The following is a 144,179-nucleotide window of genomic DNA, read 5'->3' on the forward strand; positions in this document are numbered from 1 at the left end:
AAAGACCCACACGATTTTCTCCATTTGCCTAAGCTGGAGGAAGTGTGTAATGTTTAAACTTTGACCCTGTACCACGGTTTAGTTACAGTAAGACGATCCTTATGTTGGGCATACAAATGGTTCCTAGCCAAAGGGCTATCCAAAACGCTTAACCCTACCTTTTTATTCCCAAGAAAACCCGAGGTAAGAGTCATGGAAAAATCCCGCTTTTATGCGCGGCAGTTTGGATCATGTTGGTAGCGCCTGCTGTCACGTGTGACTATTGCTGGTGTATCCATAAAGAACGCAAAGATGACCGCAGAAGAGCTACACGGAGCGTTGTCGATATATTTCGAAAATACGTTGAAGTTGGAAATGGAATTGATGGAAATCAATTTTAATCATTTTCCTTTGCGTGATACCTTCTCTGAGTATTTGTTACATTTTAATAAATAAAAATTAGTTACGCGTTATATGGAATATTTTATTCGAATTAATTAATACTATCAGCTCCAAAAACATTTCTTCCAGAACGTTTTCTAAGTAGACAGCGCTACGATATTGGACTCGTTATAAAGGATGACGATCAAAGTTTATCTCGTCAACCCTCCATCATCCGTGGCGGCCATACTTCGTGAACTGCGCATAGAGTACCATCGCACGATTTTCTGAGTTACAGATTTAAGTCTGTACATTTGGCCATATCGCAGAGGCTGATTAGATAATCGTACTAACCAGGTGTGGTTTTCATAGGGAATGTATGTGTTAATCCTCATTCCAGGTGAGTATCTCAGAAACACACAAGAACGAGACCGTGGATTAAAAGCGTTTGAACTTTTCTCTGTTTCAGTAAGAGGACCTGGATTTAAACATGTATCATTTTCATCCGAATACCTGTAAAGTAAGTTAGTGATCTACAATACGTTGCGGTTTTATCTTAACACTGCTTAACATTAACTAAAGCAGTATTAGCCGTTACATTTATGTATAATTGTTTAATTATTACAACACTTTCTCTACAAGATTAATTTTGAATTCTCGTTTAGTTTTCGCTACCGCTATCCAAGGCATCGAGCGTGTAATATCACTGAAACTGTGGCAGCTTACTCTCAACATCCATAAAAATATCCTACATCTTGTGGTATGGAGTGTAACTATCGAAACAAATTGATAACGAAGCTTCCTGGCGGATTAAAACGGTGTGCCGGATCGGAATTTGAACCTGGGACCTTTCCAAGACAAATTTCGTGAAACCTGGAAGATGGGAGATGAGTTACGGTCGGATGTGAAGCTTTTTTTCTGAGGGCGAGTCTTGAGTCGTACTTGGATACGTCTGTAGGTATTGCGCTTCCCTGAGAGAGGCAAATGTCCTACGTTCGAGCCCCATTCAGGCACACTATTTAAATCTACCAGGAAGTTTCAAGCAAGTGCACACTCCGCTGTAGAGTGAACATTCATTCTAGAAACAATAATTCGTTTCACATAATACAATGGGTAGGTGAAAACGCTAGCTGTTAAAGTCCGCGTCCCCTAAGGACGTCACTTTGTATGAGGTCGAAATGCAACCAAAATACGAAAATATGGCATGGAGCGAAAAATTTTAAATTGTACAACAACGTGCTGAACTACTGCTAATATAAACACGTAAGCACGCTCGGTCGACTTGCGCATGTAACAGAGATGACACCAGAAACAACAGAAGAAAAACCATACGAAATATCATAGGTACACAGTAGGCAAAGCTCTAGGATTAATACTACACATATGTGAGCAGAGCTGTAAAATTTGAATAGTTTCCTATGTGGTTTCGTGTGGTTCTTGACCTTCCCGTTTTCGCTACTGGCGGCTTTTTCTATCCCGAAGTGCATAAGATTAGTCCTCTGAATGCGCTGCATGCAAGACATTGCATTGTTTTTAGTAGTCGTTGAGTTCATATGGCCGGCCGCTGTGACCGAGCGGTTCTAGGCGTTTCAGTCCGGAATCGCGCTACTGCTACGGTCACAGTTTCGAATCCTGCCTCGGGCATGGATGTGTGTGATGTCCTTAGGTTAGTTAGGTTTAAGTAGTTCAAAGCCTGGGAACTGATAACCTCAGATGTTAAGTTGCATAGTGCTTAGTCATTTGAACAATTTGAGTTTTCATGTGACTTACATTACGCAATATATTTTGGATATATGGCAGCTACGGTCGTAAATACTAAAATCCTTTATTTTACACATCGATTACGGTCACTCTGTGACAAGAGCAAAATTGTACAGGTATTACGCAGGTGTCGGCGTAATAGCTACAACGACGCACCGCTTGTAATTTGACTCTCTTCCTCATAGGCTTGCATAACATTATAATGATAGAAGCTGTTTTAACGTTAAATTTTTGCTGCGTAGTAAAAAGCAAAAGCAAACGGGATAAAGGATAACAACCCATCTATGTCTCCCCTACCCCCCCCCCCCCCTCCCAGGTCCCAGGGCTCGCCTCTCTTTGGCGGGTTCGTGCTTGGCTACCAAGGAGCCCCAGCCTTCGCACCATCTTTGCCCTCCCGTGCTGCATTTCTATCCTCTTGCTGTTCTTTTTTCCCTTCCTTGAGGAACGTGTCTGGGGTGTTCTTGGGTATGTTCCGCATTGTCCGCAGCTGACATCAGAACAGTCTCACCACTGTTTTTCTTTCCTTTATCCCTTCTTCGTTCATTCTCCTATTCTTCCCCCGCTTCGGCATTTGAGGTTCCTCTTTTTCTCCTTCCTTCCTGTCCGTTCCTGAATACCGGACCACGCGTCTGACGCTTAGCGGGTGACTGAGTAACGCGTAATTCTCAGCCCTGGGTCGACAGGTGGGGTTCACACGTAACTGAGCTGTGCACAATCACCTAAGAAGGTTGCACCCCTTTCTGAAGGGAGCCCCCAGTTGGAAGGAGGCCCGCCATCGGAGATGCTGCCAATCAAGAGGGATTTTCTCACACAGTGAGCCAGTCATCACCTTTGCATCCCACGTCTACAAAACGTAAACCTAAAGAAGATCCAAATCCCAGATGCACCACCGTTCCTCATGGTTTTACGTACTGAAGACTTTCATTCCTTTGCAACGATAAACCCGTCTCCAGTTCAGAAAGGTGTTGATACAGTTTCCAGCCCTGTCAAATACTGCTCTCGTTTATGTAGTGGAACTTTGCCTTTGGAGAAGACTTTTGATTGCAGCTTCGCTTCCCCATGGTATCATTTTCGTGTCGGAAACCATAGAACTCAGAATTCTTCTCGTGGGGTTACTTACACCAGGCTGCTCGATTGTCTGACCGAGGCTGAAATCCAAACGTACCTCTATTATCAGGGTGCCATTGCCTTCCACCAGGTGATGAAAAAGGTAGATGCCTCCTTAGTGCCAACACGCACTCTTCTTGCCACCTTTGACAATGGTGCTTCCATCCGAGATCAAACCAGGCTATGAAGTTACCACAATCGGACCGTCTGTTCCGAACCCAATGCACTGCTACCAGTGTCATCGTTTCAACCACACTAGAGCGCCTTGTCGACACCTGGCCAAATGTGTAACCTGTGATAGGGATGCGCACAAGAGCCATTGTCCTTCCTTCTCCCCGCTGTATCAACTGCAATGGCGACCATACCACCGACTCTTGAGATTGTCACATTTTCCTCAATGAGTGGCTGTCCAGGACATTCGGGTAAAGGGAAAAGTATCTTACCCGGTCGCTCGCAAGTTATTGGCTAGTCAAAAACCCTGTGTTCTACCGCCTGGCACATACAGTATTGTTCTTGCTACATCTCGTTCCATGGATGACATGGCCACTCAGACATGCCACCTCGAATTCAGTACTGACGTTGTGAAATCCCCCAGTATCGTGGTAGTCTCGCTGTCTCCTCGTCCAGCTGCGCAACTCTTGCCTCAAGGGGTGAAGTCAGCAGCTCACAACCGGCAGGCCGGAAAAGATAGAAGGAATACTCCAATGACGACTTCCTACGTCCCTCCAGCCAACCAACATCTGAGTCTTCCTCTGCTAACCGTAAAGGGTCGAAGTAGTCCAACAAATGCAAACGGTCTTCTCCTTCGCCGACCTGAACATCATCTTCGACGGTGTCGCCATGTGATATCCTCGCCCAGCCGACCTCCGTGTCCCCAGTGCGCACCACCAACCGTTTTTCAGCGTTGGACTCCGTAGACCAAGAGCAGGAAGAGGCCGACACTTCTGTAGATCTCTTGGAGCAGGATTATCCTGCCTCTGTGCCCTGTAGCAGTGGGTCTTCTCAGGTTGACTGAGGAGACACCCACTCATTTTTCCCTCGTCACGATTCTCTTCCAATGGAATGTTTGCTGTCTTCGATAGAACAAAGAGGATTTACAGCTGCTCTTAGAATCGCAGCGTCCACTTGTTCTCTGCCTTCACGAAACAAAATTGCGTCCTCACGACTGCTTTTAGCTTTCGCATTTCTTCCCGGTCTGTTTTGACCTTACCACTGAGGTCGGTATTCCATCTCATGGGGGAGTCAGGCTGCTCATACGGGATGATGATCATAATCAACCCACCTTCCTGACTACCCGCTTTCAAGCTGTTACAGTTTGCCTTTACGGTTCGCCTTTCCCTTAATCACTTGACCTTTCCCCTTTGTAACGTTTACATCCCTCCGTCACTGGATGTCACGAGGGCAAACTTTCTCCAGATTATTGGGCAGCTATCTCACCCCCGTCTGCTGCTCGGTGACTTCAATGTGTACCAGCCCCTTCGGGGTTCTCCCAGAACGTATCAGAGAGGCGCCCTCTTGACTGACTTCCTTAATCAGCTTAACGTCTCTGCCTTAACACAGGAACACATCTATTCCCATTTAGACCTATCCTTCTGCATTGCCCAGCTTGCTCATCGTCTCGAGTGGTCCGTTTTCTCTAACACACACTCGAGCGATCATTTCCCGAGTGCTATCCGTTTGCTGACCCCCACCCCATACACACCCAAATGGCAACTTATTAACACCGGTTGGTGGCTTTACTTCTCCCTGGCAACCTTCGACGAAAAAGATTTTCCCGGCTGTGATGACCAAGTGGAATATCTTGCAAACGTTATCCTTACATTCCTTACACTTCGTCTCTACCACGCCGTGTCCCGGTCCCTTGGTGGACTGAGGCGATCCGCGACGCAATTCGTGCTCGGAGTCGTGCTCTCCGGGTTTTTAACCGTCATCCTACGACGGCAAACTGCATTCGTTATAAACAGATGCGTGCACAGTGTCGTCACATTCTTTGGGGTAGCAAAAATGTTGGCTGGATTTGATTCACTACTTCTTTTAACAGTGCCACTCCCTCTTCCGTCGTGTGGGCCAACCTCTGACGGCTCTCTGGGATCAAGATCCATTCCCCAATTTCCGGCAGGACAGTTGAAGACGATGTCATCATGGACGTTATTGCTATCTGCAACACCTTATGCCTCCATTTTGCTAAGATTTCGAGCACCTCCCACTATCACCCTGCCTTCCTCCATCAGAAACTAGCGGAGGAGTTTTGGGCGATACCTTTCTCTTCTCCGAATCATGAGTGCTACAATGGCGCCTTTACTATGAGGTAGCTAGATCACGTTCTCACTTCATCCCGATCCTCCAGCCTAGGGCCAGACAATGTTCAGATCCAGATATTGCAGCACCTTTCTCTTGCGGGCAAGCATTTTCTGCTTAATACATACATCCACATATGGTCAGACGGCACGTTTCCTAAATGCTGCCATGAAACTGTCATTCCCATACCTAAGCCTGGTAAGGACAAACACTTTCCTTTTAGCTACCGCCTTATTTCTCTCACCAGCTGTGTTCGCAAGGTGATAGAACGTATGATTCATGCCTGACTGGTATGGTGGTGAGAGTCAAGCAGTTTACTAACCACTGTACAGTGCGAACTTTGGGTGCGCCGTTCTGCAGTTAACCATCTCGTCACTTCGTCCACACGTCATGAATGGTTTCCTGCGGAAATCCCAGACTATGGCCGTGTTTTTTGATTTGGAGAAAATCTACTACACGTACTGGAGGTCTAGTATACTCTGTACTCCTTACACGTAGGGCCTGCCCCTTCTCCTTGAGGAATTTTTAAAAGACAAAGTTTTCAAGGATCGTGTGGGTTCTGCATTGTTGGATGCCTTTATCCAGGAAAATGGTGTCCCTCAGGGTTCGGTACTGAACGTCGTCCTCTTTACTATCACCATTAATCCAATAATGGCCTGTCTACTGCCGGGCATCTCCAGCTTCCTTTTTGTTGGCGATTTTGCCACCTGCTGCATTTCTCCAGAGACCTGTCTCACTCAGCGGCGGCTTCAGCTATGTCTCGATCCCTCATGGTGCATCGACAATGGCTTTCGTTTTTCCACTGACAAAACCGTTTGTATGAATTTCTGGTGGCGCAATTGGTTCCTTCCACTGTCTTTACATCTTGGGTCTGTTGCTCTTCCGTTCGTTGAAACCACGAAATTCTTGGAGATCATGCTCGATACAAAACTTTCTCGTTCCACCCCCCCCCCCCCCTCCCCCCCACACATGTCTTACTTGCAGCCCACTGTATGCGTTCCCTCCATCCTACGTCTCATTAATCTTTCTTCCAGGGGTGCAGATCGAACCACCCTCTTCCGTTTGTACTGGTCCCATGTCCATTCGAAACTAGATTAAGGGTCCTTAGTTTATGCATCTGCCCGTCCGTCTCTCTTGCGCCTTCTCAATACTATCCGCCATCGTGGCATCCATTTGGCCACTGGCGCCTTTTACACCAGCCTGGTTGAGAGTCTGTACGCTGAAGCTGCTGACCTACCGCTGTCCTTCGGCGTGACTTTCTCCTCAACAGATACGCATGACGTTTGTCTGCCATGTATGGGCACCCATTCTATGCCTTCTTCTCTATTACCTCGTGTAGTTCGCTTTAGGCTCTTGCTCCGGCAGCTTAACTTCACGCTACCTGCGACTTTCCCAGTCGATGTGACGCCTTCACCACCTTGGCTCCGTGCGGGGGCCCATGTTCACCTTGGCCTTCATTTGCTTCCTAAGGACACTTCTCCAGCCTCGCTCTATCGCCTTCAGTTTCACGATCTTCGCATGGAACTTGGCGATAGTACCTTCATGTACACTGATGGCTCTCGGACTGAGTGTGGTGTTGGGTGGGCCTTCGTCGCTGGCGCCGACGTTTTTCGGTATCGGCTTCTGGAACACTGCTCAGTATTTACAGCAGAGTTCTTTGCCATGTATGAGGTCACGGAGTACATCTGGCGACACAGGCTTTTCAATTGCGTCGTCTGCTCAGACTCTTTCTCAGCGCCATTCAAAGTCTCCCACTACTGTCCATTGCAGTTGTACACCACCGGATCTGGAGTTCCTCCACAACAAAATACAGTACAAAGAAGCACTGAAGCAGAGGGGACAGTTCAGAATTTAAGTAGTAATTATGAAGCAACAAAGCCGTACTGGGATTGAGTACCTGGTGGCTCGAGCACCAATGCACTAGCATGCTTTGACTAATACTGTGTCGATCGTCTTTTTCAATTTTATGATAGACCTAGTGCGCGGCCAATCTTCCCATGTTTCAGAGCGAGGTGTAATGTGATTGTTGAGACGTCGGTCACGCTGGTGAGCACAGCCATGGGCCGCGTACTGGCGACCCTCAAGGCGGTGGCGACGCGCGCCGTGTTCGGCGGCCACGGGCTGCTCGCCATCTGGCAGGTGACCGTCTTCAAGCGCGACCCCCGCTTCTGGTACCTCTGCGCGCCCATCATCATGCTTGCCTTCGAGGGCGTCTTCACACTCACCATCAAAGAGTCGCAGGAGTGGAAGTGGTAAGACCTGGGTGTTGCGCTTCTAGTCCATCAGATTCTGAAGGAGAATTTAGCTTTCCTTCGTAGCTGCCAACTACACGAGCTGGAACATTACGACCACCTACTTAATAGAATGGTGGTCCACTTTTAGAACGCAGTACATCAGCGATTCTCTGTTACATGGACTCCGCTATTCCTTGCAACTGTATGACAGCGAATTACAGGGTGGTTTGTAGGCCCGGAGCTTCGGCCCAGTAGCATCCAAGACGTGTTCTATACGTTTCAGATCACGTAAAATTAGTGGCAAAGACATTCTGAGTTAACTGTCGTGGTTCTGAAACCACAGTAGCAAAGTCCTGGCCTTGTGACACAGTCAGTTATTCTGCTGGAAGACGACGTCGCTGTCTGGGAAGATGTCAAGCTTGAAGGGGTGCAGTTGGTCCACAATATTGTTCACGTAGTCCACAGCTATCATCACGTCTTTCACTATCACATGTCTTACAGAAACCCAAGTGTCGCCCATAGCATAATACGGTCCCCACTGGCCTGTACTCGCGGTGGAGTGCATGTTTCGAGCAACCGTGCGCCTAGATGGAGGGAGTGTGTATGGACACGACTATCGATCTTGTAAGTAGGCTGTTTAGGTTTTTATGTTGGTAACGCCACGTAGCGCTCTGTATGAAAATCACTGACTGTGCTGTGTCCAGTCTGTGGCTGGTTGGCATTGTTGAAATATTCGCTATTGTAGTGATGGGCAGCTGGATGTGAACAGCGCATAGCGTTCCGCAGTTGGAGGTGATCCACCAGCAGTGGTGGATGTGGGGAGACAGATGGGAGAATTTTAAGAGCAGACGATCTGGACGTGTGTCCACCAGAAAGAGTCCCCCCTGCAGGTCCGGGGTAAGAATAGGCCCGAGGTATTCCTGCCTGTCGTAAGAGGCGACTAAAAGGAGTTTCAACCGTTTCGGCCTTCCATATGATGGTCCCCCTTGGGGTTTGACCTCCATTTTTCAAAATTCTACAGAAGTACGAGCCTTTTGGGGAAGGACGCCTTACGTGGTGTCTCACTGGTCCTCAGTGCACTAAGGCCTTGGCACTAAGCATTGTAACGGCGTTGTAACCACACCCGCTATTCCTCAAATTGGGCCTAAACGCCTGATGGGTTGCACAAGTTACGCCCATAGTGCGTCCCCATCTGCACCTACGATCATGATGGACTTCCATGGCACCCAAAATCCAGTACAGTAGCCAGCCCGTTGTGGTGGGGTCGTCACGTACCCTCTAGGTTGTAGCCCCCTGACAACACAGGGATCGTACTGTCGATACCTGAGCTGCACCCTCCCCACGTCGGCCAAGGAGTAGATGCCCGTCTCCATGGGGCATCAGAACTCCTGGCAACGGTCATCCTGCCAGGTGGCCCTTGTTGAGGCTGGGTGGCGCCCGTGGGGAGAGCCCCTGGTCGGAGTGGGTGGTATCGGGGCGGACGTTTCGCAGATGAAACGTCAACATGTATTGGGTCGCTCTGCAGCCGAGTCTTCTAAAAAGAAAGGTACTGTCTCTGGTTCTGGTTCTCCTGCCCCTTCCCCCTTGACCACTCCCTGCCATTCGTGCACCCAGGTTCGTCGTTGAGTGCACCATCGCAGGCACCCCTGTCTGTGATGCAGCGTCAAGGGTAACCGCAGCCATGGTCTCCGAGCTGATAGTCCATGCTGCTGCAAACGTCGTCGAACTGTTCGTGCAGAGGGTTGTCGTCTTGCAAACGTCCACATCTGTTGACTCAGGCATCGAGACGTGGCTGCATGATCCGTTACAGCCATGCGGATAAAATGGCCATTCTTTAGTAGGGATTTTTGAAAGTCCGATTGCGTTGCGCTAAAAAGATTGTGTGTCAGTTTAAGCACCGTCATTTATAATTTTTGTAAGAGGACGTTTCATATAAAAGAATGGCCGTGACTAACAATAACCTATACCTGTCATGAATCACTTGTCTCACAAAAATCTTCGTTACTCAAACTACTGCAATACAGCGTGCGCCAATACTGCCAGCTGAATAAAAGATTCTAACTACTGAAGGCATAGTTAGCAAATGAAAGATTTTGATAGAGAACAAACAATGTATTTTTTCTGGTGAATCCAGGTTCTGTTTACAGCATCGTGATGGTCGCATCTGTGTTTGGCGACATCGCGTGATGGTATGGGGTGCCATTGCCCACGTCTCGGTCACCTCTTGTTCGCATTGACGGCACTTTGAACAGTGGACGTTATTTTTCAGGTGCGTTACCACCCGTGGCTCTACCCTTCATTCTATCCCTGCGAAACCCTACATTGAGCAGGATAATGCACGACCGCCTGTTGCAGGTCCTGTACAGAAACAGAAAATGTTCGACTGCTGCCCTGGCCAGCACGTTCTCCAGATCACTCACCAATTGAAAACGTCTGGTCAATGGTGGCCGAGCAACTGGCTCGTCACAATACGCCTGTCACTACTCTTGAACTGTGGTATCGTGTTGAAGTTGCATGGGCAGCTGTACCTGTACACGCCATCCAAGATCTGTTTGACTCCAATGCCCAGGCGTATCATGGCCGTTATTACGGCCAGAAGTGGTTGTTGTGGGTACTGATTTCTGAGGATCTATGCACCCAGATTGCGTGAAAATGTAATCACATGTCAGTTCTGGTATAATATATTTGTCCAATGAATACCCGTATGTCATCTGCATTTATTCTTGGTGTGGCAAATTTGATGGCCAGTAGTGTATTAACGATGTGGTTGGGTCAATATGCGAACACATAGGGAAAGTCTGTTGCGGAGCTCCATGTTCAAAATAGAGCGCTGAGTGATGTGCTCCGACACGCTTGTCACTGTACGAGCATTATACTGTGTTATATCTGCCTCCTATCCTACTTCACAGACGATGCAAACCTGAGACTCCAACGTTCTGTCATGAGATATGAACCTGCATCATCTTGTCGCCTATTCGTGTATTCGCCGTCTTCCAAGCACTTTCCATAGATGTACATGAGAGCTGCACACGAACAACCCACCTGCTTCACCTTTTCTGAGATGCTCGTTTCCAGTCAGGCCGTAACGATCTGCCCTTTGCCAGAATCGCTAATGTCACTGGATTTTATGCCGTGTGAGGAAGTGGTAGGACTGAGTTAAGCTGAGAGTGATTCTTGCTGCTTGCTAAAATTTATTTCATTTAAACAAGTTCAGAGTATTAATTTTTTGATAGAAAATAGCACATTTTAGAAATTAAAAAAAATCGATTAATTTTTACAGATTAAAACCCTTACAAAATGGACAAACAAATCAGGTTAGTAGCTATTCGACAAGAAAAATTTACTAACAAGGGGAGGCCGTCAATTGTGAAATTCAGATTCGATTCATACTGCGCATAATAGAAGCTCATGGCCAGAGGTGTAATGTGGCAAAGCACCAAGATGCACTTCTCAGCCGTTGTCGAGAAAATCGACAGTTAAAAGAAACCGTTGTGGGGAAATACTCTCTACGGTTAATAATTCTCTACAGCGTCGTGGCGCAGCGGTAAGCGCTCGGGTTCGTAATCCGAAGGTCGGCGGATCGAATCTCGCGCTATGCAACCTTTTTTTTTAGTATTTGTTTTTTATAATTAAAATATGTATAATTCCCGGCAATCAGTTGCAACAATTATGCATATAATAAGTTGTTGTGGAAAAACTGGCGACTTCGAACATCATTATGTTTTCCGCAAACAAAGTTGTATTTCACAAATGTTATTGTCTTCATAATGTTAACCACGTATAGTTAACGGAAGACGTAGAAACGATATTCCGAAACGAATACGTATAGCGTAAGTCAAACGTTCGAATTAGAATAGAGACCCCACGAACACAAATTTGCTGTGGCAGGTATGAAATTTAAACTCCGTTACTCGCTCGTTACACTTGAATGACAGATGTTGAATGGGCCGAAACGAGCCGCCGCATAACAGCGTAGTTGCCTGTTAACTTCGAAAGAAGGTAGATGCGGTCCCTAGCGCAACTTATAACATTGTCGAAAATCAGTGCGGACGGGAGAGTTTTGGTACACCCTGTTAAAAAAACGGAAAAATGGAGGCGGTACAATTGGAGAGCGATCCGCCTTCACCAACATGCATAAGCAATTCATTAATAATATATATATATATATATATATATATATATATATATATATATATATATATATATATATATATATATATATATATGTATATATATATTTGAATTACAAAAAACTAATAATAAAAAAAATTGCATGGCGCGAGATTCGATCCGGCAACCTTCGGATTACGAACCCGAGCGCTTACCGCTGCGCCACGACGCTGTAGAACATTATTAATCGTCGAGAGTATTTCACCGCAACGGTTTCTTTTAACTGTCGATTTTCTCGACAACGGCTGAGAAGTGCATCTTGGTGCTTTGCCACATTACACCTCTGGCCATGAGCTTTTTTTATGCACAGTATGAATCGAATCTGAATTTCACAATTGGCGGCCTCCCCTTGTAAGCACCGATATGCTCACGTAATAGTATGAAATTCGATTACAGTGAAACAGCATGAAGTATGAGTGCTGCTTCGAAATTAAAAAAATGATTAAAAATACATACACATTCAAAGCTACACACACAACCATTGCGCAAGGAGCAATTCTAATTCAAGTCTTTAAGAGAACTTTTATAATAAAAATACGGTCAAAATAAAAATCACATACAACATAACAGTTAAATAAGGAGCTGTTTAATTGTATAGAAGATAACAAAAGTCATATCAGATCCAGTGGCCAAAAGAACAATCATCTGAGAAACTTAGGGAGTCGAGAACTGACAGATATGTAGGATAGTTAAAAGGCAAGTACTGGTCGTATGTTTGCGTATGAGGCTGAATTCACTCAGTATACACAGCAGCGCATACTAATTAATAACATTTACATAGCTGCAGCACAAGAGAACAGCCCTGTCTAGTAATACACTCATACAGGCAATTCCGCTCTCTTCTACTTCGATAACAGCCAGCCAGATAGCCCTGCAGCAAACTGCGCCCAATCTCGCCGTATCGCAACTCTCCGGCCAATACCGTCTTCCTTGCAGCCAAGACGTGCAGTTACATCCAACGGTTGCTTCCACCATTGAGCTCTGGCCCTGGTAGATACTCACTCTCCGTGCAAAACCAGACTCCTCGTACTGCTAGCTGTTGGGTGAAGGTTCGCTCGGTGGTGCCTGTGTCGGGATGCACGCGGCGCGGCGCCACCACCGAGCTGGTCAACCACGTATGCCACTCAGTGGCGCGGCTTTTAACGCGTGGCGGCTGCGTGACGTCTTGTGACGGCACAGGTTTCCCCATTCAAGTCTGCTCCGCTTACATACTTGACCAGAAGAGAACACAACCTCATCGTCAGCTGCTCCGTGGACACAATTACATATGCTGCATCGTCTGTGAAGTAGGATAGGAGGCGATCTGCGGCAGATATAACACAGTATAATGCTCGTACAGTGACAAGCGTGTCGGAGCACATCACTCAGCGTTCTATTTTGAACATGGAGGTCCGCAACAGACTTTCCCTATGTGTTCACATATTGACCCAACCACATCGTTAATACACTACTGGCAGTCGTATCATATAAAATGATAGATTACCTCGTATGAAGTTAAAAGGCTATCGGAAAAATCAACTGTCACTCACACTGGAAACGTCATATAAGTTTCTCAACTCGTCAAGGACCCCGTCTATTTCTAATGGGTTGAGGACCCCGCCATTCAGTTGAATAAGTTACTTTACTGGTTGTGGAATCATGGTGTTTCATCTGGTAAATATGAGATTTACTGGGACAATATGCAAATTAACCAAAAACATATTCATTGCACGATTATAACAACTTCACGATGATTTTGCATGAATAGAGTAAAACAGTGATGAGAAAAACGAGTGATTATTAGGGTCGCCACCCACACGATGCTGGGAAATTACGGTTGAATTGACGCCTGGGCACACACAGGGCACAAGTGGTGTAGTCAACTGTGATATAAAACTTAGTAATTGGACAATATATGAAAATCAACACGACATACAGTATCAAGAAATAAAGAAACAACCAGAAAGATCACCACCAGACGTGTGAACTTCAACAACGAAACGAGACATGAGTGGTCATCTGAGAACGAGAAAAGATTCACTTTGAAACAAGAACCAAACAGACGAACACAGCGTACATCAAATAATGAATAAGTTGAAAGCAGAAGATGGGAATGGAGTCCTCCTTTTACTCTGTAGCGATTTCCAAAGTTGGAGGGTTCCATTGCAAACACGGTCTTGCCGTGGCTCCCACTGAGATGGCTGCTGACAGGTCGACGTGCGCCGTGCTGCCGTGATGTGGGCCAGTGTGGTGTGGTTGCTAGCTTTGGCTGGTATGGGTTTACAGACCTCATCTTCCTGACGACCGGTAGCGGTGCGGAAAAATCTCTTAAGTCCCGAGTAACTTCTAAGTAAAATTTCGAAGAATTTGGCAGAGGGCCGAAGTCAAGAAAACTACTGACGAGTGGTATCCATCAGTTGCGTCCAAATCCAGGATTCCAAGCGATAATACCTCTGTAAGTTCTGATAGTGTTCCTTCAGATCTCGGGAAGGCACCCGGCACAGTCTTTCTAGCCAATCCCAGAAGGGCCTACGTGCTTCTCCGAGGGACCTAGAAATCGGTTAACTAGGTCCAACCAAAAAGGTAAAGATGTCAGAACCAATGAGACTCCTGTTCACCGAAACGAGAACAGTGTATAACGACTTTCAAAAATGGTTCAAATGGCTCTGAGCACTATGCGACTTAACTTCTAAGGGCATCAGTCGCCTAGAACTTAGAAATAATTAAACCTAACTAACCTAAGGACATCACACACATCCATGCCGGAGGCAGGATTCGAACCTGCGACCGTAGCGGTCGCTCGACTCCAGACTGTAGCGCCCAGAACCGCACGGCCACTCCGGCCGGCTATAACGGCTTTCCCATGGCCTGACTTGTTTGTAGGAAAGTTCGGGAAATTTTGGTGTGAGTTTCTCATCGCCCTCCCACGGAAAGGGCTGACGATGGAAATCTGGCAGACCCACGTGAGGTCAAGCATTTAGCCTACGGAACAATGTCTGAAGACCAAAATACAGCGGGACATCGGCAAGTGGACAGCTGAAGATTCCACAGAAAGTTTACTAATAGACGAAGTTCTCATCCCTTCCACCACCGTTTCCCGGTTTTCTGCTACTGAAAGCGCTGGTCAGTCTTTGCATTATCGCAGGTTCCGGGAGGATTAGCAAGGAAAGTCACGCCCGGCACCTTGTGTGGTCCGTTAACGTGAAACCCGAACTTCGAGTGACAGCTAGCTCTTTGAGAACATGCAAACGCTCCAACTGTTCCTGTCCTCAGTGAGTAGTAGCTCTCGTGGCTCACAGACGCATACCTTACACAGAAATTGATAAGCTACGCCATAATCACTCCTATATTCAGCGTGCAGTACAAATTAAATGCCTACAAAGAAAAACCGAATCACAAAGTAGGAAGAACCTCGTATGCAAATCCAGTATGCAAATAAAAGTAATGTGAGGAGAAGGCCTGAAACACGTCGCTGCCTTAGACTTTTCCTTACTGCGTCACGTGCCCGCAACGCCGCCAGGCGGGATTCAGTCTTGCAGCGGGTGGTGATCATGATTTGGTTCATCATTGTGTGTGTTCTAAATTGAGTCAGTTTATTATGAATACTTTTTAATGTTGTGCCTGTAGCGGGAATCGCATACTGTACATCACGTGATCTGAAGTCAGTTGTTTTACTGTGGCGAATAATTCATATTCCCTTTGTATTCCTTTGTCTCAGTCCAACTGTTTTTCCGAACGACTGCAAGAAACTAGCGCTATTTTTCCTGCACATAAGCACTGCAATGAGTTCGATGTATCATCCAAAGAACACTGCAGGCTATTAAAATTGCCACACAATTTTAGATAGTAAATAGTGAAATCGTGCTTACTGTACCCATGCAGCACAGTATGTGATTATTTTAGTACCTGGTTTGGGAGAGCACAGATAGAAAATTTGGTACAGAGCTGAGAGGTGGCATGCCACTCTCTCACTTTAACATCGTCAGTCCGATTAACACCTATATTATAGGTGTTCCCCAGTACTACGTTTTGTTTGTGTGGTTTGTGAGTTTTTTACACGAGGAAATTGTGGGCAGTATGTTCTCACAACTGCATGTGTAGCCTGTAGAGAACTTGTAGCCGAGCGGCCGTAGTGGAGGTGATGGAGAACAGGAAGAGGGAGATGGACTGGGGAACGTAAATTCTGGCCGGCCGGTGTGACCGAGCGGTTCTAGGCGCTTCAGTCTAGAACCGCGCGTCCGCTACGGTCGCAGGTTCGAATCCTGCCTCGGGCATGGATGTGTGTGATGTCCTTAGATTAGTTAGGTTTAAGTAGTTCTAAGTTCTAGGGGGCTGATGACCTCAGATTAGTCAGAGCCATTTGAACCAACATAAATCCTGAGTGCAGCGACCAGGCTGTGAGAGTGAGTCTAGCAGGCAGCACTCAGTGGATCATACCAACAGAAGATCTTCTGGCCGTAGCACTCTCCTCCTTCTGCTTAGTGTTGGACAGGAGGTCGCCAGTTCGCAAAACATTTTACGTGAGCCAGTCGGCAGTCCATCACGAAGGCGGCTAGTTGGCGGGAAATGTGGAAATGGTGGTAAGCTCATAAAACTCCGTGCATTCTCATGTTAGAAGCTGGGACGGTACGGATAGTGTCTGGTGCACATGTTCAGTGGAGGCAAGACTGTAACTCCTTGACGCTGCGAAGTCGGTAGATTCTCTTAGCAAGCCGCAAAAAACATATCTTTCATAGGCAAGACTTACTAGTAATCTTAACAGACTTTTTCAGAAACAGAAAAGTGTCGCCCTGGAATGATTAGATCTCTCCGTAAATGAGGGACTGTGGCCCCGCCAATGTAGAGGTCTTTTTAACGATAATGTGGCCATGCTTACCATGAGAACCACGCCCCCCACCCCCTCTAAAGTATCCCATTTTCACACAAGAGAGATTTAGAGTCGCTGATTGGCTGCTCTCAGATTATGGAAAGTGGTGGCTTGCTCTCCCAGCGTGGGAACCCCGGTTCTGTGTCTGGACTGGCTACTAGGCCAACATAACAGTAAAGAGAGGAGATTCAATGAGTTGAGAATAGTTCGCTTGGTTTCTGCAATGTTGGGTCGGTTTCATTTTCGCTAATTCAGCTTCCGTACTGAGGACTGGTGGAAAGTAGTTTTCATTCTTGGCTGTCTCCGTCTTCTGGTCATCCCTTGGTGCAGAACGTGTCTGCCTCAAATAGGCGAAACTTGTGGTTTCTATATTGTAGTGGACTAAGAGCTAGAAGCAGCTTCTAACTATACCCTCAGTGGAACTGCATATCATCTCGGAAATATCACGTGCGAGAGGGTGAACTAATTCGTCCTGAGTCGTCCGTCTGAAGCTTGAGAATTCCAGCACGCTCTGTCGTTCCTAAGAGTCATTGCTTTGGCCTGATCAGCAAACAGATGCCCTTCGCACTGAAATCTGCCGGGACATCAGGGTTTTGATAGGGAAGTTTCCCGCGTTCTGATGATCAGAATGCCAGACCATGTAGTTAGCATATATTCGTGGATGCGTCAGAACATTATAGCTACTGCAGAGCGCCCCTCCTCGCCCACAGTGCGCCGTTTTCTGCTGCTGCCTTAATCCAGGTGAAAGAGTTAAATACTGCTGCATCGGCATAGCTTTGTTAAATAATAATCACAGCGTCCTGTTTTCAGGTGAACCATCGTTTGTGGTATATTTTGTGATAGTTGATTCCAATTGAGTAGTGTTGGGCCTAACAGTATATTCATGTAAACAAAGTGAGACTGCGTTGTAAAAGGGATTAATTCAGGGGAGAATTTGTATAGCTTTCACCCCAATGTATGCTTTGCCAAGAAAACGTCATTTATTTTCTGATTTGTTTTTGTCTTTTTTTGTGTAAGATTTATCAGTTCGTTGTAGTTATAAAAGGACTAATAAAACTTATCATTACTTTGTAAACATAAATACGCCACTCTTCTCATTCATATCCCCTCAACTATTCAATGTTTCTATTTTATTGTGGTGGTACATGGGTACACGAGCAATTTAATATTCAATCTTATTGAATTAATTTCATTATTAATTTTAGTTCTGAAAGTGCCCGCAGTCACGTACAACAAAAGAACCACGAGTAAATTAATTAATTTCATGTACAACAGTTAAGAGTGTGGCTCACGATTTGAAGGATAGTGTGGCTCACGATTTGAAGGATAGTGTGGCTCACGATTTGAAGGATAGTGTGGCTCACGATTTGAAGGATAGTGTGGCTCACGATTTGAAGGATAGTGTGGCTCACGATTTGAAGGATAGTGTGGCTCACGATTTGAAGGATAGTGTGGCTCACGATTTGAAGGATAGTGTGGCTCACGATTTGAAGGATAGTGTGGCTCACGATTTGAAGGATAGTGTGGCTCACGATTTGAAGGATAGTGTGGCTCACGATTTGAAGGATAGTGTGGCTCACGATTTGAAGGATAGTGTGGCTCACGATTTGAAGGATAGTGTGGCTCACGATTTGAAGGATAGTGTGGCTCACGATTTGAAGGATAGTGTGGCTCACGATTTGAAGGATAGTGTGGCTCACGATTTGAAGGATAGTGTGGCTCACGATTTGAAGGATAGTGTGGCTCACGATTTGAAGGATAGTGTGGCTCACGATTTGAAGGATAGTGTGGCTCACGATTTGAAGGATAGTGTGGCTCACGATTTGAAGGATAGTGTGGCTCACGATTTGAAGGATAGTGTGGCTCACGATTTGAAGGATAGTGTGGCTCACGATTTGAAGGATAGTGTGGCTCACGATTTGAAGGATAGTGTGGCTCACGATTTGAAGGATAGTGTGGCTCACGATTTGAAGGATAGTGTGGCTCACGATTTGAAGGATAGTGTGGCTCACGATTTGAAGGATAGTGTGGCTCACGATTTGAAGGATAGTGTGGCTCACGATTTGAAGGATAGTGTGGCTCACGATTTGAAGGATAGTGTGGCTCACGATTTGAAGGATAGTGTGGCTCACGATTTGAAGGATAGTGTGGCTCACGATTTGAAGGATAGTGTGGCTCACGATTTGAAGGATAGTGTGGCTCACGATTTGAAGGATAGTGTGGCTCACGATTTGAAGGATAGTGTGGCTCACGATTTGAAGGATAGTGTGGCTCACGATTTGAAGGATAGTGTGGCTCACGATTTGAAGGATAGTGTGGCTCACGATTTGAAGGATAGTGTGGCTCACGATTTGAAGGATAGTGTGGCTCACGATTTGAGGGTTAGTGTGGCTCACGATTTGAGGGTTAGTGTGGCTCACGATTTGAGGGTTAGTGTGGCTCACGATTTGAGGGTTAGTGTGGCTCACGATTTGAGGGTTAGTGTGGCTCACGATTTGAGGGTTAGTGTGGCTCACGATTTGAGGGTTAGTGTGGCTCACGATTTGAGGGTTAGTGTGGCTCACGATTTGAGGGGTTAGTGTGGCTCACGATTTGCGGGGTTAGTGTGGCTCACGATTTGAGGGTTAGTGTGGCTCACGATTTGAGGGTTAGTGTGGCTCACGATTTGAGGGTTAGTGTGGCTCACGATTTGAGGGTTAGTGTGGCTCACGATTTGAGGGTTAGTGTGGCTCACGATTTGAGGGTTAGTGTGGCTCACGATTTGAGGGTTAGTGTGGCTCACGATTTGAGGGTTAGTGTGGCTCACGATTTGAGGGTTAGTGTGGCTCACGATTTGAGGGTTAGTGTGGCTCACGATTTGAGGGTTAGTGTGGCTCACGATTTGAGGGTTAGTGTGGCTCACGATTTGAGGGTTAGTGTGGCTCACGATTTGAGGGTTAGTGTGGCTCACGATTTGAGGGTTAGTGTGGCTCACGATTTGAGGGTTAGTGTGGCTCACGATTTGAAGGTTAGTGTGGCTCACGATTTGAAGGTTAGTGTGGCTCACGATTTGAAGGTTAGTGTGGCTCACGATTTGAAGGTTAGTGTGGCTCACGATTTGAAGGTTAGTGTGGCTCACGATTTGAAGGTTAGTGTGGCTCACGATTTGAAGGTTAGCGTGGCTCACGATTTGAAGGTTAGCGTGGCTCACGATTTGAAGGTTAGCGTGGCTCACGATTTGAAGGTTAGCGTGGCTCACGATTTGAAGGTTAGCGTGGCTCACGATTTGAAGGTTAGCGTGGCTCACGATTTGAAGGTTAGCGTGGCTCACGATTTGAAGGTTAGCGTGGCTCACGATTTGAAGGTTAGCGTGGCTCACGATTTGAAGGTTAGCGTGGCTCACGATTTGAAGGTTAGCGTGGCTCACGATTTGAAGGTTAGCGTGGCTCACGATTTGAAGGTTAGCGTGGCTCACGATTTGAAGGTTAGCGTGGCTCACGATTTGAAGGTTAGCGTGGCTCACGATTTGAAGGTTAGCGTGGCTCACGACTTGAAGGTTAGCGTGGCTCACGACTTGAAGGTTATTAAGAAGATAACATTTGGCATCACTCAGACATATAATTATGCTTAGAGCTAGTGACGGCTTGCAGAACTACCATCTCTGGCGACAACAATGTCTAGAAATCCTGTTGAACTTCGTGTGGATGAGAGATACAGATACGCTGTGAAATTTGTACGAGAGTTCATCAGTTTTAGTGGTAGTGGTCGGCAACCCGTTGTTTTCAGTGGGTGAAGATGTAGAGAACATGCTCCCAGGGCAGTAGTCAAAATATGCTTTGTATGGAGGTAGATTAAGACTGTATGAGTATCCTGCGGTCTCCTTGAGTTGCCTAGTTTAAAGAAATCCCGGAGGCCTCGAAGAAAGGGCACAGCCGCCAGCCTTAACACATCAAATGTGCTGGGATCGTTTGTCGATGACGAATGCACTGTGGCGACATTCCTTCTCCTCGGAGGCGCTGAATACGGATACATCTGATGTGAAGCTGCTAGCAAGCCAGAGCCTGTGTGTAGAGAGGACGTGTGTCCAGCCTTTTCGATGAGTGAATTGCTTTCGGCGCTACTATCTCTCTGCTGACGCATTGAGGGAAGCTGCGACAATGGTCACTGAGTTGACAGTCTGTGGTGCTCCAAACTCACTCCACTGTGTGGGTGGGAAATTGTCTTGCTGCGAAAGACGCTATTTCCTGGATCGAGGTACGTGACATGGGTCTGCGATTCTGCACGGTTGAGTGAAAAATGTCTGTCCTCTAAATTGCTAGTCGCTTGGTGCTGTTGATAGTCTGAATGACGATGAGTATCCATGTGTTCCACATTCACTTGACAGTCGTGAGCTCAGGACCAACGTCAACAGCCACATCGCGGCACGATAAATCAGTCTCGATAGGCCACGATCCTGTGGCTGTCGAATTCTGACAGTTACTGTAGAATGGCTTCTTCCTACAAGAGACATTACACAATCTTCTTAAAAACTTATGATTCAATTGCGGTCCCTGAATGGGAAGCCTGCCGCGTGAGAAACTCTTTTCGCGAGGCGCTATTGCAAAAAATTCGATCCGTAGATGGATTGATGGGGTTAAAGGAACAAAACTATAAGGTCATCGGACTCTGTCCATTGTGTGTGCCAACTGCGCGCAGCGTACGCACTTACTGCTCCCGATGAACCCAATGTGTACGAGACTCGAGAAAACCTAAAGATGGAAGCGCGCAGACGTGCAAGAGAGGTAAAAGGGTGAAGGTGGGAGAGTTACTCCGCCCAGAAAGCAGCTGGCGGTCCCCAGCACACCTCACGCGAAGGGAGACACACCCTCTTCATTCGACAGGTACTTCCACACTCTCCATTGTCACAATAAAACTAGCAATATGAACAACATGATAGTGTCTCAGGAAAGAGAATAACGTCAACAGAATTTAAAAGATGGGAATGGCAGGAGCCAGGCTAGACCACTGAGCAAGGGCAGCAAAGTGCCCCTCAGGTTGGAGCAGGCGACTGGGCATCCCTTCAGTCCCTTAACCAGCCAACGAGGCCAATGTATCCTACGTCACTGAGACGAGTAGAAGTGAGAGGGGCGTAAAACGCAAAACCAGTTCAGCCACATTAGCGTCATCCGCTAGCACTAGAAGCAGCATGTCAACTAGTTTGTTTCGCCTGATACGGTTCGGAAGGACATGGGCCACAATTAGACAGGCATCACACTGACAGTGGGTTGGATCCTCAGGTCGGAGAATGTGGCCATTGGTCAGACAAGTGTAGTCAATGTGAAGTTTACAGAATCACGAAGGGAAGTCTGTTATACGGCCGTGGTGCTCCTCATGGTTCGCAGTTTATTCGTAGGACCCAGGGCACACCAATCCATGTTACAAGCCTCCAACAACCGACGGGATACAGTCGATCAAGGAAATGGAAATTTAGAGAAGTTGCCAAGATGGCCACTTCACCTACATTGACACGTTTAACACCGTGACAGAACTTTCCTACTAAAGTAGGATTATGAAGTCAAGCTATGACACTTCACTCACTTTTATTAGGAAGGCATAAGTGACATCCCCTTTCAGTTATGAATACACGAAGTGACCACTTCCCTTACATCAGAATAACTAAAATCCACAACAATATTCCAGTTTGGACGAGCAGCACAGCACAGCAGATGGCTTCACGAGGTGAATGTGCTCTCCAGGGAGAACAAATTGATAGCAGTCAGCTGTTCAATGACTTTAGCCGTATTTGAACATTGAAGTGCATCAGTGGTAACAGATGAAAATTTGTGTCGGACTGTGATTCGTACCCGGATCTCCCGCTTAACGTGAGCAGTCGCCTTAACCACCTCGGCCAGCAGAGCTCGCTTCTCATCCGGTCCAAATTTCCAGTCTGTTACACGCTACTAACGTAGCGTCCTCTTGTACACACACTCGCCATTTCGGGTTCCTGCAGTAATAATGTGTATAGGCATTTCCCACGTGACAGTGGCACCTCATAGCTCTCGGCACCCCGATAGCCACTTTACCAGTCATGGCCACATTGCCAGCTCTTCCCAACCCACATCTGCTGTGAAAGACTTCAAAAGAAACTCTTTTAGGGCAGCCACAAGTTAAAATGCTAGCACTTCCACTCTGGCCGTTCCTCAGCTTTGGGCAGTTGTTCGAAACTGCCGGCAGGATGTGTAGTGGTGGCGATGTGTGTTGGCAGGTTCTGCCCGTCGGTGTTCCTGTACCTGGCGGGCACTGTGCCCTCCATCTGGCTGCTCGAGCTACACAGGATGGCCCGAAGGCAACAGGCACCGGCACTCAACATCAGCGCCATCACCGTCGGGGACCTGGACAAACTGTTTGGGGTAAGGCAATTTCTTCAAGGTAACTTTTGTAGCAACAATAGGCGTTAAAGTGTCTGTGGGTTGTGGGGGCGCAAGTATGGTTTAGTAATCACCACAACTTATTGTCAAACAAGACTGAAATCTGGCACGAATTCCTTTATACGCCAGAAGTGTCTCTAATATTGAGAAACATTAAGTCGGGTGATGCTGAGGGAATTAGATTAGGAAATGAGACACTTACGGTAGTAAAGGAGTTTCGCTATTTGTGGAGCAAAATAATTGATGATGGTCGAAGTAGAGAGGATATAAAATGTAGACTGGCAATGGCAAGGAAAGCGATTCTGAAAAAGAGAAATTTATCATCGAGTATAGACTTAAGTGTCAGGAAGTCGTTTCTGAAAGTATTTGTATGGAGTGTAGCCATGTATGGAAGTGAAACATGGCCGATAAATAGTTTAGACAAGAGAATAGAAGCTTTCGAAATGTGGTCTACAGAAGAATGCTGAAGATTAGATGGGTAGATCACATAACTAATGAATAGGTATTGAATAGAATTCGGGAGAAGAGGAGTTTGTGGCACAACTTGACTAGAAGGGATCGGTTGGTAGGACATGGTCTGACGCATCAAGGTATCACCAATTTAGTATTGGAGGGCAGTGGGGAGGGTAAAAATCTTAGAGGGTGACCAAGAGATGAATACGCTAAGCAGATTCATTAGGATGTAGTTTGCAGTAGGTACTGGGAGATGAAGCAGCTTACACAGGCTAGAGTAGCATGGAGAGCTGCATCAAATCAGTCTCAGGACTGAAGACCATAGCAACAACATTAAGACCCCCCAGGGGGTCCACAACTCTTTTGTGGACACGTGCGTAGCGAGCACGGGACCCCGAGCTAATGTGGCCCTCCTTCCTTTCCGGGCTGCACACCTTCCCTTCCCTTTCCGCATCCCTCCCCGTCCCCCATCTTCCGCCCCCCCCCCCTCACCTCTGGCTCTTTCCTTCCCTTTCCCCCCCTCTGGGAGTATGGTTTGTGCCTACGTCCGGAGACGGACGCTCGAAACTGTTCCAAATTCCTTGCTTTCTACACTTACAAGTCCTCGTCCTTCCTCTGTCCTTCTCTTTTCCCTCCCTCTTCTCCTTGCCCTTTTCTCCACTGCGGCGTTTGAGACCCCCTCTTCTTTCCTTTCCCTTTCTCTTTTTTCCTCCCTGTGCGTGTCTGAAGGCCGACCCACGCACTTCCATGCGTAGCCGGTGACGGGGTAACGCGTAATTCCCCACCCCGGGTAGACAGGTAGGACACGTACGTACCCCCTGGTAACGGCCAGGCCCAGGGAGGGGTGATTACCCGAGCTGATACCTTCCGAAAGTGCCGATTGGTCCCTCCATCCGTTTGTCGGGAGGTGTGACCTGAGGTGTGAACAATCACCTAAGGCGGGTGTGCCCTCAGTGAGGGCCCCCACAAGGGAGGAGCGCGCCATCGGAGACGCCGGTAATCATGGGGGATTCTTCTGCAATGGTTTCCTCACCTTCCACTATGTCTGCTCACAAACGTAAGTTCACTGAGTCTCAGCCACAGACGGTTCTTCCATCGTTGCCACAGTTCCTTGTTGTTTCTCGGTCTGACGAAGGTCACGACTTTTCCGCGGTCAACCCTTTCATTATTCAGAAAGGTGTCGACGCAATTGCGGGTCCTGTAAAGTCTTGTTCCAGATTACGGAATGGCACCCTGTTGTTGGAAACACACAGTGCCCTCCAGGCTCAAAAATTGCTGCGTACTTCTCTGCTCCACACCTTCCCTGTCCGGGTGGAACCGCACCGTACCTTAAATTCCTCGCGTGGAGTCGTTTATACACGCTCCCTCGATGGATTGTCTGACGAAGAAATTCAGCACTGCCTGTCTGACCAGGGCGTCACGGCTGTTCATCGGGTTATGAAAAGGGTTGACTCGAGCATCATTCCAACCCGCACTGTCTTCTTGACATTTGACAAAGTTCAACTCCCATCAAAAATCAAAGCAGGCTATGAGATAATTTCCGTTCGCCCTTATGTCCCAAACCCTACGCGTTGCTATCGATGTCAGCGGTTCAATCACACCAGCCAGTCCTGTTCCAATCCGGCCCAATGTGTTACGTGTGGCAAGGATGCCCATGAGGGTGCTTGTCCACCTCCATCCCCTCGCTGCATCAACTGTATGGGTGACCACGCTGCTTCCTCTCGAGATTGCCCCGTTTTTAAGGACGAAAAGCTCATCCAGGAAATAAGAGTGAAGGAAAAGGTGTCGACCTTTGCTGCTCGAAAATTATTCTCCAGTCGACAGCCCACCGTGCCTCAGAAAGGAAAATACAGCTCTGTACTTGCTTCTCCTCGGCCAACAAAGGAGGCGGCCACGCAGACTTGCGACCTCACCTTTAGTACCACGGTCGTCAGATCGACCAGCGCAAAGATCGCCCGTTCAACCTCACCACTTTCGCCTGCCCACTCAATGGCTCACCCTTCGTCGGGTTCTGCTAAATCTCGAGCCCAAAAGTCAGACGCCAAGTCTTCGAAAAAAGAGCATTCTCGTGAAGAGTTTTTACGTACCGCAACTTCACAACCATCGGTTCCTCCTTCATCTAAACATCATACTTCCAAGAAGGCTACGAAGAAACGCAGTTCCTCTCCTTCTCCGCCAAGGCATGTTCCATCTACAGCACCACCTGGCGGAAATCGCCCTCGGCCGTCTTCTGTGTCGCCGAGGCGCACTGCTGGTGGCCGGTCAACCGGCCGATCGCTGGTGGCAGGAGCTGCTCCTGACCAACCTATGGATCAGGATCTTCTGCCTTCGACTGAATGCCATTCCATGCTGTCGGTCGCAAGCTCTGAGCAGTCGTTGAGTTGACAGCACACTTGGTCACGTTCCTCCATTTCCTGTTCAACCTATGTCCATTATCCACTGGAATATCCGCGGCATGCGAACCAATCGGGATGAATTGTCGATCCTCTTACGATCCTACTCGCCGGTCATTTTCTGTCTTCAGGAAACAAAGCTGCGTCCCCATGACCGCTTTGTTCTGCCTCATTTTCAGTCCATCCGATATGATCTCCCCTCTGTTGAAGGCACTCCAGCACATGGAGGACTCATGATTCTTCTCCATGATACTCTCCATTCTCACCCAATCCCCTTACACACTTCCTTCCAAGCTGTCGCCGTCCGTCTTTCCCTTTCTGGATACACGTTCTCTCTTTGTACGGTATACATTCCATCGTCCACACCAACGGCACGAGCTGATCTCCTTCATCTTCTTGATCAGCTTCCACCCCCCTATTTGCTGGTTGGGGACTTCAATGCCCACCACCCGCTTTGGGGATCTCCGCATCCTTGTCCACGTGGCTCACTATTGCTAGACGTCTTCCACCAAGCGGATCTAGTCTGCCTCAACACTGGGGTCCCCACATTTTTGTCTGCCTCCACGACAAATTTATCTCATTTGGACCTTGCAGTCGGTACTGTTCCGCTAGCTCGGCGCTTCGAATGGTTCGCCCTTGATGATACACACTCGAGTGACCACTTTCCATGTGTTCTTAGACTGCAGCCTCAACTGCCATATATGCAATCGCGACGCTGGAAGTTTGCCCAAGCCGATTGGACACTTTTTTCGTCTCTAGCGACATTCGATGACCGTCGCTTTCCCAGCGTCGACGATGAGGTCACACATGTTACCGACGTTATTCTCACAGTTGCGGAACGTTCAATACCACGCACCTCCGAATTGCCCCGGCGCCCCCCAGTTCCTTGGTGGAACGAGGCATGCCGTGACGCAATACGTGAGCGGCGACGTGCTCTTCGCATTTTCCGTCACCATCCAACTTTGGCCAACTGTATCCGATATAAGCAGCTCCGTGCGCGGTGCCGTCGCGTCATCCACGATAGCAAGAAGGCAAGCTGGAAATTCTTTATTAGCTCATTTAACACCTTCACTCCCTCGTCGGAAGTTTGGAGTCGGCTTCGACGGTTCTCAGGCGCGCCTAGTTTCTCCCCGGTCTCTGGGCTCACTGTCCCGCATGATACCTTAGTGGACCCCGTCGCAATTTCTAACTCATTGGGTCAGCACTTTGCTGAGATTTCGAGTTCTTCAAATTACCCGCCAGCGTTTCTCCCGAAGAAACGTGCAGCGGAAGTGCGACATCTTGCTTTCACCTCTCAAAATCACGAAAGCTACAATACTGTTTTCTCCATGCGGGAACTCCAACATGCCCTCTCTTCTTCTCGCTCCTCCGCCCCAGGACCGGATGGTATCCATGTCCAAATGTTGCTGCATTTATCAACCCATAGTCTGCGTTACCTCCTTCGCCTTTATAATCGAATTTGGACCGGCAGTACCTTTCCCAGGCGATGGCGGGAAGCTATTGTCGTTCCCGTTCCGAAACCTGGAAAGGACAAACATCTCCCCTCTAGCTATCGCTCCATTTCTCTCACGAGTAGTATCTGTAAGGTTTTGGAGCATATGGTGAATTACCGTTTAGCGTGGTGGCTGGAATACCGCAGTCTTTTAACACCTGCCCAATGCGGATTCCGAAAGCATCGTTCTGCAGTTGACCATCTTGTTGCTCTCTCCACTTATATCATGAACAATTTTCTCCGGAAACGCCAAACGGTAGCAATATTTTTTGATCTGGAGAGAGCATACGATACCTGTTGGAGGACAGGCATCCTCCGCACACTGTTCTCTTGGGGCTTTCAGGGCCGGCTGCCCCTTTTTCTTCGCGAATTTATGGCAGAGCGCACATTTAGGGTGCGGGTGAACACTACTCTCTCCCGTACTTTCTCCCAAGCAAACGGGGTACCCCAGGGCTCCATGCTGAGTGTTGTACTGTTTGCCATTGCCATTAATCCAATTATGGATTGTCTCCTTCCTGATGTCTCAGGCTCCCTCTTTGTGGACGATTTTGCGATCTACTACAGCTCTCAACGGACCAGCCTTCTTGAAAGACGTCTTCAAGGATGTCTCGATCGCCTCCACTCGTGGAGCATCGAAACCGGCTTCCGTTTCTCACCCAGTAAGACCGTTTGTGTTAATTTTTGGCGACGTAAGGAGTTTCTTCCGCCCTCCTTACATCTAGGTCCTGTCAACCTTCCGTTTTCCGACGTCGCTAAATTCTTGGGTCTTATGTTTGACAGAAAACTGTGCTGGTCCTCCCACGTTTCCTATCTTTCGGCTCGCTGTCTGCGTTCCCTTAACACCCTCCGTGTCCTGAATGGTACCTCCTGGGGAGCGGACCGAGTGGTCCTTCTCCGCCTCTATCGCGCCTTAGTGCGCTCGAAATTGGATTATGGAAGCATAGTCTACTCCTCTGCTCGGCCGTCTATTCTTCGGCGTCTCGACTCTATCCACCACTGTGGATTACGTTTAGTGTCTGGAGCTTTTTACACCAGTCCTGTGGAAAGCCTTTATGCTGAGACTGCTGAACCTCCGCTGTCCAATCGGCGGGCAGTCCTTCTGAGTCATTATGCTAGCCATCTGTCTTCCGTGCCTGCTAATCCAGCCCATGACCTTTTTTTCGACGCCTCCTTTGATGTAGGGTATGCAGGCCGCTCCTCCTCCCTACTACCCCCGGGAGTCCGCTTCCGTCAACTGCTCCATTCTCTTTCCTTCCGCTTTCCTAAAACCTTCTTGACAACTTGGGGTACAGCACCGCCTTGGCTCTGTCCCCGGATCGACTTGCTCCGAGACCTATGTCGATTTCCCAAGGATGGTACCCCTACACTTGTTTACCGTCGGGCATTTGCTGGTCTATGTGCACAAATGACGGACGCCACATTTATTTACACCGACGGCTCGAAAACATCGTTAGGTGTAGGGAGTGCCTATATTGTTGGCGACACCCCAAATCACTTTCGGCTTCCGGACCAGTGTTCGGTTTATACTGTGGAGCTTTAAGCTGTTCTCCAGGCTGTCCACTACATCCGCCGCCATCAGCGGATACAGTACGAAATCTGCTCAGATTCTCTCAGCTCACTCCTAAGTCTCCAAGCTCTTTACCCTGTGCACCCTCTGGTCCACCGGATTCAGGACTGTCTGCGCTTGCTCCACCTGGGGGGGGCGTCTTGGTGGCGTTCCTCTGGCTCCCGGGACATGCTGGTATCTGTGGGAATGAGGCGGCCGATATAGCGGCCAAGGCTGCAGTCTCTCTTCCTCGGCCAGCTATTCAGTCGCTTCCCATTACCGATCTACAGAGCGGTTTATGTCGCCAAGTTGCTCATTTATGGCATGCGCATTGGTCAACACTTCCCCATAATAAATTGCAGGAAATGAAAGCCCTTCCTTGCGCTTGGACCTCTTCCTCCCGAACGCGTCGTCGGGAGGAGGTAATTTTAGCTAGACTCCGGATAGGGCACTGTCTTTTTAGCCATCGACATCTTTTAAGTGGTGATCCTCCCCCACTCTGTCCCCACTGCTCTCAGCTGTGGACAGTCAGACACCTTTTAATTGAATGCCCCTATTTTAATCCGTTACGCTCCCGTCTACAGCTATCGCCTGATCTATCGTCGATTTTAGCAGATGCCACGCGTTCAGCCGACCACGTTCTCCAGTTTATTAGTGACAGTGAAATGACGTCATTCATTTGAAGTTTTTTTTTTTTTTTTTTGGTGACAACCAACCCCTTTCTATAGTGGATTTTTAAGCATTCCTTCTGCCTTTAGTTTCTCAAATTTTATGACTTTGTTCCCATTGCTGCTGATTTTAAATTTCGTTTTTTTCCTGTTTCCTCCGTCACGGGCTGGGCGCTAATGACCATAGAAGTTTTGCGCCCTAAAACCACAAAAAAAAACAACATTAAGAAACAATAAAATAAAATACGCTCAAAGCGCACACTGACAAAATTTCAGGCAAAGACATCTTCAAAAAAAGAAAAGCAAATGAAAGCAACATTTGTGATAACGTCAATAGAAAATCAGAACTACACTACAAATTGTGCTGTATCGGTTGCGCTCATTTGCATGCCCCTGCGATGCTTAAGGCCGGTCTCTGCTGGCCTAGAGAGAAGAGAAGCACCCACATGGAAATTAATGAAAGAAAAAATGTTAGACAACAGAAACGTCTTGCAGGATGAACATTGAGGTGGCCCAATCAAACATGACAATATGGGTACCACACCACGCACATACGCATATTACTGGGAGGAGGGATCATCTAGTCTATAACGGAAACAGTTGGTCACTATACGGACCACGTTTATTCTTGTAAAGTAGAACACACAAATTACCCAACTGAACTTCAAATACTTGGACAAGGGGATTAATGGTGAACTGTAACAATGGTGCAGGTGGGTGGGCGCTATAAATGTGAAGTTACACGGATAACGCACGAATACGATCAGTCACTGTAAGCATGGTAACTAAATTACAGGAAGAACACCGAAAAAGAAGGGTCGAATACCAGTGAGATTGACAGAGCGCATATTAAAAGCAAACTAGCTTGCTCCGAAGTATTAAAACCGTATAAATGGCTAGCGAATGGGGTGAAGTAATATCGTATCTACAGGGAATTGCCGATTGCAAACGACGGCGCATCTTACCACACTCGTAGTGCAGTACGGAAGGCGGTGGCTGTAGCGGCTGGAGGCCCTGAGCTCAGCTCCATCCCTGTCCAGAGTACTTAAGTGGAAAGACCTTTCTGTGCGACCACGAGTCCCGCCTCATCAGTCGTCGAGCGACGAGTCTTTCCTCTGTATCTTCCAACGGCATGAGTTTGCTCTCACCGCCTAGCGTGAAGTTTTTACACTACAAAAGCCTAACAAAGTGCTCTGAAACTTGGCTGCTTGTTAGCCAGAGCAGTAACTCACCGACCAATAAAGGGAGGAAGTGAGAGTTCCGTCCAATAGATAAGAGTAGTAAAACAATATTTTACTCCTTCAGATTTTCACTGTTTTTAACTAAACGTGCTCTGAAGTGGGAAGGAGGGCAGAAAGTATCTCCCACTAGATGGCACAATTTTAAAAAGGACCTGCAACAAGCCTGACATTTACGCAAGGCAGAGGAATTAAGACTTCCTCGAAAACATTACGGTAAGAACCAACCAGAACGCTTGATTGTTTAAACCGAACGTTATTTTGAGGCGGTGTGTCGAAAATTCACACGGTCGTCTAGGAACTGAAACCTGACAAGAGGTCTACCTTGCTGAAAGGCTTCTGTGAAGAATTACATGCATTTTTCAACAGAAGGCAAGAGTCGCAAATCCTGCATGTAGTGACGGAACCGAATGCTTGTTCGTCTACTTGTCACTGCCACCTCACCTCGGCTTCGAAACATTTTTATGGTAGCGAACTCTTAAAATGATCCTTATCTATCGCTTGTCAGCCCATAGGCTTCCCCTGAGCAGTCCCTCCACCATACTAAAAGAGAAGTCAGTGGAAAACAACAAAAGTAACAGCCCCTGGAGGCACTAAATCCAGATTGCAATTCCGATACACACTGTCGGTAATATAGTTGTATGATCAAGGAAAATGAACATAAAATATTCTAAAATATTTTTTGAAAGATATAACCGCTATTTGACTGTACAACATGTTTTATTCTACAGTCTAGATTTCGGCGTTAGCCATATTAAAGTGTCCATAAATTCCTGTTTAGGGAAAGTTTGCTCCTGAACAGCAAGTACGTAATTTTATTTGCTATTGTTAATTTGTTGTTCATCTCCCACCGCTGCATGTTGGATAACACGTGGTCTGCGGTTTCCTCATCTTCCGTCTGGAAGCTCTAGATTGTCAAGATACCATCAGCGTAAGTTGCATTCTAACAGCGAATCCGGTATCAGGTCCCAAAACATTGATACACGTATCGAGGTTTGTGTGTAGCCCTTAGTGATCTCTTCTACTGTCCTGTGGCGCCCAGCAAGTTATTACAATTTGGAAACCTTACACCAATCCGTGAAACTTAAGCCTTTTTCGGATTCGGAGACTTAGGCGATTTAAAATCAGGATCACCGTAGATGATATGGACCTGCGATGTCCATCGTAATTGCAGCACAACGTTACTTGTTTGCCCTGTGTACAAGTAGGAGAGCCTGATTAATGGAGTCATCTATCGACTTACCTTTGCAGAAGCCAGACAGACATGTGCCGAGAACCTAGAGCTCATTGAGGTCCTGAACTTCCGCTAATGTATTTGTTAAACATGGTCTATTGCTGTTCGGCTCTACGTAAACTGGGCCTTGGTTTGTAATAAATGCATGTGTAGATTTCCATGTTTCTGACACACTGCCCTGCCTTAATACGTCATCCAGTAGATGTGTTACGAATGGCGCTGAGATTAAAGCTACTTTTTCTATCACTTCTTAATAGACACTAACTGAGCCCGGTGCATCGTCGCGTTTTAGCGTGGCTATCGCTACCGCTACTACATCTTGAGCAAACTGGAGTGCACATTCTTGTTAATACAGTTCGACTTGCCGCGCGGGATTAGCCGAGCGGTCTGACGCGCTGCAGTCATGGCCTGTGCGGCTGGTCCCGGCGGAGGTTCGAGTCCTCCCTTGGGCATGAGTGTGTTTGTGTTTCTCCTTAGGATAATTTAGGTTAAGTAGTGTATAAGCTTAGGGACTTGATGACCATAGTTGTTAAGTCCCATAAGATTTCACACACACGTTTTTACAGTTCGAATTCAACTGCAAACGGATTATTAAATGGCGAAACACTGTTCAGGAATTATTCGACGGAGTTCCTTGCTGTTATTTTGTTCCATCGGTCTTGGGAAGAACGGACAGGTCGACGAGGGCACTAAATTTGTCAAAAAGAACCTTTTGCAGCTGATCCGAGAAGTGTTCCAGTTCTTATTCAGAAAGCGCTCCCAATATACTTTTTGTAGTGTCGCAGATCTTGTTTTACAACATTCGTTTACTGTTTAGATTTATCTCTCTTTTGTTCCTTCTTAGTGAGGGCAGGTAGTTCCTGCTTGCGTTACGGACTTCCGTGATCAACTGTCAGCTCCCAATTTCAAGGTGTCTTAGGGATGGCTACATATGACGTCTTTGGATGTGATTTTCCTGCGCCAGCTGAGAGAGCTCTATAAGAGCTTGCGCTCCGGGGCCTATGTTCTCAGGTAAATAGCCTAGGTTGAAAGAAGCTATTTCGGCATTAAGTGCCTTCCATTTTGCTGTTTTTAAATCCCATGCTTCCAGTTACATATCGACTTCACTATTTCTAGAGATTTCAGCTACAATTCTGATGGACGGTAGTAGTCATAGATTACTTAACCTCACAAGATATAAAATTATAAGTAGCTGCTCAATTTTCCAGGGAGATGTCTATATTTGTCTCTGCATTGGCACTATACGATCTCTGCACCGGTACTCTTCGAAAACTTGCTAGGCTACATGTATCAACTCTTACAGCATTACATCCGGTTCAGCTGTCTTCCTGCTAGTATGACAAAGCGCGCGCTTTGCGTTCGCGTTGACGCCCATTCCAACGCTGATAGGCAGCATGACTGTACACTGCTGTAGCTCTTAATCTCACAACGTACAAATCAATCATGTACGAATACTACAGGGGTAGGAAATAATCCAGGTGCATTGAGGAGTGCACATTTCTACTGTCACAGCATGCTAATCGCTTAATTGCGTGAATTCAATGACAAGATAACTACGATGACACTGATGATTTCTGTCTTGGCATTCTGGTGCCCAACAATTGTGGTAAGGTGTTTAGGGAAGGGCAGAAGTTTAGAGTTCGTCGTGTACGGTTCCTGGAATAGTACAGCATCGACACTCCGTTCCTCTACGACCTTTCGCGGCTCACTCATTACCGATACTCAGTGCGTAACGTTGATCTGCTAGGCGTATCTTGTATGGACACAGAAGCTAGGGGAATGTAGGGTGGAGTCGAAATAGTCTTCTCAAAATCTGTACACCTCTTCACGATATAAGACTGTATTTTTGTGTGTGAAGACGTGCCTGAGTACATTGCACAGGTCTTTAATATCTGTAGGTAGACTAGCTTAGCGCTGGATGCTTCGCTCTCGTTTGCGAAGTAAGTGCATCAAAAATAATTTTATGGACATATATCAGGCCTACTAAAAGATTTATTTACTATTATTGAGTCGTTTCTTCGTCTATGCAATTCTGACAAAGTCAATTTGATATGGTGACTGTTAACAGCAATTTTTGATTTAGTTCACAAATTGCAACACCCTTCCCTACTTTTCATGTTAATTAAGGCTTCTAAAAGAAAAGCTTTTTCGAAATGTACTTCAGACCAAAATGCGATTCTGGTAGCTGGAATCCAAGGTTTTCGTTATCATGGCTAATGCGTTCTTGTGGTGATACTTCCACAGAAGCTTCCATCCCATAATACATATTTCTTTATGTCTAACCGACAAATGAAATATTAATTTTCATGGATTTAGCCTTTTTTTAGTATAACGAAATACCTTCTTAAAAGTTTTCAACCGTATTTCGTCCACTTAGAGTAGTTTTTCCAAAAACAATAAACCACGTATCTTTTTATTTCTAACAGAGATGCCAGTTACAAATTTTCATAGATTTAACTTTGAAAAGGCTTTCATAATGAGTAATTTCAAAAATTAATTTCATGAGTAATTTCATTTCCCCTATTTCACGCCCTTATGGGTTGAATTTCCAAAGACAGCGAAATGTGTATTTTTTTTACTTCTAACTGAGAATCTAAATACAAATTTTCATAGTTTTAGCTTGAAAAATGCCTGCATAATATTTCCATAGAAAGTTTCATCCTCTATTTCACCCGCATAGGGGTTTAATTCCATAAACAGTGAACTCGTATTCTTTTTGTATCTAACAGAGGTGCGAAGTGCAAATTTTCATAGAATTAATTTTGAAAAGACTTTCATAACGAATAATTTCATAAAAGGTCTTATTCCCTTGAATGTCGACAAACAGCGGAACACGTCTTTTTTTATCTATAATCGAGAAGCCAAAATTAAATTTTAATAGACTTAGCTTTAGGAATGTTTTCATAATGAAACCTTTTCATAAAAAAAATTCACCCCTTAGTCGACACCCTTAGGAAATGAATTTCCAGGAAACACTAAAACAGATTTTTTTTATTTGCAACCAGGAAGTCAAATACCAGTTTTCATAGATGTAGCTTTAAAATGTATTTTTCATCCAGGATTTATTTTTTAAAACTTTTGTTCACTGTTTTACCTTCATAGGAGTTACATTTCCAAAAAATGGTGAAACACATGTTTATTTCTGATCTAGAAACCAAGTACCAATTTTGGAAGATCTAACTTCAAAATGTTTTTAATACCAACATTTACAAAAAACCTTTCGTCCCCCATTTCACCTCTTTGGGAGTGATATTTCAAAACATTCGTTCTTAAACGGCGCCTACAGTAAAAACTCAGCACCGTCTGAAGTTTCTATCCGTAGTGGTTTGAGCTAATCAGTGAAGAGTCAGTGAATGAGTCGGTCAGTCAGTCAGTCGAGACATTGCCTTTTATATGTAGAGATTGTTGCATCAACTGCCTCTGGCGCTGTAAAAGTAATTCTCCTTTTAGATGTGCAAGACTTGTTAAAACTTATGGCTGCTTGGAGAATTATAGAATCCTCTAACCTACTCAGCTGATACTGTGTTCCATATTTCCGTACACGTGGTTCGGGTTCTTTGATGGCGGACAAACAGTTCTGTTAAAATTTTGCATTCTCAAGATAGGGAGTGCTTTATATCTCTAGTGCGCTAAGGGTTCACCAGTCGCGGACGTGATCACCATTTGTTTGTAGGCTCTGTTTGGTACAGGAGCTGGAGGCATCTGGTACTTATAATCCGATAACCAGATTACTAGTTGCTGAGTCTTCAACCGAACAGCTGGAAATGTGACATCAGTCCATTTGTTGACGCACGCTGTCGTCAGAAAAAATGGTCCATGCAGCCGGTGTTGTTTCTGATGTTTCAGTTGAATCAGATGGTACTGTGTCGCTGATTTCTACGTCAAGGACACAATTTATCACGATGGGCGTGTAGTAATCATTGAGGTGCCACCAGGTGTGAAGTTAACTTTGCCACGTAACAGTAACGAAATTGATATTTTGGGCCTTGGGATGGAAGGTTTTGCGTCATGTTTATTAAAGAGTCACTCTGAAATATGACAACTGTCGTAGTACTTTAACTCTCATAAGTTACTCAAGCTTTTTCGTTTAACGCAAACAGAAGCTCATCCTGAAAAAAAATTGCCCATTTGAAAGCTTTCTTCTTCAGCTACTGAACTGTCTATTGTTTGTAGAATTCGTTGTTTCTGCAGCCCGTTAGAACAGTCATTGTTTAGAGCAGATGTCATCAGTGACAGACATTATTTTGAGTATGCAGAGGATGCAGGGTACCAATTGCTCGTGCCACGCAAGGTGACTTGCGTGTCTTGCGTCTGTGCATGGTTTCAAATCTACAGCACGTGAAAATTATTTGTGCCAAATTAAAAAATTTGCGGATTATTGAATACCTTCACAATCATTCCCAACTGTTTCTTTTTCTCGGAGGAATTCGTAAAGGGTACATACTTGTTTCCGTCATGTGAACATAGTTTTCCCTTTGTAAGGCATGGAATGCACTACGGTTTCTCACCACGCTACATTTGGTGGCAAGAGCGATTTTACTACCATCGGTCATGACCCAGTTTAATAGGCATTTTGTATTTGGTCACATTGGCCAGTAACTAAAATCTTTTATCTTACCAATCGCAAAAAATATTTAAAGCTTCGTTCTCCATACCCTAGACAAATATTGAAACATACATATACATATGTATTAAATTATAAACCTTAAACGCTTCACTTAGCCACATAAAAATGCATCAAATTATCTCTTAGATCTTAAGCGCTCCATATAGCCCAAGTGCAAGAAGCGCAGTGGAGCGGTTATAAAAGAAACATCTGGTGACCATAAAATTAAACCTTGAATCAGGATAGAGCTCTCATATACTTGGGCACCATCTGTATATACTCTTGGCGCTACCAGCGCATAAAACATTTAAAAGAAACGGCTGGGGGCTCCTTCTGTAACTCAAGAAACGTCTAATTTGATTTCACCACTTTAAAATATAAATAATGAACAAGAAAGAAACAAAGCTAATTTTAATTAAAATAGAGCAGCAGTAGGAAAAATTTTGCCATCGTATACGAAACCCTCACATACTAGATAGTGTTACACTTACATAGTTCAACAAGAAACATAGTATAAGAGAACACTAACGTGATGCAATACTCGACACGAACATGACCAAAAAGATACCACCTACAAGGACAGCGCCATAATGGACAGGACAGCTTAAAACGACGTCGCTCGTACACCGACTAACCACACTGCCTCCTTAGTAATATCACACAAAGCTGAACAATTACTGCACCCAACGTCGCTTAAACACTGTTAGCCACGCTCTAGGTACGGGTCAGCCTGCTGTACCAGTGCGGAGCAGTACATGGCGGCAAGCAAATGATTGATGGCTCGTACGTATTGCCAGAGGCTCGGCACTGCCGATGCGGCTCAATTATCGAACTTCGGTGAGGTTGTATTTATGCTGGCTAATCTTCAACACACTCCAATCTTTCTCGTTCACAGGCAAATTGTGACTGAGGTCCCGCATTAACTGAACTGCTCCACTTTCACCTTGGCCACAGGCAACTCTCGCCAAGGTGCGCCAAGCCCCTCTAATATCGATAGCAGCAAGGTTCCTAGAACGGCTGACTTTTACTGATCGTTTCCTCCACAGTGGGATCAAACCTATTTTTCTACTGTTCAGGATTTGGAAAGTTGCGGTCGGGAGGTTATTTTCTGTTACGTCGTTGTCACTATGCAGGCTGCAAATTAAAATTCACCTACCTCAGAGCGGCGTCCGCTCGATTTCCCTTCACTCGGCATAGTAGATACTTAAAATATGATGTAAAATCAGCGTTGATAAAAAACACCATCTAATATCTACAATTATTGAGGCCGCGCAACACAAGTTATGCAAGAAAGTTCTGTAGAAAAACTGTCATTAAATTTTATCGGACAGTAAGAAAATGGATTGGCATCTGGAAAATAATGTCCGAAATTTCCACACAAAAATGTTTATCTTGTCCTTGATAGACAGCAAAAAAGTTCTGTTCAAGCCACATTTAAACTATCGGCTATTTTCTTAGAGTTCACAACTCATACACACATTTCACACGCACAGCAGCCAGAAATCTGACCAAACCCAATCCGATTTAAACAACGTTTTCACAGTCATTAATTACACCAATAATTTGACTTATTACATTCAGTCCTCCTTGTGGATTTCTAAAAAAGAAACTGCTCGCCAAAAATGCTCGGTGGCTGAATACTGAAACCTACCACACGGCCGGCTGAAGTGACCGAGCGGTTCTAGGCGCTTCAGTCTGGAACCGGGCGACCGCTACGGTCGCAGGTTCGAATCCTGCCTCGGGCATGGATGTGTGTAATTTCCTTAGGTTAGTTAGGTTTAAATAGTCCTAAGTCTAGGGCGCTGATGACCTCAGATGTTAAGTCCAACAGTGTCATAGTGCTCAGAGCCTTTTGAAACATGACACACGGATACTATGAAGACCAATATTTCACATGCGAATTTCTGTCCAACAGATTTAGTCAAAATCTCTGCAATTTCGCCAAGCAGTCCTCAACAGCAGCTGCTATCGACTTAGCTCACCAATATCTCAAACACTAAGAAATTCATCTTACACATCATTATGACCGTCCACACTCAAAGCTAGCGAGTGACCTCCTTCCTGCCTCACTCCCGGTATAACTATCAGGTAACGAGCGGGAACTGTCTCAATTCTGATTGACAATACTTGCTGCCAATGAGAATGCTCGCTCATCGTAATACTCGCGCCAAAACTGGCCTGCACCAATCCTTTTACACAGACGCATTTGCGTCAATCTGAGATGCAAATATCAAAGTAATGTTTAATAAACGAAAACGAAAAGATAATAATTCTGGAAATATTCTTTAGATACAGATTTTACTCCAGCTGACTTTCTGGCTGCTCTGTTAAAATAGCAATCACACCTAGACATATGTCATCATCAAAGTGAGCAAATCCCCTAGCATCATTTTCCCACGACAGGCTTGTGTAATTCTTGCAGCTTACTTAAGACAGTGTATAATGCAACATTGAAATTTACCTACATAACCATATTAGACACAAATAATAACTTTGTCTGATTTTTATATTATGAAAACGAAAAATACAGTTTTAATATGAAAATCTCATTTAATTAATTGCGCACACTGAGAGTTAGTTTATCTTTTGGTATAAATGGAAAATATAAACCTATCATATTTTCTAACTAAATTTAGTTCCCTAAGTGTCGGTTTTTACTTTTTTAGTAGTTTTTTTCTCTGACACTATGATAGTTACATTGTTGAAATTTTTACACAATCTTCTCCTGACTAACAAAAGATAGTGTATCGATTTTGAAAATGATTGAATAATATTTAATATAATTTATTTAGGTTCTTATAGGTGGTGAATGTATGTACGCGTCTAGTGAGAGACCTTGAATAGCTTTTCCACGGTAGGCAGTGACAGACGCTTGTGTGTCTCCCGGCTAGGCCGACAGATGTCAGCCCCCGAGTTACATGCAGCAAGCTATCCTAAAACAAACGTTCGCTCGGAACAACTTGTGACGCTACAGTGTATCGTAGGTCAGCTAGGCCGCCGCATTTAAGGGGGGTAGGGCGTCAAACGGGCCGACTTGGAGCAGGAAAGGCATCACAGGACATTTTAATTTCCACTGCCTGTACTTTTACAAATAAATTCATAAATCTTTGTCAGCATGACCAGGAAGGATTCAGAATTTACACTCACAGCAGTGGAAGGTATAAAACATGACAAAATAATTTTTTTTTACATGTGAAATTCCATCATTTTTTCACTTACTAATGGCAGCATTTGTTGCTATAGGTACACTTTCTTCATTAAGTAAGATAGATTCTTCGATGAATTTTGCACAGCATACAAACCATACTCAAAGGTGTATGAAACTCCAGAATTTTACAACTTTATTAAAAACTGTGGTAAAAATTGAGGTAATTAACTAGAAAATTTGTGTTTTTGTTCATTAAGTTTGAAATATAACAGCTCATTCGTTTTTTCATGAATTAAATAAATTCTAGAGTTTCATACACCTTTGAGTATGGTTTGTATGCTGTACAAAATTCATCGAAGAATCTCTCTAACTTAGGAAGATAAGTGTACCTATAGCAACAAATGCAGCCATTAATAAGTGAAAGAATGATGAAATTTCACACCTAAAAAAAATTTATTTTGTTATGTTTTCGATCTTCCACTGCAATGAGTGTGAATCCTGAATCCTTCATGGCGATGCTGACAAAGTTTTATGAATTTGTTTGTAAAAGTATAGACAGTGGAAATCAAAATGTCCTGTGATGCCTCTCCTGCTCCAAGTCGGCCCGTTCGACGTCCTACCTCCCTTAAAACATTTTTAACTAAAATTAGCCACACAAAAAGCTTTTGTAGTGACTTTTGGTCGAAAAGTTTCGCCCCACGTCTAAGGTTTGTGTTTGTCTGTGGGGTGTGGCGCGACAGGTGAAGCTGACACTGCCCGAGGTGGACGCGGACCTGTGGGTGACGCTGATCGAGCAGTGCCTGATGCTGGCGCTCATCCTGGGCCGCTGGATGCTGCCGAAGGGTGACCTGACGAGGGACCAGCTCTCCCAGCTGCTGCTCGTCTACATCGGCACCGCCGCCGACATCATAGAGTTCTTCGACTCCTTCAAGGTACTCAAAACCCTGTCTACCACTTCATCAAACCAAAGTCAGATGGGTGATGGACGGCCATGTATTAATCCAGCTACCTTCAGCCACCCAAGTCGAATAATTAATGGACGACAAAGAACCCACCCATGCCAAAACCACCCCTGATGTAGCGGGCAATTGTGTAATTTCCGGTTTCATTGACACTAAGCACAACGGATAATAAATTAGTCACCCTCTGGAGACGTCACCTTAACACCGCCTAACATTGTATCCAGCCTTGATAATGACGTCAATTCGACGAGGAAGAGATTCCACAAGTTTCTTCAGGTATGCAACAGCCAGTTGATGAGATCCTGTAGACGATGTACGATAGTGTGAGTGTTGTTTAAACTCAGAACTTAGGCATGCAGCCTTGTGAACAAGGCTATCGTCATTTTGAAAGACAGTGTCTACAGCATAATCATGAACAAATAGCAATGCTAGATCACCGAGAATGTCTAAATAATCAATCTGTTTCATGTTCAGGATAAGTTATGGTATGAAAAACACATCCAAAAACATCACAGAAACACCTCCGGCCTGAACTACGCCGGCCACACTCTGCGTGCTCGAAGCCTAACTGGGCCATTGTCCACACATCGAGTCATTTGGAAAGAAGCACAGTCGCCACCTGTCAGACAACGCAACAAGCCTTGGGTCGGGTAGTGTACCATTTCCGTAGCTTTTGCGCCAGTTAATTCGCGTAACTTCAGGTGCTGTTGTGAGCAACGGCCTTTTGCGAGGTTCCCCACTCCCAGTGTCCATCGCACGCAGTTTCATTCGCAATGATTCTTGTGGAAATGTATACGACGGATATTTTGTACATATGTTGGTCGACAGCCTCCAAGAATTGTGTGAAAAAAAATAGGCTGTACAATTATCCTTCATTCATTGTACAGTTGGCCAGTTTTGACGCTAACTCATTTTCAATGACTTACAAAAGAATATACAACATGGACTCGTATTACATTGTATATATACTGGCCAACTGTACAATGAATGAAGGATAATTGTACAGCCTATTTTTTTCACACAGTTCTTGGAGGCTGTCGATCCACATATCACCTTGTAAATTAAGCAGAGGTCGGTTTGTATACAAGCTGCTAGAAGATTTGGCTTCAGCATGTAAGGAAACAAGAGTGCAAAATGTAAAGTACATTTCTTAATACAGTACTGCAACACAGCAGCATTTGCAAGACTTGTCAAATGGGTGGCTGTAGAGAGAAGAATAGGAGCATTTATATTCAAAGACAGCAAATATGTCTGTGGACCATATATTTAGTCAACGCTAAATACACTTTTGTTAGGTGTCACAGTATAGAGGGTAGCTTCAAATGAGTGAAATCAGGATTACCAATGTTTTCACTACTATATATTGTACCACTCAAAACTAAATTTTGTAAATCCATTTATTAACTGTAATATAGCTACAGCAAGTATCAACTACCATGGTATACTAACTGGGAATATGTGTCTTTCGTAAATGAGACCGGTTATTTCAGTAATCGTTTGACATATCATTCGGTTTCTAACATGTACGTCTCAGTTACTTGGTGCACTGTTACATTTTACTCCGATGTTATGCTCAATATTTGCAAGTGAGTGGACCACTTGTGACTATATACCAAGGTATTGTATTAAAAGCCGTTTTGTGATTATTATTTAATGTACAATTTCTGTATGCCTTGCACTGCCATATTTTGTAAAGGCATGTAAGGTATGTTCACGTGTCATTCATACGTAACTTTTCGACCCAAATACGTCACTTACACCCTTCATCAACAATCAGACTGACATTAGTTAGTCATAGGCTCCTTTCACGATTATACTGCGCTCAAAAGGGTGTATTTGTAAAACATCCATTGTACAGATTTATTGTATTTGATTACGGTGACGTATTTTTATACCAAGGATATATGTACTGGACTTTCGACAGGTAATACGGTAATTTCTAACCTTCTCTGATCCCTATGTTATCGTTGACAAAACCAACACCTTGCACATCGTTTATTCCCATGCTATATCGTTCTTATTAGCTTTTCGTACTGATTGTCACTTAAAATACATACTAGGATTTGTACCTGCAATATGTTTAAATATTGTTTTCTAATGTGTACTTTCACGTCCGTTTTGTTGTCGTAACATGTTTCATTCATCTATTTTGATGCTGTAAACACTAGTTTCAAGAAATCTGTTTTCGTACATAAAATCATCTTTCACCTACTGGCATGTAAGCAAAACATGGTTGGGTGGTTGATTTGGCGGATGGGACCAAAAATCATTATAATTGTATACTTCACAGTATAAAGTCTAACCATTTGGTCGATGATGTCAGCGACGTACTAGTCGTTATTCTAGTAGGCCACTGATTCTGGTAGTTTTTGAAGACATTGTTCATCGCTAGTAGCTGTGCCATGCATTGAACTCAAAAGAAGCACATATTCGTTTCTTTTCCCCTGACAACATGTCAGTCATATCAGCAGATGTATAGAGTATAGTTGTGTGCAAAGGTGCTACATGACTGAAGAATTTCCTTTCTAGATTTATTCTGCCTACAATGCTTGTACTCTGATGTTTCAAACATCCTGAAAACCATTTGGGTGTGAAAAATTATTACATTATTACACTCCTGCGGAAGTAAAGGGCTTGTAGAAGACGGGCTACAACATGCTCTACAACAGAAACCCTTGGGAGGCGCTGGTTATTTTTGTCTGGGTAAGAACAACGGTTCACCAGGTGTGTGGAATTCTACATCTACATTTATACTCCGCAAGCCACCCAACGGTGTGTGGCGGAGGGCACTTCACGTGCCACTGTCGTTACTTCCCTGTCCGCAGCTCGTGGTCGTGCGGTAGCGTTCTCGTTTCCCACACCCGGGTTCCCGGGTTCGATTCCCGGCGGGGTCAGGGATTTTCTCTGCCTCGTGATGACTGGGTGTTGTGTGATGTCCTTAGGTTAGTTAGGTTTAAGTAGTTCTAAGTTCTAGGGGACTGATGACCATAGATGTCAAGTCCCATAGTGCTCAGAGCCTCTCTTGCAGAGTCTGCCACTTGAGTTTGATAAACATCTCCGTAACGCTATCACGGTTACCAAATAACCCTGTGACGAAACGCGCCGCTCTTCTTTGGATCTTCTCTATCTCCTCCGTCAACCCGATCTGGTACGGATCCCACACTGATGAGCAATACTCAAGTATATGTCGAACGAGTGTTTTGTAAGCGACCTCCTTTGTTGATGGACTACATTTTCTAAGGACTCTCCCAATGAATCTCAACCTGGTACCCGCCTTACCATCAATTAATTTTATATGATCATTCCACTTCACATCGTTCCGCACGCATACTCCCAGATATTTTACAGAAGTAACTGCTGCCAGTGTTTGTTCCGCTATCATATAATCATACAATAAAGGATCCTTCCTCCTATGTATTCGCAATACATTGCATTTGTCTATATTAAGGGTCAGTTGCCACTCCCTGCCTATCCGCTGAAGATCTTCCTGCATTTCGCTGCAATTTTCTAATGCTGAAACTTCTCTGTATACTACAGCATTATCCACGAAAAGCCGCATGGAACTTCAGACACTATCTACTACGTAATTTATGTATATTGTGAAATACAGTGGTCCCATAACACTCCCCTGTTGCACGCCAGAGGTTAATTTAACGTCTGTAGACGTCTCTCCATTGATAACAACGTGCTGTGTTCTGTTTGATAAAAACTCTTCAATCCAGCCACACAGCTGGTCTGATATTCCGTAGCCTCTTACTTTATCAGGCGACAGTGCGGAACTGTATCGAACGCCTTCCGGAAGTCAAGGAAAATAGCATCTACCTGGGAGCCTGTATCTAATATTTTCTGGGTCTCACGAACAAATAAAGCGAGTTGGGTATCACACGATCGTTGTTTCCGGAATCCATGTTGATTCCTACAGAGTAGATTCTGGGTTTCCAGAAACGACACCGAGCGAGGTGGGGCAGTGGTTAGCACACTGGACTCGCATTCGGGAGGACGATGGTTCAATCCCGTCTCCGGCCATCCTGATTTAGGTTTTCCGTGATTTCCCTAAATCGCTTCAGGCAAATGCCGGGATGGTTCCTTTGAAAGGGCATGGCCGATTTCCTTCCCCATCTTTCCCTCACCCTAGCTTGCGCTCCGTCTCTAATGACCTCGTTGTCGACGGGACGTTAAACACTAATCTCCTCCTCCTCCTCCTCCTCCTCCTCCTCCTCCAGAAACGACATGATACGCGAGCAAAAAACATGTTCTAAAATTCGACAACAGATCGACGTCAGAGATATAGGTCTATAGATTTGCGCATCTGCTCGACGACCCTTCTTGAAGACTCGGACTACCTGTGCTCTTTTCCAATCATTTGGAACCTTCCGTTCCTCTAGAGACTTGCGGTACACGGCTGTTAGAAGGGGGGGCAAGTTCTTTCGCGTACTCTGTGTAGAATCGAATTGGTATCCCGTCAGGTCCAGTGGACTTTCCTCTGTTGAGTGATTTCAGTTGCTTTTCTATTGCTTGGACCTTTCGATGTCAGCCATTTTTTCGTTTGTGAGAGGATTTAGGGAAGGAACTGCAGTGCGGTCTTCCTCTGTGAAACAGATTTGGAAAAAGGTGTTTAGTATTTCAGGTTTACGCGTGTCATCCCCTGTTTCAATGCCATCATCATCCCGGAGTATCTGGATGTGCTGTTTCGAGCCACTTACTGATTTAACGTAAGGCCAGAACTTCCTAGGTTTTTCAGTCAAGTCGGTACATAGAATTTTACTTTCGAATTCACTGAACGCTTCACGCATAGCCCTCCTTACGCTAACTTTGACATCGTTTAGCTTCTGTTTGTCTGAGAGGTTTTGGCTGCGTCTAAACTTGCAGTGAAGCTCTCTTTGCTTTCGCAGTAGTTTCCTAACTTTGTTGTTGAACCACGGTTGGTTTTTCCCGTCCCTCACAGTTTTAATCTGCACGTACCTGTCTAAAATGCATTTTAAGGTTGCTTTGAACTTTTTCCATAAACACTCAACATTGTCAGTGTCGGAACAGAAATTTTCTTTTTGATCTGTTAGGTAGTCTGAAATCTGCCTTCTATTACTCTTGCTAAATAGATAAACCTTCATCCCCTTTTTATATTCCTATTTACTTCCATATTAAGGGATGCTGCATCGGCATTATTATCACTGATTCCCTGTTCTGCGCTTACAGAGTCGAAAAGTTCGGGTCTGTTTGTTATCAGTAGGTCCAAGATGTTATCTCCACGAGTCGGTTCTCTGTTTAATTGCTCGAGGTAATTTTCGGATAGTGTACTCTGTATAACGTCACTCGATGCTCTGTCCGTACCACCCGTCCTAAACATCTGAGTGTCCCAGTCTACATCTGGTAAATTGAAATCTCCACCTAAGACTATAACATGCTGAGAAAATTTATGTGAAATGTATTCCAGATTTTCTCTCAGTTGTTCTGCCACTAATGCTGCTGAGTCGGGAGGTCGGTAAAAGGAGCCAATTATTAACCTAGCTCGGTGTTTGAGTGTATCCTCCACCCATAATAATTCACAGGAACTATCCACTTCTACTTCACTACAGGATAAACTACTACTAACAGCGACAAACACGCCACCACCAGTTGCATGCAATCTATCCTTTCTAAACACCGTCTGTGCCTTTGTAAAAATTTCGTCAGAATTTATCTCTGGCTTCAGCCAGCTTTCCGTACCTATAACGATTTCAGCTTCGGTGGTTTCTATCAGCGCTTGAAGTTCCGGTACTTTACCAATGCAGCTTCGTCAGTTTACAATTACAATACCGATTGCTGCTTGGTCCCCGCATGTCCTGACTTTGCTCCGCACCCTTTGAGGCTGTTGCCCTTTCTTTACTGGCCCGAGGCCATCTAACCTAATAAACCGCCCAGTCCACGCCACACAACCCCTACTGTCCGTGTAGCCGCTTGCTGCGTGTAGTGGACTCCTGACCTATCCAGCGGAACCCGAAACCCCACCACCCTATGGCGCAAGTCGAGGAATCTGCAGCCCACATGGTCGCAGAACCGTCTCTGCCTCTGATTCAGACCCTCCACTCGGCTCTGTACCAAAGGTCCGCAGTCAGTCCTGTCGACGATGCTGCAGATGGTGAGCTCTGCTTTCATCCCGCTAGCGAGACTGGCAGCCTTCACCAAATCAGATAGCCGCCGGAAGCCAGAGAGGATTTCCTCCGATCCATAGCGGCACACATCATTGGTGCCGACATGAGCGACCACCTGCAGATGGGTGCCCCCTGTACCCTTCATGGCATCCGGAAGGACCCTTTCCACATCTGGAATGACTCCCCTCGGTATGCACACGGAGTGCACATTGGTTTTCTTCCCCTCTCTTGTTGCCATATCCCTGAGGGGCCCCATTACGCGCCTGACGCTGGAGCTCCCAACTACCAGTAAGCCCACCCTCTGCGACGGCCCGGATCTTGCAGACTGAGGGGCAACCTCTGGAACAGGAAGGCAAACAATAATAGCTGTGAAGAGTTCCGAAAGCTACTGCTCACATGTCTGTACCCATCAAAATGACGGGAGCTGATTCTTCTACGACGTCGTCATTAATACTTCTCAGAAACGTCATAAATACTTAATTCGTTGCAGACGTGTACCTGACAAATATTTATTAATAAGTCACAAAAAGATAATTGTAGAATAAACAATTTACAAAAATCTGCTGAAGCCAAGCACCAGTAAAAATAACGATTGCGGTGCTTCTCGTGTTTATGTGCAGCCGCGTAGTTCGGTTAGGGTGCTGAAGGGCCCTTTGGAGTGTGCCTTAAATGTCGTCACCTTGTTTGGAGGACGAGGCGATCAGCCGCGACCCGGTGCTGGTGCTGCTGACGCTGGCCATCTGGTCGTGGAGCCTGCTGCAGTTCACCGTGGTGCTCACCGCCACCAAGTCGCGCAAGTCCAGGCTCGCCACCACCGTCACCGCAGCCCCACCGTCTCCGGATCTCAGGCAAGCGCTTACACTGTGAGAGGAAACCCTCAGAGTAGTCGCTAGTCTGCGTAAATGATACTCTTGTCTTTGTTGTAAATTGTAGATATCGGCAATTTGCTGTTAGGAGAACTTAATGAATGTTCAATAAGGAAGTAATTTTGCAGAAATAGCAGAAATGTTCAAGGAACTTAAAGCATACAATACGTAAGCGACTTAGATTGGTAACTTCCTTGGAGATACAATGGCAAAAATTTTGCTCCAAAAATGAAGTATTGTAGTCATAATTTCAGCAAAGATGTCATAATCAGAAGTAATCCGCTTATTATTTCTTTTCTCCTTGAATATAAAAATAAAGACCGACATTGTAGATTTAAAACATGTTTATAAAATTCAGTAATACACCCCAGTACCTCCATCCATATATGTGAACAGGGCATTTACCAGGCATACACGTTAAGAGCGCTCTATCACTTTTAATAAATGTTATTTAGTTTTTGAGCCCTCAGCCTTCTGACTGGTTTGATCCGGCCCGCCATGGACACCTTTCCTGCGCTAACCTCTTCATCTTAGCGTAGCACTTGCACCCTATGACGTCAGTTATTTTTGGATTTATTCATATATCTGTTTGGTTGTGTCAGTCAGTTGCAACGGACACATAGGCTAAGATCAATGAAGGTACTAGTTCCACACTGTGTACTTTGGTGTACAGAAGCTGTTCGTGCTATTCGGCACGTTATTGTGTGAATCATTACGGTTAATCTCGAGATGTGTGGTTCGAGAATGGGTTTGTCAGCCCTAAACTGGTAACTACTACAGTTGTATTTCATATCAATGCAACTGAGACGGATGAAATAAAAATTTATTCAATTTCTTCAGTACTGAACACTTGCGGACCTACGATACCGTAGCAGCATGCCTCGAGTAAGCAAGGATTGTTTTATTTGTTTTGATTCATGCTACCATCCCTGAAAGTTGCCTACCCTACAGTCTTAGCAACAACAGTACTGGCCTGTGTAGTCCATCGTGAGAAGTATCAGAATGCTTTTCGCATATCACATTAGACTCGGTTGTTTCTGGATCAGGGTCCCTTACCTCAAATCGAAACGTATGCCCTTTTCCATGGTCCATGAAAATTTGTATTATCATCACGGAATCACGCTGTCTATTAGAATAGGCGAAGGCAAATAAAAGAAATAGACGCGGGAAATGAGACGCGGTGCAACAACTTTTCCTACCATAGCCCACGCCTCCATCAACCACCTTAAAGTCAACAAATGACAGTTCGCGTTTGCCTTTGATCTTTCCATGTCGTCAAGGCTTTAGCCATTGTTACGTCATTAACTGATGTTCGGCTATAGCAAATTGTACAAAACCGCTGTGCTTTCGATAACGATCAATACACTGGTACACTGAAACGGCGTTCTTTCAGAGCAGGCCTATAATACTGAAAGCACCAAATACAAAAAAACTTTAAGCACCAGTAGGCATTTTCCTGTCATTTTATTATAACAAATTGTACCATAAACTACGGGCGTGGCACAGATGCTCAGTTGTTAGGTGCTTTAAAACAGTATTTTTTTCATAAAAAGTAAGTTACAATATAAAAACCATCAAATATGGTCTTCAGTTGTAAACGATATAATCCAATACGGCGTCTCCCAAGTCCTAATTGCGACGCAAAAGCGATCTTGCATTAATTGCCCAATTTTGCTCTCCATTAGACAAATATCTGAGTAGTGTGATTGTGCCTTTCGCGCTTTAAAATGCTCTGTAACGTGAAATTACAAGTTATAAAGTCACAAAACTAGAACTGTTCCTCGTCAAGGTTTACTTTCGCGTCTTGTGTGAGGACAGTGTAAGGGTTGTTTCTGGGGAACAGAGCGAAGCAGTGTACTCGTAACACACTGGACTCACATAAGTGAGGTCTGCGGTTCAGTTATCCATCTGACGATCTGGGTTCAACTTCACTAGTTGCTACAATGTCGCAGACTAAAACAGTGATCCAGAAAGTGTAGAATGGATTTATTTTATTCTCGCCAATGATCAAAAAATTTTTGGTCCTTAGACTATAGAACATGTGCGACTACGCTTTCCTCATTTTGTTGACGAGGTCACTATGACTTTATTATATTAGGACATGATATAAAACAGATTTGAAAATGGTCGTTGCTGACCGAAACTGATAGTCTAGGAACAAAGCGTATTGTGATCATTGGCAGAACTAAAGGAACTCGTTCTACGAGGGTTGGAACATAATAGTGGCAACTATTTATTTACAGCTCGTACAAAATATATACGTGTTCCAAAGTTTTACAGGCCTTCAAAGTAGTCACCAGCATTGTGTATAACCCGTTGCCAGCGGTGTGCTACTCTTAGCACTGCCAGTTGTGTTGACAGTTCGAGCGGCGCGATCTATTCCCCAACGAATTTGTAGCAGTTCTGAAGCGAATGCTGTGAAGCGTTTCCTTCAGCTTAGAAATTGAGTTGAACTCGAGAAGGCTTAAATCAGGGGAGTGCAGTAGGCGGTATAGTACTTTACAGCCACATCAGTCAAACAAATCAGTAACAGCTTTCTCTGTACGTGTTTGAGCATTGTCCTGCAAAATGATGGTCAGGCCCCGCAGAAAGTGTCATCACTTCTGTCTCTAAGCTGGTCGTAGGTTGTGTTCCAAAAATGAACAGCATAGACTTAGGACCTGACCATCATTTTGCAGGACAATGCTCAAGCACGTAGAGTGAAAGCTGTTACTGATTTGTTCGTCTGATGGAACTGCTAAGTGCTATACCACCTACTGCACTCCACTGACTTAAGCCCTCGTAAGTTCAACACGATTTCTAAACTGAAGGAAACACTTCACGGCATTCGCTTCAGAACTACTACAAATTCGTTGGGCCATAGACCGCGCCGCTCTGTCAACACAACTGGCTCTGTTACGAGTATAATACGACTTCCACATCACTGGCAACGGGTTATACACAATGCTGGTGACTACATTGGAGGTCAGTAAAACTTTTAAACACGTACTGTTTTGTACGAGCTGTAAATAAATAGTTGCCACTATTAAAGTTCCAACCCTCGTAGGTTCAACTTTCCCGTGGTTTCCCAAGGAGTTTTAGCCAAGTGAGAGATCAAAAGAACGCAGCCGATTTCCTTTCCCAGCGCAATATAGTGATTCCGTCGGTGAAGGGACGTCAAACTCTAAAAATTTTTTAAATGTATTATTTTTTCCGACTGCTCGCCAGGGGCGGCTGCTGCTCGGTGGACGTGTGGGGCATCGCGCTCAACATGCTGCTGCAGGACGCGCCCTTCCTCGTCTTCCGGCTGCTGCTCATCCTGCACTACCGCATCATCTCCTACATGAACGTCTTCTTCACCTGCAAGAACACGCTCGTCATCCTCCTGCAGCTCTACCGCCTTTACGTTGTACGCGCCGAAGCGGCCGCTGCTGCCAAGGCAAGTATCCCTCCACAAGGCGCAAAGCTCATGGCTTCCCATCCGGGTAACATTATTTACTTACTAGCTTTGTACCTTGTGCTGGCTTCCACCTCCGCTCACTCAAATATATGAAATACAACTTTACCAGAATGAAGTGTGTAAGTGTCCCAAATCGGTTTTGGGAGCAGCGCAACAGATGTGGACCGAAATAAGATTAGAAAATGTAAATTGCATATCGCGATTTGATAATCAGTCTGTGCTGTATGATTGATTAAAATAAGTATCTGGTCGTACTATAAGCTAGAAAATCTGAAAAATAGAACTCGTAACCCAATAAATATTGAGATAAACGTGTGATCTTGATCTGGTGGATTAATAAACATACAACACGTTGCTTCCTCAAAATCGGTTCTCCATGTTAGATACCATTCGTAACTACAGACCACCATTGGTACTTTCTAATGGGCAGAGCAAGAAAGGCAAAAGCGAACAGCCAGGCTTCTCCTAGCTGCTGTCTAAAAAATTTGAAGGCCGAGCATTATTTTGTCACACAAGCATATACACTCGAAATCTCTTGCTGTTAACCAACAGACAGGATTTTTACACACACACACACACACACACACAGAATTAATTTTTAGAAAGGGTCATTACAGTACCCAGCGTTATGAGGATGTGTATTTATTCCAATCTTCTGTTAGCCCATCTTTTCCTCCACCTTCTACCGGTAAATCTCCTCTTCCTTTCTTTGTCCATCCCCTCTTGTCTGTCCATTCCCTCTTCGCTGTCCATTTCTTCCTCCTGCCTCTCTCTGCCTAGCTCTTCCTCGTCCCCCTCTCCCCCCACCTTTCTTTCCTGTGTCATCTCCTTCTCTCCCCTCCCTCTCTGTCCATCTACTCCTGCCCCCCCCCCGTTTAGTCCATCCCCTCCCCACCCCTTCTCCTCGTTATCAAACTCACCCCAATAAAAGCTTGTGGTTCTTACTGCCTAACTAACATGTGTACCAAATTTCGTTGAAATCGTTCCGAGGTTGAGAACGAGCTTTTTACCTGTGTCTTTGTCCATATAAGCACATATATACTGCAAGTGTATGCTCTTTGAGAAAATCTATACAACGGGCATTTGAGGCTGACTGCAGAGCGATTCTACCACCGCCAACGTACATTTCGAGTGAGGACCATGAAGATAAGAGAAAGTTCGTACGGAAGCATATACACTGTCGTTATTCCCTTGCTCTATTTGCGAATGGAGCTGAAAAGGAAATGACCAGTAGTAGCACAGGGTTCCCTCCACCATACACAATATGGTGGTTTGTGAAATACGTATATAGAGGCAGATACAGATATATTGAACGTATTTCACACGTATCTGTCCACATATTTCACATGCATCTCTCACAAATTTCGCCCTCCAGTTTCATTTTAACGCAGCTCAATGTCTGACGTATCTTTTGAACAATGGGTTTTACAATCTAATTTTATAGGTACGTCTCATGGTACATGTGGCTACAGTGGCGAAAAGTGTTATGAATAATGTTAGTAGCAATGAAATAATAAATTTATACGTCTTGCATGATGCGGCCGTTTTTCTCGCATCTCATTGTTTAAAACGTCGTATCTTCTGAACTATGAGTCGTGTAATGATACAATGTTGCTGGTGCATTCAGAGGTATGTGTGAATACTCTCTGCAAAACTGGTGCGAGTGCAGATTGTAGCAAAGAAGTAATAAATCAACACTGGAATACAGATAGTAATAAAGAAGTAATAAATTAAAACGACGTGCTTCACGCAGCAGTTTTACTGCATGTACTGCGAAAATGCAGTAAACGATGAACTTTCTTTACTTTCATGTTTTTGTGGGGGTTGTCAGCGAGAAAAATTTTCGTAATGGTTTGCAATTATGTGTTGCTGGATGACTAAAGTATAACTATTCACGAGTCATGGGCTACACGGCTTTTTCACAAGCACCAGGGACGTAGATAAATTTTTCTTACGAGTGGGTTTCAGTTCTGTTAAAGTAAAAGATGTTCGTCCAGGTCAGTATACCAAGATATTAGCAGCTGAACTCTCATAACTTGTTTCGACGTTTAGAACTGGAACACAAGTTGTATCTACTGAAAATTCGGAAACAGATGAATGGAGATGAAGGCAGTGCGGTAGAAAAATAGCAATGCTTATTGATGTTGATGTAATAGCTCCGCAAATCTCTAGCACTTAACGCCTACAGAATGCATGTTATGGGACAGTCCATTTCAAATGCTTTCTTTCGCAGCATAGTTACCCATACATTGTGTAATGTTTCAAATTGGTAAGCATCGCTTAAGTTACTTCTGTCAACAAACAAAGAAACGTCACTTTTTACAGCAGGAGTTGGAAATGGAGAAGCATTAACACAATCGCACTTGTCTTCTGAACTGACTACATCATACTGACAACAAAAAGTGAAACCAGAACTATTTTCCAGTGGTTTTAACATGTTCACCACTTTCTTTAAGGCATGCATTTCGTGATCCCAAGTTACCTACTGTACCATGAAAAAATGATTTAATTTCGGCTTGTGAAGTTTGTTTTTCAGTTGTCTGCTCCATGATAGTTCCTAAAAAGAGTCAATGAAACCGTGAAATATTCGGTATTGAAATGTGGTGGCACTATTGGGATAAAATAATCATAAATTCTGCGTGTTAAGGTGAAAATGAAGTAAGTCTAAGTAAGGAGAGTATCTAGAACATTAATTTTCTAATGCGTAATCTGAAGGTGAGAAATTATATGGAATGAAATGTTTAAAAATTCCACAGACTGACTTTGGTAATCCTCCAGAACATGGGTTTCCAAACTTTTTGCCACTGCGTACCACATGGTATTTTTATAAACTTGGGTGTAGCACTATAGTTCAGTTCACAGTGAACCCTGGGGTGGGGGGAAGGGTGGTGCAACAGACAGAACGACGACTGCCGCAGGGTGAGGTACGATATGGCAGTAATAATTTTCACCACCTCGCTAAGTGCTGACAACATTCGAGCGGTTTTTGCGTTGCGCCGATCAACTGCTGTGTGTGGTGGAAATGTGACACACACACACACACACACACACACACACACACAAGTAACAAGGTTTAGTGGAAGCACTTTTTTACAGACTAGTTCATGTTCACATGTGGTACTCTTATTTGTGGAAAATAACACAAATTAAATCAAGCTGGTTGTGATACAAATATCCAATGAATAAGAGAGGATTAACATTAAAAATTTATATATCAGTTTAATATCACAAATAATGTAGACAGCTGTGCGAGACACTAATAAACTGAATATCGAGTATAATAAATTAGGGTAAAAATACAAAACAATAGCACATCAAACTTCGACGCTAAATTATACTTCAGAATCAGTAATTAGTTTCCAAATTTAGATTCTGATGAAAGATGATTTACATGTTTTAGTTTGAAGTATGTCGCCGTTCATTTTTAATCAGAGCTTGAAATTCTGACTCGATCGAGCTCAACTTCACTCTCAAGTTTTCTTCAGCACTAACGCCGTTTCTGTATTTATTTTTAATGTTCGACAAGTCAGAAAACCCATTTTCACACAAGGAGGTGCAAAAAGTAGGATTGGTTGTTTCAAAAGTGAAGGGTACCATATTGTATTTTTGTTCCCATTCTGATAGGAAGCAGAGGTTTCTTTTCGAAAGCATCTTACATTGATCTGTCGCTAGGTATTTCGATGGAAGTTTCTTTCGTGATTACTTCTTCTGGTAAGTTTCCTGAAAATGGATTACTTATCAAATCATATTTTATCGAATCTTCCGGAAAGTCTTTTTTGTAACTTTCTTGAAGGGCCTCTAAATATGGAATAATGTCTCGAAATAAATATTCCATGGGAGCTAGTTCATTGTCTTTCATAAGTGATGTATAGGAAGTAATAAGAAAAAGTTATCGTTCAGAAATTGTGAACTAAAAAGTCAACTTTCTGTTGACAGCTGGCAGCAACAGAGACTCACCAGTTGTGTAAGTTTTTCCTTAGTTTCAAATTCTAAAACAAGCCAGTAGGAAGTTGTTATTAACTTGTTAGCATCAATGTTTATGAAATTTGGCATGCATTTGGAGTACTTTTCTTTTTATAAAACCGAACTTCCTTTTCTGAAAAAAAAATGTTGTTAGGTCTGCAAACTAACACAGAGTGCTTAGAAATGCGATCACGTGTTAGTAAAAAAGGGCTTCTTGCTTTAATTTGAAGGCTTCTCTAAGCATACAACCAATGGGGGAATTGAGTTCTCACTGGTTTCTGTACTGGCCTTCACTGTGACACCATATTGTAAGTAGCTTTCATCATATTTGCGGTTAGGCGTTGTTTTAGATTTTTTAAACTGCTTTCTTGGAGGCAGAAAGAGCTTTACAAATCGCTTCGTGGTTAACTTAAACATAGTGACGTACAAGCCACGCAATCCAGTTGAGCTTTCTTCGTATCAGGATATCTTTCAGCATAACAGCCAACAAAGCGACAATAACAATAAACCGTTCACTGCATAATGACTCCTGCAGCACCACAAATTGGTACACGCCAGAAGTTGGCAGCAGTTGCAAAGCCGCACGAAAACTTCGGTATAACCACCGACAAAATTCGATCGAAATATCACCAGCTTCAAAACAAGATGAATCATTCCCGACCACGGCAGCGAAGACTAACGTAGGAAGGTTTTGAATTTGATTGCATGGCTGGGGCCCCCCGTCGGGCAGGCCGTTCGCCAGGTGCCGATGATGATGATGATGATGATGATGATGATGATGATGATGATGGCAGCACAAAACCCAGTCCCTGGGAGGAGAAAATTCCCCGACCAAGCCGGGAATCGAACCCGGGCTCAGAGGATTGACAATCCGTCACGCTGACCATTCAGCTACCGGGGGCGGACACGTAGAGAGATGTGGGGAGGGCACAATCCGACCTTTCTGTGTCCAGCGTACATTCCAATACAAACATTCTGAGGTAAATCCATTACTTCAACATAATGCAGATGCTACTTTTCTCAGATTCCTATCCTACTATCGAATCAAGTAACGTAAGTGAATAATTTTATTTATATAGTTTTCTTGCAAGAAGACCACCTGAAATGCCCTTGCGTACCGACAGTGTTGCGCGTACCACCGTCTGGGAACTCCTACTGCAGGAGATAAGACCCTTAAAAGCACGTCACTACAATATTTTATTCATTACAAGATAACTATTAACGTTGAAGGTATCACTGTGGTAGTCAGTAGATATTTTTCATTGTCTGATTAGCTCCGTCGGGTAAATCGAAGAGTGTGACTGGAGTGTAGCGAATTGTTTCTATGACTTTCACCTATATTTTTAAGTTTTTTGGCTTTAAATGAAAAAGTATGATTGACGTGCCAGTGTACACATGTAGCTCGCTGTTTTTTTTTAAATTAAAATCAAAAAACTTCCCTAAAGAAGGGAAAGTAGTGGACATGTAACATACCATTCTCATTTCCTTCACACTCGTATAATGGCGATCCAAACAGCATAAGTAAATGTTTTCGTCAAGTAACATTGCAACTTCTTACTTTGTACCCTAAGGGAAACTGCATTCGCATAATGCGTGATCATGCCACAAAGCTCATCGAACTTTTCTTAAGGCAATGTCCCCTAGTACAGCAAAGAATTCATCGACAGAATTTGGAAGTTTTCGTGTCACTGCCAGCGTGCTTGCTGATCCACACGAGCTGACACTAACCGTAAGTGACACTGCAATAGCACTGCACTGCCTGATTTTGAGCTTTTTCATCAATTTGATTTTGTTTCATATTCGTAGCTACAAATAAGTTCCAGGTGTGAACATGAACATAGGCCTATATAGCTTTCACGAAACCTTGTTACTCCATAGCATCACATCTTTTACAGCTAGCGCTAGATCGCAATGCGGAGCTGTAAGTGTCAACACTGTGGGAGATTTCCCCACATAATATTCCACTGAACAAGCTGTACTACTATTGGCTTATGGCCGAAAAACAGGGCTGCCGTGCTAAGTTTACGCGATTTCGCCGTATTCAACAGTTTTCAGTTTCCTTCACCATATTATCAATTATGCAGTTTTCTATATGAACAAAATTTGCAAACACTTTCGAAATTGCGTATTTTAAGACATAATTTGCAGATGTGGCGTATCAAGGAAATACCGGCATCCCTTTAGAAATATTACCAAAATGAAATATGAATCAAAAACAAAACTATGTATTTAGGTATACCAAAAGGGTGGCTTCTCTATGACTTCCCCTTCCCCCATACAGCAGACCTTGTGGGCATGATAATTATTACACCCCTGTGAATGAGTAGTGAGTTTTTTTCCGTTCCTTAACCAACATAATTCTAGACTCATCATTAGAACACCATCAAGTTACATTTCCATTCTTAATGTTGTTCCGAAATGGATCTTCCTGAGCATATTCCTTACCATTAACGCATTTAAAAGGCCGCTAGAAACAGACTATTTATGGTTTATTTACGTGGTAACCCCCTAAATTTAGTATTGTGTGGATGATACAAAAGCTGAGTTATTGTCATTTAGGGTTTTCATGATGAAATTAGCTCGATTATTAATAACATTTCACTATCTCAAAATAAAAATAAAAAGGAAAAACTTACCATGAAATATCACCACAAGTGAACTGGCCAAACACAGTCTGTCACATTAAGTACTGCAACTCCCTTCTTGCTATAAGTGGGACAAAATGCTTTGAAAGTTCCACAGACTATACTCGTACTTCTTGTTTAACCTTCAAGTAAACAAACAGCCTATCGGTGATTGGTCAGTGACTCAAGGACACAGCCATCGTGTATTGTTATACCATTGGAAGAAGTTCCAACTTCCGCATTAGGTATATCCAAGAGCGTTCACAGAAATTTTTTCGCGGATGGGGAGGGGGGAGAGGGGCGCAAGACTATAGAATGTCTATTTTTATATAAATGAGATTGTCAGTTTCGAAACATGGCAGCCATAAGAGCTAAATTCAATAGGTGGTACAAGAACTTTATATCACAGAGAACTGACGGTTATCCACTCAATAGATGAGTAAAACCTATGTATCCCAGTTGCCAGTGGTGGTGGTGGTGGGAGGGGTAGGCAAGTGCCCCCTATTTCCCTACCGCACTCCTTGCAGACACCAATGGGTATATTGTTGTTAAATCACTACAAATTAAACCGTGAAACGCTCTAAGGTGTTAAAAGCCTCAAGTTTCTGGTAATCACTATCATGTTTAAACCACTTTTATTTTACGGTTTAGTGATCTCAGACGCCATAGGTACACTCCGTAGACGTCGAGCGAAGTCGATACAAGTTGTCGGCGCTAAATTAAGTTTCGATCTCAGAGGAGAATGAGGTGCAGAGAAAGCGGCTTGCTTTGAGGAGGGACGTACGATGTGGGATGTTACCTGTCTGCCATACAATGATGCCATTTCAGGCATGCATGGCCGGAGATAATCAGAGGCTGTAGTATAAATTACACACGGAAATATCAAGGTTATGTAAAAGCGTATCATAGAATTGTTCATGTTCAAACACACTCATTATGTTACTTATTTTTCAGGTTACACACATGAATTCGCCACGCCACTAAAGTGCTACCACTGTTTGATGACTAAAGTTGGCAGCAATCAAAAGACAGTCGCCACGAAGTGTACTGAGAAGTAGGCAGCCGAACCTCAACTCAGCAGTTCAGCGTAATAGATATTGTGGCACTTCTCACTGCTGCCAAACTTTGAAATCTAATATTCACTGCAAGTAGTGGTCAATAGGCTATATTTAATCTGATACCTATTTTGGTCACTGATGGGATCGAGTACACAATTAAAGCCCCACCTCCCCCCCCCCCCCCCCAGCGTAAGTTAAGGCCTGAAGATGGTGGATTGAGTCACCTAAACCGGTTGCTACATAATAAACATCGAAAGGACGAATGCAGGTGGTTCATTTTATTGCGTGAATGAACATCAAAGTCCCACAAACCTGCAATAAGAAGGATGGACATACTCAGTAGAACTGTCAGCAGGAAATCCCGGAAATGTACGCTACTCTGATAATGCGTCACTCCTGTTGCACAATGGTCTTAGCGTAAGAAGACACCCTCCCGGAGGTCACCACCACATCAGAGGCAACTTCAGTTCCGGACGGGAGGGTTTGCCTCAATCGCACTGACGGCTATGCTGGCGGTAGCATAACTATTGGCAGGGTCACCCAAGCCAGACAGGTCTCTACGGAGAGGACTGACGACGAGTGTCCCACAACTTAAGAAAGTGTCGGCTGTGTTTTTCTCAGGGAGCCCCACCAGGAGTGATAGGTATGGGCACAGTGACCCCAGGTTTCCTAAGTTGGAGATTGACAATCGCCGTGTGGCAATGGAAAGTTGTGTGTTTCGGAGAACATGGGCCTTGGCTTCATCGGCTGGACCCTGAGGGAGGTACAATCCTCCATAAAAACCCTCAACATCAAGGAATGCTACGTGGTGATGAGATGAATGGCTGTTCAGGTAGAATAGTATCTAGTGGACAACCTCTGGGGGACCTGTCGCCCCTCAGTTGCATAAGGCTTGCTCGGGATGCTGGGCTCTGCCTGGGTCGATATTTGTTTTCCTAGTGGCTTGTGGGATCCCTGTGAAGCAACTTAAATTATAATCTCCTCCTGATGGGACACGTGTACCTCTGGTCGTACCTGCGCCCACCCTGGTTGGCCAGTCCTCCCCAGAACTAGGCATTTGTTTGCCATAACACTCACATTGTTATCAAGAGAGCGGAGAGAACGCTTGAAAAGGTACATTCACAAAGCAATGGGTTGTATTGCTGGGTCCTCAAAGTGTTAAACGTCTTTGTAATGGCTCACTTCTTGTTGATACTGCCATGACAAACCAAGCATCTAAACTTTTGGAATGCAAAGCATTGGGTGACTACCCTGTGATGGCTGAGTTGAGTAGCACTCTCAACATGTAAATGCGTGGTTACCTACTGGCTGAGTTAAGTAGCACTCTGAACATCTACAAATGCGTTGTTACCTAATTCAATATAATTTTATGGGCCCTGCAGAGTTGTTTGAATGAAAAATAAGGATATTACAGAAGTGCAGAACTATATGAGGAAAGTCAACGCTACATTTGAAAAATTTACAACATTTATTCTGACGTTTAACACTCTGGAATTACTTGAAATTTTTCTTCCAGGTTATATCAGTCTCAAGGCTCGAGTGTTTGTTCCCACCCAAATGCGATGATTCAAAAAGTCAAACTTGTCATATGGATACAGCGGGAGGGCTGCGTGTGGAAACTTTGGAGACTCAGCTCACGAAGCAGGCGATTCTTGGAGACTTCCTTCAAAATGCGTGAACTTCTCTGGGGATCAGGAGGAAAGAAAAATTCAGAGGCTGAAAGTTACGCATGCATACCCTATGGCGAAGCTAAAAAAGCTGTTAAAGCTATGCAACCTCCAGTGGTCGCTGCTGCTTTTGCTTCGACCCCTAAGAAGCTAGTGGCAAAGTGTGATCTCTCCACACCAACCCAGAACACTGATCACTGATTCGAGTTACAGTACATGCACTTGTCAGTGCACTGGTGGGGGGAAGAGGTATACTTGAAACCGAAATTTTTCACAAGTCGTTGGTGGCGGACTTGGAGCGTCACCACATACCACTGCACAAGACGAGAAGCCCACTAATCTGTCCTCTCAGCCAATGTGAGCAAGTCCTCCCATAAATAAGGAAAAAGTCACACAAAATTCGTACCAAATCGAAGAAAGTCGCAGCTAAGCCTTCGGATCGGTGACACCTCTCGCTTGTTAAACCACTGCTGCATGCTCCCAGTCAAAAGGTTACCCTTGCTGTTTTTGCGATGGGCACATGACCATCTGGACTCTAGTCATTGAGCTCATTGAGTACTGCGAGTAAATTTTTAAAAAAAGTTCAACGATGCTAAACTAGAGTGCACATTAAGGTATTTCACGAAAATGAGTAAAGACAAAAAATGAAACAAATATAGATGTTTGTTGGGTTAGTGCTTGTTTAAGAACAGCAGTCCCTAACAATTTTGGAAAGACATTCTCTGGCTCACTTCGTGTACTCATCAGAGATGAATTTTAGTGTTCTAAAATTCATCTCTGATTACATCATTCTGTTGCATCCTGCTTGCCATAGTAGGAATATGGAAGATTCATGAAGAATGTCGTCGTAGGCATACTGCACATCGGGTGTTTCCAACAACCAACTTATCCTTTCGGAGTCGTATTTCACTTGTTCGAAGTGAAATAAAAATTACGTGAAGTATGAATTCATTAAATGTTCTGTATTACTCCTTTCCTTGACAAGATAAAAGAAACGACGTCGTGAAAAATACTGCAAGGACTGCTTGCGGTGTACAGATGTAAGTGTAGATCGCATCATGATGGCGAAGCTACGCTTTGCTTTAGTCGCTTCGATGTTCTCATCTTTTATCAGAGCTCCAGTATAAACGCGCCCTTATTTGTTAAACCACCTACGTAGATGCGTGCTCAGCACTCGGCCCTTTCATCTTCACCGTGTGTCCTCAGGCAGCCCGTCGGGCGCGCTTGAGGGCTGCGCTAGCCAGGAAGGTCCTGCGAGAGGATGGAGAGTCGGCCTCCAGCGACGAGTCGACCGCCTCCAGCACCACCAACAGCAGCAGCAGCAGCGGGGGTGGCAGTGACGTGGAGGCGGGGGGCGTGGCCCCGTCTGTCTGTGCCGGGCGCCGCAGCAGCCAAGTCGCAGTCGTAGACGCCGCAAGTAGCTCGGCTACAGTTTGTACCGGCCGGCGCACCAGGGCCCCCTCCAGGTAAGGCCGCCATAGAAACTTGTTGGCCTCCATATGGGGATGAGCAGGGTATACCAGAAGAAAAGGTAACATTTTCAGGAGGCGGCTATTTCAGCCTATTGTACAATGAAGAGCCAAAGAAACTGGTGCCCCCACGAGAAAGCAGAAGTGCAACAACACGACGTAGCTTGGACTCGACCAATGTCTGAAGTAGTGCTCGAGGGAACGGACACCATGAATTCTGCAGAACTGTCTATAAATCCGTAAGAATTCGTGGGGGTGGAGATCTCTTCTGCAAGTTGCAAGGCATCCCAGATAAGCTCAATAATGTTAATGTCTGGGGAGTCTGGTGGCCAGCGGAAGTATTTAAACTCAGAAGAGTGTTCCTGGAGCCACTCTGTAGCAGTTCTGGACGTGTGGGGTGTCGCATTGTCTTGCTGGAATTGCATACGCAATGGTCATGAATGGATGCAGGTGATCAGACGGGATGCTTATGTGCGAGTCGTATCTACACTTGTCAGGGGTCCCATATCACTCCAATTGCACACGCCCCACACCATTACAGAGCCCTACCAACTTGAACAGTCCCCCGCTGACATGCAGGGTCCACGGATTCATGAGGTTGTCTCCATACCCGTACACATCCATTCGCTCGATACAATTTCAAACGAGACTCGTCCGATCAGGCCACATGTTTCCAGTCATCAACAGTCCGATGTCCGACCAAGGTGAGGCGTAAAGCTTTGTGTCGTGTAGTCATCAAGTCGATGATGTTTCGTTGAATGGTTCGCACGCTGACCTTGTTGATGGCCCAGAATTGAAATCTGCAGCAGTTTGCTGAAGGGTTGCACTTCTGTCATGCTGAAAGATTCTCTTCAGTCGTCATTGGTCCCGTTCCTGAAAGATTCTCTTCAGTCGTCATTGGTCCCGTTCCTGAAAGATTCTCTTCAGTCGTCATTGGTCCCGTTCCTGAAAGATTCTCTTCAGTCGTCATTGGTCCCGTTCCTGACAGATCTTTTTCCGGGCGCAGCGATGTCGGAGATTTGATGTTTTACTGGATTCCTGATATTCATAGCACACTCACGAAATGGTCGTATGGGAAAAACCCAAATTCATCTCTACCTCGGAGAGTCTGAGTTCCATCGCTCGTGCGCCGGCAATAACACCACATTCAGACTCACTTAAATCTTATATGGATATATCCATACAAGTAATAGTTCTGGCAATACCGGCCACGACCTTCTTCTGTGCCGATGCACACACATTCGCCGAACCCTTACGGGACTTGGTATGAATGTCTTCCACGAGTAATGAGTGTGTTGGGGTGGGACACTACAAATATAGTGTGTGTACATACAAGGTGAGAATGTGGGTCTCGCGGGAGGCGTGCGCGAGATAGTCCCTGCAGTCGCGCTATCCTCTGTGCCCTCGGTGGCTCAGATGGATAGAGCGTCTGCCATGTAAGCAGGAGATCCCGGGTTCGAGTCACGGTCGGGGCATACATTTTCACTTGTCGTCGTTGATATGTATCAACGCCCATAAGCAGTTGAAGGTATCTGTATAATACTAATTTTGTTCACTTAAATCTTGGAAACCCACCATTGTAGAAGCAATAGCCGATCTAACAATTGCACCAGACACATGTTGTTGTCTTACATATACGTTTTCGACTGCAGCGCCGTATTTTGCCTGCTTACATATCTCTGTATTTGAATACGCATACCTATACCAGTTTCGTTGGCGTTTCAGTGTAAAATGGAAGACTGCACGGTTCTAATATTATGGTATACTGATGTTTTTACTTTTGGACCATCTCATTACAACTCAATGTAACACAGTTATTGCGCCATGTATGTTTCGTCTTCATTATTATTTTTTTCAAGCCATCTTCACTGATCTGGATCATAGTGTACAGGATGGCGCGTGTAGGCAGGCGGTGGGCGTTATGGAATAATTGAGCAAGTTTTAGAGAAAGGCCATTTATTGGCTAAAGCATGTTGAAAGGGGGTACATATGCCTAGGGAGGTGAGGGTGAGCCAGAGCTTACAATTTGGCGAACATTGTTCGCGAAGCTACCGAAAGTAGCTGTCTGCCAAAACTAAGTCCACAGTGCCGCAGCACGAGGAGAAGCGGGAGATGTTTAATGCTGCTACAGGGCGCGCACCCGACTCGCGGGTGAGCAAGAACACAAGAGAGCGGGCCCGGTGACGGGCGGCCGAGTATATTCGACGCACCACGCGGCTTCCTCCGCCCTGATTGGTCAGGACCGGGCAAACCGTGCGGGCGGTACGAAATTTTCCAGAGCATTGCCTGCTAAGCGACGCCTGGGGCGGCGTTACCTCGTAAGCACATGACAGAGGCGCGTGATCAAGGTGCCCTTCCTCAGTGCTTCCTGTTACTAGACCGTGGGACGAAAGAACTTACAGGCAGCTAACACTGCCGGCCGTGGCTTGGCCGCAATGGAAAAATGAAGTAACCGTTTGGAAGCTCATATAATAAAGTAAAATCCCCTATTGTCTGGCTCATCCTTTACAATAGTTATTACAAAACAAATTCAGTAGCTGGTAATCACATGCGAGCATTGGTAATAACATTCAGCAGTTGGTAACACTAGTTAAAACGTAATATCGAAACAAGTTCCTAGTGCTGTGACACCTGAAAGCAAAAATTTTCAAGAGGCAATTGCTCAGAATAAGAACAGCGCTAAGAAAGGGACAAAAGCCATGTGGAACACCATCCACTAAACTTGAAGCAGAACTTATTACTACATCTCAGAAATGCTAATTGCCAGAATTATTTATAACCTACATATACAACATTCTAACGAAAACTAAGTAGCAAAAAAAGTACATATTCCAGGACACTGGAGATGCCTTTCAAAAATTAAAAGCGAAAAGCGTATGGCATAAAAACTGCTTGATTTAGTTGTAATTAAACTGCCGCAAGGTAAAAATTATCCATGTACCGTAATATTATACGCCACTGAGGACGACAGGACTACAAAAATTGAAGATGCACAATCGTAATCTTTATTTGACGCAGTTTCCCCATTCGCATCACTTGCCAGCTATCCTCCACACTTCAGCATAGCTGCTGCGTTCCACATCATCAACGATCTGCCTTGTACAGGGAGATACTGCTAGGTGGGGATAAATTGCAGGACATGTTCCCTGAGAGGGAAAGCAGCAAAGGAGACCATATGGACTTCCGGCAGAAAATGCATTCCAAGGAAGGTACAGTCACTTGAATATGGAGATGATAAATCTTTGACAGTGACCTCGATATCAGCACAAGGCAGATGGCCCAGCAGCAACGGTTAAGCCAGACGACCGTGAGAAAAACTCCCCATGACAACAGCCACTATCCCTATCATGTAAGACTGCAGGACAATTACCTGCAGACTTCGCGTCAAAGGTTTTGTCTGGTTCGGCCCACAGGACTACCACGGTGCTGGGATTTCTGTCGTCCACCCTATTCATAGCTGAGGCACCAGTTCAGCTTCATTGTGTGGGTGGGGATTATTGACGACTGCTTCGTGAGACTCAGCATCGTTCCACAACGCCTCACAGGCGAGACATACCTACACTACCTATGGGTGGCCCTGCCTTTCCTCCTGGAAGTAGTGCGTTTGGTGATAGGAAGAATGATCTTTCAGCTCACTGTCCTCTTGAGTGTGGAACTATAATACTAGTACAGTACCGATGTGTTATCATGTGTGCTTTCAATCATTGAAATCTAAACTGTTAAAGAACTTATTTGGTTCTTACCCTCTCAGGACCTTACCCTCTCAGGACCTTACCCTCTCAGGACCTTACCCTCTCAGGACCTTACCCTCTCAGGACCTTACCCTCTCAGGACCTTACCCTCTCAGGACCTTACCCTCTCAGGACCTTACCCTCTCAGGACCTTACCCTCTCAGGACCTTACCCTCTCAGGACCTTACCCTCTCAGGACCTTACCCTCTCAGGACCTTACCCTCTCAGGACCTTACCCTCTCAGGACCTTACCCTCTCAGGACCTTACCCTCTCAGGACCTTACCCTCTCAGGACCTTACCCTCTCAGGACCTTACCCTCTCAGGACCTTACCCTCTCAGGACCTTACCCTCTCAGGACCTTACCCTCTCAGGACCTTACCCTCTCAGGACCTTACCCTCTCAGGACCTTACCCTCTCAGGACCTTACCCTCTCAGGACCTTACCCTCTCAGGACCTTACCCTCTCAGGACCTTACCCTCTCAGGACCTTACCCTCTCAGGACCTTACCCTCTCAGGACCTTACCCTCTCAGGACCTTACCCTCTCAGGACCTTACCCTCTCAGGACCTTACCCTCTCAGGACCTTACCCTCTCAGGACCTTACCCTCTCAGGACCTTACCCTCTCAGGACCTTACCCTCTCAGGACCTTACCCTCTCAGGACCTTACCCTCTCAGGACCTTACCCTCTCAGGACCTTACCCTCTCAGGACCTTACCCTCTCAGGACCTTACCCTCTCAGGACCTTACCCTCTCAGGACCTTACCCTCTCAGGACCTTACCCTCTCAGGACCTTACCCTCTCAGGACCTTACCCTCTCAGGACCTTACCCTCTCAGGACCTTACCCTCTCAGGACCTTACCCTCTCAGGACCTTACCCTCTCAGGAACTTACCCTCTCAGGAACTTACCCTCTCAGGAACTTACCCTCTCAGGACCTTACCCTCTCAGGAACTTACCCTCTCAGGACCTTACCCTCTCAGGACCTTACCCTCTCAGGAACTCACCCTCTCAGGAACTCACCCTCTCAGGAACTCACCCTCTCAGGAACTTACCCTCTCAGGAACTTACCCTCTCAGGAACTTACCCTCTCAGGAACTTACCCTCTCAGGAACTTACCCTCTCAGGAACTTACCCTCTCAGGAACTTACCCTCTCAGGAACTTACCCTCTCAGGAACTTACCCTCTCAGGAACTTACCCTCTCAGGAACTTACCCTCTCAGGAACTTACCCTCTCAGGAACTTACCCTCTCAGGAACTTACCCTCTCAGGAACTTACCCTCTCAGGAACTTACCCTCTCAGGAACTTACCCTCTCAGGAACTTACCCTCTCAGGAACTTACCCTCTCAGGAACTTACCCTCTCAGGAACTTACCCTCTCAGGAACTTACCCTCTCAGGAACTTACCCTCTCAGGAACTTACCCTCTCAGGAACTTACCCTCTCAGGAACTTACCCTCTCAGGAACTTACCCTCTCAGGAACTTACCCTCTCAGGAACTTACCCTCTCAGGAACTTACCCTCTCAGGAACTTACCCTCTCAGGACCTTACCCTCTCAGGACCTTACCCTCTCAGGAACTTACCCTCTCAGGAACTTACCCTCTCAGGAACTTACCCTCTCAGGAACTTACCCTCTCAGGAACTTACCCTCTCAGGAACTTACCCTCTCAGGAACTTACCCTCTCAGGAACTTACCCTCTCAGGAACTTACCCTCTCAGGAACTTACCCTCTCAGGAACCTTTTCCTGCTATTTGATCCTGTTTACCAAAAACCTCCTGACCAGTCATAATTGGGGCTGTATCTGCGATTCTTTCTTTCCACCATACCTTCAATTATTGTTTGCAGCAACAAATCATGTCGTCATCTGTTCGTTATTAGCCACTAGCTTTTTGCCTGAAGCTTCTCCCACATACGCATGTGTCGAGTAGATGTGTTCCTTGACAATTTTTAATTTCTTGTCAGTAGTTTTCCTTGCGCTCCCACAGTGCAACTTTCCAGACAGTGACGTGTGTACCAAGTTTGGTTGAACTCGACCAAGTGATTTAGGAAAGAGTTGAGGAATTTACATATTTACACTGTCCAGTACCATTAATGCGGCCGTTTGACAAAAGCCTAAATAACCACCACCTGCAACGCGAAACGTACAGGAACAGTCAGTGAGATTCTGGAGGGTACCGACGGGGATATGGAGCGAAGACGACTCCAGTGCCGTGGCCATCTGAGGTAGGTTTTTCGGTTGAGGATCCATTTCTTGAACAGTCCAGTCGAGGTCGGGGCTTGGTGGCTCTTCGAACCACGAATCTACACTGCGCGCTTTGTGGGACATGGCACTGTCTTGCTGATAGATGTTATTGTGCTGAGGAAAGATGCATATTTGTGTTGATCAGTTGTGCCTTCCAGAATGTCGAGATCACCAAGGGAATACCACGAAAACATTCCCGAGACTATAACATCACCTCCGAGGCGTGGACCCTTCCGATGATCGTTGCTTGATGTTTGTTTGATGTTCGTTTTCAGGCTTTCGATGGATCATAAAACGTGATTCATTTGGAAATGCCACCTATCGGCACTCAGTGGACTTCCAGTTGCGGTATTTGCTTGCAAATTCCAGTCTTCGGCACCGAAGACCAGCAGCCATATCGGTGGATGAACCATGCGCCTGCTGCAGAGGCTCATACACAGCTAAGTTCGGGGAGTCAGTTGCTCAAGAGTTGCACGCCTATTCTCTTGTACACATCGCCGCATACGTCGTTACCCCTTTCATCCATGGCCCGTGGTGCACCACAGTTCGCAGTCGATAGCTTACTGGCTCGCATTCGGGAGGACTGTGGCTTAAATCCGCGTCCGGCCGTTCAAATTTAGGTTTTCCGTAATTTGACTAAATCGCACCAAGCCAATGTCGAGATAGTTCGTTTGTAAGGGTGCGGTCGATTTGCTTCCCCATCTTGACACAATCCGAACTTGTGCTCCATCCTTAATGACCTTGATGTTGACGGACGTCAAACTCAATAATCCTTCTCGCACCAAGGAACCGATTTTGTATAGCGCCATTTTGACTTGCGCAGTATACTTTAACCACGGCGGCACGCAGTTCACAGACTTAGCCGTTTAGGGAAATGTTTCCGTCCTTGGCCTGAAAGACATTGATTATGTACTTTCGGGCCTCAGATAAATCTCCTTTTCCGCATATCGGTGACGGGTGCACTATTTTGTGCGTCCCCCATCCCCCCCCCCACTCGTTTTATATACCCTCCACTGCTACTGGTGCCAGGCAGCGATTATTGGACGTTGAACATAGGCGTTGGGCACAATGTGACTGGACCGTGTGCATTCTAAGATACATAAACAGAATAATTTTATGCATATCTGGGTCAATGCACTGTACGATTTCCGAAAACCGTCCTTACGGCAATCTTGAGAGATCCTGAAGCGTGGATTACCCAGCCTGCAAGTGGGCAAATAAAAGTTCTCATTATTCTTTATGGTCCAGACCGGACACTCTACCAAAAATTTTGTCAGTCATCAGTCGTATTGCGATTAGCAGTAAATTATGATCGTATAACTTTATCAGTCTCATTTCTCAAATCCCAGAACAACATAAGCATAATTTTTTAAAACGTGAACTTGTCTTTCACAGGCTGGTTCTCAAAATCAATATAAATGACAACACAAAAACTTGTTTAGTAAAAAATCGTGGAAATCGTAATAACCCTGTCAATTTACAATTCTCAGTTGACCAGCGTAATGGTAGCAATTTAATCGCACAAAAGCAACAAATGTACAAAAATTTAATTTTTTTGTTTTACAATGTTTCCAGAAGACGTTTCTAGTGTGGAATCTTGATCTTATGGATCTGAAACTCCACATTCCTTTCGTTGAGAACGTGTACCTGAATCCTCAATAAAATTTTATTTTCAGTGGCTTTTTTTGTTATTTTCCTTCAGCTACAACAAGTAGTTACGTGCGTTTGGCAGAGCGGAGCGGGGCATCTAATAAGAAACTATTTGAATTTGCAATCATCTTGGCAGGCTCTGGAAAAGTGTATTCAGAGAGAAAGCTTTATGCCCTCCTAGCAATGTAGTTGGTCCACACTATGGCCGCAAGTCCCCTTTAACGACAGAGGGCAGTCTGTGAATCTCATTAAGTAAAGCACGCGTCCATGGTGTCTCGAGCGACTTTCGAGCAAGCCTGGCTGTGGGCTACTGTTCTGCCGTTGTGTGTCTGCACAGTGAATGCTGCGCCCGTCTTGCCACCTCCTAAAGATAAATATGAGCATGACTGTTTTGCTTTTTTGCGCTGACTTAAAATGGCCAGTCACTGCGGTGCCGTTGAACGTCGTTTCCGTCTGTTCCAAAAATTCGGTTTATCGAATGAGATAGTGTTGTACCACAGACATCATGGTGCACAAAGGCCCAACAGTCGAAGTAGCCTTGTTTTAGTCCCGTGCCAACCTCGTGATGGTAAAATGCTGCTCTTGTACACAAAAATTGGGAAGTACGATGTTTCGTAAATTGTTTCATTTCTCGTGGGTGAAATTGGCAATAGCTTGGTGTCGTCCCCTGCACGTTGAATGTTTGGAAGGTTGGAAGTTGGGTAAGAGGAAGGAATGTTTTGAGTGTTCATGACCGAATGGTGGAGCTGAGAGAGAATCAGAGCTAGTTGTCGGAAGAGATGGTAGATGACGGCAATCTGAGTCTATTTAAAATGAAGTGTCTGCAGTCCATTCCGGATATTCTGATTTTCGTTCTTACTTTTTCCTTCTGAAATTCAACAATAATGACTGTGAAAACAAAAACTCATTCTAGGCACGTACTTTGACTTAACTAATGCACTTTGCAGTAATACATAAAGTCTCTGTACTCTTCATTCAGTTCCGTTAAAAACTGTTGCAACTGACAATCTAATAATGCGTGAGACTTCTGAAAATTTACTATCGCACCAGTAGTTCAAACACGTTTGCCATGTCTGCGTATTCAACACAAAGCGCTTCTTAACTGAGTCCCGTACACATCATTTGTCGATCTCTTTCATCGTCAACCAAATCTTCAAACTCTTTCTGCATGGCGTAGTAATGCCGTTTGGTGATAAATTCGCGATACCTGTCGTTAAGCGACTACGAAATAGATACTGCGAGTTGTCATTAGTCTTCTCTGTGATTCCCATTTATTTTTAACGGGTTGCGATGATAGATGGCCAGACCGCCTATTTTTGTACAAACAGCCACTGTATCAATGAATCTCCTTTAGACCTTGAACAATTAGCGAAGGATAAACAGCGGTTACACCACAATTCAGCCGAACTGAAGAAAGTCGTGTCGACCAAAAATCAACTGGACCAAAAGCTGGGATCGCATTGCTAACTAAAATACCGAGAAGGACAGATCAAGAGCGCCAAGTGCTGAGTACTTCGGAAACAGCCGGAGCAGCACGTTGTGTACGTATGATTTGCACGCTGTGACCGTCCCTGTTCTACAACGACTAGCACACTTGAAATTATAAATAGTAACGTCATAAATACAGTTATATGTGCCTACTGTGCATTAAATATAAAATGAACTGTACTTTATCTGTGTTCCATCCGTTCCGAAATCAGAGGAACGAAGGTGGTTGTCATCTGTTGTCAAAAGGTGAAGTAATGAAGTTATGCAGGAACAAAGAATAAAGAGAGTGAGTTCGGGCTCACGCCCTACCTTACACACTGCGCTATCGAGCTGTCTCAAGGACTTCGGTCGTTTCAGTGGATGATAAGTAAATACATACATAGACATGTTGAACGAAGTACCAATAGGGTGAACGGCTTTACTGTGGGACAGCTGACACGATCGACCACATCACTATTCAGTCCCTTCTCTTGGTCCAATTCCCGACCCCATGCGTTCTGCTTGGCGGTCTTCGGTAAGCTTTGTACCCCCCACAAACTGTGAAGTTCTCGCAAAGGTAAGTATTAAGTTATATCGTTCATAAAATAGCAGAAGCTGTAACCCAATAACACATTTATCTATATCGTTGCATATTTATTGTGTGCAGTCTACTACTTTTCCTTAAGGGTAAATATTTGAATGCCATTTATTTTTCGTATAGGTATGGAGTCTGTCCGTTCGCAAAAAGCTACATGTTCGTACGTATCTGAGCAGGTCTCACATCCAACACAAATCTCCATACGCCACACACTCAGAGTAGTGTCCTCTGTAGATTATCGTTGTATGCGGGTTAATGTGAGTTCGAATCCCGCTCTGGCACAAATTTTCAGCTGTCGCCGTTGGTTTATTTTGACGCCCCAATGCAACAAAAATTGGAAATTTCTCTCGTCATCCATTCATTTGGGCATGTGCGCCCTCTGCACACCATACACTTGCTCAGTTTCAACATTTTTATTCCACATTACGCTATCTTCTTCGTCTGTAATGTCACTAATTTCTCCTTCTGATCGACGATAAAAGTAATTTTAACATCAACCTTCCACTGTCGCGTGACAACATAGACTACTTTCATTAGAGAAAGGCCATACTAAATTACGTGACGCAGTTGCAGATTTGCCGAGTAACTACTGTGAATAATTACTGTGCATGTGTTGCAGGCGTTGTCGGCGTCACGATACGGGCTACTCTACGGCCTCCAGCTCAGTAAGGGAATCCTCGGCTTCAGCACCAGCTTCAGGCAGTAGGCGTGCCACCTCTGTACGTAGTACAGCTCGTTCTAAACCTCTATTTTTTTAGCCTTAGACCAGAAATTTTGTTAGTTAATCGACTAGGAGAGTAGCCAGCATTGCACTGGTATTTATCTATTCCAGACCTCTATTACTCCATCTCCTCCTTCCCCTACTGTCGCCGGCCGCTGTGGCCTAGCGGTTCTAGGCGCTTCAGTCCGGAACTGCGCTGCTGCTACGGTCGCAGGTTCGAATCCTGCCTCGGGTATGGATGTGTGTGTGATGTCCTTAGGTTAGTTAGGTTTAAGTAGTTTTAAGTGTAGGAGATTGACCTCAGATGTTAAGTCCCATAGTGCCTAGAGCCATTCGAACCCTACTCTGTCCATCCCCCCACCTAACCCCCCCCCTCCCCATCTCGCTGTTGCGTTCTCGCTTCCCGAGCACGGGGTCCCGGGTTTGATTCCCGGCGGGGTCAGGGATTTCCGTCTGCCTCGAGATCACTGGGTGTTTGTGTTGTCCTCATCATTTCATCATCATTCATGAAAGTGGCGAGATTGGCCTGAGCAAACGTTGGGAATTTGTACTGGCGCTGATAACCGTGCAGTTGAGCGCCCCATAAACCAATCATCATCATCATCATCCTCATCCCTCTCTCTCTCTCTCTCTCTCTCTCTCTCTCTCTCTCTCTCTCTCTCTCTCTCTCTCTCTCTCTCTCTCTCTCTCTCTTTGAGAAAGTAATGTATTCAAGAGTAGCTTCACATATCTGTAAAAATGAAGTACTAACAAAATGTCAGTTTGGTTTCCAGAAAGGTTTTTCAACAGAAAATGCCATATATGCTTTCACCAGTCAAATTTTGAATGATCTGAATAACCGAACACCACCCATTGGGATTTTTTGTGATCTCTCAAAGGCTTTTGATTGTGTACATCATGAAATTCTGCTAGACAAGCTCAAGTATTGTGGCATGAGTGGGACAGTGCACAAATGGTTTAATTCGTACCTAACTGGAAGAGTGCAGAAAGTTGAAATAAGTAGTTCTCGTAACATGCAAAGATCAGCACATTCCTCAAACTGGGGAACTATCAAGAATGGGATTCCACAAGGGTCAGTCTTGGGTCCTTTGTTGTTCTTATTATATATTAATGACTTGCCATTCTATATTCATGAAGAGGCAAAGTTAGTTCTCTTCGCTGATGATACAAGTATAGTAATCACACATGAGAAACAAGAATTAACTGATGAAATTGTCAATACTGTCTTTCAGAAAATTACTAAGTGGTTACTTGTAAACGGACTCTCACTTAATTTTGATAAGACACAGTACATACAGTTCCGTACAGTGAATGGTATGATGCCATTAATAAATATAGACCTTAATCAGAAGCATATAGCTAAGGTAGAATATTCCAAATTTTTAGGTATGTCCATTGATGAGAGATTAAATTGGAAGAAACACATTGATGATCTGCTGAAACGTTTGAGTTCAGCTACTTACGCAATAAGGGTCATTGCAAATTTTGGTGATAAACATCTTAGTAAATTAGCTTACTACGCCTATTTTCACTCATTGCTTTCATATGGCATCATATTTTGGGGTAATTCATCACTGAGGAATAAAGTATTTATTGCACAAAAGCGTGTAATCAGAATAATAGCTGGAGTCCACCCAAGATCATCCTGCAGACATCTATTTAAGGATCTAGGGATATTCACAGTAGCTTCTCAGTATATATACTCTCTTATGAAATTTGTTATTAACAACCAAACCCAATTCAAAAGTAATAGCAGTGTGCATAACTACAATACTAGGAGAAAGGACGATCTTCACTATTCAAGATTAAATCTAACTTTGGCACAGAAAGGGGTGAATTATACTGGCACTAAAGTCTTTGGTCACTTACCAAATAGTATCAAAAGTCTGACAGATAACCAACAAGTATTTAAGAAGAAATTAAAAGAATTTCTGAATGACAACTCCTTCTACTCCATAGAGGAATTTTTAGATATAAATTAAGAAAAAAAAGAAAAAAAACAAAAATATTAAAAAAATAAAATAAAAAAATAAAAAAATAAAAATAAAAATAAAGAAAAACAAAAAACACAAAAAATAAAGTTGTTGTATTAACTTAAGTATGTTGTTAAATTAACCTAATTATGTCATATATTGGAAAATTCGACTCGTTCCACATCATTACGAAATATCGTATTCATGATCCATGGAACTAGTATTAATCTAATCTAATCTAATCTAATCTCCCCCCTTCTCTCTGCCTATTTCCTCTTCCTCTCTCCCTGTTAATCTCCTCCATTCCTCCCTCCCCAACTATCTGTCTACCTCCATGTCCACCTCTAGCCTATTTGTGCCCATCTCCTGCTTCACTGTCGATCTTTGCCCATCTTCTCCTCCCCCTTTCTCTCTTCACGCTATTGCGCTCACCCGATTAGGACGCTGCTGGTTCTTACTTCCATAGTATTTCTTTCTAACTAATAACTGTACCAAATTTGACTGAAATCGTTCCAGTGGTTTAGGATAAACTTTTCACCCGTGGCTTTGCCCACGTACGCACATGTCAAACGTATTCCACATATATTTAACATATTGCATACATACCTGTATGCACATTTCGTCTGTATTTCTATCAGATTTCTCCCTGTAGTTTCATTTTCACGCAGCTGAATGTTTATGACGTCTTACCTCCTGATTTCTGTGCTGTACAGTCATATAATTTCGCAACTGCATCCAGTGATAGATGTGGCTGCTGTCCGCGAAATGTACTGTGAATGAAATTGGTAGTAAAGAAATAATAAAGTAATACGTCATGCATGATCCGACAGTTTTTCACTCATATCTGTATTTGAAGTCATCTCTCTTGAAGTAAGAGTCGTACGATGATATGATTATTCTACTTTCAGTGATGTATGTGAATGCTGTCTACGAAATTTGACTGCGAATTCAGTTATTAGTAAGGAAGTGTTATATTAAAACGTCATGTTTTATGCATAAGTTTTACTGCATGAATAGCGAAAATGTAGCTAGCGATAAACTTTTTTTCCTTTCATCATTTTGTGGGGGTCATCGGGGAGAATAAGTTTCGTAAGGGTTTCAAATTATGCTTGAAGTTTGTTGCAATTCTGTAACTCATCTGACTCTCAAATGGCGCGCGGGATTAGCCGAGCGGTCTCAGGCGCTGCAGTCATAGAATGTGCGGCTGGTCCCGGCGGAGGTTCGAGTCCTCCCTCGGGCATGGATGTGTGTGTTTGTCCTTAGGATAATTTAGGTTAAGTAGTGTGTAAGCTTAGGGACTGATGACCTTAGCATCACACACATTTGAACATTTTTTGACTCTCAAATACTGGATGACTTAAATATGGGTATTCGCGAGCGTAGGCTACACTGCTTTTTCAGCCGTCCCCCCCCCCCCCCCCCTTCCCACCTTCTCTCCTTTAATAGGTAAATGGTTCTAAACCGCACAGCTATGATTTCCAGACAGTATGTTACATGTGTACTAAGTTTGGTTTGGAACACACAGATAAATACATCCATTTTTGGTAATATGAACGGATTATTCGAATCGTGTGCTCCTCCAGTGTATTTCTTTATCTGTAATGTATGATGCGAGTTACGATCATAGCACCATCAGAACAAAACTGTAACTGAAATATTGGGCTAACTGCTGGCTGTACTGGAAAGTTAGTACAAATATTTTAGAGTCACTATTGGTACAAGTATCTTCCCTAGTCGACAGAGTAAGAATTTCCAATAAGCTAAGTGTACAGGCTAAGACTATGGTCTAGCGTAAATGGCATGAGGATGGTGGAAAACTTTTGGCACCTCAGGGTGAAAATTGTGGTAAGAAAAAATGCAATGTGGAGTCACTGCGAATTGTAATAAACAGTATAGAGAAAGGATCAGTATTAAAGTTAGTTACTGAGGCAGAAGCCCTAAAATAAAGCTGAAGTACCGATTAGGTGGGAAGCAGAGTGCTGGAAGGGAGGCAATTCTCAGAAGCTCTCTAGGCGTAGAGGAATCCTGGGGGTCGCCGTGGTGCCGTCCAAACTGCAGTAAGTACGACTGGAGACCTATGGAATAAGTGGAGGATCAATTCACGGAATTTTGATTTCAAATCGGAGTAAGTGGCCCAGACGCATCGGTGGAATAACAGTTGAAGTTGAGAGAGAGAGGGAGAGAGAGAGAGAGAGAGAGAGAGAGAGAGAGAGAGAGAGAGAGAGAGAGAGAGAGAGAGAGAGAGAGAGAGAGCTGTCACCGTCTTCATTTAATCGGATTCAAAGTGTCATTGGCGGAAGCGAGTTGAGCATTTTGACAAGGAATGAGTTACTTTCCGTCGGAAGTTTTATGTTCGAACATATTGCTAAGAACAAGATGGAGAGGTCCTTGGACAAAGGGGTGGGGTTGATTCTCTTGCCTAACGGTCATGCAGAATCTTGTGTGTCTTACGTGTTCAGAGACCGGAGGATCAGTACCGTCAACTGTTAGGTAGGTATGGCAAGCCCCGTTTACAATTTAATCCAAATCGGGGAGTTGTGAACAATATCAGGTAAGAAGAAAGCACAAGTCAGTGGCGCAGAAGCAGTGTGACACTAAAGCCTTGCCTTGGGTAAAAGTGTGGGCAGTCTGCTCTAAGGTAAAAACAAAGACGCACTACGAAGGATCTATCCGAATGGAACAGAAATCGGTAGATGATTGCAGATTCAGAAAAACTGGATGATTTATTAAAAAAAAGAGAGCTTCAGAAGTTGACAAAGTCAGTAACGCTTTGGTTCACCTCTGGCCCTTATGCAAGCGTTTATTCGGTTTGGCACTGACTGATGGAATTGTTGGATACACTCATGAGGGATATTGTGCTAAATTCTGCCCAACTAGTGTTTTAGATTTCCGAAACTCCTTGTCCCGTAATGTTCCAAACGTTCTAAATTTGGGAGAGATACGGGGACGTTGGCAGACCTAGGGCTACGCTGCACAACCAAGATATCTCGGTGAGGATGGGGCCGTGAGAGGTGGGAGGCCGGTAAACATAACACTGTCAGGTGAAACACAAGTGTAATTTCTTTTCTTAGTGCGAATTAAAAACTAACTTCTTCGTTCATTTCTTCGACAATACTCAGGTTGTACATCCATAGCGTGTGAGAGAAGGCTCCCGAACGAAGTAAGAAATTCTGCCAACAAATGGTACATGGTGTTGAACGTTAAATGCAACTTCTTCCTGTTGCTTCTAGTTGTGACTGAAATCGCAGCCAGATGTTAAGTTGTTGCTGTGAAAACTTCAACTTCTCGATCACTGTGCTGTGAAACAGCTGCGTGATTTTTTGCCCGCCCCTGCATGATATTGAGGTGCAAGTGCTGTATGATCAGCGAGTTGACCACAATTAGTCGAAACATTTTAACACGATTTAGTGTTAGCGGAGGTGTCGTTTGAGAGTGACTGCACCTAATGGTCACCGTGATGGGACAGACAGAGAGAGAGAGAGAGAGAGAGAGAGAGAGAGAGAGAGAGAGACAGACATTGGGAACAATTGTTTGACTCAAACAGAACTTTGGAAGGCTTGTGATCCAATGTGCTGAGTGAATGTGCAACATTCTTCGACAGTTTCTAAAATCATTATGTGAAGTGAAGTGACAACCTAACAACTATTCAAACTAGTTTGCAGAATCTATGAGTCTGGAGACATACTATCAGATTATCAAAAAGCATATCATATGCACAATACCGAAGATACCAAGGGCAGAAAAGTGAAGAACTATCGTACAATCACTTTAACAGTTCATTCATCCAAGTTGGTGACGAGACTAACAGGAGAAGAAAAAGAAAACTGAAGATGCCGGCCGGAGTGGCCGAGCTGTTCTAGACGCTACTGTCTGGAACCGCGCGACCGCTACGGTCGCAGGTTCGAATCCTGCCTCGGGCATGGATGTGTGTGATGTCCTTAGGTTAGTTACGTTTAAGTAGTTCTAAGTTCTAGGGGACTGATGACCTCAGCAGTTAAGTCCCATTGTGCTCAGAGCCATTTGAACCATTTGAACCAAAACTGAAGATCTTAAATGAAATGATCGTATGGCATTGATGGCTGGGAATCCTTACCCGGAGAAGTTCAGCCTCCGGTTTCAATTTTTTTTTAAGCTGACCCCACAGTGGGCGACTTCTGTGTCGCTGATGATGAAATGATGATGACAACACACCACCCAGTCCACGAGCAGAGAGAATCTCCGACCCGTCCGAGAATCGAACCCGGGTCCAGCTGCAGGGCGCTCAGGCGCTCTGCCCATTTAGCTAAGACTTCAGAAAAATGAAGACACGTACATAGAATTTATCAAGATAGATATATCCTTCGATATCGTAACAGTCTTCGATATTCGAAATTCTCAGGAAAATAGGTTTCAACTGAAGGGAAAACGGGTAATATGCAATATGTATAAAAACCAAGAGAGTGAAATAGAAATGGAAAACGAAATTCGTTGTTTTAGTATTACGAAGTGTGTAAGACAGGCGTGCAGTCTTTCGCACCTACTGTTCAATTTATCCGTCGAAGAAGCATTTACGTAAATCACGGAAATGTTCAGGAGAAGAATTAGGATGGAGGTGAAAGGATATCAATGACAACATTTTCTGATAACATTGTTATCTACAGTGAATGTGAGGAAGATTACAGGACATAGTGCATGGAATGAACAGTGCACTGACCATAGAATGCGGATTGAGAATAAATCGATGAAAGACGGAAATAATGACGGGTAGAAATATGAGAGATTAGCGATTGACTTAACGATGGAGACAACAGAGTAGACGAAGTAGACCAATAGTGCTGCATCGAAGCAGGGCAACATAAGTCTACGAATATCATACTTCGGTCTTAATTTCAGAAAGAAATGCCTGAGAATTTACGTTTGGAGCACAGTACTGTGTGGAATTGAATCGGGCTGAGAGAACACTGGAAAAGAAAACAATCGAAGTGTTTGAGACGTGGTTATATTGAAGGATGTTGTAAAATTAGGTGAACTGATATGGAAAGGAATGAGGTTCTTCGCGGAATCGGCAAGGAAAGGAACACTTGAAAGCATGCTGATTAGAAGAAAGGAGAGGATGATAGGACATGTGTTAAATCATCAGGGAATAATCTGCATAGTAGTGCGGGGATTTGTAGAGCTTAAGAAATGCAGTAAGAACAGAGATTGGAATACATCCAACAAATAATTGAAGATGTTGGTTGCAGTAGATAGTCTGAGAGGAAGCTATCAACTTGGTCTTCAGAACAGATTTGTTCATACTTTTGAAACAGGAGAAAGTAATGGCGGGGAGCTCAAACAAAATAGCGACTTCTTACAAAAGAAATTGTGGTTGCTAGTGAATAGTTCTTTGAATTTTTTAGGTTGCTTCCCATGACTTGCACTTGTGATTTAATTTAAATTAATTTATCCGCTTAGAAAGCCTACATACTGTCACAGTCCCATTTTTGCCCTCTGAGCACAGACTAAAAGCGGCCGCATCCATGTACAAAGTCCGGCAACTAGCCGCTAGCCGGTTGTTGTGACCGAGCTGTTCTAGGCGCTTCAGTCTGGAACCGCGCTGCTGCTACGGTCGCAGGTTCGAATCCTGCCCCGGGCATGGATGTTTGTGATGTCCTTAGGTTAGTTAGGGTTAAGTAGTTCTAAGTCTAGGGAATTGATGACCTCAGATGTTAAGTCTCATAGCGCTTAGAGCCAGTTTTTTTTGAACTAGTCGCTTGGACACCTAAAGCGTCAGTGCCAGGGATTTTTCTCACAGGGCTAGTGAAGGTGGTCAGATCGGTTTCAGGAATAAAATGTGTTCGTTTCTAATGAAGAGGAGCTGCTTTACATACGGCAACGTTAGCACGTGTGTCGCAAAGTCAGGTCTACGCAAACAAATTGTGCTTTTGTTTTGTTGTACAATAACGTACGTTAATTCTCAGCTTGACCCCGAGAATAGTTTAGTATATACGTGTGAAGCAGTAGAATTTCGGTTAGGAAAACTGACTCGAATGAGACGCTGTCGTGAATACCCTTACTCTGGAAGTTGGATGGTAACGGAAATGCGTCCAAAGCTGAAGGTTTGAGGAACCTGCCTCTTAATTTCCACCTACTTCGAAAAAATTGCGTAAATTCAAGCTGTACTTCTTTGTACTATGCCCCGAGTGAAAAATGTAAAACGAAAACCACAGATGAAAACAGAGGAAGTGCTTATTAAACTATTGGACTATCGGTGATTACGAATAGATTAAATAGATGATGTTGTAGGCACCTAAGAAGAATTACATTATACGCGAGAAAGTTTAAGATAGAAGGGCGCTGCATTTGTTGAATTCCGCCAAAAACAAGTGCAAAAAAACTATGTTTGAGAATCGTTTCTTTCCCTTTACGGTGAAACTATGATGTGAGTGGACTAATGTCACTAGGACCAACTTTCATGAAGACCTCGGATCTACAGAGACGAGGTACTAGGAGAACTGAAGCTTTGGAGACGGATTGAGAGTCGTACTTGGCTAGCTCAGTCGGTAGAGCACTAGCCCAAAGTGAATGTTGGCAATCTTAGTACTTGAAGGCGGAATGGTAGAGCACGATGTAAAATGTCAGCATTCTGTAAATAATAGGATCATCATGCTGGCGATTGTAATAGTAGTAGTATGCTAGATCACATAAACCACTGTATCGGAAATCGTCCGTTTGTTTAAAAATCGGCCGTCAGGGTACTGGGCCAAAGCTTGTATGCATAAGCAAGCCGAATTTACTTTTGTTAAATTAGTAAGTATTCAAGTTAAACCAAGATTTTACGGAAATACTATTTTGTCTTTAAAATCATAATGACGGCTTTACCTGTATGCCGTGATAAGCTGCAGTCCTCAGATTGCAGAAAAAACACAATCTAAATTTCTGAAGGACTTTTCTACATCTCTCGCGTCACATGCTAGGAACCCAGGTTTACCATTAATAAACTGCCACTGGCACAATTCAAGTCAAACCTGCAACCAACCCGCATTAAATAGATTTTTGTATTACTTATTTGGTAAATATACGCCATCTACGTTTCTTTCTGAAAATAAAGGCCTAATCGGTTTCCACCTATGAGCCATGTGGCCCGATTTGCATTTACTTAACACCAACAGCAACGCTCGGGGTTTATTTCTTGCTAAAAGGTATAACTGAAAGCTATGAAGGAAATAGCAGGTTGCAGTCTCAATAGAGAGAAAGACCAAAAGTTTTTTAAACGATTTGTATTGTATTGTTGTTTAGACTGAAATGCAATTTTCATTACCTTTCGTCAATTCCCAATGATTTTTTGTACAGCCTCTGAACAAAGTCCTTTTTCATGTCCATAAGCTTGCAGACGAATATATCTCTAATTCAGAAAAGTCCGGAATAGCAACTCGTAATATAAAAAGTCCGAGAATATTAATATTAAGTTTTGTCGAGTGCCAACAGCAAGGAATAAAAATAGTTTTTATAATTACATCCTGCCACTCAAAAGATAAAAGAAACTCGCTGACGCTGTTTGGGTTTTCTGACTCACTTGGACCTCTTCAACATGTTATGTTCTCTCTAGCGAGTACTCCATATTCCGACTAGATGGTCTCGCCTGTCATGGACACACTCTCTCTCTCTCTCTCTCTCTCTCTCTCTCTTTTTCTTTCTTTCTTTCTTTCTTTCTCTCTCTCTCTCTCTCTCTCTCTCTCTCTCTCTCTCTCTCTCTCTCTTTTTCTTTCTTTCTTTCTTTCTTTCTCTCTCTCTCTCTCTCTCTCTCTCTCTCTCTCTCACTCACTAACTCATTTGCAGCACTAAAACGAAATAAGAAAGCCATTCTATTTTAAACACTACCTCCTTTTTACTTACAGACTTCAAAAACATTTTACTTAAATTATATTTCATTTGTCTGCTGTGAGAAATTATTTGCATTTCTTTGGAGATGAAAAGCACGCAGCTTACGAACAAAAATCGCATGAAAAAAATACACGCGACAAAGTGTTACCCTTAAAAGTATAGTAGTAGCATCATTAACTACGGATCACTTTCACAGAGTCTTTGGACAAGGGACAAGTCATGGTACTGCAGTTTAACAATAACAGAAAAACGTAATTCATATCTATTTTCGTATTAGTCAATTTCTACAAGGATCATTGTAAGGCATTTGCCTGAAGTAATTTAAGGAAACCACCGAAAACCTAAATCAGAATGTCCGGATGGAGAATAGCTAATCTGTTCAAAGCAGAGCAACCTCATTCTCTTTATCCCTAGTGTGCCATGCTGTTTTGCAAAGAAGTTATTTAGTGATGTAAACAGCTAATTCATTTCTCACTACCAATTCCATAATGTAACAAAAAATGGCTAAAACGGCTCTGAGCACTATGGGACTTCACATCTGTGGTCATCAGTCCCCTAGAACTTAGAACTATTTAAACCTAACTAACCTAAGGACATCACACACATCCATGCCCGAGGCAGGATTCGAACCTGCGACCGTAGCAGCAGCGCGATTCCAGACTGAAGCGCCTAGAACCGCTCGGCCACTACGGCCGGCAGTAATGTTTCACCAACACACTATCAGTTTACATCAAGAACTTGGTGACGATTATTTTGTCTCCATTTTGTTCACCGATTCATGCCAGTTACCTTCCTCTCCCCCCCCCTCCCCCCCTCCCACCCAAAAAAGAAAAAGAAAAAGAAAAACACTTCTGTATATCTCCATAATGAATGACCGTTGTACTCAGAAAAGGATAATATGTTTGTGTAATCCATTACAGAGCTTTGCAGTTAACATTTTCCAGGAAAAATTAAAAAAAAAATTGTTTTAGAGGCAAAGTGTTGTGAAAAGTAACAGATATTTTATTATTACATAAAACTGCTTTTAAATTTTCTAATTGAAGTCTTCTAAAAATCGGTTTCACAATACTGTAATCGATAGTCATTTGAAAAAAAAATATACAAAAACATTCAATGTGGGTTAGGAGGAAGTGAATAACCATTCATATTGGGTACCTAAATCAGAAAAAGAGGGAGTGAAAAAACTCTCATAGCTAATCTAATACTAGGCCATTGAAACATTACCGGCTCCCAACGTTCGAAAGGTATTCGCAATAAAAGAAAACCAGGAATTAGTGGTTGTAGGCTGTGTAACGGAGCGCTGCAAGTCGCGTTTTTAGACCTAAAAACATATACTTTGCATAAGAAACCCAACGATGAGGAAACTAACTTTCGCTAAAGTAATGGAATGATGGCTCACCATTGCTGCAAAATCTTCGAAAACGGCAAAGAGCCACATGGGGTGAACGCGGCTATGCCTGCAGCAGGTTTGTGCCACTACATGAAGACGTGGACACGACCAAGTGTCGGGGAGAACTGGCGTGTTTGGCAATGTGCCAAGTGAGGGTAAACAGGGTAAATGAGAGGTAGTGTATAATATTCAAATAAACGATTATGAACAGCTAACACTGTTTCCAGAAGTTTGTTAGATGATTGTAATAAAAAAAATTAAAGGAATCGTATCAACTAACGGTTGGATCCCTACACCGTAAAATCATATTTTATTATTAAGATCTAGTTGTTACTCTTTTACCAAAAGAGTTCCTTGCGTAAGCTAAGTAATTTTTCACTGTATAGAAAGTATTGTTTAAAATGTACCTTCAATGCTTTTTAAACCCTAGCAGTTCCAACAGCTTTTCCATAACGCGTAATACCAAGTGCGGGTGGGGGTTGGGGAGTTGAAAATACGAATGTAACAGTTAACAAAAGTGGCATTCACTATTAAGACTTAAATTTTTGGGTTAAATTTTGCTGAAAAACTGCTAACACTTAGTTTTTCATGGGAAATCATGAAAAAACGATAAATATTTTTTCAAAATTTTAAAATATGAACAGTGCTAGACTCTGATATTTTCAAAAGATGGGTACAAAGTACCCTCCGCCCTCCAAATCTTAGTTTTGCAAGGGATAAGTATGTTCGTTTTCGCTCTCCCCTTATCTCCATATGCAGTTTACTCAACAAAATTAGAACTTGGTAGAAAAATCTGTTTTGCGTTTCATGTTCGTTGTTTCTTGGTAAACGTAAGTTCAATGTAGTTTGTTTCATAGTCATAAGCACAGCTGATGAGAATAACTGATTGGTCAATATATTCACATGGTACAAAAATTCCCAATATTTTGAACCGATAATAGCAAAGAACTCTGCTACTACTTTTGGTTGTTATTCTTGACACGAGAGTTCACTGAATCCCGATGTGTGTGGAGTATCGAAGTAGACCGTAGCGCCTTCACGTACGTTGTTGGTGTTTCATTAAGCAAAAATGCTTTAGTTCCCTCAATGGTCTCGAACACGGCTGCTGCTCTCTGGCGACGGGTAGTAGTTTTGTAGGAGTCTCACGTTTTCTGCTTCACAGGACAAATCGACGTCGACGGGCCCAGTGAGAAACGGGCCAGAGAGGGACTACTGTGGCCATTGCTCGGAGAACACAAAGTGGGAAAAGCGCTATTACAACCCCTACATTCGTTAATCCATGTGAAACTATTCTAAACAAGAGTCCATCCGTACACAACGGTACTTCCACTATAGAGGATGTAATGTTTCGCGAAAAAGTGTCTTGCCACACTTCCCGCTATTGCGTTTGCTGAAGAAAGAGAAACTCAGGAATGCTAAGTACTTCGCTAGCTCACAAACTGTCTCGGTATTAAGCCAATTCAGGCTCAGATGAGCCATCTTGACACTCGTTTTACTCGTGCGTATCATCTGACCCACTCTTCGAAAGACTTCAGAAGACCAGATACCAGTGGAACACTATAAGCAGGTAAATACTGCGATGTAGACGAAGGCTATTTTATACGGGTAGTTCCAGACGTTTAGGCTCTCGTTGATATTTACGGTAGAGACATGGAACAAATGGTTGGAAATGAAAATTAGAGGTGGCGCAAGTGAACACGATGTAATTTTTTATTGACTTACAACCAATCCAGTCACATTATTGTGTGCGCCGCGTATGTTCGACGTCAACGTGCGATGACCACTCACAGGCAGCAGATGACAGAACTAGCAATGGAGCGTACGTAAAGAGAGAGCGCGCGCGCGCGCGCGCGCGCGTGTGTGTGTGTGTGTGTGTGTGTGTGTGTGTGTGTGTGTGTGTGGGGGGGGGGGGGGGGGGGGGGTGTGACGAGGGGAGAGTGGGGAAACCTGGAAACGGTGCGATGTATCTGACGTCCAAAATGGCATGATCATTGCCGTGGAAGCATTTCCGAAATGACTGTTAAAGTGGCGCCGTGGCTAAACTATACTGACGGTTCCAAGTCCGCCCACGGTGTTGGCTGTGCTTTTGTCGTCGGGGCTGATACGTTTCAATACTGGCTTCTCGACCAGTGCACGATTTTTACAGCAGAGCTTTTTTTCCCCCTCTATCAGGCTGTTCACTACGTCCGTGGGCACCACCTCACTCGCTGTGTGATCTGCTCTGACTCCCTCAGTGCCCTTCAGAGTCTGGATGATCCAGATCCAGTCCACCCCATCGTTCGATGGATCCAAGACTACCTCCATTTGTTCCCGGATGAGGGAGCCCAAGTGATGTTCATCTGGGTTCCTGGCCAAGTTGGTGTGCCCATGACGCTGCTGATGCTGCAGCCAAGGCCGCAGTCCATCTCAGTCGGCCCGCCTCTTACTCTGTTCCATCGCACGATATTCGTACTTTTGTCTATCGGCGTATCACGTCACTTTGGGACGACCATTTGTGCTCCCTTCATGGGAACAAACTCAGAGAAGTCAAACCTCTCCTGACAGCCTGGTCGACTTCCTCCCGGCCGTATCGCCGTGAGGAAGTAATGTTAGCTCGGTTGCGAATAGGGCTCTGCCGCTTTAGTCACCGTCACTTGAGTGGCGACCCTGCACCCAGCTGTCCTTTCTATAGCCAGCCATTAACGGTCAGACATTTCCTGATCCTCTGCCCCTATTTTAGCCACTTACGTCTCAGGGTCGGACTGTCACCCGCTTTGCCGGACATTTTAACTGTTGACCCTCGAGCTGTGGCTCGCGTTTTAAGGTTTTTTAAAAAGCAGTAATATGACAAAAGATATTTGATTTCTACCTGGTGACACCGGTGTCTTGTCTACGTCTTTTAGCTACTCTTCCCTACCGTCTTGACGTTTTAGATTTGTTTTTTCTTCGTTTCTGTATTGGACCTCGAAACAGTTTTTTACGCTCGCGGTCCCAGCATTCTCTGGTTCTATACTGGGCACTTACGACATTAGATGTTTTGCGCCCTAACCCCCCCCCCCCCCCCCGGTAAAAAAATAAAATAAAATAAAACTGAACTATACTGTGTACGGCAAAACGGCGCTATCCAAAACTGGCGCCGAGGCAACTGTGGTGCAACGCTTGCCATAAATGACACGGATGAACGACAGCTGCGGAGATACGTACGAACGAATAGACATGCAATTGTTGGGCAACTGGCCGCCCAGATGAACCAATGGTCTATAAACAGTGCCTTCTTAATGATCGTTCAGTGAACGTTGGAGCATATGGGCCTTTGCAGCAGACACTTTGTTCATGCACTCATGCTGTCTGCTATTCATCGGCGGCCAAGGCTGTACTTTGCACGCCAGTGCTGCAACTGAGTGTCCACTGAGTGGCCACATGTCGTCTTTCCAGATGGCGGATGGCCTTTCGCGTCAACGGCGTGATACGTCTGAAAGGAAACAAGCTGCAAAAATCGTCGGCAGGGTCCAGGCAGGAAGAGGGAGTGCTATGGTCAGGGGAATATTTTCATGGAATTCCCTAGATGATCTCAACATTCTGGAATGAACTGTGGATCAGTACAGCTACAGCAGTTCGTTTTTGTCCCCGCGATGGCATCTACCAGCAGACAACGCAACGTGTCACGCAGCTCACAGTGTACGTGTGAAGGTTGAAGAGCACGAGGATCAGTTTACCGTACAATCCTGGCCACCAGACTTTCCCAGTTTAAATCTGGCTGAGAAATATGGAACCACGTCAATCGGGCTCTTCGCGTCGTTGGTCCTCAACCGCGAAACCTATCGCAGCTGGCCAAGGCAGTGGAATCAACATGGCTCCATGTCCCTATCCATACCTTCCAGAACCTCATTCACTCTCATCCTGCGCATCTCGCAGTGGCCTACGCTGCGAAAGGTGTTATTCAAGCTCTTGACAGGTGGCCACATTAATGTGACTGGACAGTGTAGTTCATGATTGGTTCTCGAAGAAGTAGCGTTACTCTTTACAGAAAGAATCATTGATGCATTTTATCTCTAGAGCAGCAGGGTGTAATGTCGAGGTAGCCGAACGAATGTGAAGTGGAAAAGCTTCGCAACATGCGCTACGTTTCTTGGGAGATACTTACCTCCTTGGATGGAGTATTGACAATAACGATGATATTCGAAATAGAATTTTTTGCGCAGTTGAATTTCAGATGGTGGTGGATCACGGGGAAAACACTGATCAAAAAGCATTTGTCAAATTTTCCGCGAAATGTATGTTCTCAAGAATCGAATATGCAGACCACTGCAGGGTCAGCGATCACGTCTCTGTTATACACACCGTAGGCAAACTACTTTACATTATTAAGCTCTGCAAGATCCATGAACTATTTTATATTTACGTGACAAACCCTGATTCTAGGTCTATATTTTATTTTGACACATGGATCTATGCCGACAATTGTAAAAACGGCGGTGGTATATTAGTCCTTACTAATGTAAAATTGTAAGTACCAGTCGTCGTTATCATACTTCTGTAACGCAAGAGTCCTCTAATTTGTGTTAAAATTTATTCTTGGCTTAAGTTTCATACTTTTCTAATGTGAGCTATGATGTTCATTGTCCTTAGGCTACCTTCTGAAGAAGATAAATTTATATTTGTCGAAACCTAGGTAAAGAATTTCTTTATCCATCGCAAATGGTCGGCTGTTTGTAATTTTATTACGTGGAACCGTTGCTGTTGTGCAGCTATGTTTAAAATATCAAATAATCTAATTTTGTTTTTACATTATTTTTATTAAACTTAATTTAAAACAAAGTAGTCGCCTCCTTCATTCAAACACTTATTCTACCTGCGTTTTCATGTCCCTTGTAGTCCTGGAAACCTTTTTTGGAATATTCATCACCTGTGGTGCCATATATGACATCTTTTCAGCACAGATTGTAGTTCTGGAAAGAAAAACGTCACACAGAATGAGATGTATTGAGTAGGAAGGATTAGGAGAGGAAGTCATCTCATTTTTGGCTAAATGACAAAGCAAAATGTATGCAGCTGACACAAAAAAGTGAACATCGTTTTGACGTCTGTCAGTACTGTTTCATGCTCTGTCATTACTTAAGTTCATGTACCCAAAGATCAAAGACTCATTTCCCATGATGCTGTTTTGCATGAAAGTTTCTTCATTTCATCAACTTGTTTAACGACTTTCTTCAAATGCCCGTCAAGTGTTCTTCTGCTCTTCGGAAGGCAACAAACTTTACTGTGACTGGTTCATGTTCTTTTTTTGTTTATTATTATTATTATTATTATTATTTCATGACATGTTGTTGTTGTTGTTGTTGTTGTTGTTGTTGTGGTCTTCAGTCCTGAGACTGGTTTGATGCAGCTCTCCATGCTACTCCATCCTGTGAAAGCTTCATCTCCCAGTACCTACTGCAGCCTACATCCTTCTGAATCTGCTTAGTGTATCCATCTCTTGGTCTCCCTCTACGATTTTTACTTTCCACTCTGTCCTCCAATACTAAATTTGTGATCCCTTGATGCCTCAGAACATGTACTACCAACCGATCCCTTCTTCTAGCCAAGTTGTGCCACAAACTCCTCTTCTTCTCAACCCTATTCAGTACCTCCTCATTAGTTATATGATCTACCCATCTAATCTTCAGCATTCTTCTGTACCAGTTGAAATTCCAATAGATTCTAATCTCTCTACAGCTCTATTCGACGTATGGATCACTTGCTTTTATTCATCAGAGACTACGAGAAAGACTACATTTAGGTTTTTTAGTGTGATGGTAAAGGAGGATCTGTTTCCGCAGCCGTAGCAGTAGCAGTAATCTGTATGGTGGCGCTCGACTCGCAGATTTCCAGGTAGTATTCTGCATGGCAAACTAAATACCTTTCAGCCGTGTAGTTCTCAAACTTATTTTATTTGGCGATCAGTTTCATCGTTTTACTACGTCATCTTAAGGGCCCTGACCGACGTGTAGGAAGAGTCTACCTCGGTTCTGATCAAAACAAGGCCCAGCAATACCGGTATTAGTGGATTTCTGCTTGCTATAGCGATCGTCTGCCAAACAGTCGGCACATCTTCCTACACGTTGGTCAGGGCCCTGAATATGGCGCAGTAAACTGGTAGCCAAATAAAATAAGTTAGAAAACTAGACGGCTGAAAGGTATTTGACATCCTGTATCGAACAGCCGAGTCCCGCAACCATCTCTAAAAAGATGGACATACAGAGTTAGTCTTCTGGTGGCAGGAGAAATTTTCACCATCAATATTTGAATGGCACGGAGGAATGTTCCCGATCACCAGACTCTGTGCCACTGGCTCTGATTAAATTCCAGACGTCTCCGCAGTGTATCATGAAGTGAGGTATGTGACACCGTTGACTGTGATCCGGTCTTCGGATTGGGCGTTAAGTCCAGCATTTCCTTTGCTTGCTGCTTGTGAAGAGTAGGCTATGTTCCAGCACCGGGTTTCATCCTCTCCCTCCCCTTATTAAACAGCACAAATGAGATCAGACAACAGGCACGCCAGTTACATGTACTCAGGAAATACTCATACCGTGAAGAAGAAAAGGCTCTCCTAATCCACAAACTCACCCCTCGAGGTATCTCAGTCAACAGTGCCATACGATTATCTTTTTCTTTATAAGGGGACAGAATTCATACTACTGATAAACAGTTCAACCCATCATTGCTTTCGTAATCTGGAAGTAGTGAACATCCACCTCCGCTCTAAAAACGGAACCACAAAGGCCGCGTACTGAGAGATAAATATTACGCAGAAATAAGACGTCGAGCGCTCGACTGACTACACGTGAGAAACATCGAAACTAAAATCAGCATACATGTAAGATAACGAAATTTTTACTAGCTGTTCCCGGCAACACTTCGGTGTGGTTCAGTCTGGCTAAATGGAAAGGGGGGAAAGAAAACCAGAAAGCATACGTTTCCAATATGTATGGAAATTTGATGACGTCCTAATCTCCTCCTCCTCCTCCTCCTCCTCCTCCTCCTCCTAAGTGTCTCCTTCCATCTCCTTTTTCATCTCCTCCTCCTCCTCCCTCCCCCCCCCCTCTCTCTCTCTCTCTCTCTCTCTCTCTCTCTCTCTCTCTCTCTCTCTCTCTCTCTCTCTCTGTGTGTCCATCACTTCCTTCCCTCTTTTTCTGTGCATTTCCTCCTGCCAACTCTCTCTGTCCATTTCATCCCACCCTTCTCTCCATCTCTTCGTCCCCCTTCTGTCTGACTTCGATACTTTTCGATTGTTACAGCTAATTCATATACCCTAGTAGTATTCTAACTATTAGCCGATAAGCGACAAATACAACTTTCCTGTTTGCTAACAATATTTCACTGTTGTGTTATATATATTCACATATATTAGAAGCATGTAGCCCAAACGTGTTCAAACGTTTATGATACGACTAAGAATATGAAGTAAATCGATAAAGTACAATTTGAGACTTTTGGTAAAGTTTTGTCCTTAATACATTACATATATATTTATGTAGTATAGAAATTAAAATACCAGGTGATCAAAAAGTCAGTGTAAATTTGAAAACTGAATAAATCACGGAATAATGTAGATAGAGAGGTACAAATTGACACACATACTTGGAATGACATGGAGTTTTATTAGAACCAAAAAAATACAAACGTTCAAAAAATGTCCGACAGGTGGCGCTTAATCTGATCAGAATAGCAATAATTAGCATAACAAAGTAAAACAAAGAAAAGATGATGATGTTTACAGGAAATGCTCAATATGTCCACCATCGTTCCTCAACAATAGCTGTAGTCGAGGAATAACGTTGTGAACAGCACTGTAAAGCATGTCCGGAGTTATGGTGAGGCACTGGCGTCGTATGTTGTCTTTCAGCATCCCTAGAGATGACGGTCGATCATGATACACTTGCGACTTCAGGTAACCCCAAAGCCAATAATCGCATGGACTGAGGTCAAGCATGACGAAAGTGGCGGCTGAGCACACGATCATCACTAAACGACGCGCGCAAGAGATCTTTCACGCGTCTAGCAATATGGGGTGGAGCGCCATTCTGCATAAACATCGTACGTCCAGCAGGTGTTTTTCAGCCAGGCTGGGGATGATGCGATTCTGTAACATATCGGCGTACCTCTCACCCGTCACGGTAGCAGTTTTGCTGTCCAGCGCCATCTGTCGGACATTTTGTGAACTTTTTTGTTCTAATAAAACCCCATGTCATTCCAAGCATCTGTGTCAATTTTTACCTCTCTATCTATATTATTCCGTGGTTTATTAAGTTTTCAAATTTATACTGACTTTTTGATCACCCTGTATATCGCCTATGTCCATCTGAGTGTTTATTAAAGTAATATGTGAAAATGTGAAGTTACTCGCTCAAAGTTTGAGATTTTTGATAATAACCTTTCCCCTTTATATGTTACACATTCACCCGTATATCACGTTTATTAAAAAGATGAGTAGGTCTAAATAAAAACACACGCTTAATGGAATACAAATTTGTGTCAAAATTATGAAGCTATCGGTGAAGAACTTCGTAGGATTTAAGATGTTGAACACATGAATGTTTACATTTTTACATAGATTTCTCTATAATTATTACATACAAATTTATATATTTGGCGCTCCAGTAGGTATATGAAAACACGTGCATGTTCAACTGCGACGTTGTCTCAAAGTGAAGGTGAAGAACTTTCGGAGATACAAGATTCTGAATAAACGCGCAGTTACATTTTTGTTCATACATATATATAATTAAGAAATTAAATCTATGAAACTGCACAAAAAATAGCGTTCTCAGGTAATTTCAGGCTGTAAAATGTTCTACTGCATACGACAAAAATTTCGTACTTTGTCGGCCAAATACTCTGTGGAAGACTAATTAAGGTGCCTTGTATAAAGAACACTTTCTCTGTACACAAGGCAGAAAGCTATTTTCTCCTTCCATTTATCAGCGAAATAAATGTAACTGTAATGTTTGCAACATACCACCATTTAATGCATGCTGGGAGCTATAAATCTAAGCCTGAGTAGACTGGGATCTGAATATGCAAGGATTAATTACGGTACTGGCAAATATGAAGTAGTCATTATGAAACTGGAAAAGAAGTCGCATGATGAATAAAGAAAGACAACGCAACAGGATTTTTCTTTTTCCGTAATTTGACTTCAGAGAAAGTAATTAAGAGAATGAAAGAGAGATTCGAAAATATTACAGAAGAACAGTAAGACGGAATAAGAATTAAGATTCATGAGTGGTATTTATCTTAAGCCAGGGAAATTAACTCGAATTTAAAATGAAATTAAAGAGTGCTCAGTGGCAAGTGGGTTTCAGTAAGAAGGCAACCGAGTTTGCTTGAGAAGCAATAAACACCGGAGTCTTGAATCTTTAAAGAGTCGAACTCCCATGTTAAATACAGATTCATACGTCCGATTACTTTACAAATGAGTTGATATGTTAAATATTGCACATTAGGCAAGGGAATGTGAGCGAGAAAATGTTTAGAAAAGGTTTGAAGGAAAGTTTAAAATTCTTCGGAAATCGCTAAGTGCACTCATTATGAACCACTGGCTGAATAGCGCGAGTAATTTGAGCTCCATTTTAAGCAAAAATTAGGTTCTTATGCCTCTCGATGTTTAAGATGTCAATCAGCTGAACTATGTCTCGTACAGTGATAAAATTATGCAGGTACATTCAGCGGTATTTATTAATATTTTCCGCAGAATATGCTGTGAATAAAATTGCTAGTAAGGCAGTAATAAATTAAAACGTCATGACTTACGCTGAAATTGTATTGCATGTACACCGGAAACGTAGTAAGCTACAAACTTGTTTCTTTCAACATTGTATGAGGAATGACAGTGAGAGAACTTTTCATAAAGGGATGAATTTATGTTTAAAGTTTGTTGGAAATCGCTAAGTGCTCTCATTCTCAAATACTAGAAGACTACGGCCTGTGTAATTTTCACACCCTGAGTTAGGCTGTCGCGAGATATATAAACAGTTTTTAACTGTAATGGTTGTCTTACAGTAGTGAACCTTTGAAATTAGGATTGCCCTCCTCGCCATCAGATGGGCGACCTCCAACTGAGTTTTTCAACGTTTATCAATATAGATTTCCAAGACGTTAGCTCTCAATATGGCCGCTTTTTGTGAACTAGAAGCGTTTTTGTCGTCAAGACGTAGGATTTAAGTAACATCACCAAATCTACATCTACATGACTACTCTGCAATTCACATTTAAGTGCTTGGCAGAGGGTTCATCGAACCACAATCATACTATCTCTCTACCATTTCCACTCCCGAACAGCGGGCGGGAAAAACGAACACCTAAGCCTTTCTGATCGAGCTCTGATTTCTCTTATTTTATTTTGATGATCATTCCTACCTATGTAGGTTGGGCTCAACAAAATATTTTCGCATTCGGAAGAGAAAGTTGGTGACTGAAATTTCGTAAATAGATCTCGCCGCGACGAAAAACGTCTTTGCTTTAAGACTTCCATCCCAACTCGCGTATCATATCTGCCACACTCTGTCCCCTATTACGTGATAATACAAAACGAGCTGCCCTTTTTTGCACCCTTTCGATGTCCTCCGTCAATCCCACCTGGTAAGGATCCCACACCGCGCAGCAATATTGTAACAGAGGACGAACGAGTGTAGTGTAAGCTGTCTCTTTAGTGGACTTGTTGCATCTTCTAAGTGTCCTTCCAATGAAACGCAACCTTTGGCTCGCCTTCCCCACAATATTATCTATGTGGTCTTCCCAACTGAAGTTGTTCGTAATTTTAACACCCAGGTACTTAGTTGAATTGACAGCCTTAAGAATTGTACTATTTATCGAGTAATCGAATTCCAACGGATTTCTTTTGGAACTCATGTGGATCACCTCACACTTTTCGTTATTTAGCGTCAACTACCACCTACCACCTGCCACACCATACAGCAATCATTTGTAAATCGCTTTGCAACTGATACTGGTCTTCGGATAACCTTACTAGACGGTAAATTACAGCATCATCTGCGAATAACCTAAGAGAACTGCTCAGATTGTCACCCAGGTCATTTATATACATCAGGAACAGCAGAGGTCCCAGGACGCTTCCCTGGGGAACACCTGATATCACTTCAGTTTTACTCGATGATTTGCCGTCTATTACTACGAACTGCGACCTTCCTGACAGGAAATCACGAATACAGTCGCACAACTGAGACGATACCCCACAGGCCCGCAGCTTGATTAGAAGTCGCTTGTGAGGAAAGCGAAAGCCGCAATGATGTAGCTACTATAAAGACTACTGCAGATTCCTCACGCAAACTAGTTTTTATTGTTGAAAAGACTCACTTATATACTACAACAATGGGTGTGTATATATATATATGTATGCAAGTTCCATATTGAATTGCTTTAAGGGTAAAAACCATCTACGTGTCAAAGAAATTGCGGTAGGAGTGAAAACGCAGTTTTGTTCACCAATAGCCACACTTAATTCATCCAGTTTTTGAATGAGAACATTCAGTGACTTGCAACAAACTTTACATATAATTTCAAATCTTTAAGAAACATTTATCTCTGACATCCCGGACAAAAAGCAGAAAGGAAGAAAATTTATCCCTTACTACATTTTCGCTGTTAATGTAGTAAAATTGCTGCATGAAGAATGAAGACAATAGCCACATATATCACTGGCTGTACAGCACATAGTTCAACAGATACGTCGTCATAAACATTGAGCTGCGCCAAAATGAAAATGAAGGGTGAAATTTTGTAGAGATAGAGGTGAAACACACGTACAAATACTTGAGATAAGTTAAACGTAAGTGAAATGTATTTGACATGTGTGTATGCACGCAAAGCCATGGGTAAAACCGAGTGAGGTGGCGCAGTGGTTAGACACTGGACTCGCATTCGGGAGGACGACGGTTCAATCCCGCGTCCGGCCATCCTGATTTAGGTTTTCCGTGATTTCCCTAAATCACTCCAGGCAAATGCCGGGATGGTTCCTCTGAAAGGGCACGGCCGAATTCCCTCCCCATCCTTCCCTACTCCGATGAGACCGATGACCACGCTGTCTGGTCTCCTTCCCCAAACAACCAACCAACCATGGGTAAAAAGCTTATCCAAAAACACGATAGTGATTTGAATCAAATTCGCTACACGTATTAGTTACGATCTGGAAAAAAAAAATGCTGTGGGGGAAGCGTGATAACTTGGAGACAGAAAGGGAGGGGGTGGAGGAGGAGATGGACGGACAGCAAGAGGGAATGAGAAGGTGGACACAGATAGGGATGATTAGGAGATGGACAGAGATAGCGAGAGGGAGAAGAAGATACAGACAGGGAGAGAAGAGGAGGAAATAGACATAGAAAGGGAAAAGGTTGGTATGGACATGGAGAGGGGAGGAGGGAATGGACTAATAGAAGACGGGGATAAATATACACACGGGCAATACTGGGTACTAAGCTAGTTAAGGTGTAAATCCACTGGAGTTAAAAATGACGGGTTAGAAGAAAGGAAGAAAGTGGTAAGAATCTCAGCACTAGAAAACATAAAGCAAAATGAAATGAGTTTTATTACACGCCATTTAGAAACATCTGGCGTTATAGACGTTGTAATGTGAGACCATAAAAATAGGAAAGGATACTGAAGGAGATTATGACCTGTCACTAAAAACTTTATTTTTATTCTTTCGACTAATCGGTAACGTACTCTTGCTATATACTGCTTGTTTTTGGTGCCGTGCCTACGTCCTGGATAAATTCTTTTGCGTCTAGTCTAGTTTACGTCAGTCCCTACAATTTTATCACTCAGCCGATCCCACGTGCGCCAAATTAACTGGTACTAGACACTGCACAAGTGACTGACTGACATAACAAAACATCATTACCCTTGTGTTATTTTACGAGCCCGCATCTCGTGGTCGTGCGGTAGCGTTCTCGCTTCCCACGCCCGGGTTCCCGGGTTCGATTCCCGGCGGGGTCAGGGATTTTCTCTGCCTGGGTGTTGTGCGATGTCCTTAGGTTAGTTAGGTTTAAGTAGTTCTAACTTCTAGGGGACCGATGACCATAGATGTTAAGTCCCATAGTGCTCAGAGCCATTTGACCCATTTTTTTGTTATTTTACGCAGCTGTCACGAATGAACGTCAGCTAATTACTGTTGCAGATTTAATATGTACTGCTGATTATTTCTCTGCTTGATCGTCGACAAACATTTATTTTGAGAGTGCACATATATTACTTGCTCCAGCAATAATATCGCGTCTGGTGGCAGCAAAGTTTTAAATCGCTGCGCTCTTGTTATTACAGCCGGCCGAAGTGGCCGTGCGGTTAAAGGCGCTGCAGTCTGGAACCGCAAGACCACTACGGTCGCAGGTTCGAATCCTGCCTCGGGCATGGATGTTTGTGATGTCCTTAGGTTAGTTAGGTTTAACTAGTTCTAAGTTCTAGGGGACTAATGACCTCAGCAGTTGAGTCCCATAGTGCTCAGAGCCATTTGAACCATTTGCTCTTGTTATTACAATTCCACACCAGCGAACCTCTGACCTTATTTCTCTGTACGTTACACAGTCTAATTAAACTGTGGTACGTAACGAAATTAAAAAAAAAATCTGCACCCGTTTAGTCAACATCACCTAGAGATGGGTGGTGTAGGTTTAATCTGAATATTACTCACCTGACTATTCTTTTTGTAAACTGATGACGTATATTTGATTACGCCTGATTTTGCTGCTAGAACGTGAGAAACATCACGAGCTGCTTTACGAAGAATTGGTAAATGGCGTTGAATATTAAAACGTTTTACATTTAAAACCACGAACATGGATATTCAGCCTGCTCTTTTTTTCTATCTTTTTCACTTCCTTTGATTCAACAAGATTGTAGCGGGCAAGCAAACTCCTTTCTTTATAACGCTGTAACCATATTGGCTCAAAATTACAATAACGAAAAACACTTTTGTCTTTTACTTTCCGTTGAACTATTCGTATGAGTCAAAAATAATATCAGCCCACGTATTTTAAAATTCAATAGGCATCCGAGGTTGCTAACTACTTACTGAAAAGTCAGTATCTTTAATGTTAAACAACTCATTTGTTAATGCCGTTTTATACAGTCGTGGTATAGCCTACCGTTATGAGCAACTTAAATACTTCATTCCGACGGATGCCCACAGCCTTTGTCTAGTATTTCCCGTACAAAATAACGAACTATGAACAACTTTTACTGGAAGGCAGTACTTTTAATATACCAGTTAAAGTACACTTCCACTACAGGAGCGATCTTTCTATCCTAACCTCTTCCCACGAATACAATTAAACACATTACAAAGCTCCTGAAGCTACTCCCTATAATTCGGAATAGACGAAGTGTTGTATATGTAACATACATTACCAGAAAATGCTATATAACTAACTCTCGCCGAGTTCAGAATTTTTCGGATTTAAGACAACACGCCACGACCATAGGCTTCGACCAACTCTTACTATCTCAACACAGGGTGTCTTAGGGGGAATGTTCATTATTCAGGGATGTGGCAGGATTGATCATTCGGAATAAAAAAAATGTAGTTAACGTTGGCTGTAAAACGTATACCTCGAGAACTATCAGCACTTGTTGAGTCGAAGAGAGATGTTTATCAATAGTGAATATAAACAACTGTTCATAGCTCTTAAGCATCTTAGAGTCCATGCGTACTAGACATTTTTGCTTCAAGTGACCGCTCATTTCATGACCTTGAATATTGAGCATTATTCCTGAAACAATCTGTATATCAAATTCAACAACACTCCGACCCCCTAATAACAATGCATTTAAATTCATTGCAGACTGGACGGATAGCTATTTGATTTATATATATAATCTGCCATTATGGGCCAGCTGTTCTCCTCTTAGGCATGACGTTCTATCCACGGCTACGAGATGTAATCTAGTAATTCTAAGATTTTCAAGCCAGGAGTCGCATCCATCAACAAACAGTGTGCAATATTACTGGAATATAAGTTTATAACGTAAAAATTGTAACTGTGTTTCTTGTACATTTTTTGTCGATGTATGCGACTCTCGGCTTGAACTTCTTAGAAACAGAGTCGACCACGTCGTGCGAAACTTCAAACACGCAAAACTTCACTCGTGCACAATGTTCTGCGGCAAGCTGTCTGAGGCTCGACCTGTCGGAACCAATCGGTACTTCTCGGCTCGGCTCGGCTCGGCTCGGCTCTGCTCGGTTCTTCCCGGTGTAGTGAGACATTTCATTTATCCGTGTGATGTGACACTTTGTTTGCTGCTGCTTACTTTGGTCGTCACAACTTTGTTCCGTTCGGCAGACTCCTGGTGTAAAGGCTGTTTATACATCGTTCTTAGTATAAAGGAAGTTCGTAGGTCCAATGGCTGTTTGCACAAAGAGTGGCGGTTTAGCGATCTAACGTGACAATCTTTTAAAAATGAAAGGGAATCGCAGACGGGACGGATGAGAACTCGCAGTATGCATTATGTAGTCACATAATCGAGGGTTTCTCAGGAATGTCATTGAACTGCATTACTACGCTAAACAGAATTTAATTATTTAGTTGACTATGAAAGGGCTAAAAATTATAATGATCGACAGACAATTTTTACGGGATTCAGTGTTCTGTACATCAAGAAGCACTTTGTGTCAAATATGCAGGCATGGAACATGTGCTGAAATTGGTGATGCGAATAGCAAATTTTGTGCAATTGCAACAGTCCTTGATGGAATTAAACGAAGGGCTTGGAGACACTATATATTATTGGAAAGTAGGTTGGTTAAGTTAAAGGACATACCTAAAGTGAATTTTCGACTTAAGACCCACTATCGTTGAATTTCAGAAGGAAAAAGGAAAGGAAGATCGAGAATCGGAGGATCTGGAATGGTTTACAACACATGCATTTTAATTAGAGTTGACTGCAGACGTTCCCAGTAAGAAATTGCAAGGTGAGAAGCAACTTACTCCTGATTTCTTGGTGAAAGTGGATGTATTTTAAAAGAAAGTCGCGTTGTGGGAAGGACAAGAAACACCGTCCAATTCCCTAAGCTGACTGGCATAAGAGAAAATGGGAAGTACGAACAGTCCACTGTGGCGTTGAAAGAACTACAGGAATAGATGTCTAAAAGTTTGTGGACATTGTCAACCTTACATCTGTTTTTGAGGTGTTCTCCGCGAACTTTCGTCACTTCAGTTGAGAGCTTCCATGTGCATTTGCAGATGGTAATGGTCGTAGTACAATGTAATTCCCGTTTAAAAGCCACTTCTACGTTAATAACCTGCAGGACATCTACACTGTTTTCCTTGCCAAGAGTTTCCACCTTTCCATGACGATGATTCAAACGTGATATCAATTTTTCGATCAAAATATGTCCGTGGAAACCATTTTCCAATTATGAAGCTGAAAAGGTCACCATTATGTGCCAATCTGAATGACGACACTCGGTCTCTGCCCTCATGCAGACAGTTTGTGGCAGATACAAATCTTATCGTTTCTTCAGCGTGCCAAAATAAGTAAACTTTAAGAATATTTGCAGCCAACATCCAGCGTTGCGATATTTTCTTCCTCAATGATTGATTTTGAAAGAAACTAGCTGTCGTCTTGAGATCTTCTGGAAATAACACTACTGTGCATGAGCCGCACAACAAAAACGAGAGCGCGCCCAGTTTATAAAATAAGAGCGCCACATTGGCTTGTCAAATACATAAAACAGAGTAAATAAAAAGTTCATAGCACCAAGAATGTGCCCCGTAGTGGAGCCTTTCCTCACGGGTCGTAGTTCTTTTTAATTACTCTATTTCATGTATCTGACAAGCCAATGTGGCACCCTTATTTTATAAACTGGGTGTGCTGTCGTTATTGTTGTGTGATTTATGCGTGGTAATATTGTTTCCAGAAGATCTTAAGATGACAGCTACACTAATTGAAGAAGTAAAAATATTTCAACACGCAATCTTGACTGAAAAAATTCTTATTTATCACAAAATATCAGATCGCACCCGGCGACATGTGCAACTAATACATTTAATAATATTAAAAAAATTGCTTTGATTGTGAGCTAAGTTCTTGAGAAATATGAAATAAAAAACTGCTTGTCACATGTGGTGTTTACACAGATTTCTCCTCCTCCCGCACAGACAGCGTGGCTAGGAGGAGAAAGTGAGCACTCTGGCGACTGCGATTGGCGTGCCTGCATGAGCACCACATGAGAGCAGAGTTCTTGGCGGTCTCTGTCGTAGGACACAGGATTTTGTCCCCAGCAAAACGCTCTTATCAAATGGTACATTACCCACTGTGACTAATTCCCCCTATAAATACCTACACGGCATGCTACTTTCAATCAGTTATCCAACTGCCGTCCAATCAGAAACGTCAGCCTGTCACTTTCATTTTTCTGGAGATTTTGAAGTTGTGGAAGGACACAATAACGTACTAAACTCAGTTTTGTTAACTTGCATCTTTCTCCTGTCAGCGTTACTCCCTAGTAACAATATATCAGTTAAGGGCGTAACTGTAAGGGTGCACGATCTTTCCCGAGACACGAGAAATGTATCAAATTTCTTGTTGGATCGTACACTTACATTGGGTAGCAATCATGTTGGACTAAGACTGAATATACGAGGTGGAGTCACCTTACAACGTTAAAAAGTGATTTCTAGTCTTGTGACTCTGTGAATATTTTGGTAGTGAACTGTTTGCCTACAGCCTAAGTACACTAAACTGTTCGCAAAACGGTTGGAAACGATAGAGCATAAAAATGAATTAGCTAAATCGCTAAAATACAATAAATAAATAAACAAAAATCTGATTATTTACAGGTCGATTCAGGACAAAGCAAGAAGAGAGGGAAAAGCAAAACGAAGTCCAGGAGCACCATGACTGAGAGGTAAGGTCGCATCTGAGTGAACTTAAGTACAGTAGTTTGGTGTGAAATATGGGTCTACAGCTTTTGTGTGATCGTTAAACATGGTAATCTCCGCTTGTGGCTTTCAAAAAAGTTTATTTCAATTCAGCTTCTAGTAATTCTTATTTTCATGCAGACATCACGAAAGAAGCAGGGTGTATATATTTGTAATAGCTTTGTCGTCGTCGTCGTCGTCATGTTCTAGGCTGATCTATCCTGTGCAAGTCTCTCCATTCTGCATAGTTACTGCAGCCTAAATCGATTTGAAACTGCTTACTACCGTTAGGTCTTTGTCTGCTACAATTATTATTGCCCGTATCTCTATCTAAATGACTATTCCTTGTTGACTTAGTGTGTATCCTATGTGCTGTTCCCTTCTTCTAGTCTTACCGACTTAATTCAGCACCTCTTCGTTGGTTATTCTATCTACCTCCCTAAGTGATATGTTTCCTACTTCAGACTTGACAGGCACAATGCTTTCCACAGTGGAAGCTAGCAACGCAGTGGACACAGACAGTGCCTGGCTGCCATTGGTGCCTTGCTGGCAGGAGCAGTCCAGCAAGCTCATTGTCAGGAGCGACGTAAGCCGCTATTAACCTGTTGACTGCTGTGCAATAGTTACCTCGTCATGTTCTGCCGCCTCCCAGGTGCTGAGGCCGTGTTTAAACGGGGTCTCTAGGTATTCTTTATGCGCTGTTGACGTGTTTACGCGTCCAACTCCGCCGACTCTCACACTGGTTTGGACGAGTTATTTCCCTATATCGGCAACTAAAGACGTTTAGAGTATTTATCGTATGACTCTTTGAGTGGTATCGTTTGCAAAAATCCTCGTATGAAATAGGACGATTGTTACGACCACATGATTCCCGATGCGCATAGGTGAAATCGGGCCTGCCACGCTCGATCGTCCAGCGTATATAAAAATCAATACATAGGGAACGAAATAAGATATCGTTCTGCTCTCAATTTTAAATAAAATTCCACTATCTGTTATCCACATACAGCAATGTATGAGCTAAAATCAACCATATTCAACGTTTACACAATGCGTTTTTACCACTGCAATCTCTCTGATCTCGTGCAGTGCTTTACTTAATTTGATGCAGCACAGTAATTATGACCAATAAATAATTTGAGTTCTTTATCAAGCAAAGATGCCAGACTGTAAGACGCGCAAAAATCAAATTTCTTTAGCCGAAAATTTCTCTTAAAATTAGATGAGAAGTATTTCATAGCGGCTGGGAAGTCCTCTCTCAGCGCAGGTAGCAGCGTTTGGCATACAGTACAGTGATAAATCCATATTCAGCACGGAATGCAGAAAGCAGTTCTGTAGCATTCAAGAGGTTAAGTATGCTCTAGGAGTAGCGTTTGGGGCTAGGAATAGTTTTCCTGGTTCGATCTCAGACGCTAATTAAGTTTAGAATAAAAATCAGCAGCAGTGGCAGCCGTAGACTTCTGCTGTAAGGAGTCAGCCTTGTTCTGCCAATTGGGTTGTCAAAGAGGGCGGTGGACAGAGGTTCGGTGCACCCTCTTGCTCTTGGGGTGGCAAAAATAGAACGATCAGCAATGATCAACAGCGTGAGGATGCACAAGGCAATAGCAACCACTACATTAAAGTCATGTAAGTGTAACCACAGGTCATGTGACCCGTAATTGAATAACTGTAATGGTGATCCTTCCACTGGCAAAAGTCCATTACAATCTCCGAGAGGGGTAATACCAAGGGTGAGGTAACAATGAGAAAAATATAGAATGACCAAGAAAACGGTAACATGACCCAGCCTACAAGTCAACGAAAATAGTTCAGGTTTACCTGTACGCTAGCAGAAGATGAAGAGATGGAGGAAGTACGATGGTGTGCAAAACTTAAGGAAGAAAGTAGCTTTCACATGATGTATCACTGCCAAGTGACACAGCTCAATCAAACTTTGACCATAAATAGGAAGAACTGTTACAGTACAGTACGGAAAGCAACTAAACGAAATACGCAATGAGACGAACAGAAACGACAGTATTATCACACACAATAAATAGTCACCATAAATGATAGTCATGTCCTGACCCATATGGTGGTGGGTGTACTGGGACGCTGCTACATCAGGATGAAGTGCAGTTCGACTGTGGTGGTGGTGGGGGGGGGGGGGGGGGGACTGAAGTCGAATGACGGCCCATCAATAAAATACCTCTGGTTGAGAATTCCTTTATTCATAACTTAAAGTGGCAAAATCGAATCTGGATGGATGGTCAGTCGCCTTTCATGAGGTAGTGAGCCACAGTTGCAGCAGTGTACTAGCATCAGAAGGTACCCACCGTGGAGGTGACACATATGTGATGTGGCTGCCGTTGGCGTGCTGATTCAGCACTGCAAGAGAGTGCTGAAGCAAGACAGCTTGGCTGTTGGTGACCGACAATGAAAAGTAATGCTGGGTCCTTGCCTGCTTCTGTAGGGGTGGCATAAAACGCACTGAAGTGAGCTGGATCAAACTGAATGACTTATGACAATGGTGTATGCCCACTCTGGATGATGGAGAACAACAACGTAGACCCACCTGGGATGTTGGACAGCAATATGCAGCTACATTGCCCAGGCTCAAACCCCAGCTCACCAGGTAGGTGGCCATCAACAAAAGGTAGTCACCCAGTGGGTTACCTGATGGTGCAATGGCACCTAACTGACTGTATACAGACTTAATTCAAGCAGAGGCTTGCAACTATTCACATTAAAGTCTGTCAGCAGTGGTTGGCTGCTTCATCTTGGACTACAAGTGGCCTTCTTGAGGTCATTGGCTAGTGTCAACTGCATCACTTGACACACTGTGTACAACTGATCACGTCTATTAACACTGAGAGTCTAAATTTGTGTGTGTGTGTGTGTGTGTGTGTGTGTGTGTGTGTGCGTGTGCGTGTGTGCGTGCGCGCGCTGAAGACGATGTAGGAGGGCTGATAGCACACAAGCTGTGATGTTGTGCAGCAGTCGCGGCAGCCGTGGGCGGCGTCGCGGAGCTACTGGCGCAGTGAAGTCGGTGGCGTCGGACGCAGAGGTGGCGCGGGTGCTGCTGGAGGAGGGGGCCCGCGCGTGACGCAGGCGGCACCGGCTGGCGCTGTGCGCGCTCGCGCTGCTCTACGCCGCCGTGCTGGCTGTCTGCATGGCGCTCGTGCACGCCGCCGTCTCTCCGGACGGACTCTTACTGCTCTCCTACACCAGGCTCAGGCCGGCAGCCTGACTCTCTGACCACTGTAGTCCCTCTTTGTCTCGATAAATATGCGGCTCCGAGTGTACAGCGGATCGCTAACGCACAGTGCAACTCATTTCAGCAGGAACCGTTTAACGTAATCTAAGGTGCTGGTGGGGAGGAGGAGATGCTACTTAAATTTTCCAATCACTGTCAGCTGCTTTCATGTATACTTACTTAGTCATTTCCAAGCGTATGAGGTGGTGGCTGTTGGCTGTTACGCTATGTACTTCAAAAAGGCATCTCACATTCTTACAGGAGATAGTACCGGCCAAAAGTAAGGAAAAAAACTTGATATAAACTCATGTAAGGGAAAAAAATATTTCCTGGGATTTGGTGACGTTACAAGTGGGAATTACTTAAAACACAACACTGTCTATATTTATCAAATGTTTGATAACGAGAACGCTTAGTGGCTTCCAAGAAACTTCATATGTAAGTTTATACATTTTTGGGACGCCATTAGTCTCTCAATGAAGAACCCAAATCTAATAAAAGCGGCATAATTAGCGTTTTGAGTCTTCAGCGTTGAAGGTTTTACACTCACAGCGCCAAATATTCTCATTTCTAAAGCAACTAGGCGTATGAAGTTGTTTTCTACACTGTAGTTCCTTTCTTCAACGAACCGGGGCCGAGACAGCGTTGTTACTGGTGCCAACTAATATCCCTTCAAAGCAACCTTTTTCACTTAAAATTGGAGTAGTCATAAAGAATAGAGAGTCGTTTTCATTTTAGGAAACGGTCGGGTTTTGTTGACCGTCCGTTACCTATGTCCTATCGGCTCATAGGTAACTGTTTTTATTAGCAGTCGACAAAACATTTCAGTAGGGTGTTTTCACAGTCAGTGCTGAGTGGTATGGGCTGTTCCTGCGTTTCCATTCGGTGTTGATTGATGCTTGTCTCGTTTTGTTCTGCACCTTGATGCCGCTGTCATACATAGCATTAACACTGTCTCCCGTATCTGTTGGATACCACCACATTTTCTGTGCATCGTATGACATCGCCTAATACAAACGTTTAGTGGTCGAAGACGTCCGGTTTCATGGCCTCCCCATTCACAAGAAATTAAACCCTGCGATTTCTGCTTTTAGAGATGTTTAATGGCATACTTGTTGTTGTGTACGTGAGAGGAGACGCTCAACTTGCCAACCAGACACAATAGCCACCTAGCACTGAAGCTGGCGAACACTTATGCAGTCTGGAGCCAAGAAAGACAGAGGTGCTTCCCCAGCCTCCACTGTAAGACCAAACATACCGGAACAGTCGTCGACAGTTATCCATATTGTCAGAATGGGATGAAAGCAGACGTTTGCAGATTTAAAGGCTCGTTTCGAAGGACATGGACACGTCCACCTGACACTGGATGTCAAGTGAAAAAAGGGCTTCTAAAACTCTTTCTCTTTCGTTGGTCGCTGTGAGCTGTATTTCTGACATCGTAATTGTGGACGGAAGGCAACTGTTTAGAAGTTGCAAAATGATGACTGGATAGGAGCAGCATATTAGCTAGCCAGTTGGATGCTTGATCACGTCAAGGGAGAAGTCTTTGCAAAACAGGCGATAGATGTGCCAGTAGACAGACTTCACTTCGAAACAGCAAAGGATATATTTGACTGCGAGACTCGAAAGTAGACGCCAGACTAGGGACACTGATGATGGACTCGATGAGCCCTGGCTTCTGAGTATCGCACGCTGCCAAAACCGGATACCAACCTCCGGGCACTGCGGAAAGACACACACTGCCCGCCGCATTCACGCCAGCCAGAGGCACTGTCAGCCGAATCCAGCACGCACCAGCAGCCCAATCATTGCCCGGCAAATGAACGGCTTGCACAGTAGCAGAGAAGTCCCAACAGTATCCACCTGCCAGTTCTGTTTGTCTCGGCAACCATGAAGAAAAAACCCTTGGTAAAGACCCTGAGACTTTTTATATTGATAACGAGCTTTTTATATTGATAATAAGGACATCATTATTTTATTTATGGAAAGAGATCTAGTCTTTTGCAGCTGTTATTTGTAAATTTTTCATAGCAGTAGTGCATAAAATTTTGGTTTGTTGAAGGAAATGTTGGTATCAATCCAGTTACATTTTGAGGTGGATACCCCAAGTATCATTTTATTTAAGTAGATTAAAGTATGACAATGTCAACACTAAGAATGAGGAAGCCTCTGCTGTGTATTTCGTACACATGGACAGTATGTACACGTTACAGAAATGTTTGTCCTATGCAGGTGACCAATTCTGAAAGCAGCTATGTACATTTGTATGAATTCGTCATTCCTTAAGGAGGAGGGCCCATATTTCAACAAGTATACAGAACTATTTATTCTAGTTTTGTCCTGTACTGCGTCCTGTAACAATATGGAACACTTTTAATGCTTTTCTGTCTTAATACAGTTCACCATACTTGACAGCAGTGGTTCCCGCCTTAGTGGAGTGTAGGAAGGCCCTGGGAGAGCGGAGGGGTAAAAAGAAATTCTGTGAGATACAAACATAAAGGGTTTCTTCGTAGTTTGGAGCGTGACTTAGCACATGTACACTGGAAGACACTGTGATCAACACATACAAGTAAAATAATGTTACAAATAAACGGTACCTGCCACCTTAAAACGCTTTATTTTTAATAGAAAAACCTCCAAAAACAAGTTAGTCATTCTTAGTTAATATTGATGAAAATAAAACTATCATTCGTCACTTTAAAAATAGCTTTATTTTTTCTCCATCCTTAAGTTTGGTTAGATCCTAAATTAGGATGTCAACGATGGTTGATACCTTGTCTTACTCTGGGATAATGGCCTGAAAAAGATTGAGAGTTACGACTTTTTAGTAATATTCACAGACCGCAGCAACGCGGTACGAACTTCGAGGGTCTGATTACTGAGTTGTCAGTGTTAAAATCATTTCATAGAAACAACAAAAATGCACACAGCAGCCGAAATTGTCTAAAATTTGTTACTAGCCAACATGATGACTTTTAGTGCAACATATATTATTACGAAAACTATCTTATTTTTGTAATTTTCATTGATTTTTTTTTGTATTACGACAGCTAAATGATGGGATACTTTAAACTGAGTGTGTAACCGTTCAGTACATTGCTGGGCACTGCAATACCTTGAAGGTAGTATGCAGAATTATGTAAAATTGGGGTCACTTGTACTAAATCCTTGGACATGGAAATGATGAGCGTTTCGCTACAAACTCACAACGTAGTTAGGAATAGCGCCATCTACATTCTCTATTCAAGGAAAGATTCTGCAGTTGGTCTTAATTAAGACATAGCGTTTGAATGACGTTTGTTGGTGAGAAGATTGTGCTATACTTCCTGTAAGGAGAACAAATGTTTACTATCACATGTTTGAGCTACACCGTGGAAAAATCGTGTCCTATTGAGATAGTAGATTGGTGTTTCACAATAATGCTGCGTGCTAGGCACCATGGCTGTCATGCTCGTGTGGAATCCATAGATTCAGGAGGGCCATACTCAACGCCATGCTGATTGAAGGATCTCAGTGACCCCACGTGACCAGTGCTAGAGAGACCTCACATTGTCAGCTCGACCGTGCACGACCGCGCAGTCACGTCACGCAGCTTGAATCAAGTAATGAGCCTTTTATGGTAACAAGACAAGTATTCTCACAAAAAATGTGACGATGTCTGGATAACCACAGTCAAATGAAAGCTATTGCTGTGGCTTCACTCACGCTCACTTGAGAAAGGCACACAATTCGAGATGGGGCCAATAATGAAACTGCATATGATGGAAGTGGCACCAAATCTTCTCTGGCGAGTACAACTTCTGTGTACAGCATTACGATGCACATTGTGTGTGTGTGTGTGTGTGTGTGTGTGTGTGTGTGTGTGTGTGCAGTATGGTACTGCTCGACGATCTCACTATTTCTTACGGACTCAGTTATATAATCGTACAGTACTTAACTCTCGTTTGGAAGAGATCCGATGTCACTTACAATATCTGACAAGTAGTACTCTGATTCAAAGACCTATCCAGTTGGCGGATACGTCCAAGTAAGCTATGAAATGATGGGCGAGCGGCGGCTGTCCAAGACTTGTCGCAGACGGTTGTCCGCTGGCGCTCGACGAAACGAGAAAGCTGGGCGCCAGCTTCGGAAGTGGAAGCGCCGAGTGACTCTTCAGCTCACTCCCACGTCGCCGCTGCTGCTTTATGAGGGATTCTAGACCCAGTTCGTCAGACAACCGTAACAACAGGGTTTCTTATGTTTGAGTCTGTGGTTTCGAAATGAGGAAGTTATGATATCAGAGAATGTTCGTTCTTGGACTGTCAGGCTCGGACGATGGGATTTGTTCTAAGGAGTGACTGAGACGAAAGAGCAAAGACGTTATGTATTTCGAGAATTTGAAGATCTGTCTCAATGACCAAGTTCAGTATATAACGGGGAGCCTCAGTTGCAATTCGGAGAAATTTGCTCTGGATGAGTTTTACTTTCTTGAAGTTGATGTTTGCTGTGTCACATACACGCGAGTGGAACAGAGAAGGGTCAAGTAAGTGTAGTGTGGTTTATTACAACATTTAGTAATTATTAAAGCAATTAAATAAAAATTCAAAACACAGTAAAATTAAAGCTTTTCTTTGAAGCCTCAGTCAAATATTTCCCACCAAAATTAGTGTTTATATACACAATACATAACAGTAACTAATCTTCTAATCTTCTCAAACCAGCCGGGTCCACCACCTCAGTACATTTAACGCAAGTGGACGCCTTAGTCGTGTATAGTGTCACGCTCCACGGACGGCGTCAGAACCAGGCCGACGCAAGTAATATCACAATAGACTCGTCTGAAAGGAAAACGATATTAAAACCTGACCACAGAAACATTTAATAATGTCAGTACATTCCAATGTAACACCCGTACATAAAAATCAAGAAAATTAAGTTCCCCGGTTAATAATTAACGTATAACAGTGTGAAACTGAATTCTGCCACCTAACCCAGATACCACTAAATTAACCGATAATCTAAAACCCAAGCTATACTAACAACTGCAACACTCATAAAATAACACAATCGATAGGAGAAGGTGGCAGAGGTAGATTTCAGCTTCCAAGCAGTTCTCAGTAGCCACTTACAGCGTAGTAAAATAGTTTTGAAAGGTATCCATAGAAGGTTACGTGAACTCACTCAGCTTTACTACAAATAATGATACAAGGTTTATGTGAGGTTATCTTCACCTAGTGGCTTGCGTTCACACACATTGCAGGATGCCAACGCGGCCGCAACCACCACAGCAATAGCGTGCTCTAGCCATAAAAAACCAGCGTAATACGAGAACGTACAGAGATTAAACCCACTGACTGCAACCACTGACAATAATACGGGGTGTTCAAAAAGTCTCTCCGCAGTGCCGTGTGATTGTTCGCCTGCCTGGGTTTTTCAACGAAACAATAAACGCACGACGACACTGCAACTATTCTTTACCCATTCATAGGAGAACTTGTGTCAAGTGAAATACTGAACGGCTATTTTCAACATGATGGCGCCACCAAGCATAAAGCTCGCATTTCAAAGTCACTGCTGCTGATGTTTTTGGTTCAAAAAATGGTTCAAATGGCTCTGAGCACTATGGGACTTAACTTCTGAGGTCATCAGTCCAATAGAACTTAGAACTACTTAAACCTAACTAACCTAAGGACATCACACACATCCATGCCCGAGGCAGGATTCGAACTTGCGACCGTGGCGGTCGCGCAGATCCAGACTGTAGCGCCTAGAACCGCTCGGCCACCATGGCCGGCTGTTCTTGGTGATCGCATAATTTCACAGGGACTTTGGCCTCCACGATCGCTTGACCTAACACCACCTGACTTTTTCTTCTGGGGGGTAGAGAAGGCAACTGTCTATAAAAGCCGTCCAAAATCAATCGATGAATTGAAAACTGCAACATCCACTTTCAACTCTTCTGTTACAGAAGAAATGTTACAGCTTGTGTTTGGAAACACGATTAGACGAATTGAGTTGTGTATCCAAAACAAGGGGACACTTTCAACATTTAAAGTAAAACTTTTTAAGTAAAAATGAATATTCAATAAATTACTAACCTGAACTTCACTGAGTTTCATTTCGGTATATTCGCTGCGGCATACGGCACGCGCGGCTAACAATCATACGGCACTGCGGAGAGACTTTTTGAACACCCCGTATATCTTCATTAATGGTAAGCTGGCACTCAACACTAATTACGTGCATCGATTAAAATACAACCATCGTCAACAAGACCGGGCAAGGCACGATAAACAGCAACAAGCTTCACCATCAACCGAAAAAATACCGTTCCCTTTGCGCAGTATCGGAGCTTTAAGCATTAGCATCAGTATATCCAACGGCCAAACCATTACGGATTTCACTTAGAGCACCTAGGGCATACCGTCCATCAGCCAATTCTTTACGGTACTGTTTTAACTTCCGGGCGTCGTGTCATACCACTGCTGGTGACCGTACATGCATTTCTGACAGTTCGCACCAACTGACCCCGTGGCCATCCTTCTCTTCTCCCACCATCGCATTCCGATGGGCTCGTATTGGGCCATTCTGCACACCGTCAAGATGATACGCCGCGACACAAGCAAAGATGTACGTGAAATGTATTCGCAATTGGGAACACGAAAAGCCGGCAGCTATATAAAGGAATGACGACAGTGAAAATTTGTGCCCGAACCCTTATGTCTCGCATTACGCGAGTGATCGACCTAACATAGATGTATTTCTGTTCTCCTAAAATTCACAGGCAAAATCGTATTTATCCGCTGATATCAGGCAGCGGCTTTCAGTCAAAATATCCTCCCTTGCACGAGAACTGCGTAATGTGTGTACGAGTAGAGGTTGTGACGAAGGAACGACGACATATGGAAGTTTGGGTTTGGTCGCGAGTCGTGTCCGGATAACCTAATGTCCTAATACTAATAGGACGGCATGCATGTCCCAAGGAGCATTACATAGTTCCTCTTAACAACACAGGCCTTGCAATATCGTACATAAGCAAAGATTTGCCTTCTTACAGCACACCAGCTAACTACACGTCGGATCGTGCAGCCCCCGTGAATATCCGATCGACAGAATGATACCCCGTGTTCCCGCCTTGGTGACAGACGATGGTAACTAGTGCAGCAAAGTTGTCACTCTCTGTATGCCAAACCGGAACTGCGACTTCAGCTGTACGTCGTCTTGGCGTACACGCCTGCTGGGCAGGCAACCCAAATAACAGTGCTGCACCGCGTCGAGCCTGTGTTCGCCTTGGGATACAACAAAAGCAACACGGTCACCGCTGGTTCGCATAGTTCGTAATATGCAGTGTGCTTTACATTTGTGATGTTAGGAGCATAAGCTGTGCCCCACTTTCGATACCTCTGTGATGTGGGGTAAAGCCATTGTCGCAGCCAGAGGGGGCAGCTTGGTCTACAAAATTTTGATCCCTGTACACCCCCAATTTACCTACTAATTTAATCATGTATTTTCCTTCTATACTGTATGCGCACAATAGGTAAAATTTCGTTAGTTGCTATCCCTCCTGGTGTTGTTGTTTTTGTGGCCAGCAGTGTAGAATGCAACGATGTGACAAATGTTCATAGACGTTTGTGGGTGAACTCAGATATATAAATGGTATTCTGTCCCTTTTATTTTAATGTAAAAAACTTTTGATAACCAGACCACAAAATTCATTATACAAATTAACCCAGAAAATAATGTTGAATTATTTTTTGTTTCTATTCTAAGAAAAACTTTAATAATCACTTAATTATAGTAAACGTTTTACCTGTATGGTAATTTCACATTTTTTATTTGCATAGTTCTTGGAAAATCCAACCTTCTGGAAGAACTTCATCTGCATATACACGCACTTAACGCTGTGTAACTATCTAAGCGTCAACTCAGTACCGTCCTACTATTTTGTATGGAACAGTATGAAACGAGGTACATGAAATGGTACACAATACTTTCTTTTAGATTTCGTCTGACATTGGCGTCGGTGGAGTTATTACATATGTCTTGAAACAAAATCTACTGGCAAATCTACTACATAAGGTTCCAGATCGTCGTGTCTAAAACCAGTTTACATAATTTTAGATGATCTTTCTCTCTGCATAGCAACAAAGAAATTTCATTCCAGAGTTTGTGACAATTCGACGAAATGCCATGTGGTCCAAATTACCACCATAGCTGTCATGAGCTGTGCTCGACTTCATCAACAAAAAATGTAATAACGGGGAAGTAGCATTTATTACCCCTGATAGATACTCGGTAGACATATATTTTGATCAGCTCTATCAATTTAATCCATAAATTTGTAGCGGTAAATGACTCTTGGTTGTTGAATTATTGTCTGTCTTTTCTACTGATGTGAATGTCACGTTACTGGATGAGTTGCATTTATAGTATCAGAGTTTGTTGCCACTGTCGTTACGCTGTTGTCATTCCATACCACGAAGCCACTTATTTATTGGCTGAACTGTCAGATCCGAAGCCTAATGCCCCTCTGTGGTTTTTTCAATTCTTTATAACCTTTATCAATTCTGTTGCCTCTTATTATACGTTTGGCCTGAATATTACTTAGATGCAAAATACACAGTTGGTGAAACCAAGTTGGTCGACATACATCATGACTATTTCGTAACGAAGGCCACTGTTGGCATATTTTTCTGGTAATGCTCCAGTACCCTGGTATGGTTCGAGCCATGTCATATTGATTAATTGGCCTTCCGCACTAGAATTTAATCCCGTATCTTATAGGTTTGTGTCCAATAAACGTCTTCGCCACAAGCTGTACAAAATATAATATCTTCACGTGTGTACTTCTGTTACAGCAAAACACGAAAAGGCAGAAAACAATCTATCTGATTTTTGTATGCATAAAGCTAATGTCTTAGAAGGATGTGCTTGAAGAGACAGTCACTGAAGTTATTCTGGGCTTACAAATATCCGTATTATCCTTCAAGATGTTAATATGATATTCTGAGAGAATAGGTGAAGCATTGTTTCTGTAGTACATATGTTCATAGAGAAATTATACTTACCAATTAACTAGGTCCGGCAGATAAAATGTTTTCAGCAAACAAAGTTTTCTCATACGCACAGAATTATGCTGACTTAACAACAAGAGATATTTGTTGTTTTGAACAATGGTATGTGTAAGTTGGATAAAGTATATACTAATGTCATCTGCTGGAAGGTAGAATAAATAAAAAGCAAGAGAAGTTTTAGGCTCCTCTGCAATAAACTTCCTGAAGACAACTGTATCTGGGTTAAGTATGATCACTAATTTCGGTTGCTTTCTACAACCATCATCACATCATAAAAACGAGTTGAATATGAATTACAAAATTCATCATTAGCTAAACTCGTGCAATAACACACATTCGTATTGTGAGACAACAAGACTAGGGTGGAGTGTAGAGGGCAAGATGGGTTGTAAACCATACTCTCGCAAGACACAGGTAGTAACTACATCTTGTTGCCACATAATATGCATGCATATCATTACATAACTGTAGCTAATAATGTTTCCCAGTGCATGTTTACAAGTAACTTCATTTTACGATTTGAGCAATGTGAAGATGGTTGCAGAATGCCACTGAAACTAGTCATGTTTTAATTATATAATGAAAACTTCGGTCTAAGCATCAAAGGATTTTGCATTAAAATTTTCATTTAATACATTACATCACGACCGCTGTTTCCTTCTTGACAATGTCAGACTTCACTAATTTATCTCTGTTATGTGAATGACTGAGGCAGGCTCCTGGCTAGAATCCAGTCATTTGTACTTCAGCTTTTGAGTTCTACAACATGCTTCTAGTTAAGCTGACTCCTGTACTGTGATAATACCTGCTACACGTAGCTTCTAATAAGTTTTACTCCCCCACCCCACCAGCCCTCCCCATCTCAGTGTCTGGAGATTAATAACATAAATAACGTACACAAAAAGATTCAGATGGCTCTAATCACAATGGGACTTAACATCTGAGCTCATCAGTCCCCTAGACGTAGAACTATTTAAACCTAACTAACCTGAGGACATCACACACGTCCATGCCCGAGGCACGATTCGAACCTGCGACCGTAGTGGTCGCGCAGTTCCAGACTGAAGAGCCCAGAACAGCTCGGTCACAGCGGCCGGCTAACGTACACAATTCTACTGTCATTATCTACATTAATGTGTGTGTGATATGTGGCTGACGCACTGATTGAGCAGATGTGACAGTGATGCACACTGCTACCAACATCATGATGGTACAAAAAATGTGTAACCGCCTATAGCTTGTAATTCACTCTTGCTGGTGACAGACTGCCACCTCCTGAGCATTTTTCATCACTTTATTACGCAGTTCTTTGTAAGATGGCAAGAACTATGCCCCTTACATGAAGTCATTAAAGATCACCTAACTCACGTTGAGCCAACAGTAGGGCTGAACAAAAATGTCTGACAAGGCAAAATGCATTTTGTACAGGGGATAGTATGGACGTATTGGAACAATTAATGTCAGGTGATGGTTTTAAAGTAATTCACATGACATGAAAACTTTGTGGAAATGCGTCGATTTACTGGAGGCTAGTTTATCCCACGGAAGTATTCAGAGTTGACCCTGGCTGGCTGGGGAGCGGCAAAGGGAAGCGACAATAGGCAGCTTAGGGCAGCTCAAGCACTAAGAAAGCAGTAACGGGGCACGGCCTCCAGCTGCCTTAAGATGAGTGACAGTGAGTGGGTGGTTAACCCTGTGCTGGTGTACTGGGAGGCAGATGGAGAACTTGTACACCTGTTGATAAATGTCTGTCGTCCCATTTTCAGTGAAACACGCGAGAAAGCCACACAAAGCTATGTTGGAGTGGTCAACAGAGGCCAAAATATGCATGTTCGTGACTATAGCAACTTCACGCTGAATTCACGGTCCGCAGAGTCTGAAGTAAATCAGGTGAAGAACGACAGAATGAAATACTCTGGCCTCCGATGGGAACATAGGACCAAGGAATTTGAAGTACTCTCCTGGGAGTCAGAATTCCGGAAAAACTGGTGTTTTGTGCAGACGCTAACCTTGATGGGTGGCCTGGGAGGAGCTAAATAGCAGAAGTTCAGAGGAAGGGAAATTTTGTTGGAATTTGTTCACTTTACAGAGCAGGCATTGGTCAGCGCTGGGAAGCGATGCATAATTAATGCGACTTGTGCTGCAATTGGCGTAAGTGATTTTGCTGGAGGGGAAACCGTGGTGAAGAGCAGACTGGGAGAAGTCTCCGTAGTGGTCTTCCGTTCCCAGCTTGTCTAGTATGGACGTGGCGTTCTTTACTCAGCTTGCCTGAGAGAGAGTGAGCATCTCTGCAGTTTAGGACTTAGCAAACGGAACGATTGAGCTTGGAGATAGAAAGTTTTGGTTCAGCTGTGTACTGAGCAAGATAGCTAGGAGTGCAGTCTTGCAGCACCACGAGGCCGGCCGACGTCCTCACGACGACAATGCCCTCCCATGCTGAATTTGGTGATATTGCACCCACTCTGGCTTGAATTAGGCCACTGATTAATTTGTTGGATCACATCGTCAAAGTTTCCACGAGGATTTCATGGGCTCTGTATTGGGGAGTTCTTCGCGCACTTGGCATTACGCCTGGGTCAGTCGATAGGAATTAATTTTGATTTATCACGCTTTACTCCATGTAAACGCAATTTATTACCACTGCCTGTTAGGAGAGTCATGTAATGTGACGATTGAAGGTTGGGAGTTAAAATAAATTTGTGCTAATCGACTGCATCTGTTTTCAATCAAGTAGTTGATATTGCAAGTCATTTTCTTAATTTTATGTTCAACATTTGCATCTGGTTTTCAATAGCTGAATATAACATCAATGTGCACCACTTTTTAATTAAGTGATCAATTCTGAATCAATTAATGTCAACACTGCCACCGCAGTTCAATCAAGAGTCACAGGGTCTTATTACTTTGTTTGCGTTATCCGATATTGCGGCAGTTTTGCACACTCTGTTGATCTGTTAGTCAACAAGCTGGGGTGAACACATGCCAAAACCAGATAAGTGATGGGTGGGGTGTTACAACCTTGATGCTATTTATTATAATTAATTTTACAAACAGCTAAAATTAGAAGAAAATATTTGTAAAATTATGTAATTACGAATCTGGAACTGTAATCGACGAATTGTTGATTTAACATGACCACTTAGAAAGTGAAGAAAATGTATATACTACAATAATAAATGTATACAGGAGAGCAAAAATAGATTCTTTTTCATAAACCAAATATCCAAAAGCCATAAATTACGGAAAACATTCATTTTGTTACCGGTTTCGACGCTACATTGGCACATCACCCTCGAGCAACATAAATGCATTCCATCATTTATGGCTGTTGGATATCTGATTCCTTCAAGTCACCGTACAGCTGCAGTCACTTTCTTCCATTCATAGAACGTAGAATTACAGAAACTTAATTACTGCAGGTTCTGCGCTCCTTTGCTGTGAATATTCGCAAAATGAAATCGTAGTAAATTTAAAAAAAAACTGTATTATATGTGTATATGAAACAGTTGAATTGGTGGCTGTCGGAAGGGCGTCTTGCAAAAATTTCGGAAATAAAGATAAATCCATTTCATTCCCAGAAGGAGGCTATGAGGCGATGTTGTTGGATTCCCTCCCTGGACCAATACAAGACCATCACTCAAAGTGGCAAGAAACGGGAACTGCCATTTGAATTTGCAGAAGTCAAAGTTATATTAGGTTTCAAACAGTGGTGGGCCGTGTACTTCGTAAAACCACTAATAAGACAGTGTCATTTTCTGTAAGTAGATGTTGACACAGCTTACGGCAATGAGTCTAGTGGATATGTAGAACGCCAAAGCTTATTGACAGCCTAGTGACCCTTAAATTCAAGCTGGAAAATTCACTCGGGCTTAAGTAAGTTCATCCAGTACATTCCAGAAACCTATAGACAGTTTTACCATGTGCGACGGACATGGCCTACTGCCGAAGGCATATTCCAAGAAGACGCAGTGACGCTAGAAGTTAGTTCAGAGGTGTACATATTATGAGTAATGGTTATGAAAGATGTACAGTACATATCGTGAGAAGTGCCAATTTGTTTAATATATCTGACAGATTTTTTGGAATACTTACCACTTTGAGTATCTTTGATGCCGAGCACTTGAGTAATACTTGTTCTTTGATTACCAGAAGTTTTAGTATTATGTAGTGGAGCTCGGGCGACTAAAGGAGTCGGAAGCAGTTGTCGGCCAGGGAGAGAGAGTGAAGGTTGTCTCAGAGCAAAGCTTTTATGGCGGATGTGTCGCACAGAGATTTTTATTTTACTTGTCCCATGATACGCAGTTAGGGATAGGGAATGATCTGATGTGATTGTACGTAGGGGCGGCTCATTTAAAAATAATCTGAATCGAGTTTATTTTGCTGAAAGCACTAGCTTAATAGCTGCGGCAGCTAACAACTTGATTGTTTTTGATAATATTATTTGCTATAACGACTATGCGAAAGGGCATTATCTCGTTTTGGATGCTTCGGAAGACACGCGCTCGAACAACCCGAAAATCTTCTTAGTCCTTGCTTGTTTTGCCGATAAAATGTGCACATGCGGAGGAGGAGAAGCTGAGGCTCTTACGAGAGCAAGGAAGACACTCTCGTGACCACCGTTCCGTAGTGTAGCAGTTATCACGTTTACTTCACAGAAGGTCCTAGTTTCGACCCCACGTGGGAACACTACCTTCTTCCCTGTGTTGGATTCTACTCCAATCCGCTGCATATACTTTCGTTGTTCAGTATTGAATTGTGTTTAACAATATCCACTTAAACAGTCACATGTCTAATATTTAATTAGTTGCCCCACCAGGATTAATCTAAACATATTTCATGGGGAATTTAAGAGAGTAAATTTTATGTGATTAAAAAAAGTGCCTATTAAAAGTATTCAGTACAGTGTATGACAATAGTGAGAAAGATAATGTTCATGCTAGCTAGAGTTTTTTTGTGTTATTAAAAGGTTTCAGTTTAATTGCTAAATACCCTCTCACTTATTTACAAAACTGAAGCTTATCCTCGCTATCTGAATGAAAAATGTTTGCTAACATATTACACTGTCACGCCTTATACCATTGCGTGAACAGCGACAACCATTTCTGAAAAAAAAAGGACAAAATAGTTGTTTCTTAATGCAGCCTGAAAACGAATTAAGAAGGTAAACCGTGCACGGTGATTTATTTCAGCTAATGAATTTTGTAGTGCAGACAGAGCAGAGTCGAATTGTCCGTTGTCAAGGTCAGAGAGTGTTGTATGGCCTAAATGAACCTTTGAGAGAATACTGACAAGTTTCCATCTACAAAATTTCATGTCTAATAAGTACGTTTTATAGCAGGCCACAGTTTATGTAACATTTATCTATTGTGTGTGATTGCTTCACAACAAAGTCATTCTGAGTATTACTGATAATCATTATTTGCATTGATTTACATAGTCAGGTAAAGATTAGATTAATTTATATCACAAACATCAAAGGTAATATGCACAATCATGTTCATGTTTTAAAAGTAGAATAGCAATGGCGATATATCAGACTCTGTAATTGAAATTTAAAAAACTTGCTTTCACGTTGCTAGCGAGAGGTTTTCTCACGCAAAATTCCCAGATAACTAGTTTCACCTTTTCCATTAGATTCGAAGTTTATGAATGTTTAAATACCTACAATGAAACTGATTACATGTCTAATGTGTATTGCCATCTCCATGAATTGCTTTAACATTTTCTGTGTTCATATGGTGCTTTTCCACCCTCTGGGAAGAAAAAGTAACATGCTGCAGCATGCGTGAAACTAATTTACTAGGTAATTTAGGGAATACAATTTATTAAACTTTCAGACTGATTGTATGGTGACTAATGTTACAAATGTCGAATTGTAAGTTTTTTTTAAAATTTAAGTGTACCATTTGGCCATAAAAAGTTTTATCTCCTTCCAAAGTGAAGTTTTTCTTGAATGTATCCCTTTTGTCATTCAATGATTCAATTAACAAACATATTTTTGGAAGCTGATTTCATGGCTGAATTTATTCAGTATTGTTTGTAGCGTTCTACTCATAGTAGTAACGTACATAACAAAGTGATGCAAAATATATGAATATCTAGAACGACGTAGATTCATTTGATGAGGTGAGTTTTGCAGCAGCACTGGGCAATGGAGTGGAAGCCCGTGGGAGTTGGACGCAAGTATATTTCCCTATATAACACCGTACGATTACAAAAGCAAATTGAACTCTAAACACAATACTTCTATACGCCAGTAATACGTCTGGTATCAAGAAGCAACAATAATGAAGGAAAAATGAAGTATGCATAGAAGCGAAAATTCAAGCAACGAAATAATGCTAAAAGAAGTAGCAATTTGCTCTGCAACAAACTTCAACAGGAAATCTGACCGACACGAATTACAGAATGCGATAAGTGGACTAATGTGCATAATCATGCCCGCCCGGTTGGCCGTGCGGTCTAACGCACGGCTTTCCGGGCGAGAAGGAGCGCCTGGTTCCCGGCACAAAACCGTCCGACGGATATGTGTCGAGGTCCGGTGAACCAGCCAGTCTGTGGATGGTTTTTAGGCGGTTTTCCATCTGCCTCGGCGAATGCGGGCTGGTTCCCCTTATTCCGCCTCGGTTGCATTATGTCGGCGATTGCTGCGCAAACATAAGGGTTACACTCGTCTGGTGTGAGACGTTCCCTAGGGGGTCCACCAGGGGCCGCACCGCACAATAAACCTGGGTTCGGTGTGGGGCGGCGGAGGAATGAAGTGGACTGCGGTAGTCGTCGTGGGGTTGTGGACCACTGCGGCTGCGTGGGGGACGGTGCCTCTCCATCGTTTCTAGGTCCCTGGTTCACATACAATACAATACATAATCATTCCACTTTAACTCCCAAACGGAGCTGTGACTTCTTTGTATCATAGATGGTGTTGCGGGGTCCAAAAGAATACCACTTTGTTGTATCCATGAAAATAGTTTATTTTACTTTCATCACAAATATTTATTCATAAATTTGATATTTTGTTATATTAAATGTAACAAAAAACTCCAAACAAATTGCAAAAAGAAAACAAGTTTATGTAATCCTGCATAGGAGCAAAGTGAAATAAAAGAAAAATTCAAATTTGTTTACTGTATTAGAAATATCATGAAACGGTAAAACATTACTGTAAGACAGACATATAGGACGTGAAAAATTAGTAGCATATAATAAACTGAAATATGATTTGATACACATTTGTTCACAAATGTTCGGTATAAATCCAAGATATCCTCTCCATAGTCCTTACAAATCACTAAATACAAGTTTTGCAAAGTGGACGACAGTTTGGTCTTTATCTTGTTAGCACTGGACACAGTGAAGTTTCATGTTCACTGTTGTAAGAAGGGTCATCATCTTTGAGTCCACTTGCATCGCTACCTTCATCTTCTTTCAATGTTTTCCTCACAAAGTGTGGAAAATTTGGATCAGGTGCTGAAATACGTGAGCGGGAGGTCGATACCACAATAACGATGAAAATAAATGAAAACACTGATTAAGCTCAACAATAAAATATGATAAGAAATAAGTTTTGACCATATACAAAACAGAAACAATTACAGAGCAGTGTGGTTATAACGGCACCACCCAAATTTTACAGCTGTGTCCTGAGGAAGTGTATGACTCGACAATATTTGTAGTTTGTCTGCAGGTTGGTTATCAATAACTGACAAAGTATTTGGAACCACCATCATCAGAATTACCAGTAGAGGAAATGGGAGAGGTATACAGTTTCACTGCTATCGAAAAGGACAAAGCCGGCCGGAGTGGCCGAGCGGTTAAAGGCGCTACAGTCTGGAACCGCACGACCTCTACGGTCGCAGGTTCGAATCCTGCCTCGGGCATGGCTGTGTGTGATGTCCTTAGGTTAGTTAGGTTTAAGTAGTTCTAAGTTCTAGGGGACTTATGACCACAGCAGTTGAGTCCCATAGTGCTCAGAGCCATTTGAACCATTTTTGAAAAGGACAAACTTGACGTTTAGTGCTCTCCCCCTTGCTAGCTCGTTCTCCCATTAATTCGCCAACTGCCAAGTGCTTTCCTCGTGCCACGTAACAGTTGCTTCATGTTGATGTTTATTACCTATACACTGAAGAGCCAGAGCTGGAACATGTGGGTATCGCCACTTACATGTCAGTCGCGCAGTGAGTTGGGTTTAGTGCCACACCATGGACTATGTCCAGGATGTAGGCTGTGGTGACGGGAATTGATGAAGTAGATGTTTGCCGAAAATGTCTTTATTCTCCACGAAAGAGTAAACTAAGACTTGGCAAACTGAATTCTGATTGCAATGTCTCTTAACCAGATATCGCGATAATCGTGATTACATTACAATTCCATTTGAACATCGATGGCCAAGCCAAGGCAGGATTCGGCAAGCACGTAGACAAGCAGTAGAATCCCTCACCGCATGCGGATGGTCATTATCATGTTAAAATGTAAGCCCTGGACAACTTGCCATGACGGGCAACAAAACGGAGCGCAGACTATCGTCGACGTACCGCTGCGCTGTAAGGGTGCTGCACGTGACAACCAAACGGGTCCTCCGATGAAATGAAGTAGCGCCCTAAACCGTCACTCCTGTCTGTCGGGCCATTTGGTGGGCGACAGGTACGTTAGTGTCCCACCGCTGTCCAGGGCGTCTCCAGACACGTCTTTTCTGGTCATCAGGACTCAGTTCGAAACGGGACTCAATACCGAAGACAATTCCACTCCAGTCAATGAGATTCCAGGCCGAAGAAGAGAGTACCGACAATACAATAGCACCGAAAACGAATGTTGTGAAAAAGTGACACGTAGAACGTTTACCATCGCCACTTTTCAATTAACGCGTGTCCGGAAGGAACGAACTTTCTTCCTGATCGCGAGGCGCCGTGTATTTCGCGGACGGGACGAAGCGAAAGCGAAAACGAACGGAGAGCACTGAATAAACTTTCGTTCGCGTCGGAAGGAGTCTCACGTTAAGCTGTTGCTGTTGCTTTTTGCTGGGCCGCGTCCATGCGCGCCACACGTTGCCAGAATTTTGCCTTTCGGTAAGTTTGCGCACTACGGGTGTGTGTATTGTGTAGTGAACCGGGGACCTAGAAACGACGGAGAGGTTTCGTCCCCGCCGTAGCCCCCAGTGGTTCGCAACCCCACAACGGGCTACAGCAGTCCACTACTCCACCACCACCCCACACCGAACCAAGAGTTATTATGTGGTTCGGACACCAGTGGACTACCCCGGGAACGTGTCATACCAGACGAGTGTAACCCCAATGTTTGCATGGTAGAGAAATTACGGTGCACGCGTAAGTGGAGACAGTGTTTGCGCAACAAGCGCCGACACAGTGTAACTGAATAAGGGGAGCCAACCAGTATTCACCGAGGCAGATGGAAAACCGCATTAAAAACCATCCACAGGCTGGCCGGCACACCGTACCTCGACTCTAATCCGCGGAGCGGACTCCTGCCGGGGACCGGTACACCTTCTCGCTCGGGAAGCAGCGCGTTAGACCGCGCGGCACACCGACGGATACCTGAGACAGCTAACAATTCTAGTCTAAGGCACTGAATATACAGAGCTGAACAATCCGCCATTTTGAATCCCAATCTGAGGACAGTGTTGTATCCTTCACGTGTCGTAGGGAAGCGAATTAACGAATCTTGCTTGTGTTGTTTCGCAGCGTCAAATGGTTGGATGTGCATCTCCAAACTGCTCAAATGGCAAACAAGTTCGCTATAAGTTTTATCGGTTTCCTTTAGGTATAGATAGACGTAAAAGGTGGCTCGTAAATTCAAGGTGCAAAGATTGAACACCAAAATCGAGCAACTACTTTTGTATAAGTATTAGCCAATGGTGAGGGGTCTGTTAGTTTATTGCTTTTTCAATCAGTTTGATATTATTGTGATTATCTGACCTAGCACTCAATACTCTTTTAATAACTTACCAGATTGCTTTAGTTTTGTTCCTAGATTTACTAAAGAGTTTTTTACTTTTTAAATAACTTCTGACAGATTTCTTTTAAAGCTTTTAAAATAGTCAAGAAAATTGGGATCAGTAATATACTTTGAATATGCATTCAATTTAATGATTACAAAGAATCCGCCCCGACTGCAAATTGAAACCGGGTGTTGACCTAGGTTTCGGAGCGGATAACCACTCCTTATTCGGAACATATTAAAACTAGAAACTGCCTAAAGAGGCATGGTCCAACATTAATACAGATGCCCAAAAGGCGTTCTGTATTAATGTTGGACCATGCCTCTTTAGGCAGTCCTTCGAGAGCAATTATTACGTCCATTTCACTTACAGCGTCTCCACAACCTGGAACCAGTTGATTATCCACCCAGAGCACAGTTTTCGCAGTGGTACCCGGAACAGTGTGAAATGCATCCTACATATCCATCCTCTGTGTTGTTTACCGATGAACCAACGTTCGGGCGTGATGGAGTCTTTAACATGCACAATTCATATGTTTGGAGTGAGGATAACCGACATGCCACAGTTGCTAGCGCTCATCAAGTGCGGTTCTTCGTTAATGTGTGGCTCGGTGTTGTTGGGGACTGTTTAATTGGCCCGTATCTGCTACTTAGGCCATTAAATGGCAGGCACTATTACAGTTTTCTCGCCAGAGCATTGCCAGAATTGCTGGAAGACGTCCCGCTCCCTACAAGACAACGCATGTGGTTCCAACATGACGGGGCGCCGGCACATTTTAGTCGTCGTGTGCGTCGATTCCTGGACCGACAGTTCCCAGAAACGTGGATTGGCAGAGGTGGTCCTGTACCATGGCCTGCTCGATCCCCAGATATGTCCCCTCTGGACTTTTTTGTGTGGGGAGAGATGCGCAACCTTGTTTACTCAACTCCGGTTGCATCAGAAGAGGATCTGGTTGCCCGAATAGTAGCAGCAGCAGGGACAATTCAGGGTACTCCTGGGATATTTACCCCTGTCAGACAGAACATGATCCGACGGTGTAACCTTTATTTACGTGTCAATGGAGGCATTTTTGAAAATCTACTGTAATTGAAATTGGGTTGTGTTAATGTGTTGTCTCTTGGTCATAAAAAATGGAAAAGTGCTTGTTGGTTCAATTAATTTGCCGCCAGAGAAATATTTCTCAGCCGGCCGGGGTGGTCGAGCGGTTCTAGGCGCTACAGTCTGGAACCGCGTGACCGCTAAGGTCGCAGGTTCGAATCCTGCCTCAGGCATGGATGTGTGTGATGTTCTTAGGTTAGTTAGGTTTAAGTAGTTCTAAGTTCTAGGAGACTGATGGCCTCGGACGTGAAGTCCCATAGTGCTCAGAGCCATTTTGAAAATATTTCTCTACCGGTTTAAAAACTCCTCATAGGAAAAAATGACCTTAGGGGAAAAATATTTATTTTGATGTCTCCTACAACCTCCCAGAGTTTGTTGGTTTAAATACTTTTCACCCTATATACTCGCGCAAGTACGGTGTCCTCTCGTGAACGCGCTTCCCTGAACTGCGACGGACAAGCCCAGCGGCGCGGAGGGCGATGCCCGAAGCTCGACGGAAAACTGGTGCGGAAGTTAATCAGGCCTCAACGCCCGACGTGGCGGACGCACAGGGACGCGAACGCGAGCCCAGGAACTTTCAGTGTTCAAAGGAGCCACTCAGCAGTGCCATTAGATGCTGGGTGGTAGCTGGTAGTTGCGTGTAATTGCACGCCACAAAATCAGGCGCTGTGGGTGAACAGCCCACAGTGAAACTGGTGGTCATGATCCATTGTGACATGAAGAAGGTAACGGAAGCATGCCACCAAGGAGTCTATGAAGGTAGTGGCAAAGATCTCAACGGTGATGTCCACAATGGGCCTCGCCACCGGCCAGCGTGTGAAGCGGTCCACCACTGTTAGTAGATAACGCTTGCCTGGGGATACAGGGAGCAGGCTCTTCATATTCAAATGTATCACATCACGAAGAACATGAGTTTTGTTATCAGCAATAAAAACTGTTAAGGGATAAATGTATTGGGAAGTGAGTGTAAGAATACCAAGATTTTTAAAAATTCTCTTCAAGTTGTATTGTTACATCCCATTTCTTGGGCGTACTGCTGGATACAGCTGATGCTTCAGTGGACAACCATTTTGTCATTATGAAATGGTGCTGATGGAATGATGTGTGGGTTGTGGGCTGGCTGTATTTATACCTACTAGTCCAAAGTTCAGGCCCTGCCAGTTTTGCAGTGTGCTCAGGGGTAAGTGGGGCTGTGATAGTTTGTTCCTTTCAGTGTGTTGATGATACTTTTGTTAGCTGGTCGCAAGGACCTGAAAAATTATGTAGTTTCTTAAAACTTCAGAATTCCATAGAAAATGGAAAAAGATGGCTAACTTACTTTTCTTATTGTCCTAATTCTGTGTAGGCTTGGCAGCTTGCTTGTCCACAGTGTATGCTGTAAGCCAATGTATACACATTTATGTCTCCATACCTCTGGCTGCCACCTTCCCTCACAGAAGAATAGTGTCCCCTACACTCTAGTTCACTGGACATTCTCCACCTGAGTTGAATAATGTCTGACAGCAGAGTTGTGGCACCTGGGATCCATATCTCACAAAAATGGATACAGCAGTCAAAAGGCTGGGCTGGCACTGTGATTCAAGGGCCCCAAGAACGACACTGAAGATGAAAAGACAGAAGAAGATAATAAGTTCGCTTTCATTCTGTTTGCTGGTCATGTATCATAAAAAATTGACATATTTCTATAAAATCTCCACGTAACCCCAATTTTCCTCCCACCAGCCAAAACACGAGCTTTATTAGGGAAAGTGAAAGCTTACCTGAGTCTCAGAAATGAGAGTGTCTACCAAGTACTGCGTGAAAGTAGAAAAACATATGTTGGACAATCCGCACAATTGGAGAATGGTGTGTAGAAAATGAGTGCCACGCCCACTCACTGCAGCCCAACAAGTATGCAATAACAGAAAATTGCGTTGGAAATGGACATAAAATGAACTGTCAGCAAACAAAAGTAATGGCTACCACTGATACATTTTGGGACTGTGATATAATTTAGTAAGCAGGAACACTGGATTCCAGCTGAGCAAGGCAAGGGAGCCAATAGTAAGCTCCATCAAAGCAAAACATGGCATCTGGATGCAAGATGTGACTGGGATGGTTGTTGAATGGCAACTGAGATTGCCACCCCCCCCCCCCCTCTTATTCTGATTACATTGTGGAGCAGGCAAGTCCTCAAATCTGTATCAGGAGGTATAAATAACACAAGCCCACAACACACACTTCATTCCAACAGCACCACCTGATGAAGGTGGAATGGTTGTCAGCTGAAATATCAAGGAATTTCGATGATCAGATCTGGCAGTATGCCTGTGAACATAGGAAGCAGCATGTATGCAGGGAACACCTCAGATAACTATTTTTGGAAGGTGCACTGCTCAAAAGTTATTACATAAGATAACAGGGAGGGAAACTATGCAAAATGAGTCAACATACTTTTCTTCATCTTGACAGAATACGAAATGCTTTGAAGGGCATTACACACTGAACTGAGATTTTTGATTAATTTATGGATGTGTTGACTTAATTTTAAATTATTATCCAGCAAGAAATTTTGTACAGTTTGTTTTATTTTGCATGTTATTATTAACATCTATTTCTGTTGCTAACAGGTCGTTATCGGTTGTCTGGAATTGTATAAATATGAGACTTTTAGGCTCGTTTCACACTGGGACACTTGTGACGGTCACCGGTGACGGTCACTGATGGAGATACACTCGTTTGAATTGGAGCATTCACACCGGGACACTGCACTGAGTCACCGAGTCACGGTGACCCAGCAGTGACTTTTAGCCTTACAGGCTTAAAGTGATAACTGTGAACCACTTGTAAATTTTGTTTAGGTATCATCTGAACTGCGTCTACTATGACTGATTTTGAGCTCTTTATTAATAAACTTATGACAGCAGGAAATATTTTAGTTTTCGTACCATACTTAGTCTTGGAAGATTTGTTACGTATTGTAGGTTAATAACAAGAGTGGACCCAATACTGATCCTTGATACACCCCAAAGATTATGATCCAGCTTTCTAAAGTTAACACTTGTAACATGGTATATCTCTAAGACGTGGCATATCAAATTGACCTGCTTTTTGTTGGAAGGTAAGTTTCCATCCATTTAAGAGAGCAGCTAATGAGTAACAACAAATTCTTTTGGATTCTAGGAAATGTGGGATTATCAGATTCAAAATAAGAAATCCTTTTAGTTCCACCCTCTATTTTGGTAACCATTTTGTTTCTGGAGTGAGGTCTTGGACTAATATCTCAATGACAGGAAGATACTGAACTCAAATTCAGTTGAATTCTTTTCTGAGTGGTGTAAACTATTGCAAGTCCTTCACCTTATAACTCACCAATCGTCCAATACTGCATGTTCTTGCACTGCAGTTTTATTTGTGTCTGCAATTTTGAGATCCCTTTTGAGTGGGTAGCCATCAGGAGACACACAGCCCATGTTTTGAATTCAGTTAGTCATTTATAAGTAACTGGAAAAGCAGTCTATTAACAATACACACTAACTCTTCTTTTAGTGACAAATTTTATGATGGTACAGTATCCATTACATCTATTTCAGCAAATAAGTTCATTATGACTAACTTATGTTGTTTATTAAGCATAACATTAATTGTTCTCATAAATATTTTAGAAGTATAAATGCCAGGGAACATATAAAGGATTTGTGTGAAAACTATAGCATATTTAATAGTCAAGCAGACTGTGAAATTGCAGAAATAAGAAGAAAGAATGCAGCAAGATGATAAGACAAGCAAAATCTAGATGTTGTAAACACCAAACTGGAACTTCATTAAGTATCTCTAAGACAGTCTGATCACACAAAGTATTAGGTCAGTGGATAGATCTGGAGAGGTTCTGTTTTGCATGTTGGTGTTCCAGTTGATATAGGGTTATTTATCAATAGTCAATTTTTTTGTAGTTCACTGTTGCTGTTTGAGTTTACGTATTATCATTTTGTCATTTGGAGTTAGTGAGTGGAGCAGCAGATGCCAGAACATGGAGTGCTAAGAGGAGAAATTGTAACATTTCTATTTGAGTTAAAGAGAGTGGTGATAGCAGTGGCCACAGCAAGAAGCATTCACATTGTGTGTGGGGATAATGTCATTGGACAGAACACATGAAAAAAAAATATTTTATCATTTTAAGGAGGATCATTTTGACATTATTGACTCCCTACATTCAGGAAGACCTTCTGGGTTTGATGGAGATAATTTAAATGCATTAATCCATAAGGATCCACTTCATTGTACTCAAAAACTGGCAAATATGATAAACTGTGATCATTCCATCATTTGTGACTTTTTATTCTATGTGTGAGGCTCAATGTATTTTGCTAGTGTGTTAGTCCCATAAGGGAAATATGTGTGAAATGTAAGAAGTTCAAAGTATTTAGTGCTGGGAGGTGCATCTCTTGTTACTTAATTGTGAAGGTTTTGGAAAGAAACATGAAACATAGTGCTTGTGTAGCATCAACTTCATCATACAGCTATGGAACTGGCTTCAAGAAGAAACATGAACTGTGCTTGTGCAAAAAGGAAGTCATTAAAGGTATCGTGTGTTTAATGTGTTTCTTACCATTAGAACTGTGCAAATGCAGACTCAAAACAAAAGACCTGGGTATGTGAGAACTTCATAATAGTGGCCACTAAAGACAGCAAGGAAGAAATAATTTCCATGTTGTTAGAAAAGCTGCAAATACTGAAAGCTCAAAATGTCAAATTGGTTGCCAAAAGTCAACAGAATAAATGTGAAACCCAAGATGAGAGGACAATTTGGTACCAGCCCAGGAAGATAGCAAAATATCTTGTCTCTCAGCAGCTATATCATCTTAATACAAGCAACTGTTTTACTGCCTTAGATGATAAAATTGATGAAACAGAGAAATCTTCTTGGTGGTAAAAAGAGACAATGTTCCTAAATATCTGTCAGAAAGACCACATGTGTGTCATACAGTGAAAAAATCTTATTACTATCAGACAGTCATGGGTGAAAGTGCGCATGTTTGCTAAATGACTTTTTGAAGCCCATGTAACATGCAGCATCAGTTGTTAACCAAATGCATGCCTCAGTGGCGTAGTTGAAGGGGCATCAGAAGTTACTGGTGATTTCAAATGGGACAATGTAGTTATTATTCATGCAGAAACAAATGACATTCATAAGACAAACAACCTTATTTGAGACTTAGAAAAGTGGACTGCAGCACTTGATCATACAAACCTATTGTTATGTACTGTTCCTTACTGTTATGACAAGCCAGAGGTTAACAAAACAGTGTACAGATTTAATGAATCTATAATGAACTTTTCGTCTAAGTTTGCTAAAGTGAAAGTAATTGATGTCAATTTATTCATGCAAAGGCACGATTAGTGTAATCATGGCCTACACCTTCAACAAAATAGGGAAACTCAGGCTGTGCAGAAACATTGTTTCATCAGTATCAAACCCCTGGAAACAACATGAAGTAGCAAAAACACTTGCAACCAGCTCTGCAAGAAAAGTCAGATGTTGTGCTGTAGAAGCCAAGTCATGCCAAAATATCCAGGGAACCTATGTGAATGAAAGGAACAGAAATATAGCTGTGTCTCACTCTGACACTGCCAAATGTAAAGAAAATAGTGTATTATCTAGATACATGATTGACCCTTCTTCTAAAACCAGCAGCAGTGATGTAATTTCATCACAAACACCTTCCCAAGATAAATCAATACCATATGATAAAGTTCCACCCAAAGAACCTCGAGGATTGGAAAGTAATTCTGATGCAGTATCATAAAGGAAAAAGGGCATTCGATGATTTTCAACAAGAAAAATAAGATTGCCAAAGAGAAACAGTGATTTTTTATGGCCAGCACCCACACGACCTGGCCAACGACAACTAGTGAACAAACCTCCAGTTGCAACATATATCAAAATGTACCCAATGCAGTCTTGAGTGCAACAGGGGAAAATGGTGTGAATGGAAAAACAGACCTGCATAAGGACAGTGAAGATAGCTGTAAGAATCTTATTATTTTTCATCATAATATTAGAAGTTACAAAAGTAAGTTAGATTTTTTATCTTTAAATCAAGGGGATATGAATATCGTTGACCATCCTCATCTTTTATGTCTTACTGAGCATCACATGCCAGTTGGAATTGATGGGCTGCAGCTTGATGGATATGATCTAGCTATTCATTATTGCAGAACAAGTAAAGAGAAAGGTAGTGCTGTAATTTATATAGACAGTAAAGTCATATATAAACATTTGGGTTTAAGTAAGTATTGTGTAGATCAACATTTTGAAGTTCACAAGACTGAAATTATTGCAGAGGACATGTTACTTACTGTGCTTGCAATTTACAGAGCTCCAGCAGTGAAGTTTTGCATCTTTATGAATAAGTTAGAATCTCTTTTGGCCAAACTATCCTCCAAAACTAGAAATTTAATAGTTGCAAGTGACTTTAATATCAACTTCTTGACTGATAACCACCGTGAGACTGAGCTGGACCAGTTAATGAATTCTCACAACGTGGCTGCTATGGTTAACTGGCCCACTAGAGTTACACAAAATTGTGAGAGCCTTTTAGATAATATTTTCATTGACAAGAGGAGTCAACAGTGCTAGTACAATCAAAGTAATATATATCCTGTCTGACCATGATAGACAACTTCTTAAAGTCAATAACATTAATCTGTGCTACAAAGTCTCCCGCACCTATAGGTCCTATAGACTTATAAACACTGAAACTATGTCTGCCTTTAATTACCATTTGGCACAGATAGATTGAGATCCAGTGTATAGTACATCAGACGTTAATGTTAAATTTAACCTTCTTTGAATGAATTTACTTCTATATTTGAAATGGCCTTCCCAAAAAAATCTATCAGAAAGAACAGTGAGGTTTCTTCCAGTAAACCATGGATTACTGAAGGTATAAAAATTTCTTGTAGGACTAAGAGAGAGCTACATGCCTCAATAAGAGTATCAAATGATCACTTGGAAGGTTTAATTATAAACTACATTGCAAAATTTTAAAAAGGAGCATGTATATTAAGTCGGAGATTGAAAAATCCAAGAACAAAATAAAAACAGTTTGGAATGTTATAAAGAGAGTGTGTGGTAAGAGTAACAATAATGTTAATACCGTAGAGATAAGCTGTAATGATGAGGTTATTCATAATCCTGTAACAATATCCAACATATTCAACAATCACTTCTTGCTATTTGTTTATTACAAAGAGCTAATCCCAACACATTTGACCCAATTTGTATTGCCCCTGTCACTATTACTGAAGATAAAAATACCATCAAGGCCTTAAAAATAAAAATTCCACAGATTTTGACAACAATTCGCTTAAAATTCTAGAACATTGTAGGGCCCACATACGTCAAGTCCTGTGTCACATTTTTAATGAGTCTACGCAGCAAGGTGTTGTCCCAGAGAGATTGAAGCTTATCATTGTGAAACCACTTTTCAAGAAGGGTGACAAAACCAATTTAGCTAACTACCATCCAATGTCACTATTAAGTAGTTTCTCAAAAGTATTGGAGAAACTAATGTATAAAAGAATTGTAGAACATCTTAACAACCACAACATACTCAATAGAAACCAGTCTGGCTTCCAAAAAGGTAGATCAACTGAGCAGGCTATTTTTTCTCTTACAAATGAAATTTAAGGGTCAATAAATAATAAAATGTCACCTATTGGAATCTTCTTTGACTTGTCGAAGGCCTTTGACTGTGTAGACCACAGAAGACTAATTCTTATGGCTTGAGAGGTTGCACTGGTAGGTGGATGGATCATATCTACAAAACAGAAAACAGAAGGTGATAATTAATGGTGCCAATGGTAGTCCTGTCTCATCTGATTAGGGCACATTAAAGTGTGGAGTGCCCCAAAGGTCCATTTTGGTACCTTTGCTTTTTCTTATCTTCATCAATGATCTCCCACTTTGTACAGACACCAAGTTTAAATTTACTCTTTTTGCTGATGATACCACTATTCTGCTTGAAAGTCAAACCAACAATGACCTAGAAAATAAATATAATGCTGTACTTATTGACATCATACACTGGTTTAAGTGCAATGGATTAACTCTAAATATTTTAAAAAACTCAGTTTATGTAATTTCATACATCTCAGCAAGAAAATGAAGTACGCCACTTAAACTGTGGTAAACTAAATATACTACGCTGTGAATCATGTAAGTACATAGAAGACTCAGTGTTGCAACTTATGCTCTGCATGTAATCACCCTCATTGGTGACGCGGACACTATCAAAGTTGCCCACATTGGTTGTTTTCATTCTATCATGTCATATGGCATAATATTTTGGGGAACCACCCTTTAGCCGATAAATTATTTACTGTACAGAAGAGAGCTGTGAGAATCATGAGCGGTGTTCATCCAAGATATTCTTGCAGAAATCTGTTCCATAAGTTACAAATGTTAACAGTCACATCTCAATACATATTTTCTTTGATAATTTTTGTTTCTAATAACCAGTCTCTTTTTAAAACTAATAGTGAATATCATGATCATGACACTAAATAAAAAAAATGATTTAAATAGGGATCTGAAACATGTAAGTCTTGTGCAAAAAGGTGTTCACTATCCTGCCACAAAGTTTCAACTTTTTTCCATCAGGTATTAAAGTTCACATTAATGTTTTACCCACTTTTAAATGTAAATTAAGAGAATACCTAATTGGAAACTCCTTCTACTCTCTTGATGAAAACCTGCAGATAGAGCAATGATTGTTTTTTGTTTTTTAATGAATTTTGCTATAACTCATCATAACTGTTTAAGTTGTGCAATGTACTATATTTTCTTTTTCAGTATTTGTTTTATGTTACTTGAGCTATGTCTTTGATTTGTTTTTAACTGTAAAGCTTACTCTTCATTTTATGGTACATTTTGTCATTTTATGGAAGAATCCTAAGGAAATGGAATCCGAAAACAAAGGAAGTAGGTTACAGTACACTTGTTCACCCACTGTTTGAATACTGCTCACCAGTGTGGGATCCATACCAGATAGGGTCGATGGAAGAGATAGAGAAGATCCAATGGAGAGCAGTGTGCTTCGTTACAGGATCATTTAGTAATCGCAAAAGCATTACGGAAATGATAGATAAACTCCAGTGGAAGACTCTGCAGGAGAGCCGCTCAGTAGCTTGGTACGGGCTTTTGTTGAAGTTTCAAGAACATACCTTCACCGAGGAGTCAAGCAGTATATTGCTCCCTCCTATGTATATCTCGTGAAGAGACCATGAGGATAAAATCAGAGAGATTAGAGCCCACACAGAGGCATACTGACAATCCTTCTTTCCACGAACAATACGAGACTGGAATAGAAGGGAGAACCGATAGAGGTACTCAAGGTACCCTCCGCCACACACCATCAGGTGGCTTGCGGAGTATGGATGTAGATGTAGATGTATTGTGTCTGTGTTATATAATCATGACTTGTTCCACATCCCTGTGATCCATCACAATAAAGATTAATGGAATATGTAATAAATAAACAAATAAAAAAATAAATCTAAGCATTCAATTGGCTCATGAACAACAGCAACCATTCATATCCTGTATTGTTACTGATAACAAGGAATAGTGTCCTTATGTCAACACAAGGAGAAGAATGGAATGGTTGAACAAAGCAAAGCAGCAACTCCACATAAAAAAAAGCTGTGCACATCCACAAAAGATAATGTTATGCAACTGGTGGAACAGTGATGGTGTGGTGTACTTTGGATTGCTTTCCCTAGGTGTAACCATCACCGCTGACACTGGTTGTCAACAATTGAGATGTCTTGCAGACACAGTACCAGAACAATGACTGCGAAGACTGCATGAAGAGATGCTACTCCAAAATAATGTCTGCCCTCATTCTGCCAGTTTCACCATAGAGGAGTTGGATTGGAAAGTCATTCCATACCCACCTTATTCACCTGATCTTGCGCCCTCACATTTTTGACTTGCCTGTTCTTTCAAACAACCTTCAAGGAATTTCCTTTCAAGATGAAAATGCGCTCTGAATGAGGCTCTATGAATTCTTTGCCTCAAAACCACATGATTTTTGCAGTTGCGGAATTGAAAAGTTACTCCGGCTTTGACAGATTGGGGTAATAGTGAAGGAGAATATGCATTAGTGACTTAAGTCTCAGTTTTGTGTATCTGTTGTGTTTATTAAACTTATGGACAATTGCTATGGACTTATTCACCAACCCAAATAAGACAGAAGTGGGAACAATGCTTACTGCACAAGGGGAAGAACTGACTCATCCACACAAATTTCATTCCATTCCAAATCAGTGCCATATAAATACAGTTCAGAAACTAACAAAACAAAACAAAACTATAGTATAACCAGAAATAAAAGAATGTCTGTTCCTATTTCAAACAAATGGAATGTAAGTGTTACTATTACAACAGATTACTGGAAAACAAATATCTGCAAAATTAATTAATCACTGTTCACAGTATCTAGCATAACCTCTGACATTCCTAGTAAATTTGTTTATGAAGAAGGATCTTTTACCAACATGTCTGAAGAAAAGTAAAGTATTGACGGTTTATAAAGATAGTAACAAGAGTTATCATGGAAACTATAGACTTGCATCAAGAATGCCCACATTCTCAAAATTATAGAAACTTATATTGAAAACAGTTATAAAATTCATAGAAAACAAAATATCCTGTGTGAAGCACAGCACAGATTCAGGAACGAGAAGACTATAAAAACAGCAGTGGAAGGTTTCACAACACAAACAATCAGAGCTTTAAAAGAATGGAAGAAAGTTTGTAGCATATTTCCGGATTCCCAAAAACCTTTGACTGTGTTTGCCATACCACTCTGGTAGGGGAACTGCATAGATATGGTATCAGGGGGATTGCAAATAGTCTAATAAAATCACTTGTAGAAAACAGAGAACAAAGTGCAAACTGAGAAACTGAGATACAAAGTAAGTAATATCATAAAACCCACTCCTCTGTTTTTCAAGTGGTAAAGTTTGGGGTAGCATGAGGCTCAATACTTGGGCTACTAAAGGTTAGGTTGTATGTGAATGACATGGCAGCATCAGTAAAAGAAAATTTAATCCTGTATGCAAATATGTAACCATGTCTGCAGATGATACAGCCCTCCTTGTAAGTACTAGCTCAAAAAATGATACAGAAACCATAACTATAATGGAAAGAGATTGGACAAATAAATGATTAAGTAAACTCAATCTTTTTATAAATGAATATAATACAGCCTACAAGGAAGTACCATCAAAGAGAACAACAAATGAAGAGGAAATAAACTTAAGACTTTGGTGCACATGGATAACAGAAGTTGACAGTAGGAAGCTCCTGGGATTGAAAGGAGTCAGAACTATGACTTGGGAAAATCACATAGACAACATGTGCTAGAAAGAAAAGTGGTGTACTTTTGATATGACAAAAATGTCCCACACAGTTGATGTACACTTCCATCACAAGAAGAAGAATGCATTATGAGGAGAGATTGAGAAGTGGAGAAAGTAACCCCTGCCCACTAACTCCCAGCACACAGGCTGCTGAGGAATGAGGGTAATGCTTGAGGGAACATGCCATCCTGACCTCACAGAGTGCTGGAAATGTACTATATATATATATATATATATATATATATATATATATATATATATATATATATATAAAACAAAGATGATGAGACTTACCAAACAAAAGCACTGGCAGGTCGATAGACACACAAACAAACACAAACATACACACAAAATACTAGCTTTCGCAACCAACAGTTGCTTCGTCAGGAAAGAGGGAAGGAGAGGGAAAGACGAAAGGATGTTGTTTTTAAGGGAGAGGGTAAGGAGTCATTCCAATCCCGGGAGCCGAAAGACTTACCTTAGGGTTTTTTATCCTGTGGTGAACTTGGGTTGGTAGGCAACAATGTGCATAAAGGTTAGGTGGTTGTGTTGCCGGCAAAACACGTTAAAGGGTGGAGAAATTCGGGAAAACTTCGTAAAAACTACGTGTAAATGTATTAAAAGGAGTGGTTTAGTGGTGGCAGATTATGAAAATGAGGCTAACAATTGTCTGACGAAGAAATAATGACGTTAAAACCTGTGGGAAGCGGCTAAAAATGATCAGTGATGTGAGAAAAACGGAAATGAAAATAAAGCAAAAGTTATTAGAAGTAGCCGAAATGGTTGTTTAATAGGTGAAAGGAACTGTTTGTGAACTAGAAACGGTGGATTTTATAGCAGCGGTAGTGTTGAAAGCGGAAAAAATAAAAAAAATAAAAAATTCTTTGGTTTTGGTTTGGAAGTGGGTTACGTATTATTATGTATTACATATTATTGAGTATATATTGGCGGAATAAAATTGTATAGAAGATTACGGTAAAAAAGAGAAGGTGAATACAAAGTGAAACTACTGGCAAAAACAGAAAGAGAAAGTAAGACGACAGAAAAGATTTCGAAATGCAACAGTTACAATAACAAACGTAATTGTTAGGTTCAAATTAATGATATGAATATAATAGAAGGAAACATTCCACGTGGGAAAAATATATCTAAAAACAAAGATGATGAGACTTACCAAACAAAAGCGCTGGCAGGTCGATAGACACACAAACGAACACAAACATACACACAAAATTCAAGCTTTCGCAACAAACAGTTGCTTCATCAGGAAAGAGGGAAGGAGAGGGAAAGACGAAAGGATGTGGGTTTTAAGGGAGAGGGTAAGGAGTCATTCCAATCCCGGGAGTGGAAAGACTTACCTTGGGGAAAAAAGGACAGGTATACACTCGCACACACACACATATCCATCCGCACATACACAGACACAAGCAGACATTTGTAAAGGCAAAGAGTTTGGGCAGAGATGTCAGTCGAGCCGGAAGTAAAGAGGCAAAGATGTTGTTGAAAGACAGGTGAGGTATGAGTGGCGGGAACTTGAAATTAGCGGAGGTTGAGGCCTGGCGGATAACGAGAAGAGAGGATGTACTGAAGGGCAAGTTCCCATCTCCGGAGTTCTGACAGGTTGGTGTTAGTGGGAAGTATCCAGATAACCTGGATGGTGTAACACTGTGCCAAGATGTGCTTGCCATGCACCAAGGCATGTTTAGCCACAGGGTGATCCTCACTACCAACAAACACTGTCTGCCTGTGTCCATTCATGCGAATGAACAGTTTGTTGCTGGTCATTACCACATAGAAAGCTTCACAGTGTAGGCAGGTCAGTTGGTAAATCACGTGGGTGCTTGCACACGTGGCTCTGCCTTTGATCATGTACACCTTCTGGGTTACAGGACTGGAGTAGGTGGTGGTGGGAGGGTGCATGGGACAGGTTTTACACTGGGGATGGTTACAAGGGTAGGAGCCAGAGGGTAGGGAAGGTGGTTTGGGGATTTCATAGGGATGAACTAAGAGGTTACGAATGTTAGGTGGATGGCAGAAAGACACTCTTGGTGGAGTGTGGAGGATTTCATGAAGGATGGATCTCATTTCAGGGCAGGATTTGAGGAAGTCGTATCTCTGCTGGGTAGCCACATTCAGAGTCTGATCCAGTCCCGGAAAGTATCCTGTCACAAGTGGGGCACTTTTGGGGTTCTTCTGTGGGTGGTTCTGGGTTTGAAGGGGTGAGGAAGTGGCTCTGGTTATTTGCTTCTGTACCAGGTCGGGAGGGTAGTTGCGGGATGTGAAAGCTATTTTCAGGTTGTTGGTGTAATGGTTCAGGGATTCCGGACTGGAGCAGATCCATTTGCCACGAAGACCTAGGCTGCAGGGAAGGGACCATTTGATGTGGAATGGATGGCAGCTGTCATAATGGAGCTACTGTCGCTTGTTGGTGGGTTTATGCACAGTGGACGGACGTGTGAAGCTGGCCGTTGGACAGATGGAGGTCAACGTCAAGGAAAGTGGCATGGGATTTAGAGTAGGACCAGGTGAACCTGATGGAACCAAAGGAGTTGAGGTTGGAGAGGAAATTCTGGAGTTCTTCTTCACTGGGAGTCCAGATCATGAAGATGTCATCAATAAATCTGTACCAAACTTTGGGTTTGCAGGCCTGGGTAACCAAGAAAGCTTCCTCTAAGCGACCCATGAATAGGTTGGCGTACGAGGGGCCATCCTGGTACCCATGGCTGTTCCCTTTAATTGTTGGTATGTCTGGCCTTCAAAAGTGAAGAAGTTGTGGGTCAGGATGAAGCTGGCTAAGGTAATGGGGAAAGAGGTTTTAGGTAGGGTGGCAGGTGATCGGCATGAAAGGAAGTGCTCCATCGCAGCGAGGCCCAGGACATGCAGAATATTTGTGTATAAGGAAGTGGCATCAATGATTACAAGGATGGTTTCCGGGGGTAACAGACTGGGTAAGGATTCCAGGCATTCGAGAAAGTGGTTGGTGTCTTTGATGAAGGATGGGAGACTGCATGTAATGGGTTGAAGGTGTTGATCTACATAGGCAGAGATACGTTCTGTGGGGGCTTGGTAGCCAGCTACAATGGGGCGGCCGGGATGATTGGGTTTGGGAATTTTAGGAAGAAGGTAGAAGGTAGGGGTGCGGGGTGTCGGTGGGGTCAGGAGGTTGATGGAGTCAGGTGAAAGGTTCTGTAGGGGGCCTAAGGTTCTGAGGGTTCCTTGAAGCTCCGCCTGGACATCAGAAATGGGATTACCTTGGCAAACTTTGTATGTGGTGTTGTCTGAAAGCTGACGCAGTCGCTCAGCCACATACTCTCGACGATCAAGTACCATTGTTGTGGAACCCTTGTCCGCCGGAAGAATGATGATGGAACGGTCAGCCTTCAGATCACAGATAGCTTGGGCTTCAGCAGTGGTGATGTTGGGAGTAGGATTAAGGTTTTTTTATGAAGGGTTGATAGGCAAGGCTGGAAGTCAGAAATTCCTGGAAGGTTTGGAGGGGGTGATTTTGAGGAAGAGGAGGTGGGTCCCGCTGTGACGGAGGATGGAACTGTTCCAGGCAGGGTTCAATTTGGATAGTGTCTTGGGGAGTTGGATCATTAGCAGTAGGATTAGGATCATTTTTCTTCGTGGCAAAGTGATATTTCCAGCAGAGAGTACGAGTGTAGGACAGTAAATCTTTGACAAGGGCTGTTTGGTTGAATCTGGGAGGGGGGCTGAAGGTGAGGCCTTTGGATAGGACAGAGGTTTCAGATTGGGAGAGAGGTTTGAAGGAAAGGTTAACTACTGAATTAGGGTGTTGTGGTTCCAGATTGTGTTGATTGGAATTTTGAGGTTTTGGAGGGAGTGGAGCTGGAAGTGGAAGATTGAGTAGATGGGAGAGACCGGGTTTGTGTGCTATGAGAGGAGGTTGAGGTTTGCTGGAAAGGTTGTGAAGGGTGAGTGAGGTGCCTTTCCAGAGGTGGGAAACCAGGAGATTGGATAGTGTTTTAAGGTGGCGGGTGGCATGCTGTTCTAATTTGCAGTTGGCCTGTAGGAGGATGCTCTGAACAGCCGGTGTGGATGTGGGAGAGGAAAGATTGAGGAGTTTTATTAAGGATAGGAGTTGACGGGTGTGTTCATTGGCTGAGTTGATATGTAGGTGAAGGATTAGGTGGGTGAGGGCAATGGATTGTTCAGTTTGGAACTGGTATAGGGACTGATGGAAAGAAGGGTTGCAGCCAGAGATGGGAACTTTAAGTGTGAGGCCTTTGGGGGTAATGCCGAATGTCAGACAAGCCTGAGAAAATAAAATATGGGAGTGTAATTTGGCTAGGGCAAAGGCATGTTTGCAGAGGGAATGTAAATAAAACTTAATGGGGTCGTTGTGGGGGTGTTGTGAGGGTGACATGGTATTAGAAGGTGGAAAGTGTAACATGAGGCTGAAATGAAAATGAAAATAAAAATATATGGGGAGAGATAAAAGTGAACTAGAAAGCAACTGGAGATCTGGTGTGAAAAAAGGCGAAAAAGTGTTGGTTAGAGCTGGGCTATGTTGATCCTGTGGTGAACTTGTGTAGGTAGACAACGATGTGCATAAAAGTTAGGTGGTTGTGTTGCCGCCAAAACACGTTAAAGGGTGGAGAAATTCGGGAAAATTTCGAAAAAACTACGTGTAAATGTATTAAAAGGAGTGGTTTTGTGGTGGCAGATTATGAAAATGAGGCTAACAATTGTCTGACGAAGAAATAATGACGTTAAAAGAGTTTGGGCAGAGATCTTTGCCCAAACTCTTTGCCTCTGTATATGTCTGCTTGTGTCTGTATATGTGTGGATAGATATGTGTGTGTGTGTGTGCGAGTGTATACCTGTCCTTTTTTCCCCCTAAGGTAAGTCTTTCTGCTCCCGGGATTGGAATGACTCCTTACCCTCTCCCTTAAAACCCACATCCTTTCGTCTTTCCCTCTCCTTCCCTCTTTCCTGATGAGGCAACAGTTTGTTGCGAAGGCTTGAATTTTGTGTGTATGTTTGTGTTTGTTTGTATGTCTAACGACATGCCAGCGCTTTCGTTTGGTAAGTCACATCATCTTTGTTTTTAGATATATTTTGTTTTTCCCCACCTGGAATGTTTCCTTCTATATATATATATATATATATATATAGTGCTATAGGCAGCATTGTTAGTACTACTCATTAGCTGCTACTACAACAGATGTCAGCTGATACGTATTGCATGTCAATGAAAGTAAAAACTGACACAGGGGTGTAATAAGAGATTACAGGATTTGTCAAATCAAAATTAATAGTTTCATGTTGAATGATGGTGCTTGTTGCTACTAGTTCTGCATCATATTTCACAGACAATGCAAAATTAAAAAGAATCAATAGTAAAATTTACAGTGTGGGAAAAAGTAGTAAAATGATGAACATTTATTCACATATGTAATGCTGAATTATATATTCACATAAATCACTCAGAATCAGTCTCATTATGTTCCTCATCTGTGTATGATTCATTATCATTGTTACTGCTTGATTCAATAGGATTAATAATAAATTTGTCAGTTTTGAGTTCCACAGCAAAGTCGTGCCTCCAGTAATCTTCTTCCAGTTGTTGGACATGATTGCAGTACCCACAACACTTATCAACTGTTACTGACAATAGGGATTAATTTTCAATTTTAAACAGATTGTCTCTGGACATATCCCCTAAAATTTACTTTTGTGCATGCCAGTTCTACCATATTCAAATCACAATTGTAGTGTGACTAGCAGACAACTTTGAGGCCTTCCTTTTTTGCCATTTTGTTAATCACATACTTTTTAGCAGGTGTATGTTCTTGAATTAAAGCACAGACTGCTTCCTCATGCTCTTATTGGAAGCAACACAGCTCTTTTATAGCCATTCCAACCTCCCCAGTTTGGTGTCATACCTTGTGGCTGCTATGATATGAAGTGTTGTCCATCACGACTAACTTTGGAGGAATATTGGAAGAGCCACATTAGTAAACCACCTCTCAAAGCTTCCAGTATTCATTTTTCCGTGGTAATCACCTTTTGTGGATTTATCCCAGAATTTAGTTGGGACTCCTTGACGAATCTCTTCGTCGAAAAATGGCTCTAAGCACTATGGGACTTAACATCAGAGGTCATCACTCCCCTAGACTTAGAACTACTTAAACCTAACTAACCTAAAGACATCACATACAGCCATGCCCGAGGCAGGATTCGAACCTGCGACTGTAGCAGCAGTGCGGTTCCGGACTGAAGCGCCTGGAACCGCTCGGCAATCTCTTCCTCGATCCATTACTTCCAATACTAATTATTTTAGAGAATATTTCCCATCCCACAATGCTGACAGTATGGTTCTGCTGCCAAGATTTACTGTCATAGTACTGTCTATTCAAGTTTATCCAGACAGAATATTTCTGTGGCTACTTCCCCACTATGTTTCATTTCTACAATGAAACATGACTGCCAATCAATAGTGTCTCCACACTCTACTGGTAAAGACCTCTCATTCTGATCTTCTCCCCATGGGAATCCCATGTGCCAGAAAATATTCTGCAGACACATGAAAACCACAAATCCTGCCAACATTTTCCTTTAGTATTCGTCAAAGTTTCTGCAGACTGAGAGTGATCTTTTGAATTCTACGCTTTTGTGTAGTTACAATTAATGAGGGGAAGTACTTGTAATTCATAACTAGGGAGACCTCATTCCTTTCTTTGTGAACAAACTGTAGGTACACTATTATTATGGACTACTTTACCCACATTTATTGTACTGTGTACCAATATGGGGTAGGGCAGCAAATGTGCATATGAACACACTACTGAAACCTTATAAGAAGTGGGGGAGGGGTGCAATCAGATGTAATTGAAGATTATCTCCAAGAGACCCTAGTAAAATCAAGTCAAATGGACTCAAAATTTTGACAGTCCTCTCTATGTATATAACTTGAAACTATCATATAACTCAAATCAAATTATACACCCCTGCTACACAGAGAACAACAGAATTGCAGCAAAAGAATTAAAGATGAGTATCAAATCAACAGTACCATTCTATAACTGGCTGACAGAGACCCTACTAAACTGGGGTGCTTATTATACTACATACTACCAAGTAGTTTAAAGAGACATATAAGCATTATCAGTTTTCAAAACAAAACTAAAAGAGTACATAAGAACTGTATGTCTGTACAGTGTTCAGGAATATTTTGAGATGAGTCCAAGGGAACTAAGAGGTATTTGTGGTACTCAAGTAATACCCTGAGAAATGTGTTACAGTACACTGTGTCAACAAAAAGTTATCATGAAATTTTTCTTATGTTTCATCAATAATCTAGCACTGGAGCAGAAACTGAAACAACATGCCTGTATCTAGTAAATTAAATTATAAGGAGCAGTCAAAAGCAAAGGACACAGATGGAAAGTAAGTAAAATTTTTATTATTTCAAATGTAATCACCATAACTACCCAGGCATTCAGTCCAATGTGGGATGAAGATAGTTGGTACCTTGATGGACAAACGTTTGTAGTTGAATATGGAACCATGATAGTACCTTCTCATGCAACTCTTTGTCTGAATCAAATCAACAACCACAAATGTAATTCTCAGGGCTCCAAAAACATGGAAATCACATGGGAAGAGATTGGGACTGTATGGAGAAAGTCAGAGGTCTGTGTTTCTGCAGTACCAGCTTTGTGAGGGATAGGGACTGGCAAAATCTGGAAAGGTGAAGGTGATTGTGAATATAGGGCTGGTCTCCAGAAAAGAGAATTTTTATAGCTAGACCATTGAGGTGGGGGGGGGGGGGGGGGAGGGAGATTCC

General features: G+C 43.1%; 1 protein-coding gene and 1 non-coding gene across 2 annotated transcripts; both read left to right on the plus strand.

The window, feature by feature from the left end:
- The first annotated feature begins 7,584 nt into the window (after window positions 1–7,584).
- Window positions 7,585–104,848, plus strand: LOC124620167 (transmembrane protein 26). Its single transcript, XM_047146836.1, has 7 exons — window positions 7,585–7,778; window positions 23,000–23,144; window positions 40,705–40,872; window positions 47,721–47,878; window positions 51,104–51,314; window positions 61,854–62,113; window positions 104,710–104,848. The coding sequence occupies exons 1-7, from the start codon at window positions 7,585–7,587 to the stop codon at window positions 104,846–104,848; spliced, it is 1,275 nt and encodes a 424-aa protein (XP_047002792.1).
- Trnat-ugu lies at window positions 63,517–63,591 on the plus strand. Its single transcript has one exon. It is a non-coding gene; the product is annotated as a tRNA-Thr (tRNA).
- Window positions 104,849–144,179: the final 39,331 nt, after the last annotated feature.

The sequence above is a fragment of the Schistocerca americana genome, chromosome 6 (assembly GCF_021461395.2).
Source record: "Schistocerca americana isolate TAMUIC-IGC-003095 chromosome 6, iqSchAmer2.1, whole genome shotgun sequence".
NCBI lineage: Eukaryota > Metazoa > Arthropoda > Insecta > Orthoptera > Acrididae > Schistocerca > Schistocerca americana.

What these genes read in the sequence shown, in the direction of transcription:
- LOC124620167 (XM_047146836.1), top strand. Translation starts at nt 7,585, where the DNA reads ATGGGCCGCGTACTGGCGACCCTCAAGGCGGTGGCGACGCGCGCCGTG. An exon ending in CCACCGTCTCCGGATCTCAG is followed by an intron (nt 47,879 to 51,103) that starts GCAAGCGCTTAC and finishes ACTGCTCGCCAG; the next exon opens with GGGCGGCTGCTGCTCGGTGG. An exon ending in AAGCGGCCGCTGCTGCCAAG is followed by an intron (nt 51,315 to 61,853) that starts GCAAGTATCCCT and finishes GTGTGTCCTCAG; the next exon opens with GCAGCCCGTCGGGCGCGCTT.